Source organism: Eublepharis macularius, chromosome 6, assembly GCF_028583425.1.
Source record: "Eublepharis macularius isolate TG4126 chromosome 6, MPM_Emac_v1.0, whole genome shotgun sequence".
NCBI lineage: Eukaryota > Metazoa > Chordata > Lepidosauria > Squamata > Eublepharidae > Eublepharis > Eublepharis macularius.
The window spans coordinates 10,892,337-11,021,407 of NC_072795.1; the positions used below are offsets into that span (position 1 = coordinate 10,892,337).

The following is a 129,071-nucleotide window of genomic DNA, read 5'->3' on the forward strand; positions in this document are numbered from 1 at the left end:
AATGCTCCCGTGGAATGACCAAGCCTGCAACAGGCTTGTGATAAGAGTCTAAAGCCTCTGGGGGAGCATTTGAGTTCAAGTGGAGAGACTATGTATAAGAAGAATACCCAACAATTGGTCCTACAATCAAATAAGGTGTGCCTGACAATCTGCCCTTATAGAGGGAGATGGATAAGTTGGAGAACCAAGCATTTGGCGAAAATACACCTTAAAGAGATCCTCCAATTAAAATACCATGATATTGATTTGGAGTTGGTTGAACACCTCAACAGTAAGTCGCAATCACAAAAAATTTTACTTACTTTTGGAACCCTGAACGTCCCAGATTTGATTTTAAGAACTAAAGAATGTCTGTGGATAAACGGGGGTTTTCCAGAGCGATCATTTTTAAATATATGAATGACAGCATTATTGGCTGAATCATCTTTAAAAAGGAAAATTGCCCCCTGCTAGGAAGAAGTTCCTGAATTGAGAGAGGTGCAGATAAAGCTGACTGACCTAGATACCTATATCAAAAAAGAGCAAGATTCAGATCCAGTAGCACCTTAAAAAGCAGCTAGATTTCCAGGGTATCAGCTTTCAAGAATCAGACCTCTGAGCCTCAAAAGCTCATACTCTGGAAATCTACTTGGAATTTAAGGTACTATTGGACCTGAATCTTGCTCTTCTACTACAGACCAACATGGCTACCCACCTGAAATTATATCAATAAATTTGCCTTTTCTGGAGCACAGTGTTTATATCCTAATTTTTTTAATTAAAAAAATGTTACTTTTAAGTTATTTAGTGATAATGTTGCATGCTTGGTGAGCAGTACTGGATTAAAGGTTTTGATCCACTGTGTTAGACAATGCACCATCAGAAAGTCACAAGGGGTGATTCATTAAAATGAACAATGCAGAGAGCAATCAACTCTCCTTTGAGTTTAGGCTACAGGTGCGCAAATTTTTAAAAAATCAGTCAATTCCAGTTGGTAAAACTGAACTGGAGAAAAAATACTGTAATCCCCAAATACCAAATTGATTCTCTAGTTCTGTTCGGTATTGACCTATAAGGCTCTGTGCAGACTGGGACCAGTGTATCTACAGGACCGTCTCTCCCCATATATTCCCCGGAGGACACTCCGATCAGGAGAAAAACAGCTGTTGGTGGTCCCTGGCCCCAAAGAGGCCCACCTAGCCTCGAATAGAGCCAGGGCCTTTTGGTCCTTGCTCCTACTTGGTGGAATGCTCTGTCTGCTGAAACCAGGGCCCGGCAGGACCTACTATTCAGCCATTGTTTCTTATAGAAAACTCAATTCAGGGCTATCTGGTGGGGGGGGGGCACATTTTTTTGCCTAAATTTCACCAAATTTTCAGGATTATCTACTCCAGACTCTAAAGACTCCCCAGGTTTCATAAAGATTGGAGTCCAGGGTGTCATATTATGGCCACTCCCCCCATAAAGATACCCCAGCACATACACACAGGGCAAGGATGCCATAGCCAAGGCATGCTTCCAAATACAAGCTCATTAATGGGGAAGCCCAACAGAACTAAACTGATCCACCCACCCACCCCCCAAAAACAGTTACACAACAGCATTCTGTAGCTTCATTTGGGTGTTTCTGTGGGTTTCCCTCTGCAACACATGGTGTGTCATTCTCTGCTTTCCCCAACATCTCTCTCTGACTCTTCCCATCCCAATGGCAAGAGACTAAGATTTCTGGGGTCTTTTTTCTCAATTATCTGCAGAAATTTGTGCTCACATGGGCTGGTAATTTTGTGGTGTGTGGGAAGGGGGCAAATTGCTGTGCGCATTTGTTGTGCCAAATGAATCAACTGTCCTTTTCCTGCTGGTTTTCTATAACATCGTTCTTACTCAAGCTGCATTAGTTGCCAGTGGCGTACTGGATCAGATTCAAGGTTCTTGTATTGACCTATAAGGCCCTGTGTGGACTGTGTGGACTGGCCTTTTCAGTCCTGGCTCCCACCTGGTAGAACACCCTGTCTGCTGAAATCAGGGCCTGGCAGGACCTACTATCTTTTCGCCAGGCCTGCAAGACAGAGTTGTTCTGCTAGGCATATGGCTGAGGCTGGGCCTCCGCTGGCTTGAAAAAGAAAAAAAGGAGGGTGTATAAAATCTTAACCCTCCCTGTGAAGGCTGTCCACCATCCTGTTTTAAATGTGTATTAATACACTGATGTTTTAATGTTTTAATGTAGATGAATTTTTAATTGTATTTTAATATGTTGTTATCTGCCCTGAGCCCACTCGCGGGGAGGGCGGAATAGAAATTTGAAAATAAATAAATAAATAAATACCTAACTTTTAAGTCTTGGGAATAGCATTTTCCCTCATCTCACAGATTCCCAGAGGATATAGGACAGAAGGTGGGCTCACCTCATTCACTCTGAGAGTCCAAAGTTTGTAAACTGAAAAGACACATGTTGACCGTCAGGAAAACCAAATGCTCTCCAGGGGAGCAGACAAGTGCAACGAAAGCCAACAACACTGCTCACACGGGAAAAGACGGGCTCACTCTCTACACTCATTAAGGGCATGAGAGGAGCTTCTAAGCCTTGAGAGAGAGGGCCAGCCAGACCATCTCCTTCTTGGGCCAGTAACTCAGCAGATCAGTGGAAAGCAACTTGCAGGGCTCTGCAACGTAGACCCTTACTATTGCCTCCACCAAATCCTGGCTCACACACCTCACATTCCAAGAGTGGCTGAGAGCAATCTGGAGCATCTCCACCTCCATGGACATCCTGGTGCTGGCCACAGGGGGAGCCAGCTGAGAAGGCGTGGGAAGGGGACCAGCAGAGCTTGGCCACTCCCCATCCCCTCTGCTGGCAAGAGGCCCCTCTTGGCCGGCCTATGCCACACCTTCACAGAGAGGGCTGTTTGGTGCAGTGGATAAGAGCACAGGACTCTAATCTGGAGAACTGGGTTTGATTCCCTACTCCTCCACTTGAAACCTGCTGGGTGACCTTGGGTCAGTCACAGCTTCTAGGAGCTCTCTCAGCCCCACCCACCTCACAGGGTGATTATTGTTGTGGGGATAATAATAACATACCTTGTAAACCGCTCTGAGTGGGCGTTAAGTTGTCCTGAAAGGTGGTATATAAATCTAATGTTATCATTATATATTATTATAACACATACCTACTCCTTGGTGAGAAGTTCCTGCTGCAGCTTTCTCATGAGTGCATGCACTCCTGGATCCAGGTCTGCACGTCCTGCATCTGGGTCCAGGAAGGAGGCCATAGCACTCTGAAGCGTAGCACCAGGAAGAATGACCAGACAGTGAATTCTTCGAAGGGCCTCAGGACTTCCACTGGCTGGGAGCTGGTGAGCCAATCCTATGTGCTGAACTCACCCTCTCCCCTCCAAGTGTCACTCTCTGAGAGCTACACCATGAAGGTGTGGCACACCTGCCCCAGCCTGCTTCTGGATCAGTTGGTGAGTTGCTTTCATGCTGCGTGAGAACAACTCACGAGTTGCTGGCAGTTCTGGAGGAGACACTGGAACTCACGAATTGTGAGGTCCTCTGCAGGCTCATTGGAACTCAGGCCAAGTATGTTCTTCACCACAAGGTGAAGTTTGTGAGCCACACAGTAAATGTGCTTGAGGTCCACTTGCACTGCCACTGCCTTCATGTTTGTGCTGCCATCAGTCACCATGTATCCTGTGGTGACTCTGTCCTCACCTACCCAGTCCAGTAGTTCCTTCATGATGGTGACAGTGATGTTATCCGCTGTCTATGCCTCATCGAGAACCTTGGCATGGAGCAAAGCCTAGCAGTAGCTAACCTGGTGGTCTCCTATCTGGCTCTGCTTGACACTGGTCATCCCATCCCACCCTGAAGGGAGGGCACCATGGTCCTGCTCAGCATGGTGCAGTCAGGAGGCATGTAGCAAGGACAGACTACTTGGAGCAGCCCTAGGAAGCCAAAGTCCTCTACTATGAAAAAGGCTGCCCCTCTATGGAAATCATCTCTGTGATCTTCCAAGTGACAAGCCTCGATACCCTCTGGACCCCCCCCCCTTGGCACACTAGTGCCATGCACACCAAACATCCCTTCCCTACAGGAGCTCTGTGGGAGAGAGCACCAGAGGTGATCACAGGATGACCCCGCCAGCTTGCTGGCATCCGTGTGGTGCCAGTCCCTCTTTCCCCAAAGAAGTACCACCTGGTGGTGCTTCCTCATGTGGTTCCTGAAGCTGGATATTGAGAGGTGATTCACATCCTTCCCTCAGATGACTTGGGCCCTACAGTGCTGGTACAGTCCATACTGGGTGTCCTCCGTCTTCTGAAAATGCTCCCAGATGTTGGAGGATAAGGGGTCCCACACTGACCTGCAGTTGTGGGTATCCAAGGAGGCACCTCTTGTGAAGGGTTCAGGCCAGACACATCCTAGGGTGAGCTCGAGGGACGGATAACTCACATCTCCCAAGACCATCCCAAAAGACATCTCATGCTGCTCCTCCTCCCACTGCTGAGTCTCAACAGCTGGAGGAGGGGGAGCCTCAGCAGCAGGCCCCTGCCCAGTGCCAGCTGCTGCCTCAGACACTTGTGGGAGTGGTGCTCCTGCAGCTGCCTCAGGAAAGAGGGCCTTGCAACCCCTCTTGCTGTCACCAGAAGCCAGGTTGATGAACAGCTGCTGTGCTGGGGCAGGCCTCCTCCGCACAGGTAGGGAAAGAGCCACAGCCCTCCCCCTCCTCTCCACCCCTCTAGTCTTATCCCTCGCCTTTCTCTGGTCTCCTATCACTCATTTTTCTGCCCAATGTAACCTACACTAACTAGTAACTAACCTTATAAAACAGTTAAATGACCAACCCACCCAAAGCACCTAGCCAAAAATGATTTTCTTTGATGACCTACCCACCTACCTACTCTAAAATCTTGCTAATGTGTGTGGGTTTAAACCTGGAGGTGGACACCAAATTAATTCAGTAAACTTCCGTTTGGGAATACCAAATCTGGTTCAAGATTCCCTTTTGAGTTCAGTAATTCTGAATTTCACTGAATCAGGTGGAATTTGGTATTTTTAAGTGATTACCAAACCCAAATTGCACATCCCTAGTTTAGATAACTCTGGTTCCTTTATTTCTAGATTCTTTTCTTATTTCTACAATAGCACAGGCTGATTGTGTCTCCCTTAAGAGGTTGGGATCCTCTACCTACTGCTAAAGTTCAGTGTATACCATTTAAGAATACCTTTATTGGCATAACAATGTGAACATGAACAGTCGGCAGGAAGACAAGACCTCCATTATCTGAATATTTAAACCAATCCCCTCTTCTTGGATGCACGACAGAGGAATTTAACCACAGTTCAGTGTATATTCATATTTCTTTAATGGAACCATATGAAATAATATCACATGGAATAAATATCTCCTAATGATTGCTTGACTTTCTACAGACAAATGAACTGTCTAAAGTAAAACTTACATTTTCCATCCTTTTCCCCAGCAAAAGTCCAGAAGGAGATAGAAGAAGCTTTTGGTTCCACGCAATCAATCGACTATCAATATCGGAGGAAAGTGCCCTACACATTTGCTACGATTCATGAGGCCATGCGTTTCAAGTGTGTTTTATTAGCTGGGAATCCTAGAGTATGTCTGAAGGATATAAACATTCTTGGTTTTCAAATCCCTAAGGTATGGAAAATTGTTATAGTTACAGTTCATCATTCTGAAGTTATCAGGCCCTGAGTTTCTTCTACCTTTGTGACATTCCTGTAAAATATCAGTGTTTTTATACACTGATGATAGGGTGCTGGTGTGTCTCACACATTGGCCTCAAATGAAGCTTAAAAGACTAGGAAACTTTTGCAGAGAAGAGGCCTTTAACACTGATGATGCTAAGACCAAAAGGGTGATCTTTAGAAAAAGGCCTCATAAATTTAAGTGGACCATAGATCCCCCTCTTAGATACACACCTTAATGTGGTGAGGGGTTTTTGAGTGTGTTGGTGAAGCTGAGAACAACATCGTCAGGAGTGCAGGCTTGGTCAAAAGTCTAAACTCCCAGAAAAGTCACTCAAGGCGGAATGGTCAAAGCTGAAACTAAGACCCCCTTCAAGAATCAATGGTCATATCTCTATACGACTCTAATCTAGAGAACCAGGTTAGATTCCCCACTCCTCCACTTGAAGCCAGCTGGGTGACTTTGGGGCAGTCACAACTTCTAGGAGCTTCCTCAGCCCCACCCACCTCACAGGTGTTTTGTTGTGGTGATAATAATAACATACTTTGTAAACCATTCTGAGTGGTGTTAAGTTGTCCTGAAGGGCAGTATATAAGCTGAATGTTGTTATTGTTGTATTGTCGAAGGCTTTCACGGCCGGAGAACGATGGTTGTTGTGGGTTTTCCGGGCTGTATTGCCGTGGTCTTGGCATTGTAGTTCCTGACGTTTCGCCAGCAGCTGTGGCTGGCATCTTCAGAGGTGTAGCACCAAAAGACAGAGATCTCTCAGTGTCACAGTGTGGAAAAGATGTAGGTCATTTGTATCTACTCAGGAGGGGTGGGGTTGATTGATGACAATGCGTGCATTGTCGAGCATTGGGCTTGTCTGTCTTTTTTCCTCTTACAGGATGACTCAGCCCAACCCCACCCCTCCTGAGTAGATACAAATGACCTACATCTTCTCCACACTGTGACACTGAGAGATCTCTGTCTTTTGGTGCTACACCTCTGAAGATGCCAGCCACAGCTACTGGCGAAACGTCAGGAACTACAATGCCAAGACCACGGCAATACAGCCCGGAAAACCCACAACAACCATCGTTGTTATTGTTGTTATATCAGCAAAAGAGAACTGTCTGCTCGAATAGTGAGGAGAGCAGAAGAATTCTTGAAGGCCAGCTACTAAGCAGCAGCAGCAGCAGCAGCAGCAGCAAAAGGTGACTCTGGTAGAGGAACTTCCACAGACAACAGCAGTGTCACTTCAGCTAATCTCAATTTGTACTACACAGAAGAAGGCAATGGTAAACCACTTCTGATAATCTCTTACCTAGAAATCCCTATAATGAGACAATCCAAAAAGAAAGAAGATATAGTGCTGGAAGACAAGACCACCAGGTCAGATGGCACTCAATTGGCTACTGAGGAAGAGCTGAAGACGAGTACAAATAGTGCTATTCTTAATGATGGGACTGGATTAAAGCCAAAAGGACGTTCAGTTGCAAATGTGAATAGATGCAAAAGAAACATCCAAACCTATGTGAAGCACATAATAGGAATATGGGATGTGAGATGTATGAAACCAGGTAAAACAAGAAATGAACGTTTAAACATTGCAATACTGGGTATGAGTGACCTAATATTGACCAATTCAGGACACTTTCAGTCAGAAAACCACAAAATGTTTTACTGTGGAAATGACAAACTCAAAAGAATTGATGTTGCTCTAATAGTGAGGTGAGACATAGCACAAGCAGTTAAGAGCTACAATGCAAAATCTGACCAATTAATATCAATCAGACTTCATGGGTAGCCTGTTAACATAACCATCATTCAAGTTTATGCCCCAACTACAGGTGCTGAGGAGGAAGAAATGAAAAACTTTTATGCAAGTGTCCAAGAAAAAATTGACCATACACCTAGGCCGTTTCCAGACGGCCGACCTGCATGCGGGACATCGCGCCCCGGTTCGGATATTTCACGTTTTCCCCGGCACAATCCGAAACGGGGCGCAACGTCCCGCATGCAGGTCGGCCGTCTGGAAACGGCCCTAAACAAGATATGCTGATAATCGTAAGTGACTAGAACGCAAAAGTAGGAGACCAAGCAGAATCAAATGTTGGAAAATTTGGACTAGGATCACAAAAAGAAGCAGGAGAGCAACTCATAGAATTTGGTGAAGCCAACAACCTGTCCATTGCTAACATATGCTTCAGGCAACCAAAAAGATGATTATATCCATGGAAATCAATGGGTGACCAATACAAGAACAAAATAGATTACATCGTTGGAAGCAGAAGATGGAGAAGCTCTATTTTCTCTGCTAAAACAAGACCAGGAGCTGACTGTGATACAGAACATGAGTTCAAAAGTTAGAATAAAGCTGAAGAGAAATACCAAAAAAACCCCATAGTGCCAAAATACAATCTACATAATATTCCTGAAGAATTTAAAGACCATGTAAAGAACAGATTTGCAATGCTAAGTTTAATTGATCATGAACCAGAAGAACTATGAGCAGAAACCAGAGATATTATCAAGGACAAATGTGCAAAGACTATTCCTGTAGCCAAAAGAAATGAGAAGCCTAAATGGGTGACTGAGGAAACTCTTAAAATTGCTAGAGACAGACAAGAAGCTAAAGCAAAAGGTGACAGAAAGAGAATTCTAAATAGAGCTTTTCAGCCACTTGCATGCAGAGACAAAGAGATCTATTATAATGAGTGCAAAGAAATAGAAAACAAAAAAGGAAGAACAAGAGATATGTTTGACAAGATCCAGGAAATCAAAGGAAAATTCAGGGCACAGCTCAGGATCCTGAAAGATCAATACAGAAGATGGCACACCCAGCTGCGCATGAAACGTGCTTGGGCTGGCGGCCTTTTTGCCTCACCTCACAGAGGGAGAGGCAGCCCTGCATTCCTGGGCATCCAGGTCCATGGGAGGCAGAGCCTGGCCATATAAAGGGTGGCTCCACCTCCATAGGGATCAGTCAGCTTTGAAAGTTCAGCCCACACACTGTACCATAGGGCAGTACAGGATTAGCTGGTTGCTGGTTATCAGGGCCAGTAGGGATTTTTTCTCCTTTGCCCAATTTGGCTCAGGGAAGAGGTGTTTTTTGCCTACCAGGTTAGATTTAGGTAGACAGAGCAGGCCTAAGAGCACCGAGTGGCACCTCCACATTGGTGGGGAATTGGGGTCTGTCAGGGATTGGCTGGCAGGCTTTATGGCGGCCAGCTGGGAGGGCAGACTGCCTGTGGGACCCCCTGTACAAGTCGTTCCATCAGGCTTCATGGCTTGGGGCGCTTGAAGCTTTAATGGGGGAACCATTCACCTTGCCGGCCGGGTTACAGCCAAGTGCATGGATGGCTTGCACCTGTGGCAGTGGATGACTCCCCCAGACAGGTTGTGGGGGGAGGTCCAGGTGATCCCTTGGTCCTGACCTGTGCCGCTAGTGATGCCCTTGCTGTTATTAAGTTTAATGTTGGTCAATAAATGGCCCAGATGTATACCCAAGCCTTGTGTCCATCTCTTCATTCTGAATGAGGGAGTAAATACAGTATCTCATCAGCAGGACAAAATAAAGGAAAGATGGAAACAATATGCCAAAGAACTATACAGAACTTAAGAGATGGAAGGATGACAGATACCTTCAAAGAAGAATCTTTTGATGAAGAACCAAAAATCTTAGAAAGTGAACTAAAACCTGCACTCAAAGCAATTGGGAGAAAGAAAGTATCTGGAGTAGATGAAACACCAATAGAGCTATTTAAAGCTACAGAAATCGAGTTAGTCAAAATCTTAACAAGAATCTGTCAACGAATATGGAAAACAAAATAATGGTCCACAGACTGGAAACACTCAGTCTACATACCAATCCCCCCACCCCCGCAAAAAGATACCAAAGAGTACAGCAACAATCAGACTATCACATTAATTTCCCATGCAAGCAAAAGGAAGCAGTGCTAGAGATCACACTGAAAATTTACAATGGCTAATGGAATATCCCAGGGAATTTCAGAAGACAATCAGCCCTTGTTTTATAGGTTACAGCAAAGCTTTTCACTGTGCGGATCATGAAAAGCTATGGAGACTGTTAAAAGAAATAAGGCGCAACAACATCTAGTTGTTTTGATGCACAACCTGTACTCTGGACAAGAGGCTACTCTCAGGACAGACTATGGTGGGGAAGAATCATTTCCAATTGGCAAAAGTATCAGACAAGGATGCATATCATCTCCCTATCTGTTCAACCTCTATGCAAAGTATATCATAAAGAAAGGTAGATTAGATCTAGAAGAAGCTTGAATAAAAATTGGTGGAAGGAACATAATCAGTTGGAGATATGCAAATGACACATGTTACTGGCAGAAAATAAGTGAAGTCTTGAAATGACTACTGATGAAGGTTAGAGGAGAAAGAGCCAAAACAGGATTACAGCTGAACATAAAGAAGACAAAAGTAATGACTATTGAGGAATTACATAATTTTAAAGTTGACAATGAGGAAATTGAAATTGTTTAGGCATTTTTATTTCTTGGCTCCATTATCAACCAACAGGGAGACTGCAACGAGGAAATCAGGAGATTGAGACTTGGAAGAGCAGCTGTGAGAGAACTAGAAAAGATCCTTAAAGATAAAGATGTCTCTCTAGAGACAATGATCAAGATAATCCAAACTATGGTATTCCCCATTGACATGTATGGATGTGAAAGTTGGACTGTGAAGAAAGCTGACAGGAAGAAGATTGATTCATTTGAAATGTGGTTCTGGGTGAGAGTTTTGCAGATACCATGGACGGCCAAAAAGACAAATAATTGGGTTCCAGATCAAACCAAGCCTGAATTCTCCCTAGAAGCTAAAATGATAAAACTGAAGCAATCGTACTTTGGTCACATCATGAAAAGACAAGATTCTCTGGAAAAGACAATAATGCTAGGAAAAGTCGAAGGCAGAAGGAAAAGAGAAAGACCGAAAACAAGATGATTTGATTCAATAAAAGAAGCCATGTCCTCCAGTTTGCAGGATCTGAGCACATCTGTTAATGATAGGACATTTTGGAGGTCTTTCATTCATAGGGTCCTCATAGGTCGGAGGCAACTTAATGGCACTTAACACACATACACATGGGTGGCACCCCAACTGACCAATGTAGCGCCTTTAAAAATCTTGAGTTAATTTTTAGCAAAACCCTATATTGAAGGGCTCATTTGGCAATCACCAGATCTACAGTTTTAAGAACCATAGGTGGTAGTCTGAAACTTTACAGTGAGAAGGAAGGTTTCATGATCAACCCAGCTCTGAAATTATACCAGAGTATGGCTGACCCACATCTTCTGTATGGAGTAGAGATCTGGGGTTGGAATGATCACCTGGTCACAAAACTGAATCCATTGAAAATTTCTTTTGAAAGAGAATTGTAGCCCTTCCCAGATGCCCCCTAGTGGCTCTGAAGTGGGCTGGACTTAGTTTGCCTTCCATCAGGGCCTCTGTACATGCTGGAGAAAGCAAAGGAATGACACTATTACTACTTTGGAGGCAGTGTCTCATAATGATTCAGAGCGATACTGCCTGGGTAGCTTGCTACAACATCATTGTCTGCTGCTACTCCATAGCAGACGATATCCAGAGTGTCACTGTGGCCAGTACCAACATTTAGAACAGGATGTTCAAATGTGATGCAGAGAGTCAACCTCCAGATCCAAATTTTCCTTCTGGTTAAAATTGATTAAAAGGGACCATGTCAGATTCTCCTACCTGTCGGGCGCAACCCTTCATAATCTCAGAACAGCCTTTATATCTATTCGGTTCTAGGCCATGCCAACAGCTTTGCTGGACGGACTAATTCCAAGAACCATTTCCTTCATACTTATGTATTTGTGAATCTTCAGTTCCCGAAGATTTACCTCATTGTATTCTGTCCTGCCCTCTTTTACACAGAACCTAGAACCAAATTTCTTGCAGTGATTTCCAAGGGCTTAAACTCTTCCTTGGAAGTCGAGAAGCTGATTTTTCTTCACTTGGATAACGACTCACTCATGTCCTACAGGATTCAGGTCCACTAGAACCTTAAAGACTGACTAGGTTTTTGGGGTATGAGCTTTCAAGAGTCAGATCTCCCTTTGTCAGATGAAGAGAGTTTCAACCCTCAAAAGCTCATACCTTGGAAATCTAGTCGGTCTTTAAGGTGCCTGTGGACCACAGTCTTGCTCTCCTACTACAGATCAACACAGCTTCCCTCCTGAAATTCATTTCATACAGAGTGTCGTCGCCTTTGGCAGCCAAGAAATTATGAGTGAAAGTTGTATATGAGATGTGACATTTTTTAACTTGATAAGCAGCTTTGGATCTGGTTATTTTAATGATGTTGTTATTATTTATATTTTATGTTCTCTGTGCTTGATGGCAACAGCCTTTGCCCCCATATTCGGAAAGAAGAGACGGACACAAGGCTTGGGTGAAACAGGGCCATTTATTGACCAAACAAATCTAATTTTAAACTAGGAACTAGTAACGGCAAGGGTGTAACTAGCGGTACAGTTCGAGCAAGAAGGTCACTCTGACCAGCTCCTCATACTGCATGGGCGAGCAACCCCCTGCCCTAGGCGCAAGCCATGCAATGCATGGCTGTAACCCAGCCGGCCAGGCGAATGGTTCCCCCCTTCAAAGCGCCATACACCCCAGCCGTAAAGCCCGAGGGAAGGCCTTTTCCAGGGGGTCCCAAGGGCAGTCTGCCCTCTCAGCTGGCAGCCGTAAAGCCCGCCAGCCGATCCGAGACAGACCCCCATTCCCCACCAATGGGGATGAGCCACCGGGTGCTCACCAGCCCACTCTGCCTACCCCGGCTAACCTGCCACCGTTAGGGCCAAGCCTCTGCTTAGGCCCTAACGCCCCACATCTCCTGCAGGGCTAACCACAACCCTTGCCGCAAATTATCCAAAAATATCTCATTGCCCCGAAAGGACAGGTGGACACCATCTCCCCGGTAGAGGTCAGCATATGTGTCCCTAATCTGGGGATGGGGTAAATAGACCCCCAGCCCCGCACCCAAAGCCTTAAACATGGCCTTATTGGCCTTACGCCTAGCCCGTTCGACCCCCTCATGATCCAAAGCCTCCCTCCACACACGACGTGGGAGGATGGCAGACCACATTATCAGGACTCCGGGCCAACGCTGCCCGATAAACTTCAAATCAGCCTGTGCCTGCAGCATAAGGGCCTTTCCTTTAACCCAACCTAAATCATTCCCCCCTAAATGTATCACTAAGAAATGCGGGGGAGGTGCACACCGTCCTTCGAACAAGAGAGGCAACAAGCCCGGCCACCGCAGGCCCCGACGGCCCTGCCACTCAATCTGCGCCCATCGACTGAGGCCAAGCTGGGACCCCAAATGCGTCCTCTTAGCCTGATGGGCGGCCCAGAAGATCATGCTGTGTCCGCAGATGAGGATCCGACACCTCCCACGGCGAACCACAGCACCTGAAGAAGAAAAGCACAATCAGCCACAGATCATAACGGGGCCGGCAGAGGACGGACATACCCCCGGTATGCCGCCGACCGCCACCGCCCTACTCTGCGAATGGCAGCTTCGGGGTAGCCCATTGCAGCAGCTGTAGAAGCCGCCCCTATTCTAAACGAATGGGTACAGAACTTGAAACCCACAAGACCAAGCTTACCCAAGGCCTTCTCGGTAACCGACCAAAACTGGTACCGAGTCAGTGGGGACCCATCACAATGGCGAAATAAGAGACCTTCGCCAGAACCACGCTTCTCAAGATACAAGCGCAACCCGCGTACCGGGCATAACTCAGTGTCAGCACAAGATCCAAGCTGAACCACAGACCCCTTGCAATGCTTGTCGGTTTTGGACCTTCTGATCCGGAGTGAAACTGCATCCCCAGCAAACTGCACGTCTTGCACCAACAGCGCACGCTGTGATGAGTCTGTACGGGACTGGGCCACCAACTCCCCAATTCTGAGGGCCCCAAAGAAGGCCGTGAGCGCAGCAGCGTGGAAAAGCGCGGCTTCATAGTCAGAGGAGCATACTGACTGCCAGGTGTCACCCAACCCCCTAAGGATGGATGGAGAAATAGGCTGCCTGGCGTCAGGCCGGGAACCTACCTTGCGAGACCAACCCTCCAGCATTTTGCGCAGCCTAAAATCCCCGGTCACCTCCTGGAATCCCCGCGCCTTGCTAACAAAGGCTAAGGCAGCCAGAAGCCCTCTAATGGACTTCACAGAGAGGCCGCCTAACTTCCTATTAACGCAAAATTGCATGAGGTGCTCAGCTGGAATGGGCCAAATCTGCTCCAAGCCAGCCTCCAGTCGGAAGCCCCCAAACTGCCGCCCAGCGCGATCATACAACCTTCTTGTGCTAGGGGCGATGGCTAAACGAATGGCTCTGTGTACTTCGTCCCTCCAAGACTCCACAACTCCAGAGGCATCAGGGATGGCATGGGATCAGCCTCGGGGGCAAGCTGACGAAACCGCTCCATCTGCTGGCGAGACAGAGCGTCCGCCACACCATTATCAATCCCAGGAACATGTCGCGCCCTGAAGAGAATGTTGAGCTGAAGGCAACGGAGCGTGAAAGGCCTGACCAATCGCATGACCCTAGGCGATCTGGCTGAGAGGGAGTTGATCACATGAACCACAGCCATGTTGTCGCACCAAAAGTGGACAGCATGGTTTGCCAGCTCGCCCCCCCACAACCAGAGTGCCACCAAGATTGGAAAAAATTCCAAAAACGTTAAATCCTTGGTGATGCCCTGAGTATGCCAAACTGCTGGCCAGGATTCAGCGCACCAGTGACCTCGAAAAAAGACACCGAAGCCCGTAGCCCCAGAGGCATCTGATGCCACCCTCAACTCTGCCTCCAACAACAGCTCCTCCCGCCACATCAGAACTCCATTAAAGGACGAGAGAAAGTCCTCCCAAACTTTAAGGTCTTCCCTGATCCCCAGCGACAGCCTAACTCTATGGTGGGGCAGACGTAGCCCCGACATGGCGTCACACAGTCGCCTCAAAAAGGCCCGTCCCGGCGCCACCGCCTTACATGCGAAGTTTAGGTGACCCACGAGCTGTTGCAGCTCGCGGAGGGAAGCCTTCCGTTTGCACAGGAGCACGGCCAAGCGCATCCGCAAATCAGCCACCTTAACAAATGGCAGATGAAAGGTCTGTGAGACAGTGTCAATCTCGATCCCCAGGTACGTAAGGACATGAGCTGGACCCTCAGTTTTTTCATGGGCCAGGGGGACCCCGAGCTCATCCGCCAAGGCCATGAAGCCCGCCAGCAACCGGGCGCATTGGCCCGTTCCACGGGGGCCACAAAAAATAAAATCATCAAGGTAGTGGGCGGAGTCATGGCATTGCTGCCTCTGACGCAAGGCCCACTCCAAGAATGAACTGAATTTCTCGAAGGCCGCGCAGGAAACAGAACACCCCATGGGGAGCGCCCTATCCATATAAAATCGGCCATCGAAGGAAAAACCTAACAGCTCGAAGTCCCCGGGGTGAACAGGAAGAAGGCGAAATGCAGACTTGATGTCGCATTTAGCCATCTCCGCACCCAGACCGTTGCGCTTCACCATCCTAACAGCCTCGTCAAAAGACGTGTACCGAACAGTACACAGATGCTCTGGAATGGCATCATTAACTGAGTCCCCCCTGGGAAAGGACAGGTGATGTATCAATCGATACTCACCAGCTGCCTTCTTAGGCACAACCCCCAGAGGGGACACCCTCAAGTTAGGCACAGGAGGAGCTGCAAAGGGGCCTAAAACCCGCCCCTCGGCACATTCCTTGGAAATTTTAAGTCGAACAACCTCCTCCAAGCCGTTCACTGAACGCAAATTTGACGACATGAAGGGGGCCCGAGGGCCCTGAAAGGGAATACGAAAACCGTGTGTAAAACCCTCTAACAGGTACTGCGCGGATGCGCGGTCGGGGTATCCCCGCAAGACCCTAGCCAGAGCCTTCAGATTTATGGGGGTAGGACCCCTTATCAACAGCTGGCTGACTTGACCCGCCCCCAGGGCGCTTACCTCCTCCCCGAGGCTTGGGGCGAGGGCAGGCAGAAAAGGGGTGGGAACCCCTGCACCTGGGGCACTCGTGCTTAAACCCGCACCCCTTCCTGGAACACACACCCTGATATGCGAAGTCCCAACAAAGCAGTCGGGGCTGAACCGACTGCCCCGCTGAGGCGCGGGTACCAGAAGGGGTGTTAAGTTTGTGCAACAAATGCCCACTATCAGCCCTATCGCCCAGATTGGGCTTGGCCGGGGCCATCAACTGCAACCATAGCTGCTGATGGATCCGGTCCCAAGGTAAAGTGGGGTCGGCAGCAGCACGCATGCGGAACTCTTCGTCGTACTGCATCCAAGCAGCACCGACGAAGTCCGTATATCCCCTGTAAACAATGTCAATATATTGAAACAAGGGTGCCGCCCGCTGGGGTTGTGCCTGAGCAATAACCCCAGCATAAATCAGCATGCCAGGCAGCCAATTGGACCAGGTACGGTCCACCTTGCGCCTTTTAAGTCTCTCCTTGTCGCGATCGTCCATGTCCTCCTTATCCTTCTTTTCCAGCTCCCGGAAAAGAAGGGTAAAGACATCGACAAACTCGCCTCGGAGTATCTTGTCCCTGGTGGCTGGGGTCAGATGACCTCCCAATGGGAGCGCTGCATCCCCAAATGGAGTAGCCCTGTAGGGCAAAGCCCCCAACGGAGTAGGCTGATAGTAAGGGCTAACTTGATAAGGAGGCCAGAGGCATTGGGGTTGCGCAAAAGGTTGCACACCAAAACCAGCACCAGCAGAGGCCGAAGACGTGCCCGGAGTAGAGCAGGGGGGCACAAACCCCTGCTGAACTGGGGGAACCTGCTGACCCCAAGGCTGCCATTGTCCCACGCCAACCGACTGCGGCTGGTAAGAGTGCCCAGGCCAAACAGCCGACCCAGCAGTAGGGGGGTGCACAAACTGTGACCCCCAACTGGCCGGGTTGGCAGCTGTGCCAACTGGCCCCCAGGGCCAAGAATGTGATGTAAGTGGTGCAGGAGACTTACCCTCCTGCTCGGGCTGATCCACAGCAACCGCGATCGGAGGGATCTCAGCCACTTCAGCAACCTCTTCATCCACGTGCGCAGCACTTCCAGCCGCCTCCAGGTCTTCATGCCGATTCATTCCGCCACCGTCAACGCCACCTGTTGGACCTTCCAAAGCAGAGAGACGTGTGAGGACCTCCCGCTGAAAAGTGGCCTGTGAAACTCTCTTTGAAACCCTGCCAGCCCTACTCCCAATCGCCTGCCTGGAAGAGCCACCTCGGGCGGTTTCCAGAGCGGCCAGTTTGGCCAAAATCTCCTGCCTGGCCGACTCTACCTCCTCCTCGTCCGAGGAGGACACAGGCAACGGTCGCTTGGCCATAGGGCGCTGGGTGGGCTGCTTGCCCTTGCTAGTACCCACTCCCTTTTTAGGAGGCATGGTCCTGGAACAGCAAAGGACCCTAAGCCAAATCAGATGCCCCAAGCTCCCTGAATGGGCAGCTGATAAAACGTAGCTCACAAGGAACAACTAACTCAAAGCCACCGCAAATGAGGAAATGCCCTCAAGTCACAGCCCCTCCTGGAACCCACAGCCTACCCGAAAAGAAGGGGGGGGTTACCACCATGCGGCAGTTGAGCCGGTATCAAGCCTGGGGGAAAACAGGGAACAAACACCCCAAAGAAAGGAATGCCCCCTTGAGAGCAGGATGCAAAAAACCCGCTAACACCCCCTCCCCCCAAAGGCCCGACTTATCCTAGTCCGAAGCCTCCAGAAGGCAGGGGAAACGCGGCGCGGCGGCAGGAACCCAGCAGCCAGGCTGGGCAGAAAAGCCCCGCCGCTACCCAAGAGGCTCCCGGCGCAAAGCCCCACCGACGGGAAGCCTCCGCCCGGAAGGCCAAACCTCGGGGGGAAGCCTCAATAACGAGGCCGCCGCAACGAGGGCTAAGCAACAGCCCCAAGGCAGAGCCGCGCCGACTCCCGTCGGCCTAGGAAAGCCGGAGCAGCTAAGCCAAGCAGCTGCCGGCCAGGAGAGCGGGCCCGACACAGCCCACAGAGCAAGTCGCGGCCGCACGCCCTCCGTCGACGAGCTTCCCCGAGGACTGCACGGAGGGGGAAGGCGGGGTAAGCCTATAACGGCTTCAAGCCCCGCCCCCGACAGGCACCCGGATGCCCGGGAAAGCCGTCCACTCTCCCTCCGTGCATGCGTGCAAAGGGAGGCACCCGGGTAAGCGCGCAGGCGCGCTCCGGGAGTGCCTTTTTGGCTACGTACAATAAATGCCATCACTGATAACATCAGTGATTTAAAACTATACAAGTTTTTCAGGGTTTGTTGATAGGTTCATAGACATGGCTTCAGACTTCATTGAGGAAATACTTCTTCACTCGACAAGGAATTAAATTGTGGAATGCATTGCCATTCGATGTAGTGATGGCCACAATAATAGATGGCTTTAGAAGGGGGTTAGAGAGGACCATGGATACTAGCCACAGTGAGTAAAGGGGACCCCCAGATATATAAGCAGCAAACTACTGGATACCAGCACTTGAAGGGAACATTAAGGGTGGGCAGTGGTCTCTCTATGCCTTGTTTGCCATCCAGGGCAACTAGTTGGCTACTGTGTGAAACAGGATCCTGGACTACATGGGCTACAGTCTGATCCAGCAGGGCTTTCTTTATGTTCTTAAGGTTTTTTTTTTTTAAGTGAGTTCTGGGTTCCAGGAGGATCCAGAGAAGTCCTTGAGCACTAGCCTCAAGACAGCAAGAGATAAAAGCAAAATGTGCGTAAGTGGACGCATTTAAAATCAACTTTTTCTTCTTTGCAGGGCTCCACTATTGTTCCAGATATACACTCAGTTCTTAATGATCCCAATCTATGGGAGACCCCTCAAAAGTTCAACCCAAATCATTTTTTGGACAAGAATGGACAATTTGTGGATAGAGAAGAACTTTTGCTCTTTGGTGCAGGTAAATGCAAAAACCCAAATGTATAATGGATAGCTATAAATATGGATTCCTTTCAAAGAGACTGAGAATTTCTGTTTCACACGAGCTGCTAACTAGGGGATAAGTGCTGGAGAAAATGTAGAACTGTCATTACTCACTTGCAATCTTTATTTCCATTTTCAGGAGCCCGTGTATGTGTGGGAAAAGAGATGGCGAGGATGGAGCTCTTCATCTTCTTCACCAATATGATGAGAGCATTCCACTTCAGGCTTCCCGAAGGAGTGAAAGAAGTCACCACAGAGCCTGTAAATGGGTTCACAATGACTCCACAACATTATAAGCTCTGTGCTATTCCCCGTTACAGCGATTCGTGACCCATAACAATAATAAGAGCACCTATTCCTTAATATTCCTTAATATCACCTAGCCGTTATCAGTGACATCCTCCAATAAAGTGTAAAGTTTTGGGTTGTAATCAAACCCCGATTGAGGCATGTCAAGGGATTTCTGGCCTAGTGGCTTTAGTAGTAGTTTTCAAACTAGAAACTTTGGTTTGTCCCAAGGCATGATGGGCTGAGACTTAGCTGACTCCCTCCCTATGTCCTTTGTTTTACCTAGAGATAATAATGCCTTTGAAGATTCTGCATGTTAGCTACTGTTAGTGGGGAGATGGCCTCCAGACCAACCAGATGTTTAGACTTTGAAGTGCCTGTACTCCCCTGTGTGTCTTCACAATGTGCCCTTCAGGGTATGCAAAAGATAACATACTGTAGCAGAAAGAGTGTCAAAAGTAACACTTTTTAAGTTGCAGTGACCTTTCTATACCTGATTGACTTACTGCTTGAAAAATGTATGTTCTGCATTCCTTCAGATGATCTTGTTCGTAATAAGGCATAAAAGACAGTGGAAATGCCGTGCGAGGCATGCGTTGTCAGAATTTATGAAAAGCATCAGTTTATTTGCTCTGATAAACTTCTACTTGATTTTGCCACTTACCTTGCCTTGAGTTTTAATGGGTGCAATCTTTAAGATTAATTTGGGGAAACTCAAAATTGGGTTTCTAGGGAATCCCCCTACAAGTCACATCCTCTTTCTCCCACTGATTATACACACATTTGGGGGGATATAAGTATACCCCGAGAACCCGCTCAGATTGGACCAGTTCCCCCACCAACCTTTGTACTCGCAATTCTATGGCCTCTGCATCCATTGCATGAAACCTTTTAAGACAGCAATCCTAAACAGGTCTACTCATAATCCTACTCAAGTCTATTCAGTGGGGCTTACTCACAGGAAAGTGTTCTTAGGGTAGCACTGTAAGATCGCTCGCCAATCCCCAGCTTCATGCCACTTTTCTCTCTCCAACCCTCCCGTCATCAGACTTCCACAGGACTCCTACGTCAGGACGGGCTCGGATGTTTCTTCTGTTTGCTCCCTTTTATACTTGTAGGATAGCATTGGTCAGGATTTATTAGGAACTGGGATTTATTAGGAATTAGGATTTATTTAGGAATTAGGATGCACACGGGCATATATTCATATTATTGCCTCTACCTCAAGCTTCATTGCTGTGTAACCCTTTATTCCTTTAATAAACCATTTCAGTCATGTCAGCTGTACTCTGTCTAAATGCATTTACTTGCTAGCGTCACCGAGATCTGCGACCCTGGCTGTGGATTCCCTGGCTGTGGATAAAAAATATCTCCACCTTGTGGCCGTTGGGTGAAATGACACTAAAGAAAAAGACAATTTCAAAGAATAGTAGATCCAGAGGAGTTAGCCATGTTAGTCTGTCGTAGCAAAATAGTAGAGTCCACTAGCACCTTAAAGACTAACCAACTTTATTGTAGCATAAGATTTTGAGAATCACAGTACTCTTCGTCAGATTCATAAAGAAAAGTAAGGATCTTTCAGTACAGTAGCATCACTTCCAGGTGCTCCAAACATCCAAGGAAGCCCACTGAACACTTTCTCCCAGGTGAACTCCTGTTTTTCCCCCTTTCGAACACAAGTCTAGGATTAAATAAGCACTGATCTTAGGGCACAGGTAGTTGGCATACTTAAATTGCAAGCGGCTCCTACAGGGCAGAGCATACGCTGCACCATCACTGCAGCTGCCACTGGCGGGGGGACAAGACTCTTGTAGGCTTGGCATCAGCAGTTTTTGTTAAGGGAGAAACCACTTCTCAAAACTCTGCCCTGATGTGCACTTTTTACACTTATTTCGTCAGAGGAAGCCCCTCCCATTCTTAGGAGCTGTGGCTAAACTTTCCTGCTTATCCAGTTACAAAAAGTTATGAATCAGATGTTGTTGTTGTTGTTGGGAGCATCACCATGACTATGTTCCAGGAAACTTCCATTTCTTACCCAGGACAGAAAGTTTGGAAATATTTCTACCAGCTGTAGAACATTTATGCTGAGCAGCTGGTTTGGAGGTATTTAAAGCCTGGATACGGCCAGAGGTGTGAGCCTTTTTGGCATTCACAGAAGGAATCTGTGGTTACAACTTGTTGCTGCGAGTTGGCAAACCACAGAATTTAGGACGAGACCTGGAGTTTGTGTTGTATATTTGTTCTTTCTCTTGAGGTATTTATTTAAAGAATATTGGAGGGAGATTGGGTGCCAATTTAGCACGATGCTCTGATTAGGAAGAAACACTGAGGAAGAGAGAAAGCATCTCAAAAAGAAGCAAACTTTATTCCCTTAACAAGATACAAAGCCAGGGAAGTGAAATGCAAGGGCTAGCAAAAGCATAAAACAGCACCACAATACAGTCGCGTGATCCTAGCAGTGCCGCCTTTGTTTATTGCTTAATTGAGGTGGAAATGGGGAGTCCAAAGGTAAATAAAGGAGGGGGATAACATTATATATTATATATTGCCTGTCCTGAAGAGAAAAGTGTGATGCACTGAAGTCCTGGGGCTGAAGAAGGAAAAGCTGGCCAAGGATGGGAATTCACAGTGAGGAGACCACAACCAGAACCAGCTATGGAGCCGTGGATCCTGGCAAAAGGAGGGTGTGATTCAGGTGGTGGCTGGGGATCTGGAATTACAACTGATCTCCAGGCCACAGAGATCAGTTCCCCAGGAGGAAATGGTTGCTTTGAGGGGTCAGCAACATTTACCATGCTGAGCTTTTTTGCTCTTTTAGCCTAAAAACTGGGGAGAATTTTGGCATCCAGGGATGTTACAAAGAAGATACCAATATCTTTCTGTGATGGCCTGAACTGGTTTATATGTACTGTTATATGTCATATATCAACAAACCCTCAACAACTGCCCCATCACCTGAACACTAGCCTCTTCAGGTGAGGCTCGGCAGGGGAGGGGGTGATGGCGGCAGCCCCTGCCTGCCCCAGAGGCAGTTGCCCAGAAAACTACTCTGGACCAGGTGTTTGTAACTACCTGCTCGTTTCCTCCCTTAAAGGTAAAAGCACCCCAAGGCAGAGTGCATCCTCGCCAGACGGTCTTGCATCAGCTGGTCACTGCCACCGCTGCTGCTGCTCTCTACTATGTGCATCTCCTCAGATGTTGGAGTTTGGGCACATGTGTGTCTTTCTCTTGCAGGCACATCCTGAGCATGTCTATTTCTCCCCCCCCCCCTAATCCTCTCCAAATGACATTCAGATCCAGCCCAGGAAGCAATATCTCACAGCAGTCGGCATCTCAGCCTCTCCCCTGGAAGCGAGAAGGAAGGCTGCGCGAAATGCCTGGCTCCCTTTCCAGCCTAGAAACAATGGCACTTTTTCCAGTTTAATAAAATGAGTTGAAAAACAACAAACGTCTGTGTTTGCATGCCTGACTGACATTGTCATTAGCCCCTCCCTCAATACCCTGTCACACATTTCCACTCACACATCCCCACAAATGTATCAAGCAGACCCCGTTCTGCCTCCCTGCCCCTCCCTCCCCCCAATGTAACGTCAGGCAGAGGGGTGGGAATTGAACTGTGGCCCATGAATATCTGCGGGGAGGGGGGAGGCACTGAGGACTTTCATTCTCTGATAGGCTGAGCGGCTGGCATCTGATAAGCCAGGAAGACGGGGTGCAGGTGGAAAGCTGCTGCCCGGGGGTGGGGGTTGTGTTTGCGGAAGCAGGGATGGGCTTGGCATGAGGAGAATCTGTCAGTTCACTCTGGGTGGGGGCATCTCCCAAGTACTGGGACATGGCTATCAAGGTCCGGCCCCCACTCTCGCTTTGTAGAGATGCAATGATGTGTTCCCATTGCGCAGCAGCAAGTCTGAGCGTGCTTTTCATTCCCCTCATTTCCAAACGGCCTCCTGGCCTCCCACGTGGTTCCCAATGGGCATTCCTGTCACTCATTGCCAGCCCCACCTCCCCTCCCACCTGCTTCTCTGGAACCTGGGGACTAATTAGGGTTGCCAGTCCCCAGGTGGTAGCTGGAGATCTCCCAGAATTACAACTGATCTCCAGGCAACAGAGATCAGCTCCCCACTGTCTGGCCCTACTTTTCAGGGGGGGGGAAAACAGGGTTTCTCGCCTGTAACTGTTGATCGTCGAGTCTCTTCTGTGCAGACACACATTGGGACTGCGCAGGCGCAGGCCAGCCGCGGAGAAGATTCTTTTAGCTTCTAGAAATGTGACGGGGACGTTCGGGCCCACCGCGCATGCGCGCCGGTGTTCCCGCCAATTTTGAAGTACAAGTACCCGAACGTCCCCGGCATTCCCTCAGTTCACCTGAGCCGCCTGAGAAACAATGGAGAAACCAAGCACTCACAGCGGGGCAGGTGGGAGGGAATGTGTGTCTGCACAGAAGAGACTCGACGATCAACAGTTACAGGTGAGAAACCCTGTTTATCGTCGTCGTCCTTCTGTGCAGCCCCACATTGGGAGAATAGCTAGCATCTCACCAATGGGGGCGGGCGTGAGTGTCTATGTGAACAGAGAGTGCAGAACAGCCGTGCCAACAGCGGATTCACGGCGTGCATTCACGTCTATGGAATAATGTTTAATGAAAGTGTCAGCGGTAGACCACGTTGCAGCTTGGCAGACGTCTTGGAGTGGCACTCCTCGCAGGAAGGCAGCAGAGGCAGCTTGTGCTCGAGTAGAATGAGCAGTAATCGACAACGGGCACCGAACTCCAGCTTGCTGATAACAAAGTTTAATTGCAGACACAATCCAGCGAGAAATGGACTGGGCAGAAGCTGGCGAGCCCTTGCGAGGGCCAGAGTAACATAAAAACAAGGCAGGAGACTTCCTGAAACACTTGGTGCGATGTAAATAAAACAATAAAGCACGTTTCACATCCAATGTGTGTAGAGTACGTTCCTCTGGGGAAGAGGGTGTAGGAAAAAAGGAAGGAAGGACCACCTTTTGACGCAGGTGAAATTTTGAAACCACCTTGGGCAGGAACTGCATACTAGTGTGGAGCATGACCGTACCGGGGAAAAATTGCAGGAAGGGGGGGTCACACCTCAGAGCAGACAACTCCCCAACCCGCCTGGAGGAAGTGACTGCAACCAAAAAGGCCACCTTCTGTGTGAGCAGAGGCAAGGGACAGGTAGACAGGGGCTCAAAAGGGGACAGCATCAGACGGGAGAGCACCAGGGTCAGGCTCCACTGAGGAATAGGATGGGCCCTAGGAGGAAAGGACTTTAGTAGGCCCTTCAGGAACTGTTTGGACAGCCAATGTGCAAACACAGTCCTCCCATCAATCTACTCATGGAAGGCAGAGATAGCAGCCATGTGCACCTTAACACTGGAGAACGCCAGGCCCTGGGAGCACAGGTCCAGGAGGTACTCCAGAATGACAGGCAGCGGGCAAGTGAAAGGGGAAACCCCTTTGGGGGCTAACCACCTAGAGAAACGTGACCACTTCCTCTGGTAGGACAACCTGGTAGACGGCTTCCTGGCATTCAGAATCACATTAAGCACCCTAGTAGAGAGGCCTAGTCTGGGGCGCAGAGGAGCCAGGCAGTCAGATTTAGCACTGCCACATCGTGATGCCACACTCCGTCCCTGAGTAGCAGGTCTGGGGCGTGTGGCAGCGGGAGACACCGCCCCTGTGACAGGGAAAGTAAAAGGGGGAACCAATCCTGGCGAGGCCACCGAGGGGCAATCAGGATACAATGGGTTCGGAAGGCCCTGATCCTGGAGAGGACCTTGTGAAGGAGCGGGAAGGGCGGGAAGGCATAAAAGAGCCCGGGAGACCAGGGTATCTGGAAGGCATCCCCCAGTGAACGATGGCCAATCCCGGCCCGGGAGCAAAACAGCGGGGCTTGTCTGTTGTGGGCTGTGGCAAAGAGGTCGACCAAAGGCGTGCCCCATGTGCGGAAAACCTTGTGGAGATAAACCGTGTTGAGGGACCACTCGTGCTGGGGCAAAAACACCCTGCTCAGCGTGTCTGCTGCTGTGTTGTTCTCCCCCGCAATATGAATGGCCCTGGGCAGGACGTTGTTGGCAATGGCCCAAGTCCAGAGTGTAGTCGCCTCCTTGCAGAGCTTGAGCGAGACCGTTCCTCCCTGCTTGTTGAGATAGTAACAGGCCGTGGTATTGTCCGATAGGACCTGCACCCGCTTGTTCCGAATGACATCTGCAAAAGAAGCAAGGGAGTAACGGATCGCTCTAAGCTCTAACAGGTTAATGTGCATGCTCATTTCAAGGGAGGACCAAACACCTTGAGCAGACAGGTGTCCACAACGCCCTCCCCAGCCTAGATTGGAAGCGTCCGTAAAGACGGTGACCTCCGGCAGGAAGGGACCAAAAGGACAACCCTTGGACAAATTCTCAGGGTCAGTCCACCACACCAATGTCCGCTGTATCACCCTCGGGACGGAAAACCCACGGTGTTGACTCATAGTGAGGGGGTTGAAAACCCGAACAAACCAATTTTGTAGAGGCCTCATGCGCAGGCGTGCAAAACACACCACCCCTGTGGAGGAGGCCATAAGGCCTAACAACGTTTGAATCAGGAGGGCAGTTTGGAACCGGTTATGCACGAAGTGGCGGGCCAGGGAGGACAGCCTGCTCAAGCGGTCCGGGGGTAGATAAGCCCGGCCCAGCAGAGAGTCAAAGTGGACCCCAATGAATCTAATGCTCGTACCAGGGGACAGGACCGACTTCCCCAAATTGACCACTAGCCCCAGACCGTCTAGGACGGACAAGGTGAGGGCGATAGAGGCCCGGAGGGAGTCAGAGGAGGGACCCACCAGGAGCCAATCATCCAAATAGGGATAAACAAAACAGCCACTAGACCGTAGATGTGCCACCACGGTGGCCATACATTTAGTGAACACCCTGGGCGCCGAGGCCAGGCCAAAGGGCAAGGCCGTGTACTCATAGACAGCGCCTCCACAGGTAAAACGGAGATATTTCCTGTGGCCCTCAAAGATGGAAATGTGGAAGTAGGCGTCTTTGAGATCCAAAATGGCCATCCAGACGCCTGACTCTAAGAGTTCCAACACCCGCGACAGGGTAAGCATCCTAAACTTCTCCACCTTCAAGTAGGTATTAAGGGCCCGAAGGTCCAAAATGGGACGAGACCCCCCATCTTTCTTATCCACAAGAAAGTATCTTGAGTAAAACCCCCAAGGGGAAGTAGAGACATCGACCACCCGGACAGCACCTTTGGCAACCAACTCCAAAACATTATTTTGTAACACAACATTACAACAAGAAGCACAACGGGGTGGGTGCGAAAGAGGGGGTGCAGTGGTAAACGACAACTTATAACCACGGGCCACAACAGAGAGGACCCAGGTATCCGTAGTAATGAGTCGCCAACGGGGCAAGAAAGGCCGTAGCCTGTCCAAGAACAGGACATTAACAGCGTCCTTGGAGACCAACTGGGAAGCGTCCTGGTCTAGTCAGAAGACCGTGGGCTTCTGCGCTGAAGTCGAGGGCTTGGGCGAAGGAGGCTGCTGTCGTCCCTTGGACCGGCCGGAGCGTCTCGAAGAGTGGCGCTGCTGGCCAGAGTAGGAACGGTGGCCATAGGATTGACCGGAGGGGAACCGTCCTTGGCGCTGGTGGAACTGCTGGTAGGGGGACTGATAGGACCGGAACCTGCCGTACCGATATCTCGGACCCGTCTGCGGAACCGAAGGCGCAACCACGAGCGACTTGGCCGTCTGCTGGTTCTTCTTCATAAGAGAAAGGGACTCATCCGTTTTCTCTGAGAAGAGCTGAGGACCTTCAAACGGAAAATCCTCGACCTTGGCCTTCTTCTCGGGGGGCAGGGCAGTAGATCGAAGCCAGGCGTGCCGACGCAAGAGCACTGAGGATGCCATCGCACGCGCCGCGGAGTCGGCAGCGTCCTTGCCAGCCGTCATCTGTTGCTTCGACAAACGGAAAGCCTCAGCCTGGAGAGCCTTGACCAAGTGACGGCGATCGTCGGGGAGGTCAGAGAGGTAGGACGACAGACGCTTCCACAAGAAAAGATTGTAAGAGCCCATTATTACTTGGAAATGGGCGATCCGGAACCCCAGGGAAGCCGAAGAATACACCTTCCGACCAATTCCATCCAGCTTTCTCCCCTCCCGATCCGATGGAGCCGAAGAGGAGCCCCGTCGGAACCGAGCCTGACCCTCCTCGGCCACGATGGAAGAGGGCTTCGGATGGGCAAAGAGGTAAGGGCAATCTTCCTGTTTGAGGCGATAATATTTCTCAACCTTCTTGGCCGTAGGCGGTACAGAAGCAGGGGTCTGCCAGAGTGCCAGGGCATTGTCGACGAGATCCTCGACAGGAGGAAACGCCACCGAGGCAGGAGAGCCCGAATACAACGGCTCCAACAGCTTACTCTTGGGTTTGGAGGTCGTGGAGGCGACGTCGAGCTCCAGTGCTGCGGCCATTCGGACCATCTGCTCTGCAAACACCCTGTAATCGTCATTAGGGGACGATGAGCGGAGCTCCCCCACAGCATCATCAGGGGAAGGGTCAGAGGCCGCGTCCGACGAGTACTCAGACGGAGACGCCAAGCCCTCATCATCCTCGGAGTCGGAGAAAGCTGCTGGGGTCTGCGTCGGAACCGACGGGCGGTCAGCCGGAACCGAGGTAGAAGGCTGGGGTGCCGAAAGATGGCGACGCGGCTGAGTGGCAGGCGGAGCTGGAGGCAGAGTTGAGGGCGCCGGAACCGTGGCCAGGGGCACCGAAGGACCAGGCAGAAAGGGAGCGGACTGCTGAATCCAAGCCACAAAATCCTGCCAGGAGGCCACGTTCCCTAGGCCCGGGACAGGCTGCCAAGGAGGCAGAGCAGCAGGCAACGGAACGGACCGGTGAAACGGCGCTGGAACCGAGAAGACTGGCTGCGATGGAACGGAGACCTCCGCCGGAACCGGAGCACACGGCAGAGAGCGCTCAAACTCCTGGAACGCGTCCGAAAATCCACGGATCGACTCGCAGTCGTCGGGAATCACCGGAGGAGGTGTGTGAGGAGGCGACGGGGTATGGAGGAGACTCCGGACGTCCTCAGGAGGAGGGGCCGGTCCAGGAGAGGAACCAGCCAACGAGGCCGGGGCCGGCGACAGAGCACGGCGCTTGGTCTTTGACTTGGCCTTTGCCTTCTTCGGCGGGGGCTCCGAAGAAGCCTCGGTGGCCACAGGCTTCGAAGAAGGCTTCGAAGAAGCACGTTTCTTCGCCTTTCGACTGGACGGAGCACTCACGGAACCGGAGGCGATCGAACCGTCCGGAGCGGACGCCTCCGTCGGAGCCGAGACGAGCGGTTCCGACGAGTGATGAGGAGCCGGCGAGGGGGCGACAGAGCTGGGCTTGCTCCCGGACGACCCAGAGGCTTTGGGCGGTAGAAGGTTGGCGTCCCAAAGAAAGGCCCGGAGCCTGGCCTTGCGGTCGTTCCGCGCTTTCGGAGTGAAGGCCATGCAAAACTTACAGCGCTCCACGACGTGCCCCTCGCCCAAACAGATGAGGCAGAGGTCATGACCATCAGAGTGGGTCATTTTAGTGCCACACTGTTGGCATTTTTTAAATAAAGCGGAATGGGACATAGTGGAGGCGTTTCCCAGTCAGAAGGAAACGGCAACTCACAGCTAGAAGAAAGTCCGAAGACACAAGCGACAGCTGAAGAACCTTTTCGAACGGCGGCGAAAAAGGAACTGAGGGAATGCCGGGGACGTTCGGGTACTTGTACTTCAAAATTGGCGGGAACACCGGCGCGCATGCGCGGTGGGCCCGAACGTCCCCGTCACATTTCTAGAAGCTAAAAGAATCTTCTCCGCGGCTGGCCTGCGCCTGCGCAGTCCCAATGTGGGGCTGCACAGAAGGACGACGACGATCCTTTTTCTTTTGGTGGTGGCAGCAGCAGCGGGTATGTGCAGGTGCACCGAGCTGCAGCCACTGGCCCGGCCCTCATCAGAAATGGGGGCTGGACGGGCAAGGGGAGTGTTCGATCTGGACCTTCACTGTCACCTCTGCCCCCCTCACTGGCAGGGATGCCTGCCCTCTGATGGGGACCTATTGGCGGCAGCGGGGATCGCGGCCTCCCCATTGGCTGTGCCACTGCTTTTCCCTCACCTGGATGTGAGGGGAAGGGTGTGGCCATTGGCTGGTGTGAGCGGGGTTGTCAGGGGAATGGTGGGCAGGACCTCCCAGGGGCCGCTGCATTTCGCCTTGCCATGCTCGAGCGCCGGCGGGACTATCCTGCAAAAGTCAATAGGGTGCCATCCAGCACCGCCCCATTTACACTGGTGCACGAGTGATGGTGCTGCCTGGGGGGTTAGGATTGCACTGTTAATACCAGGTTTGTTTGTAGATTGGAGTGTTTTTAGGTTTAAATTATTTTTGTAAAATTTAGCTCATGTATAATTTTTGCTCTATAGAATACAACACCAATGAAGAGTTTTGTGTGCGCAGTTGCCATGTGAAGGGATCCATGGCCTGTTATAATACATGAGGTAAAATGGATTTGTGTTTTCCCAAAAGAATTTTTTTACAGTATAAATAGGTTTATTCTCATTACAACAAATTAAAATATTTTTCCTCTTTTTTCTATTTATATTTGCAGATAATATCCTCAAGGTAGAATTGATACATGATGGTTTCTGAGTTTGTTATTTGTAAAAGTGTGTACTATTGACCGCGGAGGAAGGCCCTAGGGTCAAAACACACACGGTCTTGTGTTGGTCATTTGACATGTTTATCAACTATATTTGGGAAATGATATAGCTTATCTAAAGTTTGGTCTGATTTCTTATGCAGCCTGAAATTCAGGCCCTATGTTTTGAATTTTATTACACTGTATAATAAATATTTATTTTGAATATATTTTAATTGTTATAGCTTAACCCTGGTAGCACCCATAGTATATTTCAGGTTGAGTTTTGGGGTCCCACTCCACTTCTTTGTTTGCTGTCTCTCTGTCAGACCATTATAAGGCCACAGTCAACACTATCCGAAGACTTCCCTTTGCCATAATGACAAAGTTAAAGACCTCAAAATATTTTTCTCTAAGAGAGAAAAACATCCTTCCTCAATCTCCAGAATGAAGTAAGAAAGAAACATAGAGAGCAAGGACGGAGTTTAGAGTTATATTTTCCCTCAGAAAAAGGGAAACTTGTAAAAACCAAGAGAAAGCTGAGGTAGGGTTGCCAGGTTCAGGAGGTGGGGAGACCTGGCTCTTACCTCCTTTCTTCCCTTCTTCATGCTTTACTCGTGTGCGTGCAGTACACGGACTCGCGCAGCTGCACGATGATGTCACTTCTGGTGATGTCATTTCCAATGATGTCACTGTGCAGGCACAGGAGTGCGTACATGCTTCACAGCAGGCTGATTCGGGCCTCAAATGGGCCCGATTCAGTTCATTTGGGGACCAAATTGGCCTGCGGTGAAGCACAGGAGTGCTCCTGGGGCAGCATGATGTCAGTGACGTAGCTGTGCCGCCCCAGAAGTGCCCCCAGGAGGCCTGTTCCCATGTCTTCATCCCTTGCCAGTCAGCTCAGAGGAGGCGAAGGGCGGAGGGTGAAAGCCGGGTATCCCTCACCCCCACCACGGGGATGGGATCCCTAAGCTGAGGGATACTGGTCCCTGCTCCCTCCTCGCACCTGGAAAAAGGCAGGAAACTTGGGTGCAGAGGAGGAGCATAGAGCACTCAAATTGCTTAAAGAACTCTAGAAGTTTCTTCCACAGCAGGCCTGTGCAGGCACAGTACCTATGTGAGACTGCACTGTGACCACGACAATGAACTAGGCAATGAGTGCCTATTTTACCCATTCAGCATTTGCTCCTCTGGCTGCCCATTAGTTACTAGGGTCAGTTCAAGATAGTGGCCGTCGCATACAAAGGCCTTCATGGCCTTGGACCTGCGTAACTGTAGGGCTGCCTCTCTTCCTATGCTCTACTATTTGAGTTTCGCTCATCTGAGCAGAGCCCTCTGCAGCTACTACCCTGCAAATTGACAAGATCACAACCGCCTGTAACTCGTGCATTTGTTGTAGTGGCCCACTACAAGGCTCCCTCTTTGGCTTTCTGCAAACTACATAAAACAGAACTGTTCAGGAGGGCATTTTTATAAAGGAAACAGGGACGCAATACAACAGAAATATTCAGGGAGATGTTTCAATACTAGGGTTGCCAGGTGTCCGGTTTTCCCTGGTTTTCTGGGACTGTCTGGGGAAAATGCCATTAAAAAAACAGACATATAAATGTCTGGTATTTTTTAGCGTGGGGCGGAGGGAAGGATGCTGGCATCCATGAGCTGGCAACAGCACCAGCAGGCCTTCCTGCACCAGCTCCACTGCCTCCTCCTCCCTCTGCTTTTAGGCAGACCAGCCTCTGAGTCCTTGGGGAGTAGCCAGCTCACCTACCCAGCCTCCTGCACCACCACCACCACCTCCTCCTCCTCCCCCCCCCCCCCCCGCTTCCAATCTGCTCAGAGAAACAGCAGGCCTGCTCACTCGCCCAATCACCCGGCTCAGCAGGCCCAGCCTCCTCTGCAATGCCTGGGAAGTGGTGGGCCCGCTCACCCACCCAGCCTCCTGAGCGCCGTGGGAGAGGCCAGCAATGATGTCACTCCAGAACTGATGTCATTGCGCTGGACCCAGGAGCTTAGTGAGTGCAATAGGAACTCCGGGATCCAGTTTGTGTGTTTTTCTTCAATCAACTCCATCCAATACAGAGAACAGGACTGTGGACTATACTACTACTATTTGTTTTCTGTTGTGTTATACTTTTATCTCATTCTCACTGCATTATATTTCTACATATGTAATATGATTTCTTGCATTAATATTGTTGTCATGAAACAGCCAGGCCCTGGAGAGAGCTCTAATTTCTCTGACGAAGAACAGCTGGATTCCATGACTACCAGTCACCAGCCAGCTGCAGTTGAGCAATCAGATGAGGAATCACACTTCCTCCCACCACCCAGAGCTGACAGTTCAGGGTCAACCAGCTGCTCTATCTCCTCCAGGATCCCTAGGTCCGCAAGAGCAACATCAGCACATGGATAGAGGGGACTTACAGTCCTGATGCAGGTCAGCACACCTCAGAGCTCAGCACCAGCAATTAACTGCAGAGGAAGGAGGAACATCACCAGAGATGTGAATCAGCTGTTCCATAAGGCTGGCAGCATATAAAAGCATGGGGGAGGAGCCCTTCAGCATGGCTTCAACACATTTCCTGAGACACTGACCTGTCATTGCATCAGACTTGACCTTGGCCTTCTTAGACAACTCTTGTATGATTTATGGACTCTGTTTATTAAATTCTGACATCCTGCCTCTGATAACCAACTCCCGTTATCTGCTTGAGTTAACTCTGCATATATCAGCACCTGCCTAAAGCAGAACATGTCATGTTTAATACATATGCCTTGCTTCAGAGTTCTGCAATCTTAGTTCTATTACATCGTTTTTTCAATATCTCCTCATCCTAGTGATTGTTCTGATTTACATTATGTAATCAACTGTGTGTGTGTGTGTGTGTGTGTGTGTGTGTGTGTGTGTGTGTGTGTGTGTGTGTGTGTGTGTGTGTGTGTGTGTGTGTGTGTGTGTGTGTGTGTGTGTGTGTGGGGCGACCCCAGAAAGGGGCTGTTGAGAAAAGCGAGAAGCAGAGGTGGTTTGTCATCGCCTTCCTCTGCAGAGTCTTCTTTGATGGTCTCCTATCCAACTACTGATCCTGCTTAACTTCTTTGTGTTATACCATGCTGCTTTCCATTCCAAGTCTCAATGAGAAAGGCAGATTCTAACACAAACAAACAAACAAATGCTACTTCCTCAAAAGAAAAAGTGCTGGGATTCCTAAAAGTCTCTTCTGAAACCAATTATACTCATTCTGAGAGAGGTTGCAGGAGAAGTTGCATTATGATGAAAGTCAGGCAGCATTAAGGTAGACAGAGGTTGGCATTTTGAAATGTAAGAAGATAAGCAACATTATGCCTTATGCACAATGCATCAACCAGAATCAGATGTTTGGATGTGCTGCTTTCTTGTACCTTTTAAAGTATTTATATTGCACTGTTTTATATGGCTGTTTTAAAATTGCAAAATGCAAGTTTTTAGTGTGTTGTTTTGCAGAGCGTAGTCCGCCCTGAGCCTGCCAGTTCAAGGAGGGTGGAATAGAAATCAAAAGTAAATAAATAAATAGATAAATAAATAAATAGGTTGGCACCGGCACCTGCATAGACATCTATGTCCCCCTTTTGTATAACTGGAAAAATGTCTGTAGAGTATCTTCTACATGCAGTTACCTTCTGCAGTGTTGAAAGAGAAGAGAATGGGGACAAAAACAAAAGTAGTTGGTTCCACCTACTGTTGATTCTGGCTTCAGCTACCATTGACTACCCTGCCCTCCACCCCAACAGCTGGGTTGTCGGCTCCAGGTTAGAAAATTCCTAGGGATTTGGGTGTGGAGCTTAGAGAAGGCAAAGCTGGGGAGTGGCCCAAAACGTCTTAGGGTCTACCCTCCAAAGGAGACATTTTCTCCAGGGGAATTGACCTCTGTGGCCTGGAGATCACTTGTAATGCTGGGAGATCTCCAAGCCTAACATCATCCCCAGTGCATATTACCTTACCACTGTTTGTTACTGAATGGGATACGTGAAGCCACCCCCTGTGAAGGATGAATTCAGGCCACCAACAATGCTTTGCTTTGGCAATAGCTAAGGACCTCACTAAATGATACATTATTCCCATGACCTTCCCCAGGTCTGCCCTAGGAACTGTCAAGCAGATGTGCATTGGAAGTTTCCGGGAAAACCGACTCCCAAGCACATAGGTGCCTAATTAGATTGGGACCACAGCATGCAGGGAAGGGGCTTGAAGCCTTCACCTTCCATGCTGCATTTTCCTGATTTGAAAAGCTTACGGGGAGATGCTATTTGCCCCACAGGGGACTGCACATGTATCAGTAACTTGTATATTAATGTACCAATGCAAGTTTATCCGATAGGACAAATAGCATCTTCCGGGCCCTGAATCAGGCTTCACACTGTTCCAAAAGAGGAGGCCAGTTTCCAGTACGAAAGAGGTCCCCCTGTTACATTCTTGGGTTACATTCTTCCTCCAACCTGCCTCTGCCATCATGTAGACAATGCTTGGTCTTCAAGATAGGCATACTCTAGTTTGCCCATTGCCTTGACCCCACCTCATCTCTCTTTGGCCCTCACTTTCCATTCTCCTTCTTCTCCTTGCTACCCAACTCCAGTTCATGCCTCAATTCCCACTTCTGGCTTTCCCACAGCTATACATAGCTCTGTCCTTGAAGTCAACGGGGAGATATCAGTTGGCACAGCATTCTGCAGCTTGTTTATGATAAAGACCTAAGTACAGCATGCATATTACTCTGATTCTGCAGTCACTGTACTGGCTCCCTATCAGTTACCCCTGCCTTGTGGAATGGCCTGCCTGAGGAGGTCAGGAAGGACCCCGTGTGCCTGGAATTCCATAAATGATATCAAATAGAATTGTTCAAGAGGGCATTTTTTAAAAAAGGTAAGAGTGCTATAGGGTCAGCCTTGCTTAGTAATTAGATAGGATACCTGCACTGAAAACCAGAATTGCAGAGGCAGGCAATGGCAAACCACTTCTGTTAGTCTCTCACCATGAAAACTCCACCAAGGGTCGCTGTAATTCAGCTATGACTTGACGGCACTCACTAAGACTCGAGGCGAATTACACAGTATACGTCAATAAAATCAACAGCAGGGGCATTCAATAAACAATGCAATAGTTTATGCAAATGCAAATGTGCAGAAGTTTCAAAACAAGCAGAAATCCGGTACGGAGCTGAAACAATGCTGAAACAGAGCATAAGCCATTCTAAACCTGAATTGCTTATGCTGTACCCAGAAGGATCATACGTACAGCAACAGACAGTGTACAGTAGCTCGCTATCCTGTATTATGCTGTATTGCCAGTAGACCTATCAACAGCCAATGCAGGTATTTCACCTTATAATGGAATGGTTCAAGAAAGTGCTTTAATGAAGAAGACAGGACCGCGGTCTACAATGCTATGTACAATAGTTTATGTTTGCCATATTATTATCTTGCTCTCACTGCATTGTTTTCTACCCTCAGTAATACCATTTTATTCATTAATATATCGTGTCTAATATTTAGACGTTTCAGATTTCTGTAATCCTAGTCCTACTCATTGCTTATTTGATATCTCACCTGATTGACTGCATTGATTTACATTGTGTAATCCACTTAAGAGTATCAATGAGAAAGCAAACTATAAATAACTTAAATAAACAAAACAAATAATCCTACTTGTTCTCCCATCTCAGTAGGAATACACATACACTTACTATCTCTTCAGATAATACACATACATTTATTATCTCTTGGACTAGCTGGGAGTAAGACACAATTGGGTACATTGAATTGCTAAAGATACTAAGAATTATTTAAATTATTTCTTGAATTGGAGTTATCAAAGTATTTTAATACTAGCTACTGTTTGGATTAAGATAAGTATTTTGGTGATGTCACCATTTAAATTTGCTACTGTATTTTGTTAATTATTTCAACTTAAATAGCCTTTCCCTTTTTGCCTTTAATCTATCTATCATTATTCATTAAGTCAACCTTTAAAGCACAGCTGCTTCTTTCCTTTTTTGGGAAAACATTGTTTCAATCTATGAGTATGTATGTAACAATCTATGAGTATGTATGTAACAAGAGCCCCGTGGTGCAGAGTGGTAAGCTGCAGTACTGCAGCCCAAGCTCTGCTCACAACCTGAGTTCGATCCCAGCGGAAGCTGGGTTCAGGTAGCCGGCTCAAGGTTGGCTCAGCCTTCCATCCATTCGAGGTCGGTAAAATGAGTACCCAGTTTCCTGGGGGTAAAGTGTAGATGACTCAGGAAAGCAATGGCAAACCACCCTGTAAAAAGTCTGCCAAGAAAACGTCATGGTGTGACGTCCCCCCATGGGTCAGTAATGACTTGGTGCTTGCACAGGGGACTACCTTTACCTTTACCTTATGAGTATGTAAAGTTTTTGGATCCCCAAATCCAAGGTGTGGAAAATGCATAAGTGGAGGTCCTCTGCATAAGTAACATTCTAAGTCTGTGTGTAACATGCCCTACACTACGGACTCGAAGAGGCTGGCTGATTTTCTTGCTAGGTGTGAATATAAATGAAAATTAAATATAACAATTCTTGGTGTTAAAGTTCAACTTGTACAGGATAAAATGAAACATGATTGTCAACAAAAAATAAAAATAAAAACCAGCATGCTCGCTTAAAGCAAATAAGCTCCTTGAAATAAATAGTTTCGGATCGGTAGCCGTGTTGGTCTGTAGGAGAGGAGCAGGATTCTGGTCCAGTAGCACTTTAATAACCAATTAGATTCCCATGGTCAGAGCTCTCAAGAGCCAAAGCTCCCTTAGTCATCTATCTGATGTCAGGTATCTGACTAAGGGAGCTTTAACTCTTTAGAAGTTCATACCCTAGAAATCTAGTTGGTCCTTGAGGTGCTACTGGAGCCAAATCTTTCTCCTTGAAATAAATAATTATGATTATATGTCTGCTGACTTAATGAGATACACATGTCAAGTGGCTTTCCTAGGAAAATACTTCACTCCAATTTTGGTGATGTCTCTCTTCCAATTTTTACAGGCATCTCAATTTTGTTCTCAGTTGGGCTAAAAAATGGAATAGAAATGTGGTCCTTATACATTTTCTCTCAAGACAACTTAATCACTAATCTCGTCAAAATTCCCAGTTCCTGAGATGCCTGAGATAGATCCTGTTCACAGACATATAAATTACAAAAGGCCATAGACTCCAAGAAGACAAGGGTGTCGCAACAGGATGTGAAATCTTAATGTTCTTTGGATGAATAAGGCTTATAAATGGAGACAGTGGCCAATAATTGTTTTTCTTCCGAAAAATATCACAGTGGATTTTTATATTTGTTTTGTTGCCTTTTGCCAAGAGAATAACCACGGAACACAACGTTTCCTCACCAAGATAATCTGCATTACTGAAACTGCCTCCCCCACATCATGTGGAATTTGTGGAGACTAAGGAACAGGGTGAGGCAGCCGTAATGTTGTGTTGCCTTCATCTCCACCTAGCATTGCCTGGCCCAGGGCCACAGCCGTTCCTATCTTGCTGCTCTTCCTCAAGAATTTGTTTGCATGTGTGGGTTTTTTCCCCCTCCTGTTGACACCTTGTTTCAGCAAATGTACTTTTTTAAAACTGCAGAGTTCTGCCTGAACTGATTAAATCACAATATTATCACATTACCATAGCTGCATCCTACTTTATTTGTCTGTGCTCTCAATACATATTCTCCTCCCAATTTAAGCTTCTTTCTGTGAACTTGCACCCATTGGGAACAAACTTTCCTAGGATATTTAAAAACATATGTATCAGGCTCTATAAACAAGCATTTGTTAGTTGACCTTCCTTTGTCAGGAGCAGTTTACCTGGGTTACCTGTTAGCAAAGAAGACATCATTCCCTATTCTTTTAAGTTCTAAGTGCTTGGTGTCTCTTACCTCTCTTTAGCTCCAGATAAATGTTTCAAAAGTTAAAGCTAAGGACATGACATGTCTTACCTCACTCCATACCAATCAGTTGTGGAATTTCACCCACAGTTTAGCTCCACCTAGTTACAAATATAATCTGGAAAACTCATCATTGCTTACTATACGCTCAGAAACTCATCTTTTCCGCAGGTGACTCAGCAACCTTTGGTTGCCATCCAGTCTTGCCTAAGCATGGTTTTTTCCGCCAGTCAAGCCTTCAGTATTCCCTGCCCTTGTTCAGAGTATCAAACCATTCACCATGTTCTCAAGCATTCCATCAATCCAGTCTCTTAACAGGCATTTTGTGGTTTGCTGACTGCTTGAAGCATGACAAGCATTGGCATTAGCTAACACCATGGTATCACACTCATGTCTTGCTCTTTCAATGACCATAAAGTGTATGGTTTTTTTCTGTTTTAAAGTGTGTGCGCGCGCATGTGTGCAAGGCGTATGTGTTTATATAGCATTTAAAAGGAGAAAAACATTTTTAAAATGCTAAAAAATTTCAGGAGCCAGTTTTAAATAGTGGAAATAACAGTTATTACACTCCCTCTCCCTTCCCTCCACAGCCTCCATACAAACTGATGTTCTACAAGCATGCTATATTCATCTGTATGGTTGTTCTGAAATGCACAATCTTCACGTTTTCTGTTTGAGCCCTAAGTTTACTGAGGAGACATCTTGGCAAAAGCAAAAACTCCCAAGATATGTTTATCAAGCCACCCCACTCCTACCATGAGAAAGAATCTTTGAAATCTCTTAATAATTGGTGAGGTAACATTATCCTTTGGAAAATAGTAAAGAATCCAGTAGCACCTTTAAGACTAACCAACTTTACTGTAGCATAAGCTTTTGAGAACCACAGTTCTCTTTGGCAGAGGCATCTGACAAAGAGAACTGTGGTTCTCGAAAGCTTATGCTACAGTAAAGTTGGTTAGTCTTAAAGGTGCTACTGGACTCTTTTCTATTTTGCTACTACAGACTAACACAGCTAACTTCTCTGGATCTATGACTATCCTTTGGAGAATGCCTGCTGATTCTTCTTCACTCAAAGAAGTGGTTATCTAACCTCAATTTTTTAAAAAATCCCTAGACAAGAATGATATGGCCAATTATTCCCCACTCTCTAATCTGCCTTTTGTAGGCAAAATGATTGAGAGAGCAGTAGTAGACCAAATGCCCTGATTTGGATAGCCCAGGCAAGCCTGATCTTGTCAGATCTCAGAAACTGTGCAGGGTCAGCCTTGGTTATTAATTGTATGAGAGACCTCCAAGGAAGACCAGGGTTGCTGAGGCAGGCAAAGGCAAACCACCTCTGTTAGTCTCTTGCCATAAAAGCGCCCCCCCCCCCCAGTCACCATGTCAGCTATGACTTGATGGCACTCACCACCACCAGCAAACTACCGGTCTTCTTAGATAACTCGTGTTCTGGATGCTTTCCAATCTGATTTCAGACCAGGGTATGGAATGGACATGGCTCAGGTGGATTTCATTGATGACCTCCATCTGAATGTAGTCAACGGTCATGCTTCTTTGTTGTTCCTCCTGTATCTGTTTGGAGCCTTTGATGCAGTATACCATGCTGAGACAGTATACCAGCTGAGACATTTGAAGGCAGAAGTAGGTATGATGATGATGATGATGATGATGATGATGATGATGATAACATCAAGATTAGATTACTGTAATGCATTTTACATAGAAGTCTCTTTGAAGTCAACTCAGAAACTTCTGTTGGTGCAGAATGATGCAACTCATTTATTACCAGGAGCAAGGCAGAGGACGCTTATTACTTCTATTTTACAGTCACTCCATTGGCTGTTCTTCTGTTGCCTGCCTCAATTCAAAGCATTCCCCCTCACATACAAAGCTTTTATAACCTTGATCTCTCGTATCTGGAGGGCTGCCTCTCTCCCTGTGATCCACTACAGCAGCTTCACTCATCTGAGCAGGGCTTTCTACAGGTGCCATCCTGCAAATGGGCCAGATCAACAACTGCCCACATTCTGTGTTGTGGCCTCCACCTTATGGAATGGCCTGCCTGATAAGATTAGGAGGCTCCTACTCTCCAGGCATTCTGCAAACTATGTAGAACTCATTTATTAAGGAGGGCTTTTTTACATAGAAAATAGGGTTGTAGTAAAATAAAATAGTTCAGAAAGATGCTTTGGCAAGGGGATAGGGGCTGTAAACTATACTACTCTGTACAGCCTGTTGCTGGAAGTATGCTCCTACTAGGTAATTTCTGCATCATTTAATGCATCACATTTCAGTGCTTTGTTTTAGCATTGTTTCAGCTATATATCAGATTTCTGCTTGTGTTCAAGTTTCTGTAGTCTAAACCATATTGCATTGTGTATTGGATATTCCATTATAACTTGTTCATCATAACAATTTACACTGTGTAATCCACTTTGAGTCTCAGTAAGAAAACCAGACTATAAATAACATAAATAAATGATATAGTACTACCTGTATTGTCCCGGGACAGCTGCAGAGCAGCCCCCAGACTTCACCCTTCCAACTCGGAAGGGTCCTCGTACAGCCCCGTGTGTGCCCCCAACACCCCCAACTTTCCCCCAAGCCCTGGGGAAGGGATCTCTGGCTGCCTAACACTACCAAGCACTATAACCCCTGACAAAGCCAGCAGCTGTGTCACCTCCAACTGTCCAGGGAGCTGGTTCCAGAACAACACAAGCAATGAATCCTGACACAGACAGCCTCCTGGCCAACTCCTGAGGTCTCTACAAGGCTGGGGAGGCAGAGCCTCATTAACACCAGGTTCCTTGCAGCAGCCACAGGAAGCGTTGGTGTCTATTGCATCCGAGCACTAGCCTTTTCACCACTTTGACTTTCCAACATTCTGATTCAGTCCTTCATTGTCTGCAGTAATGTTTTATAGAAGCTTAGAATGGGTCGATTTGACATTGTTATTTGTAGCCCACAAACAGAACAGTAAACAATGCTTTTACATTTTGCATGGCACCTTTTTTTTGTACAATACAAGGACTTCGGGTTTAAGAACTGCACCCTAAACATCGTGCCAAGCCATAGATATTCCCATGTGTGTAAAAAAAAAAAACATATCACATTCCAAGACATTTACGGTAACAGTCTTTGCAAACCTTTGTTCAGTCTTGATACTCAAGATGAATATTATAACCAGGACATTTCGGACAAACCACATTGTGATACATCATTGCCAGCACACTGAGGGACTCTGTGTATTTTACGTGGGTGTCATATAATTGTCTTGGCATAAAATGACCAGTCAACACTGAGGCACTCACAAAGTAAACAGGAAAGGAGAAAATGTTCATAATGAACACAAAAACAAAATAAACCGAAACTGGTACATTTGTATATCCCTAACTTGAATTACCTATAAAACCAGAAACTTTTTCACACCTTCCTGAAATTTGGGATGGGGACTCTCTTGGTTGAATGGTGGAGTTTCTGAGAATTTCATCTGAGAGACAAGCTACACGTGACGCCTGACACAGGTTGGACACTGGTCAGCTTCCCTCAAGTTTTGATGGGAAATGTAGGCATCCTGGTCTTGCAGCTGTAATGGAGAGCCAAGCTGTAAAACCAGGACGTTTCCCATCAAAACTTGAGGGAAGCTGACCAGTGTCCAACCTGTGCAAGGCGTCACGTGTAGCTTGGCTCTCAGTTGGGTTGCAAGACAAGTTACACCTAGAAATGAGTTTCCCATTGAAATCGATGGCAATTATTATTGCATTGATTTCCTAATAGACTGACTTTAGTTCTGGTATTAAAGAATCAATATGACCTACTGCATTCCCAAAGAACATCTACACCTGGAACGCAGATTGCCTCCAGCCCCCAACCCATACAGATAATTCAGTATACCACTGTGGATGGTATCAGAGGACACAGAAAGATCCTGAAGGATTAGTGCAGTCAAACCATATCAGTATTCCCTCAGCACATCATGCATCTTGGTAAATAAACTGATCTCAAATTTGAAAATGAGTCCAGAAACCACATTGATAAACATCAAAATAACATGCATCACCAATAAATGCCTGTTCATGGGTGGTTGCTGGAAGAACTAGTTTAGAAGCGTAAATTAGAAACTTTGATGCATATAATTTGTGAGGTCAAAGGGATCTTTAGTGATGATTTAATCACAGCTTACTTCAGAGGAGCAGCCTCTTCCAGAACTACAATATTCATCACATTTATAAACTGAAATTAATCAGGAAGACGTGTACAGAGCATGTAGTCTGAAGAGCCAGTTCTCCGTGTTTGAAAGGAGGGTTTCAGTAGCTAGCGCGGATACCCTCCAGAATCACATAAAATAATTATTAAAAACTAGTTGGACTCATAATGATTTAGGGGCAGGCTGTTGCAGTTTTGCCACCATCAGAGCAGACACTGTGAATCCTAAGTGCTATAACCTTCATGGGCTCTGTTGTATCCATGACAAAGAAATAATAATAGAAACCCTGTCCATAAATCCCTATCATAGCACCCTCATTAAAAACAGCTCTGTGTTATTAGGATTATTATGAATGACCGGGCAGGCTAATTTATATAATTACAATTATGCCACTTCTTGTAGGGGGTTTTTATATGCTCATGTCACAATGCAATGTGCACATTCCTAGTCACCTGCTTGTCTGTGCTGCTGCATGTATTTTGTTCCTGAGATCGATGAACAAACATGGTCTAATTTTCTTTCACACACATACACACAAAAAAACATGGTCTAATTTTCTTTCACACACATACACACAGGCATGCATATCCACACTTTCTGTTCCCCTTGAATATCTGATTATTAAACAGTGGTCTAATGTGGGATTTGTAGAGATAGGGGGGAAAACAAAGAAGGAGAGCAAATAGCCGAGGCCTATCTGGGAAGGCCAGGTCAAACAGGGGAAATGTTGCAGAGCTTCCACTGCAGATATAAAGTTTGGGCAATAAGAAGGAGGATCTTGATCTACAAATGCAGATGGAATTATATGACTTAGTAGGCATTATAGAGACTTGGTGGGATTATTCCCATGACTGGAATATAGTGGTGGATAGGGTTGTCAGCTCCAAGCTGGGAAATTCCTGGAGATCTGGGGGGTGAAACCTGGAGAAACCTGGAGAAAGTGGGGTTTGGGGAGGGAAAGGACCTTGACATGGCATAATTCCATAGAGCTCACCCACCCCAAAGTAGCCACTTTCTCCAGGTGAACTGATCTCTGTGGCCTGGAGACCAGTTGTAATTCCGGGAGATCTCCAGCCACTACTTGGAGGCTGGCAACCCTAGTGGTGGATGGCTATGAGTTATTCAAGAAGAACAGGAAGTGTCATAGAGGAGATGGAGTGGCACTGTATTTGAGGAGAGGGCTTGATTGTCAGGAAATACAGGAAGAGGAGAGTGACAACCCAGTGGGGAAATGTCTGAATAAACATAATTGAGGGAAAGATGAGCATTATTGTGGTTGGGGTCTGTTAAAAATGGCCTTATCAAGGAGATGAGGTGGATTCTGCTTAATAGGGTATCCAAGAAATATGACCTTGTAGTTACGAGAGACTTCAACTTCCCTGATGTGTGTTTGGAGACCAACTCTGTGTGTCCAAGGTCACGCAACTTCCTGACCTGCCTGCTTGACAATTTCCTTTCTCAAATTGTGGAGGAAGTGATGAAGGGCTCGGTCATATTGGAACTGAAAAAGAGTTGGTTGACTGGGTAAAGGTAGTGGGAAGGGAGAAGTGATTGTCCTCCTAGAATTCCTTTTGCTGTGGGATACCAAGGGAATTTGTAGCAAAACTCACAGGTTGGATTTTAGTAGAGCAAACTTTAATAAACTCAAGAGATATGATGAGAATTATTCCATGGACAAGAATGCTGGAGGGGAAAGGAGTAAGTGAAAGATGGGCTCTCCTAAAAAAAAAGAGAGAGAGAGAGTTCTTGTAGTCTCAAGCCATCACTGTTCCAGCAAGATGGAAATGCAACAGAGGATCTAAAAAGCCAGTGTTGATGAACGGATTGCTCTGTAATGAGTTAAGGAAAAGGAAATAGTCAAGAAATGAAGGGAAGGAAATGCATCCAAAGAAGAGTATCTAGGTGTAGCTAGACACCGTAGAGCAGCCATCAGAGATGCCAAAACTCAGCATGAACTAATACTGGCTGGGGGGGGGGGGGCTTGTCACAACAAAAAGACCTTCTTCAGATACCTGAAGTGTAAACAGAAGGTGAAGGGGGTAATTCATCCATTGCTGGATGAAAATGGAGAAACTCTGACAGAGAACAGCCACAAGTCAGAAAGGCTCACTTCTTACTTTGCCCCAGTTTTCTCCCTGAAGGAGAGAACAGGCCCACCTAGAGAGATCGTAGTAGGCAAAGCATGGTTTTGGGGCTGCTGGCTGATATGGGCAGAGAAGTTGTGGAGAAGCACCTTGTTGCACTGGATGTGTACAAATTCTCTGGGCTAGATTGGCTGCATCCAAGAGTGCTTAAAGAACTTTCAAAGAGCTTGCAGATCCGTTGTTGATCATCTTTCAGGCCTCTTGGAGGACAAGTGATGTGCCGAAAGACTGGAGGAGGGCAAATATCATCAATCTTCAAGAAAGGGGGAAAGGGTGATTCTGGGAACTACAGGCCAGTCTGCCTAATCTCTGTCCCAGAGAAGATACTGAAACAGATTTTGAAGGTGTCAATCTGCAAGCATCTGATGGACAACATGGTGACATGGAGAAATCAGCATGGATTTGTCCCCAATAGGTCCTGCCAGACCAACATCATCTCCTTCTATGATTGAGTGATAGGCTTACTGGATTGTGGGAATGCTGTTGTAGTTTATCTAGATTTTAGTAAATCTTTTGACAAGGTTTCTCATGATGTTCTGATTGATGGTTGTTGTGGGTTTTCCGGGCTGTATTGCCGTGGTCTTGGCATTGTAGTTCCTGACATTTCGCCAGCAGCTGTGGCTGGCAACTTCAGAGGTGTAGCATCAAAACACAGAGATCTCTCAGTGTCACACTGTCTTTTGGTGCTACACCTCTGAAGATGCCAGCTACAGCTGCTGGCGAAATGTCAGGAACTACAATGCCAAGACCACGGCAATACAGCCCGGAAAACCCACAACAACCATCGTTCTCCGGCCATGAAAGCCTTCGACAATACATCGATATTCTGATTGGTAAACTGGTGGACTGCGGACTGGACTCTAGGATGGTTAGATGGATAGGGAACTGGCTGGATGGCTGGATAACCACAACCAGGTCTCATTTCGAGGGGGAACGCGCAGGAATGCAGTTCTGGCAGTTCCCCAAAGAGGTCACATGTCAGGTGGCCCCACCCACCTGACTCTCAGCCATTTTGGGCCCGTTTCAGCCTGGATTGGGGCTGAAACGGCCCAGATCGGGCCTCTGATGGTGGATCACTCTCCCGCTCAGCAGCAGCCCTATCCTGACCATTTTGGGCCTCTTTTTGGCCATTTTCAGCCCCTTTTTGCCATTTTGGGCCCAATTTCAGCCCTGAACGGCCAGGATTGGGTCCAAAACAGCCAGGATACGTGATATCAGGGTGCGGCATATGTAAATCAGTTATACCAATGACACACCTCCAATGATGTCAAGGGGTGTGGCATATGGTAATGAGTTATGCTAATGAGTCCCTCCAGCTCTTTTTCTACAAAATGACTCCTGACCACAACAAAAGACTAGTTGTCAATCACATCATGTCTGATTGGAGGGACGTGTCCAGGGGAGTGCTACAGGGCTCAGTTCTCGGCCCAATACTTTTCAATATTTGTATAAATGATCTGGACAAGGGTTAAATTTGCAGATGACACCAAATTGGGAGGAGTAGCAAACTTCCTTGAAGATAGGGATAGAACTCAACGAGATCTGAACACAGTGGAAAAGTGGGCAGATTTGCTTAAGATGCAATTTATTTATTTATTTTAACTTATTAAATTTATTACTAGAAAAACAAGTTAAGGCAGCAGCAAAAAATGCTTTCTACAATCTCACTCTAGCCTGGAAGATGGCTTCTTATCTATCACCTCCTCAATAGCACCCTTAGCCAAGAGAGTTTGAATCTCGGCTTCTAACTCAACCAAAGTATTATTGAAAGCCCCTGATGGCCAATTGCAATCAGGAAGCTCCACAAACTCTAACCCATAACCACAATTAACAATAGTTGAGATCCAAGGGTCAGATGTTATTGACTCCCAGTCAGGGAGAAAAGGTGCCTCTCTCTCTGAAAAGTTCAGGTTAGAGTTCGTCTGAACCCATCAGAACTGCTTTGAGTCCTTCTGATGTGTAGGGGTGTGCAAGGCCTCCCTGTTTCGGTAAACCTGATTTGGTTTTAACTGAATCAGGAAACCGTTTTGGTATTCAGAGAATACCGAATCGGCAAGCCATTTTGGTATTCACGTTTCAGCTTGATTCGGCCATTGTTTTCAATGAGAAAACCTCCTGGCTTTCTGGGAGGCTGGGGGAGGGCATTTTTTGTCCGAATCACACCAGATTAGGAGATCTTCTCCTAATTCTTCTCTAACTACCCCCCAAGTTTCAGAAAGATTGGGATTTGGGGGGCCATGTTATGCCCCCCCAAACAAGGTGCCCCCATCCTCCTACACTCTCCATGGTTCTCTAAGGGGAAAAACAAGTCATCTTTCTAGGTGGCTTGGGGTGGCATTTTGCAAGCAGAATGCACCCAACTTTCAGGGAACCTGCTCCCACCTGTCCTCCCACCCTCCATTTTATGGCCTCCCAAAGTAGGTGCCCCTATCCACCTCCACTCCACTATCCCCTATGGGGGAAATAAGAGAGGCTTGTCTGGCTAGGGGTAGCATTTTGCATGCAAAATTCCCCCAACCTTCAGGGGCCCATTTCCCACCTGTCCTCACACCCCCCACCAAGGCCCAAGCTGATCCCACTTTGGGGGGCCATTTTATGGCCTACCAAAGATGCTGCTCTTAGCCCCCCCTTTCTCCATTATTTCCTATGGGGGAAATAAGAGAGGCTTGTCTGGCTAGGGGTGGCATTTTGCATTCAAAATACCCCCAAATGTCAGGGGACCTCCTCCTACCTGTCCAACCTCCCTCCACCAAGGCCCAAGCTGATCCCACTTTGGGGGGCCATTTTATGCCCCCCCAAAGGTGGTTCTCCTGCCACACCACTTTGTCTTTCTACTGTGGGGAAGACTTCCACACCACAGAAACACATGGGATTGGGGCTGCCAATGGCCACAGCCACAGCCCACCTGCACCCAAACTGCCAAATACCACACACCCCCTCCCCAAAACCTAACCTCCCCTGTCCTGTGGCCAACCACTTTCTATTGATTCCTGTTATGGGAAAATCTCCCACAGCAGGAACCCATGGAATGTGGCATCTATGGCCACAGGCACAGTCCCCCTTTTAAATCCACCCCCCACACTGCCCCACACTGACCCAAAGACACCCTCCCCAACATTCCCACACCGGCCACTACCCCAGGCGCAGGCTGGCCAGCCATCCTCCATTGTTCCCTATGATGGGAACTTTTAAACTCTCTTTCCCAGGGCAATTATGCACAGCCCAGGGGTGCCACAATGGTGGGCACACTCCTGAGTGTGAGCTTGTCCCTGTGAAAGAGCACCTGAACCACAGACACCTTCCCCCCAATTCCCCCACCACCTATAGAGATGGCTGGCCAGCCAGCCCCATTGTTCCCTATGGTGGGAACCAACTGCACAACAAAGAATAAAACACAAACACACACTGAATAAAGTTTTTAAAAAATATTTTCTCACTTTCAAAGTACAAGTAGGCAAAGCATTGTGATACATTACACCAGCAGTCCCCCATACAGAAAAATAACACAACTCACTTAACGTCAGAGAATCACAAAAACACAATTGCTGTCAAAAACACTTTATTTCTTTAACTGCTTTAGGTTACACAGTAGGAGGGCACAACAGGGCATAAAAGCAGTCTACTACACAAAATAACACAACAATTTGACAGCAATTTTGGCAGCAATTGTGTTTGGGTGATTCTCTGATGTGAAGTGAGTTGTGTTATTTTTGTGTAGTAGACTGCTTTTATGCCCTGTTGTGCCCTCCTACTGTGTAACCTAAAGCAGTTAAAGAAATAAAGTGTTTTTGACAGCAATTGTGTTTTTGTGATTCTTTAATGTGAAGCTCTGAACATGTGAACAGAAAATGCCCGCCCCAGACTCCCGGAAACCCAGGAGAAGGTTTTCTCATTGAAAACAATGGCCGAAACGTTTTGGCAATCTCTGTTTCGGTATTACCGAAATTTTTCAGTATTCAGAAAAAGTTTTGGTAATACTGAAAAAAATCGAAACGGCCCTGATTCGGTAACTTTAACCTAATCAGAATACCAAACTGCACACCCCTACTGATGAGTAGAAGGGTGAGACAGCCTAGGCTTATACTGACTACACCTCCTAAACTGTTGCGAAGGGTTACACTGATGGTGTGCTGTTGCTTGCTGCTGGTAATATTGGCACTGTTGTTGTCTGCCATAGTACTGGGAAGGACTGTGCCGAGAAAAATACCTTGGCTTATAAGTAGCCCTTTCAGTGGATGTGATTCCCAAAGACTTGGCTGTTTGCCTATTTCTTTCATTTTCTTAAGTGCCTCATCTGTGGTAGTGGAGAACAGACAGTCACCCTCAAAATGCAAGCTTTCAAGCCTGGTTCCGGTTTCTGGAAGAAGAGCCGTCGATCTCAACCAGGAATGCCTTTGAATAGGCACGGCCCCAGCCATGACCATAGATGTAGTATGCACTGCATGGTTCCCAGCATTCATTTGTTACTTGGAGAGGTTAATAGCCACTGTCTGAAGCAATGATACAAAAGTTTTCTTATCCTCAGGGAGATCAGCTCTATAAGACGATAATTTCTCCCTCAAATTTAGCTGGTACCCAGCCATTATAGTCTGATAGTTTGTGATTTGTAAGTTTAACCCAGACACCAAATACTGCCTACGTCCCATGCTGTCAATCATTTTCCCCTCCTAGTCTGGTGGCATAGAATGTGACCCAGACCATCATTGCTGAACTTCTTCTGCCACCAGCGAAGAGGAAGGAAGGTGCTTGATCCGAGAATGCCATGTGTTTTGCTTGGTTTCTTAACATCTGTTCTATTCACTTAGATGTTGCTGGAAGCTCTGCAAGCACCTTCCACACCTTGTTCACAATCTCCTCAAGGCCCTCTAAAATAGGGAAAGCCACTATAACTGGAGAGTCATTATATATGCGACTGAGCAATTTGTTCTTAGTCTTAGGACCCACAGAAGACATATCAATGTCTAAAGCGTTCACCATCCTTGTAATCTGCTCTGAAAAAATGTGCAGATCTTCATAAGGTGAACCAGAACTTGGTCAGACATTATCATCAGGCGATGGATCTAACATCGTCTTGGATCCTACTTCAGATTGACCCATCTCATCATCTTCTTCATCAGAGTCATAGGCCGACAGTATTGTGCTTGAAATGGAGGTGGCAACTAACCTTGGCCTGATGAACTGGAGGGTTTTGGATCTGAGGCATCAAAATCTGATGGAGCCCCATGCCACTGACAATGGTACAGCGGCAGGATTCAGCAAGCATGATAGTGTTGCAAGGCATATGATTGTCTCGACTCCAAAGTCCATCTCTGCTTGGATTCATACCGACTGCAGTGAGATCGAGCCAGTGATGACATTCTCAAAGACTCTCCTCAGAGTCAAAGAGGAATAGGGTCTGCCAACGGAGTTGGGTCCCTGCATGGAGATCTTTCCATTTTGGTTCCAGAAATGGTACCCCAAGCTTGCTCACTCAAAGGAACCACACTCGGTTCCAGCAATTCACCCTTGGATACAGAGTGCTCAGGTGAATTCAAATGAAGAGATGGGGTTCAAAGAGTAACAAAGACCACATCATCAGAAGACTCAGGCCATGGAAAAAAACGGCAATGAGTAGTAGTTGAAGTCGACCAAGCCAACTGCTTAATCTTTTTAGAATTCTTGGCTGGTAGTTCTGACAAAGCTCTCAGATCCAAGACACACTTTGGACAGCACGGCTCTTTTCCCGTTGGATCCAAATGTGGAGTCGTCTTTGCAGATGTTACAGATCCAGCTCTAGAGAGTCGCTCAGCAGTAGCCGAAGACTACTGCTTTCAGAGTTGACTCCGAGAAATGCTTCTTCTCAGCAGAAGCCTTAGCTGTTGATCCTTCAGCAAACACTTTTTTCCACAGTGCTGCTTTCAGTCATTGGGCCCTCTCATGCCTTGTCTTCGGGGTGAATTTCTGAAAGACTTTACACACCGTAACATTATGTCCTTCACCCAAACACATGAGACAGAGATCATGCTCATCCATGTGGGACATGCTGTTATCACACTGAAAACAATGCTTGAAGAGCACTTTATGGGCCATACTGAGGACAGATAAATCCTTACCTCAGAACGTCATCAAACCAGTCCGAGCCAGAAACACCAAAACAGTGGTAAACAAAACTGGAAAGCAAAAACGAAGTCAGAAGTCAGTCCAAGATTGACTGATTGGAAAAAAATCAGTTAGAAAGTGAAACTTAGCGGAACTTGAAAGCGAAGTCCTTCTCCAAGTGGTAGCAAGAAGAGAACTGAGGGAAGGGACCATTGCTCTCCATTAAGTCACATGACCATTTGAGCAGGAAACAGTTGTTATGTGGCATGAGATCAATGGCCCCTAACGGGGCTCTAAACAAGCGTTGAAGAATTCTCCATTGGTAGGCCTATGCAGGCGCAGTCCCATGTGCGCCTGCACAGAAGAACAACAATGAACTCACAAGTTCTCTGAGAGCTACCATAACAGAAGGGACAAAATGAGTAATCTACATTAGGTCCACAGATATTGCCCAGCAGAAATGTGAGTGGTTCTTGTTTAACCCAATTGGAAAAATATCTCCCTTCAGTATTTGATCTGGTGTCAAATAGGTTTCCCTTATCTGTCACTTTGTGAGACACATTTCTTTGCCTTGACATACATGAGTCTCTTGGAGCATGGTGATCAAGCATGTGGTCTTTTCAAGTTTTTCTGTGTGTTTACTGGGTCTTCCAAGACCTTTGACATTCCATGAAACAGTGATTACTTTAGGCATAGTCCAAAAATAGAAGAGAGAGAGAGAGAGAGAGCAGAGGAGAGCAGAGGAGAGGAGAGGAGAGGAGAGGAGAGGAGAGGAGAGGAGAGGAGAGGAGAGGAGAGGAGAGGAGAGGAGAAAAAAACAAAAGGAAACAGAAGAAAAGTCAAACAAGAAGAACAAGGGAGAATGTCATAAGAGATAAGGTGAACTCAGCCTTGTCTGAGATAGCCTCCCATTAGCAAGCTTCTTTGCTCTGAAAAGCAGAGAGAGGTAAATAAAATAAAAAACAGTGATATTGCTGATGGCTACATCTCTTCCTAGTACAATCTAGAAATGACAAAGGGTAGCTCCAGGATAGAGTTTTACCACAGAGTTTCTGGCAATTTCTGGGCAATCTTTGTTACTTCCAGTTTGTATCCAGAAGTACCCTTTGTCACCTCCAGATTATACCTGGAAGTAACGTAGTGGTGTCAGCAACGTCACCAACATCACGTCCACTCCCCCATGTCTCCATTCCCAGCCCTCCCACCCATTGCCAGATTTGGATTGGCAACCTTTGTCTGAGACCCTAGAGCCTGCCACCAAGCCCAATTAATATCATGGAAATTTAAAAACAAACAAGGAAAAAAACTAAATAGGAAATTAACAGATCACCAGGATACAATATGACCAACTATGACAGCTTCCCCACTGCCTAATTAGAAGGGAGAAAAATATAAAAGGAGGAGAAGAAAGAAAAGGGGGGAAGGAAGGTAAAAACGTGAGCAATAAATTGGGAGGAGGGCTAGAGAAATGGAAATACAATACAATATCTATATTCAGTGAGGAAGTGTAGAGAACAATGTAGCTGTGGCAGGAGTTTAAATCCTTAATCCCAGAGAGAGAGAGATTATGGCAATGTAATCTTTGGCTAACCACACAACAGTCATAGCAATTCCTTGAGCAAATCTCTTGTAGGTAGGTAGCTTGCAGATGTAAATTCTCAAGATTGTATCAGGCACAAGGCTGATGGGAGAAGTCTTACACAGTGCAAGAAACCCCTGACGTCAGTTCAAGTTTTGGCATCCTGACTGGAAGAAAACAAAAGTTCAGGAAAAACTTTCAGATCTTTCAGCCTGCTGCATAAATTATCAGTCTTTTCAACAGACCTCAAAGAAGCAGGAAACCTGAATGAGCAGCAGTCACAGGGCAAACGAACCGTCTTCCGCTTCAACTGGAGTTTGGAAACTGGTGAGTCTGTTGTTACACCTCACATAGAAAATTGCTGGGTATCTCATGCTCTACAATGCAGCAGCGGGAGAAAAATGGGTGGCTCATCGTGCTGGTAGTGCTACATTATTTCTGGTTGCATAACTGAAAGTGACATCATGCGTCACCATGACATTCTAGCAATCCCTCAAATTTCTGTGGTAAAACCATAGAGATTTGGGAGATTGCTAAAGTATTGTGGCAGCAGGTGGCATCAATTCCAGTTACATGACCGGAAGTGATGTCACAGTGTTACACGGTCTGATATGATGCCACTTGATGCCTACAGCACCAGTATTCCCAGGTGGTCTCCCATCCACATACTAACCAGGCCTGACCCTGCATAGCTTCCGAGATCAGACATGATATGATGTGTTTGGGGTGGAATGGCCATAGGCTGCCACACAATGCTTAACCCCAAACCCCAAAAGCTCCTGGGAGTTTCAATGAAGGGCTAGAGACCCTGTTATATAGGCTCCTATAGCTTTTTCCTGGGCTAGAACCCTGGCATGCAAGAATTCTTTGCAGATGTCCACAATTTCGTTGGGGGAAATTATACTTAATATGGACCGCAAGTCAGTTGGCTAATCTCTACAGTTTGCCTCAGAAGGTCTTCTTTAGAGGCAAAATTCAATAAGCAGAATACTATGGCCTTGGTATGGGCTACTGTGTTTTGGATATGACCCAGTGATCTGTGACCGAGCTCTTACAAAAGTAGAGACAAAGAGCCCCTCAAAAATGATTGAACAAAAGCCACCATATCTTCCCCTCTAGTTGTTCTTTGACTCCCACCAACAGTAAATAATTATGACAATTTTTGCTTTCCAAATCCAGAATTTTAGATGTTTGAAGGTTTTTTACCTCGAATTGGAGCTGCTGAAATGAAAAATTGGGGCGGAAGTAGTGGAATCTTCTAGGTTGGAGATCCTGTTTCCTGCATTTGTAAGCTGTTCAGCTGTCTGCTTCTCAAGAGATTTAGCTTCAGTAGGATGAGATTTGACGGTGAGAAAACTTTCCTGCAATTCTGTAATGCTTTTGGTACCCTGAAGGAATTCTCTTAAACGGCACCCAACCAGTGGGTCAGCAGCAGCTACAGCGGTAGCAACAGCAAACTCTTTATTATCAGGAGCAGCAGAATCTGCAGCCACTTTATGGGCTTGACTGTGGTAGCGGTTTTGGATTTGGCCTGTGCAGCCTGTGAAGCATTCTTGCTATTATTTTGTCTGCCTGTCAGCTTGAAATGACTCCAGGTGCTTTCCGAGCACGCCAAAGATGGTGAGATACACAATGCTGTTGGATTAGAAACAATCGAGTAGAAATAGAATTGTATTGTCGAAGGCTTTCACGGCCGGAGAACGATGGTTGTTGGGGGTTTTCCGGGCTGTATTGCCGTGGTCTTGGCATTGTAGTTCCTGACGTTTCGCCAGCAGCTGTGGCTGGCATCTTCAGAGGTGTAGCACCAAAAGACAGAGATCTCTCAGTGTCACAGTGTGGAAAAGATGTAGGTCATTTGTATCTACTCAGGAGGGGTGGGGTTGAGCTGAGTCATTCTGTAAGAGTTTCCCAGGGTGTGGAATGCTAATGGCGGGAGGCTTCACTGTAACCTGAGGAGGTTCTTTTGCATATGGATTGGTGCTTGATGTGCTAATCTTCTCTGCAGGGCTATTGTCGGGTGTGGAGTGTTTTGTTGGCCTGGTGTTTTTCAGAACTGGAGCCCATGCTCTGTTCATTCTTAAGGTTTCTTCTTTCTGTTGAAGTTTTGCTTATGCTTGTGAATTTCAATGGCTTCCCTGTGCAGTCTGACAAAGTAGTTGGAAGTGTTGTCCAGTATTTTGGTGTCCTGGAATAAGATACTGTGCCCTGTTTGAGTTAGGCTATGTTCAGCCACTGCTGATTTTTCAGGCTGTCCAAGTCTGCAGTGTCTTTCATGTTCTTTTATTCTTGTCTGGATGCTACGCTTTGTGGTCCCGATGTAAACTTGTCCACAGCTGCAGGGTATACGGTATACTCCTGCAGAGGTGAGGGGGTCTCTGCTGTCTTTTGCTGATCGTAGCATCTGTTGTATTTTTCGGGTGGGTCTGAATACTGCTTGAAGGTTATGCTTTTCCATAAGCTTTCCCATCTGATCAGTAATTCCTTTGATATATGGCAAAAACACTTTTCCTGTAGGTGACTGTTTTTCCTTGGTTGTTTGATTCATCCTGGGTTTGATTGCTCTTCGGATTTCATTTCTGGAGTAGCCATTTGCCTGAAGTGCGTGGTTTAGATGATTAATTTCCTCATTGAGAAAGCGCGGCTCACATATCCGTCTTGCACGATCCACTAATGTTTTCATTATGCCTCTTTTCTGTCGGGGGTGGTGATTGGAGTTTTTGTGTAAGTACCGATCAGTGTGAGTTGGTTTCCTGTAGACCTTGTGACCTAACTGAAAGTTTGCTTTGCGGATGACCAAGGTATCCAGGAATGAGAGTTTTCCCTCACTTTCTTTCTCCATTGTGAATTGTATGTTCAGGTGGATGTTGTTGAGATGATTCAAAAACTCCCTCAATTCTTCCTCCCCATGGCTCCAAATGATGAATGTATCATCCACAAACCGGAACCATACACTGGGTTTGTGGGGTGCTGATTCTAGAGCTGTTTTTTCAAAATGTTTTTTCAAAATGTTCAAAATACAACAGATGCTACGATCAGCAAAAGACAGCAGAGACCCCCTCACCTCTGCAGGAGTATACCGTATACCCTGCAGCTGTGGACAAGTTTACATCGGGACCACAAAGCGTAGCATCCAGACAAGAATAAAAGAACATGAAAGACACTGCAGACTTGGACAGCCTGAAAAATCAGCAGTGGCTGAACATAGCCTAACTCAAACAGGGCACAGTATCTTATTCCAGGACACCAAAATACTGGACAACACTTCCAACTACTTTGTCAGACTGCACAGGGAAGCCATTGAAATTCACAAGCATAAGCAAAACTTCAACAGGAAAGAAGAAACCTTAAGAATGAACAGAGCATGGGCTCCAGTTCTGAAAAACACCAGGCCAACAAAACACTCCACACCCGACAATAGCCCTGCAGAGAAGATTAGCACATCAAGCACCAATCCATATGCAAAAGAACCTCCTCAGGTTACAGTGAAGCCTCCCGCCATTAGCATTCCACACCCTGGGAAACTCTTACAGAATGACTCAGCTCAACCCCACCCCTCCTGAGTAGATACAAATGACCTACATCTTTTCCACACTGTGACACTGAGAGATCTCTGTCTTTTGGTGCTACACCTCTGAAGATGCCAGCCACAGCTGCTGGCGAAACGTCAGGAACTACAATGCCAAGACCACGGCAATACAGCCCGGAAAAACCCCCAACAACCATAGAAATAGAATTGCCAACTTCCACGTGGGACCTGGAGTTCTCCCAGAATTACAACTGATCTCCTAGAGAAAATGACAGCTTTGGAAGATGAAAATCATGGCATTAAATTCCCACTGAGCTCCCTCTCCTCCTCAAATTCTGCCCTTCCCAGGCATCTCCAGGAATTTCCCTAGCTGGAGTTGGCAACTCTAAGCAGAAAATAGGGCCGGATGATACTGTGGGGCTCACTCAGAAACACCGTGTAGAGCTAGGAGGCTCTGTCCCAGTTAGAGATGGGCACAAACAGGGAAAAAAAAAACCGAACCCAACTCTGGGTTGGGACCTGCCTAAGGAGGTCAGGAAAGCCTGCACTCTCCTGGCTTTCCACAAATGATGCAAAACTGAACTATTCAAAAAGGCTTTTTATTCAAATGGGAGGGCTGTATTGTAGGGAAAGGGTCTCAGATGTTTCGCTAATGAGTTAGGGACCGTAGACTTCATCACTATATTTCCTCACATATTATCTGTTGCTTTATGTACCACCTGTGCTACATGTTGTCTAATGTAAGTCCTATAATTGATTATGTTCCGTTTCAGTATTTTTTCTACCCTGTATTGGATTCTTGCTAACGCTATGTCCTTTAAACTTGTATCTATTTACCCTATGGCATTGTTTATGGAAATGTCCTTGATACTGTATTGAAAAGTACTTGATACTGATTGTCCTAATCTCATACTGTGTAATCCGCCTTGAGTCTCAGTGGACTATAAATGGGGACTATAAAGGTGGACTATAAATGACATAAATAAATACATAAATAATTTTGCTGAATGCATTCTTTCTCTGTCTTCCTTTCTTCCCTTTAGTTATAGAAAATTCTGGTTTCTGTTTGTAACTGCTTTCATGTGAGAGAAACACTTTAGAATAAATCCTGTATCCTCAGGGTATCTCACACAAGCCCCCACATGTACTCTAGAGAACTGGTTCAGTACTACCTGAGATCAGCATAGATGATACCAGCCTTTGATATTTAATATTCTTAAATATATATATTTTTTAATTTGTTAATTTCGACATACCTGTCTGCCTTCCTTATCGTACTCTAGGTAGCTTACATAAGACACCCTCAAAGCATGCCTCAAATTAAGACCATTAAAACAAAACATTGCAATTACATGAATATCAGGAGTGTGCACTGAAAAAATTTCCATTTCAGTTTCAGTTCCAGGAAATACCAGATTCTGTTTCATTACTGTTTGTTCCTGGGGGGCTAGCTTGGAACTGATCCATTGTCTCCCCCCCCGCTCCCATTTTCATGAGTTTCAGCCCACTGCATACACATTTGCCGCACATGTGCATGCGCACGCTGTTCTTTTCAGGGGGGCGGAATGAGGATCCGGGCCAGCTGTTTTATAAGCAATGCCAAACAACAAGAAACACACACCAGGGAAAGATCAGTGAATAATATTTCTTAAATGCTATACTTAATGCAAAAGTAATGATCAACTCTCATACAATATTTTCAAAGACTTATCGTCCAATACACCCTTCAAGGTGATATTCAATGTCCCTGTATCTCCAATGCAATTAGATTGATATCTTTTTTAGTTGTTGTTTTTTCTTTTCCAGGTTGGTGGAGCAATGAAGATGGAATGGGGCCCCCGAAGGGGTCCCCCCGCCCTACAAGTGGCCAGCAAAGTTAGCTTGTTTCGTGTGATGCCCACTTCCTCAAGGGCCAATCAAACAACCACCAGAAAAGCAATATTCTATAAATAAACACAAAATTTTCAAAGATACAGTGCTTTCTGTCCTCATTTAACCTTAAATTTACAGTGAAAATTTCAATGAACCAGAGACAATGACTCACCAAAGAATCACCGGAGAAACCAAAAAGCTGATACAGACGGATTTCTGTCTGCAACACGGAGAATCATTGCTAAAGGACATTCCTTCTCGCAGAACTCCGGAGGGTTTTACTGAGTTCACCCCTCTGGACACTGGGACATTGGATATCACCTTGAAGGGTGTATTGGACGGTAAGTCTTTTGAAAATATTGTATGAGAGTTGATCATTACTTTTGCATTAAGTATAGCATTTAAGAAATATTATTCACTGATCTTTCCCTGGTGTGGGTTTCTTGTTGTTTGGCATTTACTTGTGGGGAAAGCCTCTTTATTTTTGGTTTTATAAGCAACAGCATCAAAATTGCAAGGAACACAGTCTAAACCTTTCACTCATCAAGTCTGAGAACATGTAAAACAGAGTTGTAATACCTGTATTTATCTATTATTATTTATTTATTTGTTTAAATTTATATGAGCATAGATTTTCCAGTTTTTCAGGGGGGAGCTGGGGCTGGGCCAGAGGCATTGCCATGCCAGGGACCCACTGACATCACAGGGAGAAGCCAATGACATCACAGGGAGGGGCTTCCATTGCCACCATCTATGAAGGTGGGGCCATGAGGCAAGCTGCACTGCCCCCATGCTCGCTGCCCCCATGGCAGATCGGGGTTTGGGGGTGGAAGGCTGGGGGAAGAGCACGCAAGCAGTGCTGCCCCCATGCCCCTCCCCCTCCAGCAGATCAGGGGTTGGGAGTGGAACGCTGGGGGAAGAAAGGGGAAGCCTGGGGGAAGATCAGGCAAGCCAAGCTGCCTCCCGTGCCCCCACCTCCCATGACAGATTGAGGCTTGTGGGGGAAGGCTTGGGAGGTGAAGCGCAGGCCAGCCGGGCATGCCACTTGCCAGCCCCAGCCCAATCACGGCTGAGGAAGGCAGAGCTGATCTGCAGGCCCTTTTGAGGGAACAGAGGCTTGCCCTGACTGCACCTGTGCCAGGATAAACCGGTGAGTCATCTTGAACATGCTTACCCTTTTATGTAGTATGATACATATGTATCTTATGTAGTCTCCACCCACTTGGATGTTTCTGGCAACTCTGCTGGCCTCTCCCAAGCCTTGAGGATGACTGTGTCCAGTCCCTCCCTACACTATGGGGAATGCAAGAGATGCGGGAGCATCGTTGTACAGTCTACTTAGGAGTTTATCCTGAGTTACTGGCACCATAGTAGCAACATCAAAGTCTAAGGCTGTAGCCATTTGAGTCATTTGTTTGGCGTAGATCCTGAGATCTTTGAAAGGTGACCCTGCAGATGGGATGACATTCTCATCTGGTGATGGATCTGACCTGTCTTGGATCTGACCTCTGATGACATCCTCATTGGAATCATAGGTGGCTTACAACTGTGCAGGCAATGGGGGTGGGAGCCATGCTCATCACAAGGATGTCAGTCTCGGATCTGATTGCTGAAAAACTCCTGGGCCACCTGGCCAGTGGCAATGGTAGGGAGGGGAAATACAACAGGTGTAGTGGTGCCTTTCAGCCACTGAGTGCCCTGGATCCACAAATTGTTGGTTATTGGATCCATGATGACTCCAACTAGGGGGAACTGGGAAGTCGGCTCCAGATGGCCTTGGCTCCATAAAGGACATCAGTTCCCTGCTTGATTCCCTCCACACCTCGATCAAATCTTGAGATAGATGAGGATCAGCATCATGGAGCTCGCCTTCTGACATGGATTTCTCAGGAGAGTGTAGATGCGATAATGTTGTCTGAGGGGGACCACAATCACTTCCTCCAACTCCATAGGGAGTTGTAGAGGTCGACTCTGACTGGACATCAACTCCAATATCGCCTTTGAGCCTGATATCGGCTTCACCTCCAACCTGGATTTCAACTCTGATTGAGATGTATGTTTAGCCTAAGGTTTTTTCATCGGAGGCTTGAAGGAATGCCTTGGATCCCAGGGCACACATGAAGTGCTAGGCTTTGCAGAGGTCGGGTTTGATCTTGCAACAGACTATGAGGAGGCTACGGAACCCACTCTAGAACAACAATCAGGCATTACCGAAGGCCATGCTCCCTTAGAGTCTGGCACTGAGGCCTGCTCTTTAGTGGTAGGTTTTTTGCCAAGGAAACTTTTTCCCATAAAGCAGCCTTTAATCGTATGGCTTTCTCATTCCAAGCCTTAGGTGTGAATTGTTGGCATATGGCGCAGGCTCCAACTTTATGGCCTTCACCAAGGCAGAAGAGATACAGCTCTTGCTGTTCTGAGTGTGCCATCTTGGTAGGGCATTGGGCACATTTTTTAAACAAGGTCCATGCCTCAGACATAATGAGGGGATCAGAAACACTCACTGATTGCCAGGATCCTCAAACACAGTCCACAATTCAAAGAGAAGTCAAGTTAGTCCAAAAGATCAAAAGCCGGTAAAGATCACAGAAAAAGATAAACGAACCAATGGAGCAAGCTTGCTACGATCTCCTCCTCATAGCAGCTCAGAGAGAATTAAGGGAAGGGGGAGTCACTCCTCCAATATGGTCACATGCCCATTTAGGCAGGAAAATGGGTCTCTATGTGAATCTTGAGAAGCAGCCCATAATGGGGCTTTTAAGAAGCTATAAAGAATCTTCTGAGAGGTAGGTCTGCATGTATGCACAGTCCCAATGTGGTACTGCACAGAAGAACTATGATGAACAATGGGGTTCCATGTTTATGGACCCCAAAGAATGCTTAGGGAAGTCATTTGTCAAGGCAAGTGTGAGGCAGCTGCATGTATACACATATTACATGTATACACACATTGTTCTTTTGAAGTGTTTTAATTATTTGTATCACATTTTTAGTTATATTTAATTTTTTTTTGTTTCAACCTCTTTGGCTCCCGTTCTTCTGCAGGGTTGTTGTTGGTTTTTTCCACCTTTCTTGTTGTTCCTTACCAATCTTGTAAGAACACCTTCTAGGACTTGTTTTTCAAATAAAAGCCTGAAATCAGCACAGGACAATACTGTCAAAGTCCATCACAGCTAAATGATCCAGAAAAATACCATGATATTGCTACTAATATTGATTGCTATTGAGCACTGTAGGAGAAGTAACAAGGGAAGTAGATGCACCTAGATTTTCTAACAAAGCAATCAAGGCAGTTTCTTCTACTACTTCAGTACTATAGATCAGTATTAATTATGTTGACGACAAGGTGTGCTGACATCATATGTGCCTGTAGAACCACATTCCTATAGTGCTTGGGTATGCTGTCAGAAGATTTGTTACGTATGTACATGTCTTTGACAAACAGAGAGTATAAAAGGGTGATAGAAAGAGATAATCAGTAACACCACTCGAGAAAAACAACAGGCCATCAACCAAAGAACATTCAACCAACCAGAAGCCTTAGAAAGATACCAAGACAGATAAAAAAGGATAATTATGTGGATACGGGCAGTCTTGATAGCTGTGCTGGTGTGTCTCCTGATTCTACTCTTTCTGAAACTACTCCAGTCATGGAAGAAGTACCCTCCTGGCCCTCCCATGCTTCTATCGGCTGTCAAAATAGTGCAGTGCGGATTCAGAATTCATCCTGATATTCTTGTTGAGGTACTTCTTTTTAAATAGTTTTTTAAAAAGACAATGAGCTAACACTGGGGATGTGTATTTATTGCCAAACAAATGAAAAAAGTAAAATGAAAAAGGCCCATTTGTTACATTCATTTGGACACTGGTCTTTTTAAATAGTTAATCCAATGAAAAAGACAATGAGCAAACACAGGGGATATGTATTTATTTCCAAAACAAATGAAAAAAAGTAAAATGGAAAAAGCCAATTTATTACATTCATTTCGACACGGATCTGCAACCTATGCCTTTTAGAACCAAATGTGGCTCAGTATGGAACAAAATGTGGCTCTTTTAAAAAGGAAGTGAAACTTTTAAGTTAAGCTATACTGGAGGGGGCAGTGGGATGATAGAATAATCAGCATGTGAAGGGAATGGCAGGAAAAGATTTTTATGGGACTAAAGGACTTCTTAGAGATGTTTTATAGAAAGGGAAATAAAGAGATGAACTGTTGCCAGGAATCTAAATGTGAACCATGAGCAGATTTATGCCTGTGCACTTAAAAAAATCATATACAGTGCTCCTGTGCATACTTCCTAATAAAGGACTCACAAGTGTTTGGGTTGCAAAAACTGTATGGATTATTAATGAACATGTCAATTTTCAGTCATGTTAAAGCTGTATATATTCAGTTATGCAAATAGGCTTTCTTATACTGACCCTTTATTGATATCTTTTACATAGTAGCTTTTTTTGGTATAAAAGTTTGCAGACCCCTGTGTTAGGATACAAACATAATGAATTATTCCTTTCCTTGATTGCCCTTGTGCCTTGCAGTCTAGTTTTAAAAGTTCAAAAAGAATTCTGCCTCAAAAAAAAAGGGAAAGAGTCAAGAGAGATCAGAGTGATACAGCTGACATGGAAAAATTCTAGACAATAGTCATCAATGAGATCATTCCACTTAAATATTTGGGCTGCTATGTCAAATATTTCCAGTGTGCTTTTCACAATAGCACTGATGATTCAGAAGCAGTAAGGAATGGGAAGTTTATGGACATCCATTGCACAGTCTACTCTTTTTCTTCTGATTTCAGCTATGCAATCTCTATGCCATCTTGGGGCATCCAAACGTCTGATTCTGGTTGATGCATAATGTTGCTTATCTTCTTACATTTCCAAATGTCAACCTCTGCCTACATTAATGCTGCCTGACTTTCAGCATAATGCGGCATACCTATAAGGTTTGACTTTTAGAGGCTACAATATCGTTCCATGTCAAATCATCAAAACTTGGCAAATGAAAATTGCATCAAAGTGATGGATTTTCTTGAAATTTTACAGGTCATTTTCCATTTTGAAATGTATTTACAGACAATTTTAAAAATCTGTCACTGGGGACATGGCAATAGCCCCCATTTGTTCAAGGTCACAATTCCCATAACATATTTATTCTTAAAGCCATAGAATGAGATATACTCTACATATAACAAGCAATAAGGCATGATTTGAAAACCTTTTTAAAATGTAAAGTATAATGTGCTAAAATTAGCAGAAATCCTATAGTAATCGATGGCCAAAGTCTACAGGATATTACAAAATTTTCAGGAATTTTTGTATCCATTATCAAACACAAGCTTACCCAATAATAATTTCAGCTATCTAAATCCATGTAGTAGTGATCTGTTCCCTCAACATGTTTGGTTGACTCAGGTAGTTCAAGAGTTTTCAAAAGAAGAGTATTGTGCAAACTGTGGATAGCCGCTACTATTCATTTATATATTTGTACCATATTTATCTCCCCAATGGGGACAGAATGTCGCTTACACTGTTTCTCCTTTTCCCATTTTATCCTCACAACATGACTCTGTGAGGTAGGCCAGGCTGAGAGAGTGACTGGCCCAAGATCATAGAATCATGGGATTGGAAGGTGTCCGGGGTCCACAGCCCAGCCCCTGGACTTACCTGGAGAAGAAGACGGGAGACCCCCAGGGGGCAGTGGCCCAGCTGCCTCAGCAGACAGCCAGACCCAGAACCAGCCAGTCACAGGGGGAAGGGAAGAGACACCCAAGCCTCAGAGGGTTAGAAGGGGCAGGTGGAGGCCAGCTGGCCCCACCCTCTAGTGGGAGTCCAGGGGCCCAGGTAGAAAGAATGGGGGCAACCCAGAAGGGGCTAGAGCACATGGAGAGGGCAGAGACAGTGGGAACAGACAGACAGCAGCTGGCCAAGCTGAAGCGTTACCAGCCAGGGAGGAGAAACAGCCTCAGCAGCTCAGAGCCACGCCCCAGCCTGCAGCCCAGCAGGAAAGCAATAACCTAACCCAGGGAATGCTAGGAGCTAAGCAGCCCCAGGTGGAGCTGCCTGAGGCATTCCATGGGAGAAGATGGACAGCCAGCCAAGGAGGTTCAGCTGCGCCCACCTTCAGCAGTCATCTCAGCCAGAGAGGCTGGACAGCCAGCCAACGATGCCCGGGTGGACTGGCCCAGTGCTTCCAGCCAAACAAGCACAGGTGCAGCTACCTAGGCCAGCTAGAGCCATGGTTAGAAGGCAGCAGGAGGGCGTGGTTGGCAGGTGGAGTTTGGCAAGGCTGAAGGGATAAAAGGGAAGTCCACCCATAGGGTGTGGTGGGTTGAGTAGGAGTGATGGAGTGGAGTTGGAGAGGAGGAGAGTTGATGAAGGAGGAGATGGCAGAGGTCAAGGGGGGTGACTGGAGCAGATTGAGCAAGCCAGTGAGTGGACTGAGAGGGAGTCTGGGTGAGGTATACCACCCCTCCTTTCCACAGAGCCCTGCAGTATCCCCTGTGACGTCAGGGTCGGGCATGTTGGCGCCCTGCCCAGCGGCAGCTGTGGCAAGCCCTGACAAAAGGTACCTCCAGGGTTATCTAGACCAACCCCCTGCACAATGAAGGAAATTCACAACTACCCTCTCCCCCCCCCATCGCCAGTAACCCCTACTCCATGCCCAGAAGATGGCAAAAAAACCTGTCAGGACCCCTAGCCAAACTGGCCTAGGGAAAATTGCTTCCTGTTCCCGAAGTGGCAATCAGCATATCCTTGGGCATATAAGAAAGGGCCACAAGAACTAAGCACTGATGTAACCCTTCCTGCCCCCTCTCTCATGATCTGCCCAGGTTCACAGAATCTGCATTGCTAGATCGCCTAGTGAGTTTCCATGGCAGAATGGGGATTCAGAACTGGGTCTCCCTAATCCTATCCTAACTGGATCAGTCACTCTCTAATCCTAGTCTAACTCTAACTGCGTTACGACACTTGCTGTCACCAATAGCCAAGTAGCTGCATTTTGAACCAGTTGAAGTTTCTGATCTGTCTTCAAAGCCGTCTTCAAAGAGAGCACAGAACAAGAGTTTAGCCTTCCAGTTACTGTGTCTACACAGGGGACCAGTTTCCAGCCCAGACAGATGGAGATGAAAAAAGCACTTCTTGCTTCCAAACTTACCTCTCTATCTAATAAGAGAGCAGGATCCAACATAACTTTCAGACTCCTGAATCAGCTAAGACCAATTATGTCCCATCAGATATAGGGAACATAACCCCTTCCTAGACCTCTACTTTTCCAACCACCATCGCCTCCCTCTTGTCTGGATTCAAGATGAGCATGACCTGCCTCAGCTACCTGAGTACAGCACATAGACAGTAGCCTAGAATGGAGAAAGCATTTTTTTGTGGCTTTGATAAAGAAATATCCATCTGGGCATCCACCTCCAAAGGTATGGACAATCTTCCCTAGAAGCTTTATATACAGATTGAAAAGTGCTGAAAAAGATTCAGTTTCAAACAGCAAAAGGTATTATTAAGCTGCTGGATAAAATAATAAAGATTGGACCACCAAAGAACAACTAGACAATTTCTTGTGGACCTGCTGGGCTAGAAGAAGTGAATAAAGCGATAAACATGTCAGCTGAGCCTCCAGTGGAACCTTAAATACATCTCTGTGAAACAGGGCATTGTGGCCCTTTCTCTGTCTCAAAACTCAGGATAATTAGTATTTACCAACACTGTAAATTACCCTGGAACACTTACAGATCACACTGTAAATTACCCTGGAACACTTACAGATCTCAAGCAGATTATGTTGTTTAAGTGGAAGACCCAGCTGAACCTGTCTTCTTGCTTGTTGATGTAAAACAGTGTGGCCACATTTTTTGTGGTCACCCGAATGATTTTTCCCTGTTCATCTGGAAAGAAGGAAGCAAGAGCACGATGGAGAGCCAGAATCTCCAGAAGATCCATGCACTGCTTGGTCTTCCGCAAATACGTACAAGCTCCATTGGCTTGGCTGTGACTGTCTTGCAGTGTATAACTCCAAAGGCAACTATTGATGCAGTACAAACTAACAAATGAAGCTTGAAGTCAAGCAGCAAAGAAGGCTTAAAGAAGATCTCCAGAAGAAGACTGGGAGCTGTACTGCTAGTAATAGAAACAGGCAAAGGAATTCTGGTAGTAAATGGCAGAAGAAGAATGAGTACTCTATTTCCCACCACTAGTATAGATATGGCAGATTGGCATACAGGTTGACAATGAGTTGAAAGTGGAAGCTGATACAGATGTTGACACAGAAATGGAAAGATATCAAAGTCATCAAGGCCGTTTCCACATGGCTTACCGTGTGGAATTGAGGATCGTAACAACCCAGAAGATCGTGCAAAAACCGCGGAAGATCGCGTTTTCTCATGCGAGATTTGCGTGATGTCACGTGACATTGCGCAAATCTTGCGTGAGAAAATGCGATCTTCCGCGTTTTTTGCGCTATCTTCCGGGTTGTTACGAGCAGCGGTAAGCCGTATGGAAAAGGCCCGTGGAAGTTCAAACACATATCCTGGGGACAGCAGCCAGTTTTGTGTGCCATCAGAGCAATATGCTTTCCAGGAGAGCTGTTGGCCCAGTCTTCTCTGCACCAAGTATTAGCATACAGGTTAACAATGACCAGCAAATGAAGCACACCCTGTTTAGAGGGAGTGAATATGAAAACAGGGTTGCACTCATCTTTAACTGCTGTTCATTGAGTGTTCTTCTTGGCCACAAGCGTAGGCCAGCTACTGAAAGTTCCAAGGGTCCTTCGAACATTATATGCTCTTCCATTCCCTTTCAATGGTTTAAGTTCCTCCCAATCAAGAAGGGAGAGTGTATTCCTCTGTTCCCCTTTGATTTTCCACAACCTTCAACAGAAAGCCCATGGTTAGGGACAGAGAGAGGGAGAGGGGAAAAAACTTTTACAATTCAATGCTTCATCTCAACTGGATCATTTGCTAGAATATCAGTGATTCACTGATAATCTGAAATGCTGGGCCATAACCTACAACATTAAATATAATGGTTTTGAAGAATGTGAGATTAACACTGAAATCCTCCACATCCAAATGTCTTGCACCACACACTGCTGCAAAATACACCACTCCCAAACTATGATTGCTCTTTTGCATATAACATGAGAAGTTACCCCTCCTTGTTTGCTTATGCAATGCATTGCAGCAGTATTGTATTTAGCAACTTGCCATTATTTTCCCTTGTTAAAAACACTTGACTCACTCTGCAACCACATAACAATTTACTGTCTACCCCCTGCAGTGTGATCTTCATCCTTCCCAAACAAGAATCTATTATTACAATAATTTAAGGGTGCGCACTCCCCAAAGGTGAGCAGTCATCCCTGGCCTCCACCATTTTATAGCAGCTTATGATATAAAAACCACAAGCCCCTTGAATCTGATGTGCCTTAATTCACATTAGAATCCCAGCCAGCTAAGCAAAGCATTGCTGTGTCCTGCCCGGGAGAGTGAGTCATGAATGGAACGTGAATGCAATTGCTGAGGACTGGGCATGATAGGCTCCCGCCCCTCCAAGTTGCAGAATTTGCAATCTTGACAATAAAGGTACTCATGATGAGTCACCGCCCAAACATTCCAATCTCCCCTCTTTTCTGTGATTGAATCCTATCTTTCGATTGAGGGCCATCAATCAGATCTGATAAGTTTATAACTCCTTCCTTGAAACATCTAATCAAGGATCTAAATTCATTAGCCAAGCTCCAGGAACATTAATTAACAACCATTTCTTTGTGTGGCACCAGGAGCACCCAATCTGATTTCTTTCTCATACCCCAGTAGCACCAATCAAAGGTACTCAAACTTTTGTCATTCCCAGGAGACAATCATTAAGGTCTTTGTCCCAATGGCTGAAGTCACTCTCCAGCCTCAGGGCACATTCAGCCCTATAAGAACCCTAGCTGTGCCGTAATCAAACTGAGCAGTGTGGTGGGCACCTACTTTGAATCTTAGCACTGCTCCCTCATAGTCTCTTTCTCTGAGCCTTCCTCTCTGGCCAAAGATGCAGGATGTTTGAAGCCCTCTTCCTCCATGGACTACACTACTTCTGTGATGGTAACTATATCCTGAATCCCTCACTCGATTCCAACCTCTGGCTAACTTCCAAGGATTCTGGTGTACTTGTGTGAACCATTAATTTGTCTATGAGTTTTCCCCTTTAAATAAAAACTATTATTTATTTCAAAGAACACTTGTCTCATCAATTTCCTTGGGGAGGGGATCCCATAAAAATTGGTGGAGGATCCTGCTTGCATAGCCTTCTCCTTGCCACTAATTCCCGCCTATTCACAAGGAAACCAGTTCCAGTAAAAAGGGTACCACTGTTATCAAGGTCTGTTTGTTCGGCTACCAGAATGTATTTAAATTCTCAACATTTATTTGTTGATACTACTGTTGATACCAAAACAACAGAGGACTGTTTTTTATCAGAGCAACATCATACTAGAAAGATGTATGTTTCAAGGATAACAAAAAAAATTCAATATACCTGAAATTTGGGTCAGATTCTTTAATCTGGTTAGAAAATCCCAAATTTACCAGCCATTATTCCCTACGGGGGAAATTATCCAGGGAGCTGGGAGGCAAACAAACTCCACCAAATTTGTAAGGAACCTACTCCTGACTATCCACTAAGTATCTACTCCTGCCAGGCTGCTTCTGCTACAGCTGAATAATCTGGCTCAGCAGAGTTCAGTTCCCCAGATCTTTTAGCACCTATTTTATTCAAGCTTTACCTGAGTAATGTGGTTAACCATATGACAAATGTATTGTCGAAGGCTTTCACGGCCGGAGAACGATGGTTGTTGGGGGTTTTCCGGGCTGTATTGCCGTGGTCTTGGCATTGTAGTTCCTGACCTTTCGCCAGCAGCTGTGGCTGGCAACTTCAGAGGTGTAGCACCAAAAGACAAGAGATCTCTCAGTGTCAGTAGTTTCAGAGATCTCTGTCTTTTGGTGCTACACCTCTGAAGATGCCAGCCACAGCTGCTGGTGAAACGTCAGGAACTACAATGCCAAGACCACGGCAATACAGCCCGGAAAACCCACAACAACCATCATATGACAAATACTGACTTTCATCCTCCAAAACTTGGCTCGTGTCACATATCGATTTTATTATATGCAGACAATGCGCTCCTTTTTTTAAGGACGCCACTGGGTCTCAGTAGGGCACTTGACTGTTTTGCCGCTTATTGTGAAAAAGAACACCTTACCATTAACTATGATAAGACCAAAGTTATGGTATTTGGTAGGTGCCCAAAAAAGAGAATATGGTTGATGAAAGGAAACAGAATCAAGCAAGTTAATAGATTTATCTACCTCAGTGTAGCATTTCAGGAGACCAGATCTAATACTCCACACTGTAATCTGAGAGCAGAGAGCGCTGAGAGAACTGTGCATACAATAATGAGATTTTTCCATTCGGGTGGGAGGGTGTCTTTATGTACCTGCTGCGCTGAAACTTTCCAGGCCAAAGTAATAGCCCAACTCCTCTATAACACTTTTATTGACATCTTGGCTACAAGTTTGAAATCTTTAGAAAAGATACAATCTACATTTTTACGTGCCATTTTACAGGTTCCCCCAGGGGTCTCTAATTCTCTTCTTCACTTAGAAACTGGATCAATGAGGACTGAGGTGAGGATTTGTTGGCATCCACTTTTCAAGGGCTCAACATTTGCATGAATCCAAAAGGTCTTCTTCCCCTTGTAATGCAAGACTCTTACCAACTGAGATGGCTACATATGGTTAAGGAAAGTCTTGGAAGAATGGGCCTTTCATTTGGCGCTCTTTTGTCACAAATCATTGATCAGGCAAAACTTGCAATTAAGCAAAGAATTTGTGACATCGAATGCCAACAAGATATAATGAAGTCCCTTGGATTCAGGGCCCCTGAGGAGACAAGATTCAGTATAAAAATGGCCCAATATCTTAAAACTTTAGAGACTCCCCCTCACAGGAGGGCTTTCACACTGGCCAGATGCGATGCCATACCATCATTGATTTGGGAAGGGAGACTCGGTTTCGTTTTCGTGGCCATGTCGGACGCTCCTCTCGGCAGGTCCGAGAAGAAGCGGCCGAGCACCCTGACCAGGCGGCTGATCTGCAAAGGTTAGTCCCCAGGGCTCCCAGGGAGGGAGTCTGGGTCCGGGACACGACGGGAAGAGCCCTCTGGCAGATCGAGGCAGGGGGTAAATTGCCCGTTTGTCCCTATGGAGGCTGGCAGACATGCGCGGCACCTTGTGTGCTGCCGGGCCATGGAAAACGGCAAAGAACAGGATTAGGCGGAAGCCTGTAAGTAAGCGAATCCCTTCTGTTACTGCAAGCGCTGTGAAGGAGTGGTGGGATCTGAAGTTTAGAAGATTCGGATTTTCCCCCCCTCGCAGAGTCTCGGAAGATTGGCGGTCCCCTCCCCCCTAAAATGGCAGCAAGAAAGCAGAGTCCTGCTTTGGGCAAGTCAGTTTCGGCTGCCCTGCAGGGAAGAGGCGAGTCGCTCGAGGAACTGGTGAAAAGATCGATTACTGAAGCCATAAAACCCTTTGTTGACAAGCTGAATGAAACAGATCAAAGGGTGGGCTTAATTGAGAGCGATGTGAAAGCCATCAAGGAAGTAGTGGGGGGGGCAGAGAAGTCTGCTCGGGAAAATGTGTCACTTATGAGAGCAACGAACAAGGAGCTAAAGTTGGTGGAAAATCAGCTGATTGGGCTGCAAGTGGAACGAACACAGACCATTTTGCGTCTCCAGAATGTTAAAGAGGAGGAAAACGAGGATTTATGGGATCTTGCCTCGGAACTTTTAACGTCACCCGCAAGGGCAACTAAAGAAGAAGTAAAAAGCACCATTTGGGGAGTCCGTCGGGCATCTTCAAAATATGCAATGAAGCGGCAGCTGCCTCGCGAGATCGTTATTGAGTTCTCATCCAGGAGGGTCCGGGACAATATCCTATATAACTCATATAATGCGGAGTTGGACTTTCTGGGAAATAAAGTCAAAATACTGAAGGACGTTCCATTTTTAGTTTGGAAGAGAAGATTTAAGTATAAAAAGCTGGCTGCTCTTTTGAGGGAACGGGACATAAAATACAAATGGCTATTTCCGGAAGGAATCGGGTTTAGTTATAAAGATCAAGCTTACAAGATTAATTCGGAAGATCAGCTAAGGGATTTTGTGGACAAAAATTCAGAATTTGGGCCAGACATCAAGCAAAAAGAAGAAGATTCGAAGCCTGAAGGGAGGGGGGAGGCAACGAGCGCTGCGGCTGTAGCTGCTCAGAGAGAATTGTGTCCGAGGCCCAGGGGGAGGAAAAAGATTTAATTTGAATTGTAATTTGTATTTTGTAAGATCAACCATTCCATCATTACTTTATTAAGCTATTTTTATAATTATGGCAGTATGAAGGGAAAGCATTGAAGTGTAGTGTTTAGTGTTTGTAAGTTGCCTTCCCCTTTTTTCCACCCCCCCTTCCCCCTCTTCTTATTCTCCCATCTTTCCCTTCCCTTGTACTATTGTAGTTTTTTTGTAGTTTATTGTTTTAGATGTTAAAAATAATAAAATATATATATAAAAATGATTTGGGAAGGGAGATACAAAAAGATTGCATACTCTGAGAAGATTTGCTCCTGCCCTCTAGCCAAGGTGGAAACAATGGAACATGGGTTGTTGTTTTTTACGCCGTCCTCTCTATAAAGACATTTGAGTTAAGACTATTCTTTCCCTTATGGATTGATCTGTTATAGAGACAGCCAGACTATGTCTAGATAATAAACTATTAACAGATTAAATTTCAGCTATTACCAAGGTTACTGCTAAACTCTGTGCTCAGGTGATTAAACTGCGCAATAAATTTCAATCCTGTTCACTGGACTGTTCACTAGATTCAGATCACATTAGAAGGTTACTATATTGTTGTTGTTTTTAGGTCTCTAGATCTAAATTTTAAAATCATTATCTAGGATGCTATTTTATATTTGTATACTCTATTTTAATTCTATGCTGTAATTTTAACTCGGTATCCTGATATTTGTATATTTCTAACCAAAGTTTTTTTTAACTTGTATATTGTATACCAGATAAGGTTTTGAAGGGGGGCTCTCCTAAAACAAGAGCTATTACAAGTTCAAGATGTCAATATCCCAGTAAGACAAATATAGTAGGGAACTCACAATGACGGGGGAAATTTAAACTCCAACAATGGAAGCCCACTCCCCAAATAAAGAAAATTGATTCAGATTCTTTATTCTAGAAAAATAACATTTATTGGTTAACCAAGGCAAGTTTCTGGCACCCCAAAGAATCCACAGCAGATGCATAGTAGAGATATATGAAAAGTAAACTCTCTTGCTAGGGCCAACTCCTATATCACAGTACTGTTCCTCAATTATGACATTTCAAAACATATCACATCCCCTTTACTGGTGCAGGTAAAGCAACTGTGAACTGCACTTGTATGTCCTTCATGTCCATTTTAACACTACCATACTATTTTCACCAATACTGTGGAATTTTTTAATTTTTTTTATTATTGAGGGAACAGTGCAATTACAATATTACAGGAACATCATAAAGGTGTAGTCAATATCCTGATTTTTTATGTGGACGGTTATTGAAATAATGCAACAATTGTACAGCACTATGATGAATCTGCCAATCTAAAAAGTGGGTTCCATCAGCCATCCAATAGTCAAGAAGGACTTAGCGCAGTGATTTGAGGGTTCTAGTATTGCACTATTCTAGAGCAGTGCTACGCGTGCAGCAAAAAAAAGTCTTTAGGGGGCACAGAGTAATAACAATAGCACTGAAGAGCAAGTCCAATCCACAACAATGGTGAGAAATGAAGAAAAATCACATTAGTCTGTGCTATGTGAAATATTTGTTGCAAATACAAACGCAGCAACCATCACACTGGCTACATGCATGGAAAATCCCTTCTATGTGGAAGCACCCTTTGACTTCTCCAAAATAATGTGGAGACCTAGATTACAAAAAGTTTCCAATACCAGTATCAAGTATTCTTTTAGAACGTCATCTATCATACCAATTGTTGAGATATGGAAAAGCACTATATTCCTTCAGTCTCAGATGGGTAACAATCACTGCCATGTATTTTAGAAAAATTATTGGGGCAATAGCCGACTCTAACAGTAGCATTACATATTGGTATGGTGAAATGCCTTATAGTGCAGGATTAGTGCCAAAGTTTGCAGACCCAAAGGATAGTTTGCAATCTGTACAGGCTCAGAGTTTGTAAAATACTTTTGCTTGCTAGCAGGGGGAGAAAGAGGAGTAAATGAGTATGAATCACCTCCCAAGCACAAAATGCTTCAGTGCCATAGAAATGCAGGTTACCCTAGCCAGAGTCCCACCTTAGTCATTGTCATGCCTAAGCTATATTGGAAAGTCTATGTCCCTGGTCTTCCAAGCTGCAAACTACTACCAGGCTGAGGCAAACATGAGATGTTGCTACACCCATCAACAAACCTGGTATGCCTTCATTCTTTTCTTCCCCCACTTTCTAATCCTTCTGTATTTGTCTTCCCTGTTTCCCCCCATTTTCCAGTCTCATTATTCCTAGCCTGGCTGGAGAATTAAAACCTGCTTAAAAGTAGAACAGAAAACCACATTATGAACTGAAAGAGGAGGGGATGTCAAATTGGTATTTCCCAAGAATTTATTAAAGTGGCAAAAGAGTGATCCCCCATACACTCAAACACTTTACAATTTCAGAGAGTAGAGCAGTCGACAGAGGAAGAGAGCTTCAACCATCTAGCATTCTCAGACAGAGAGAGACTTAGATCCAAGCTACAAGAGATGCCTGACACAGGTTGGACACTTGTCAGCTTCCCTCAAGTTTTGATGGGAAATGTAGGCATCCTGGTCTTGCAGCTGTAATGGAGAGCCAAGCTGTAAAACCAGGATGCCTACATTTCCCATCAAAACTTGAGGGAAGCTGACAAGTGTCCAACCTGTGTAAGGCGTCACTTGTAGCTTGGCCTTGAGGGAAGTGGTCCCGAGGGAGCAGCGCTTGGATCCAGTAAGCGTGCACAGTTTGAATGGGGCAAGAGCCCTGGTTCTTATAGGGCAAAATGAGGCTGGGGAGCCCCCTCAGCTGTTGGAACAAAGACTGTAAAAGTCAGTCTCTGGGAATTACAAAGGTTTGAGTACCTTGATTACTTGCTGCCGGGGTGTGTGAAAGGAAATTTAAAGTTTCTCCTGCTGCCTCACAAAGCGGCAGTTTGCTAAGGAATCTCCTCGGAGCTGAGTTGATGAATTTAGACATGAAACTGCATCTTCCCAGAGACAAATTAAACTTATCAGTGCTGATTGATTGATCCTCAGTCTTAGAGTGGAGATTTCATCACAGAAGTGACACAATGAGACCCTTTCTTACCACAGCTCACACCCACAGCTGGGGAGGCAGTAAATACAATTACTGCGGCCACTCTGCATTAGCATGAATATCTCATTCATGCCTTCGTCTCCTGGGTGAATGTTAGCAATTCTCTTGCCCAGCTGGCTAGAATTCCCCCTGATGCAGATCAAGCTGCATTTAATCCAGGGGCCCTATGATTTTTATATCACACAGGCAGCTATCAAACAGCTGTTAAATATGGCAGCGGCTGGGGCAGACTGCTTACAATTAAGCTTCAACAAAAGCCCACTTCATCAGGTGTAAGACGTGTATTCTATATTGGTAGACATACCTATGTGTATAAATATGAAATTACAAAATTAGACACATGGCTGCAGAGAGAACTATTACGAGGCACAGGTTGTTAAAACTGAGCAATTTGCTGAGGCTGATCCAAATAAAACTGGGGAGCACACAGAATACTCCATATGGAGCAGCAAAAACAGGGAAATAACCCCCCCCCCCAGTGCTATTTTGGTATAGGAAAATTGTGTGGGGGAAAGCAGGAGCCCTTCCTCACCCTGCAGAAGACATTTGGGCTCTCTTTTATTTTTTAACAGCCACTCCCTGCAACTGCTAAGTGTTTTAACAGCCAAACCAGAGTTGTATCCAGGGAACTTAGACCCAACTACTTAAAAATCTGCATGTCTAATTTGGTCTAAGTGTTCCTTCCTAAACCACAGTGATCAACAGTTACTCTGTTTATTCATTCTAGGACTACAAATAAACAACAAATAAATCTTTCTAACACAAGCGTGTACTGAACATGAAATTCTTGGAACCTACAGCTAATTAATTCAAATGAATAACACCAAGTGAACTAAGATTCATCTTGATAACACTCATTCAAACTCTCAATGCAATGTTATAAAATAGAAAACCACTAATAATTAAATAATAAGAAATCAACATTTTCAGCTGCACTAAAAAAATTGTCTTATTAAGAGTGCTTCAGAATCTCCCCCACTTTTGGAGATTCTTATTGAATCAATACAGAAATTGAAATCTACAATATTTGTATATAAATATTTGAGATTGGTTAATAAATGATACACAGAATCTTAGAGATGAATGGAATAATGAACTGGAGAGACCAGTTCTGTCAAAGCAATGGGGTAAAGTTTTAAGCCATATACCAGTTGCTGCTATGGATCTAAAGTTGTGACTTATTCAGCAAAAAATAGTGACTAGGGCATACTGAACATCACAGCATCTTTTTACTAAAGGTTTAAGCCCAGGGTCTAACTGCTGGCAGCGCAATTCACAAAATGCATCTCTTAAGCATATGCTTTGTTTCTGTTTAGCCATTCAGGCCTTTGGGGAGGAAGCTATTAATCATACTGTGTGTTAGAAAGCTCATTTATTTTTGAATATCTTAATGAACTGTTAAACTACTTACCTGTCTCTTGAAATCTAACCAATGGTCAACGGAAATGGACCCACAATGTTTTTGTAGCCAGCACTGTACTTTTTCCTCTCCTGTTTGCTTTTTTATTTTTTTAAATTTTTAAACTTTTTGCACTAATTTTTAAAAATTAACATTAAAAAAATAGGAACTGCTCATAAATAAATAATAAATCTGTTTCTTCAGCTGCACTAATGAACTCTCTTATTAAGAGTCAGTCCTGAACTTTTGGTACTATGCCTGACCAGGAGTTGAACCTTACATGAGAATACGTAGATCAACATGCTCATCACATTATATGTGTTAAAGTACACCATACAGACTCCCAGTCTTGTTAGTCGATCTAATTACAAAGCAAAGTTGTATACACTGAGGCTGTTGTTTTTTTTAAAGCAGCAGTTTAATTGCTATAGTGTTAGATCACCAGTGACTGGGGGAAATGGGAAGCATGAGGAGAAATGGAGAGGAGACGGCACTGCATGGGGGTGAACAGGCTTGGAAATCCACATTCTCTGCGGCTCACTTGAACCAAACCCACTTTGAGTATTTGAGCAAAGATTGTGCAAAAGCACGTCTGGAAAGCTACAGAGCTGAGCCAAGGAAAACCCAGAAAGTGGACAACTACATGATTCTGTTTGGCAGAACCCCCCCCCCCAAACCACTGCAGGATTTTTTGAGGGGGGGGGCTGTGGAGCAAGAGTTTGGTGTGAAAGTGACCTAAGTCATGTAGGTAGGCAGAAATGTTTAATTTGATTGGAAAATAAAGAATAATGTGACATCTGTTTTTTATCCAAACTGCAGACAGCAAAACAATACGGAAGCATTTTCACTATATGGGGAGCGTCTCAGCCTCTGGTAATACTGTCTGGATTCGAAGCAGTGAAAGAAGGGCTAATAAAGCACTCGGAAATCTTCTCTGGGCGACCAGTGACCCCATTCTATAAGGCTATCGCAAAAGAAAAAGGTAGGTTCCTGTAAAAACAATTTACTTTTCTTCATTCTAGAAAAATCATAAAGCAACATTAAAGATTTTTTTAAAAAAAGGAAAAGCACAAAAGTTCCAGCCAGTTGGAGACTTCTCCATCCAGCAGGCAGTAAGTATCCCATCCCTCTGAGTGAAGAGGATGTCCTTCTCTTGCATTTCTCTGCACTGCTGCCGCTCTTTTTGACTCCTGGTGGATCAGTCTTAAGGGGTGGGAACTCTGTAAGAGGAATAGCCACATAAGTTGGAGAGAGCTAAAATAAGGAGGTTCAGACACCTGAAATCCACCCTCCTTTCTGTTCCACATGCGCAGCTCTGCTGACTAGAGGGGAGAGTTTCACCTTCTTGTTGCTCCTGTCTCCAACCTACTTGCTGCCGAACACCACTGCTAGGGCCTTGGCCTCTATGCCCTGTTGTTTGGCCCTCCTGGGCAACTGGTTGGTCTCTGTGTGAAACCGTATGGTGGCCTAGATGGACCACTGGTCTGACCAATCAGGGTTCTTCTTATTTTCTTATGTTCTTCTGTTTGGCTCCTTGGATTAATCTTTTCAGTAGTTAAAGAGAACTGCAGCAATGGATGTGACTGTCAGAAAATAATGCCCACTAAGTTTTGGAATCAGAATTTACCCAGCAATTACAATCCATGTTATTGGGCACTGAGATTACCACATAACTGGTTGCATCATCGTTTACATAAAGCTGCCAGATTTTTTTAAAAAATTAGACTTTAACCATTTGTTATCCCATTTGGTAAGTTTAAAGGCATATTTAAAAGATGAAACTTTGCTGCAGGCCTGATAGGTAGAAATAGCTGTTCTGTGAACACATCTGAAGCTGCTGCTTACTGAGTCAGATAATTACTCTATCAAGCGCAATACTGTGCACTCTGACTGACAGCAGCTCTCCGGGATCTCAAGTGGTGTTTTTTCACATCATGTTTAACTGGAGATGCCAGGGATAGAAACAGGGTGTGCAGAAGAGGAGGGTGGCATCTAGAGATGGGCACGAACCGCATTACGAATGTCAAAAACCCACAAAAATGGCGATGGAGCGATTGTGACCCAGCGGATTGTGATCGGCCACGGACAACAAACCAGCAGTCGGGAGAGGCCCGGTTTGGGGCGTTCGGGCTAGGTTCGGGAAGCCAGACACTCAGGCGCCAGCAATCTATTCCCCTGGCAATGGAGCCAGGGGAATGCCTGAGCTCTGTCTGCTCTCCCTCTGTCGCCCTGGAAACCTGAATGGAAGCCCAGCTTTCCTTGATCCGCAGGGCTTCCTTCCAACCACAGAGCAGCAAAGTAGTCACCAGCTGGGAGAAGACACCCAGGGGAGGGAGGGGAAAGGGGGTGTTCTGTAGCCATGGGCACTCCAATCTCATCCTTGCAAACCCTGATAGGCAGCTCTGATGGCCAAACACAGACCTCCTGTGTTGCTGAATAGGACCCATGCTTATAAATAGCCATGGGCTCCCAGGCTGGGTTTCACTTTCTGCAAGCAGTGAAGTGGGACAGAGCTCTTGCTTGCCACTTGCTAGCCTTGAGAGAGTACAATTGAGCTTGGCTTTGGTGGATAGGGATCTATCTCCTCTGGTTCCAGGGCTGCTGCCTGGCTCTGGGGCCAAGCTCAGTGGGCACTTCGGCTGAGGGCTCACATTGATTATTATTCATCAGTGCCTGATCTGTTCAGGTCTGTGGGAGTGGTGGGCTAGGGCTCTAGTCCCTCCTTCCCCCTGGTGCCAGGGCTGCTGCCAGGCCCTGGGGCCTAGCTAGGTGGGTACCTTGGCTGAGGGCTCGCATTGATTATTATTAATCAGTGCCTGATCTGTTCAGATCTGTGGGAGTGGTGGGCTAGGGCTCTAGTCTCTCCCTCCCTTTGGTGCCAGGGCTGCTGCCAGGCCCTGGGGCTGAGCTCAGTGGGCACTTCGGCTGAGGGCTCACATTGATTATTATTCATCAGTGCCTGATCTGTTCAGGTCTGTGGGAGTGGTGGGCTAGGGCTCTAGTCCCGCCCTCCCTCCAGTGCCATGGCTGCTGCCAGGCCCTGGGGCTGAGCTCAGTGGGCAGACAGAGTCATCTCCTTTCCTGTCCTCCTTAATTCTAGTTCGGTGGCACAATGAGTCTTCCTATGTTGGCTGCCAAGGGTGGTTGTGGGATGAAGTGCGATAGCAGTCCTCCTTGTTCAGTTGTGGAAAGCAGTTTTGGGTGTGGCTCGGGGGCTGCAGGGAGTCCTGCCACTCCCCCCAATTCACCTATGTGAGCTGTGGAGGCCCAAGAGGTCTTTCCGCAGGAGGAAGAGAATCTCTCTCAACATTTTGAGGAGGGGTGGGTGGGCGATGGATCCCTGGAGGAATGGTATGTGTGTTATGAAAGATCCCTCCTGTCCCCATCCCAAATTCTAGGTGGTGTCCCCTCCCGCAGTCCACCCCTCACCCTGTCGTCTGTGTCCAGCCCCGCAGCACAGCCTGTAACCATTCGTCATCCTTCCCCGGGTCAGTTAGTGGCCGGCGTTACAATGCCTCCATATGGAGGCACTTTCGGGCCCTTCCTGATGACCACCGTGTGGTGTGGTGCCGTGCCTGTGATGTCCTGGTGTGCAGGGGCAAAAACCCAAAGCACCTGTCTTTGACGGCCCTGACTCGCCACCTGAAGAGGCACCACCCGAGCCTGTCTCCCTCCTCACCCAGTGAAACATCCATTGGGTGGAGAAAGGGGGCCACCCACTCTTCTGAGCGGTGGTCAGTGGGAGGATCACTTTGCCCTGAGGGCGATGCTGGTGAGAGCAGAGCGCTCCGGCAGGCCGCGCTGGCGGTTGTCCCCTCGGGGTCTGGGACAGCGCCGCTTACAATCTCAAGGCTGATGGCTCAGGAGGCGGCTGCCACTGCACTGTTCCTCAGTGGGACCCTCAGGTGAGGACCCGCAGTTGCTGGGGGATCAGGCCCCCATCCAAATGTCATGTCCACTCCCACCCACGCCAGGAATACCAGCGCGCTCCTCTTTGGCCTGGCGGGTGGGCACATGAGGAGTGCCGCCGGTGAGTGGCCAGACCCCCTGCCCCCTGAGGGGAGGGGGCTCGTTGCCACCTCCCCGTGCTCACCAGGCCCAGCGGCCGCCCCCAGTACACACCTTTCCTACATTGCCGGGGAATACCAGCACGCTCCTCTTTGGCCTGGTGGGCAGGCACATGGGGGGTGCTGCTGGCGAGCAGCCAGACCCCCCGCCCCTGAGGGGAGGCGGCTCATTGCCACTTCCCCGTGCCCACCAGGCCCGGCAGCCACCGCCAGCACCCACCTTTCCTTTATCACTGGGAATACCAGCACGCTCCTTTTCGGCCTGGCGGGCGGGCACATGGGGGGTGCTGCCAGCAAGCGGCCAGACCCCCCATCCCCTGAGAGGAGGCGGCTCATCACCGCCTCCCTGTGCCCGCCAGGCCCAGTGGCCGCTGCCAACACCCACCTTCCTACATAGCTGGGAATACCAGCGCGCTCCTTTTTGGCCTGGCGGGCGGGCACATGGGGGTGCTTCCAGTGAGCGGCCAGACCCCCCACCCCCTGAGGGGAGGCAGTTCGTTGCCGGCTCCCCGTGCCGACCAGGCTCGGCGGCCACCCCCAGTACACACCTTTCCTTTCTTGCCTGGAATACCAGCGCGCTCCTTTTCGGCCTGGCGGGCGGGCACATGGGGGGTGCCACCGGTGAGTGGCCAGACCCCCCGCCCCCTGAGGGGAGGCAGCTCGTTGCCGTCTCCCTGTGCCCGCCAGGCCCGGTGGCCACCCCCAGTACACACCTTTCCTTTCTCGCCTGGAATACCAGCGCGCTCCTTTTCGGCCTGGCGGGTGAGCACATGGGGGGTGCCACCGGCGAGTGGCCAGACCCCCGCCTCCCCATGCCCGCCAGGCTGGCAGCCGCCGTCATCACCCACCTTCCTACATAGCTGGGAATACCAGCGCGCCCCGCTTTGGCCTCCACGATCCACGATCCGGTTCGGCAACGGGAGATGCTCGTTGCGGCTCGGGAATTCGGGATTGTGGTCGGCACCGAACCACGATCCGCTGGTTCACTAATTTTTTTTGGTTCGTGCCCATGTCTAGTGGCATCTACAGTTAAAAGATGCCAGGTAGTAGGGGAAGAGACATAGTGAGGCAAGAACAATAGTTACGAGAAAAGGACCCTGGATATGACAATAATAACTCTGCTCATATAACTGTTAATAGAGAAATATCGAGCTGGTTGAACCCTTCTTCAGACACCAAGAAGGGAGCTCTGATTCTGGAAAACTTATACCCTAAAATCTTGTTGGTCTCTAGGTGCCACTGGACTCAAACCCTGCTGTTTTATTGAAGACCAACATAGTTGCACACCTAAAATGGTCTAATTGCTTGTATGATTACAGTGTTGAATTCAGGACAGTAGAGATCATGGGTGCACAATGTACACACTACCAAAATACTGACTCTGTGGGTCAAACTAGATGTGCAAGCTTTTAAACAGTTGGCTCTGGGTTTCCTGCAGGGGAAGGAAAGGCCTCTCCCATCAAGCTGTTTTCCAAAATAAGGAGCTGGCAGGAGCTCTCTGTTTTGCTGCTCCGTGTGAAGTATTCATTGCAAACAGAGCAGTAAAAACAGGGAAATACTCTCCCCACAGTGCTCTTTGACAGAATAAAACAGCTTGGGGGGGAGGAAGGAGCCGTTCCTCCCCCATGGTGATGTTCTGAGGCTGTTTGGGCTCTCCTTTATTTTTTAACAGCCATTCCCCACAGCTGCTACTGGGAGTCCAAGTTCTCCAGACCCAGCTCTTTAAAAACCTGCACATCTAGTTTGACCCAAGTTGAGAGCTAGACCGAAAACCAATTCTCATTGGTGAGACAGTGTTCTTCCTCCTCTGATGAAACTTCTTGCTGCAGGGATGTAAAGAGAAATTGCCCACTCTCTTGGGGGAAGGGGTCACAAGAGTCAGTGTCCAGGGGAGTGTGAAACTTCTCCCCCAAAAGTGAAAGTTCACAAGAATCACAACGCCAGCTCTCAGGTGTTCCCTCAGTTGCCAAGTGGCATTCTGACACTTCCCACATTTCCGTTTCTTTGTTCGTGTTCTGAGTTCTGAAACACACACCACATATCAGTGTATTAGACAAAGACTAATTCTTTGTTAACACGGCAGATCTTACGCAACCAGTAGCTCTTTAATGCTTAGATATGAACTATATTAGATTTCTCATTTTCTAAGCTGATAAGATAAATCATTGTTAACATGGATTTCTACAAGTTACAGTGTCTCATTGGTTTTTGATGGCCTCAGGTATTGTATTCTCAAATGGTCACACCTGGAAGCAGCAGCGGAAGTTTGGGCTAGTTACCCTGCGGAAGCTGGGGCTAGGGAAGAAAGGCGTGGAGAACCAAATACAAGAGGAGGCCCAACAGCTTGTTGAGACTTTTGCTCGTGCAAAGGGTATGTTTTACAGGGATTGTGCTGGCATGTACTGGCATTCTACTGAAATCTTTTGTGTAAGTTGTTTCCTTGTATATTGCTTTTGTATGTGTAAAATAATGTGTAAAATAGCATGGCATTTTCAGAGTGCTTCAAATTATTTGTTTTTAAGGTATCTTATGATCCTATCTTTTTGCTGCAACACAACAAACCTAGAATTCAGACACCTTCTGGAACTCAAGCCACAAAAAGCCTTGAAGGATTTTCACACTGATTATTGCAATTCCAAATGACAAATCAGATTATACCAAGGTAGCACTCCTGAGAAAAATTGGACTATGGGACAGCCAAACTCAGCAAATATAGAGATAAAAATGTTGGCACCTCTTCCTTAAAGCTTCTTGTGACAGAAAAGCTGTTCCTTCATGCATTTTTAAGGCTGCAATCCTAAAAATACTTTCCTGGGAGTAAGGCTAATTAAATAAAATGAGCTGTACTTCAGTGTAGACCTACTTAGGATTGTTTGCGTTTATTGGAAAACAGATCAGCACCTTTGACAGTCCAAAGAGTATGTATACAAAACAATTCCAGGAAATCTAGATTTCAAAGTAATTACTCGCCATTCTTTTAATCTGGATATAATTTCCTTTTTTTTTTTTTTGAAAAAAATTTTATTGGGTTAGAATCCGTTATTTTTACATTACATTTAATTTTCCCCAAATTTTTCATTTCTAACCCCTTCCCTTTCCCCCCCTTTTGTTGACTTCCAACAGCTTTCCCACCCTTTGTCCCTTTTCCCTTACTTCTATTAAATTCCTCTATCTAAAACAGATATACATTCTCCATTATATTAAGCAGTACATCCTTAACTACTTTTCTTGTTATATACCCAAACTGTAAGTCTTTGTTTCCATCTTGGATAAACAATTTATCCCATTTTCCAGTTTTAAATATTTCTATATATCATAAACCTATATATCATAAACCATAAAAATCTTACATTTAAATCAAACATTTTGACTTATTCTCTATATATTACTCATTCTATCTTTTTATGGTAATTCTATATAGCTCCTCACATAGTCAATCAATTTGACTCTTCTGTACATTCAGTTTGGTGCATTATATAAATCTTATCAAAGAAAGAAAATATTGTTGGTTACTCAATCCTTATATTTAAACCTTATCCTTAATTATTTTCTATCAATATTCTGTCTATTAACCTATATATATCTATATATATATCAATCTGTTGATCTAACTGCTTATAAATTCACATTTATCTCTTCCTCCCCCGGTAAAGTCACCCCCCTCTTTTATACTTTTATTATACTTCAGTAGTTCTCAAACTGCCACAGTTTTCCTCCCACCTCCCATTTCTTCTCCAGATATTGTTTCAGCTTCTCCCAATCTGTGTTAAACTGCCCTGAGTCCAGATTTCTCAGTTTTCTTGTCATCTTGTCCATCTCTGCCAAATACAGCAATTTGTAGATCCAATCTTCAATAGTTGGCACTTCTCGTACTTTCCATTTTTGCGCATACAAAAGTCTAGCTGCTGCTGTCATATAAAATATTAACGTCCTATGATGGGCTGGAATTCCCTCCATTCCCAAGTTTAGTAGCAGGAGTTCTGGGTTCTTATTTATTTGAAATTGTAAAATTTCACTCATTTCTCTTATTATTTCCCCCCAGTACTGCCTAGCTACCTCACATGACCACCACATATGATAGAGGGAGCCCTCATGCTTCTTACATTTCCAGCATTTATTAGAAGTGTTCAAATTCCCTAGCGCAATCTTCTTTGGTGTCATGTACCAACGATAGATCATTTTGTAAATGTTCTCTTTAATATTAGTACATGTCGTTGTCTTCATTGTAGTTTTCCACAAGTATTCCGAGTTATATAAGTCTCTGATCTGTCTATACTGGAACCAGTCGTAATTAGGTGATAGTTCCTCTTGCGTCTTTATTCTAAGTTTAGATGCTTCAGTTTTAGTTATTTCTTTGTACGTTAAACATTGTTGTTCATTATCAACAGCTCTCGGATCTATCACCTCATATGGAACCACCCACAAGGGAGTTCCTTCTTGTAAGTAAATTCTGTACTTCTTCCAGATTATATATAAACTTCTCCGTACAAAATGGTGCAGGAACATCGAGTTGACCTTTACTTTGTCATGCCATAGGTATGCGTGCCATCCAAATATTTTTTTATATCCCTCTAGGGCTAATAGTTTCTTGTTCTTTAATGTCATCCACTCTTTCAACCAAACTAGGCAGATTGCATCATGGTAAAGTCTCAGATTGGGCAGTTGCATTCCGCCTCTCTCCTTTGCATCTTGTAATACTTTTACTTTCACTCGAGGCTTCTTGCCTGCCCAAACAAAATCTAATATTTTCCTCTGCCATTTTTCAAATTGTTTAGAGTCTCTGATGATTGGTATTGTCTGTAGCAAAAACATTACTCTTGGTAACACATTCATCTTAACTGCTGCAATCCTGCCCAACCATGTAAACAACAACGGGCGGCCCCGGTACCAATATGAAACAAAAACAACCAAACCGGGACTCAACAATCTTTGGAGCCGAAATATACTCAAAATTTTTGTGTTATAAAGTGCGAAAAGTGCAATAAATACAAACATAAATACAAATTACGTTATACAAAATTTTGAAGTGCCATGATACAAAGTCCAAGCATATATACATATATCACAATGTTTCTGTTGTCCGGAATCGTCAGAAAAATTTTTGGAAAAATTTTTATAAAGTGCTAGTTGCCAGTTGCCAGTACATCAAAGGGAGCCGGTAGGTAGGGAGTTGTGCACCGTACTTATATATTCACAGTCCATAAATATGAATGCAATTAGACGAACGCCGACAGGGGTTTGCTTGCAAATATCATTAACCCGTTTCGTGAGTACTAAGACTCACTTCCTCTTGGGCTTAAGGCGATTCGGACTGGTCATACTGTAAGAAGAAATTAATTATAAATGTCTAGCAACAATTACAATAAAATGAAAAATAAAAATAAAAAAGGCAATATCACTTACAGTATGTTACAAGCACAAGGCATACTCTCCTACCACTCCATACATTCCACGGACATGTGATAGATGAAATGGACCACGAGTTAAAATAATCAAAAAGAGGAGGGGCCAATCGTAACAAGAGGAAGGTTTTTACAGAATTCTCAAAAACTTACAGTAACTTGCCTATCCGTGAATGGGGAAACTATAGAAAGCAGGAAAAGTTAATTTCCGAGTTCAGACCATGAGGTGACAGGGTGTTTAGTCGGAAAATCCATTTAGATTCTAATTGGAGCAGCAATTTAACCATGTCTGTAGCAAAGGGGCGATCAAGTTGCTCTATTACAGAAACCTTAAGATCATTATGTGAGTGTTTCTCTACATGAAAGTGGTTAACAAGGGGAGCCTCCCAGACCTGATTTCTGATCCTAGATTGATGTTCTTGGATCCTTATCCTTAAAGGGCGAGTTGTGCTCCCTATATATAATAGGGGGCACGGGCACTGAATACCATATATCACATTTATGGACTTGCAGTTAGAAAATCCATGTGAAAAATGATTAGGTAGTATTTGCTGTATTTTAACCATAAGGTTGCATACACTACACGAGCCGCATGTAAAATGGCCATTTGGCAGAGTGTCACCTGGTGGATTGTTAGAAAACTCTGATCTCATGACTATGTCCCCAATGGACCGTGTGCGTCTGTAGCCTACCGCTAGCCCTGCTTCACAGCCACAGACACCACTAATAATGTGCCAGTGTTGCTTAATAATTGATATTATATTTGGGGCTAAAGTAGTGTATTCAAGACCCCATTTTATTTTATCATCCATCCTTGGTGGCTTAGATACTAATAAATCTGCCCTATTAGTAGTATCAGCACGTTGTATAGCTCGTTCAATCGTGTGCTGGGGATATCCCCTCGCTCTAAAATTTTCTTTCAGTTTACGGCCACTAGATTCATAAAAGCAAGGGTTGGTGGAATTCCGCTTCAGCCGTAAAAATTGACCCAGGGGGATGTTGTCCCTTAAACCCCTTGGATGGAAAGACTGATAATGCAAATAAGAGCACCGGTCCGTCTGCTTCCTGAAGGGGCGCACTGCCAGTTTGTTATCTCTTTCCCGATAAATGGTAACATCTAAATAGTGTAGGCTACTGGTGCTACCAGTCCATGTGAATTCAATATCAGGGTGGAGGGAGTTAAACCACCTCCCTAAATCTTCAGCAACGTCCCTTTTCAGTAGGATTATGATGTCATCTATGTATCGCCTGTACAATATAATTAGATCTTTAAAGGGGTTCTTCTCATCATCAAACACCCATTTACTCTCTAAGGCGGACATAAAGATATTCGCGATGCTAGGCGCAGCCGCGCATCCCATAGCCACCCCCTTTAGCTGGAAATAATACTGCTCATTGAATCTAAAGTAATTCTTCTCCAGAATAATATCTAAGATGTTCAGGAGAAAGGGGGTGGAGGGCTGCTGTGCCTCGCGTAGTAGAAGGGCATCCTGTACTACCACTCTCGCCTCATCGTGAGGAATGGAGGTATACAGTGATCTCACATCTAAAGACATGAGATATATAGAGGGCGGGATATCTATGGACTCTACAAGTGAGATTAAGGTAGTAGTGTCCTTTAAATAAGCTGGCGTGTTGGCTACTAGGGGCTGCAGAAAAAAGTCCAGGAAACGCGAAAGGGGTTCCAAAATAGAATTAGAGCCGGAGATAATTGGCCGGCCGGGGGGAGGATGTCCCGATTTATGAATTTTCGGGAGTGTGTAGAAGACAGGTATTCTTGGACAGGGGTTAATTAACGCGTCCCTAGTCTTCTTATCTATCTCATTATCCCCCAATCCCTCGTCCAAAACAACTTTAATAATGCGTTGGATATGCACTGTTGGATTATAAGATATTCGTTTGTATTCCATCTCATTCTCCAGCTGTCTATTGCATTCCTGTAAATAGTCTAAAGTATCCTGGACAACTATGCCCCCACCTTTATCGGCCCTTTTGATAACAATCTCTCTATCGTTTTTGAGATCCTGCAAAGCCTTCCATTCCTGTTTCGAAAGGTTATACCTTTTGTGGTGGCATGCAGCCTCCAAATTGGTCACATCACGTAATACAACTTTTTCAAAACTCTCAATCATGGGATCAGACACTACAGGACAGAAGGATGACTTATAAATAATACCAGAAGCGGGAGGAGGATTTCCCGATCCGAAAAGGTTCCTGAGTTTGATCAAGCGAACCAATTTGAAAAGATCAATCCTGGTTTGAAAAGCATTATAGCTAGGGGTTGGAACAAAGCCCATACCTTTATTCAAAGCAGATAGTTCAACGCCAGTTAAGGTCCGTGATGAGAGATTAAATACTATGTTTTCTTGTACGGGCGTCTCTGCCGAAAAGAGCCCCTGCCTAAAAAAGTCTTGGGAGGGATGTTACGCGATCTAAGACTGCGTGTGCTGGAGCCCTCGTCTCCCGACGTATCTGTTTCTGAGGGCTCTGTGGTTTCCAGCTCAGGGTTCGAAGCAATATTTGTAGCCCAAGAAACTCTTTTGCGTGGCTTCTGGTACCCATCCTCCTTCCACTGGTAAATTCTACCAGAGGTATAGTCTCTCCTGTCACGTTCAAATTTCCTGACCTTAAGTTCTTTTAGTTTCTCTTTGCTTTCATTAATACGGCGTTCAATGTCCTGACTACGCAGGTCAAATTCCGCCTGAGAAACTTTGGATTTTAGTTCCGTTTCAGCCTTATCGATATCCATAGTCAAAACCTCAGCCTGAGCATTCGAGGTTTTAATCAAGAGAAGCATCAGGTCAAAAGCACATTTGTTTAGTATGGCTGCCCATTTAGTTTTAAACTCTTCATCCTCCTTGAACATCCCGGGTGGTTTGTGGATACGCAGACCACGCGGTATGAACTTATGAAGTGAATAGTCAGTTAAAGAAGCCGCATTAAGTTGGAGGCGGCATCTCTTTAGTTGTAGCTGTTCTAGCGCCGACCAATCTTCTAAAGGAATACAGGAATCATTCCCCAAAAGGGATGGGTTATTAGACCGAATTGCCTCCCTCTCCTCAATAGAAAATGCAAAGCACTCCGCTAAATCCGCCATGCCCTAAAACAATCAGGTAAACAACAACGGGCGGCCCCGGTACCAATATGAAACAAAAACAACCAAACCGGGACTCAACAATCTTTGGAGCCGAAATATACTCAAAATTTTTGTGTTATAAAGTGCGAAAAGTGCAATAAATACAAACATAAATACAAATTACGTTATACAAAATTTTGAAGTGCCATGATACAAAGTCCAGATATTATTCTGGAGAAGAATTACTTTAGATTCAATGAGCAGTATTATTTCCAGCTAAAGGGGGTGGCTATGGGATGCGCGGCTGCGCCTAGCATCGCGAATATCTTTATGTCCGCCTTAGAGAGTAAATGGGTGTTTGATGATGAGAAGAACCCCTTTAAAGATCTAATTATATTGTACAGGCGATACATAGATGACATCATAATCCTACTGAAAAGGGACGTTGCTGAAGATTTAGGGAGGTGGTTTAACTCCCTCCACCCTGATATTGAATTCACATGGACTGGTAGCACCAGTAGCCTACACTATTTAGATGTTACCATTTATCGGGAAAGAGATAACAAACTGGCAGTGCGCCCCTTCAGGAAGCAGACGGACCGGTGCTCTTATTTGCATTATCAGTCTTTCCATCCAAGGGGTTTAAGGGACAACATCCCCCTGGGTCAATTTTTACGGCTGAAGCGGAATTCCACCAACCCTTGCTTTTATGAATCTAGTGGCCGTAAACTGAAAGAAAATTTTAGAGCGAGGGGATATCCCCAGCACACGATTGAACGAGCTATACAACGTGCTGATACTACTAATAGGGCAGATTTATTAGTATCTAAGCCACCAAGGATGGATGATAAAATAAAATGGGGTCTTGAATACACTACTTTAGCCCCAAATATAATATCAATTATTAAGCAACACTGGCACATTATTAGTGGTGTCCGTGGCTGTGAAGCAGGGCTAGCGGTAGGCTACAGACGCACACGGTCCATTGGGGACATAGTCATGAGATCAGAGTTTTCTAACAATCCACCAGGTGGCACTCTGCCAAATGGCCATTTTACATGCGGCTCGTGTAGTGTATGCAACCTTATGGTTAAAATACAGCAAATACTACCTAATCATTTTTCACATGGATTTTCTAACTGCAAGTCCATAAATGTGATATATGGTATTCAGTGCCCGTGCCCCCTATTATATATAGGGAGCACAACTCGCCCTTTAAGGATAAGGATCCAAGAACATCAATCTAGGATCAGAAATCAGGTCTGGGAGGCTCCCCTTGTTAACCACTTTCATGTAGAGAAACACTCACATAATGATCTTAAGGTTTCTGTAATAGAGCAACTTGATCGCCCCTTTGCTACAGACATGGTTAAATTGCTGCTCCAATTAGAATCTAAATGGATTTTCCGACTAAACATCCTGTCACCTCATGGTCTGAACTCGGAAATTAACTTTTCCTGCTTTCTATAGTTTCCCCATTCACGGATAGGCAAGTTACTGTAAGTTTTTGAGAATTCTGTAAAAACCTTCCTCTTGTTACGATTGGCCCCTCCTCTTTTTGATTATTTTAACTCGTGGTCCATTTCATCTATCACATGTCCGTGGAATGTATGGAGTGGTAGGAGAGTATGCCTTGTGCTTGTAACATACTGTAAGTGATATTGCCTTTTTTATTTTTATTTTTCATTTTATTGTAATTGTTGCTAGACATTTATAATTAATTTCTTCTTACAGTATGACCAGTCTGAATCGCCTTAAGCCCAAGAGGAAGTGAGTCTTAGTACTCACGAAACGGGTTAATGATATTTGCAAGCAAACCCCCGTCGGCGTTCGTCTAATTGCATTCATATTTATGGACTGTGAATATATAAGTACGGTGCACAACTCCCTACCTACTGGCTCCCTTTGATGTACTGGCAACTGGCAACTAGCACTTTATAAAAATTTTTCCAAAAATTTTTCTGACGATTCCGGACAACAGAAACATTGTGATATATGTATATATGCTTGGACTTTGTATCATGGCACTTCAAAATTTTGTATAACGTAATTTGTATTTATGTTTGTATTTATTGCACTTTTCGCACTTTATAACACAAAAATTTTGAGTATATTTCGGCTCCAAAGATTGTTGAGTCCCGGTTTGGTTGTTTTTGTTTGATCCTGCCCAACCATGACAAATTCAGTCTATTCCATTTAATCAAGTCTCTCTCTATCTGAGTCCATAGTTTTTCATAGTTGTTTTTGAATAAATCTATATTCTTTGCAGTCAGTTCAACTCCCAAATATTTCACTTTGCTTGTTACTTCACAATCCGTTGTTTCCGTTAACAATTGTTGTTTCTGCTTAGTCATATTTTTACATAATATCTTTGACTTCTTTTTGTTGATATAAAAACCTGCCAAGTCTCCAAACTCCTTGATCTTATCTATCACTTTTGGCATGTTCTCCAATGGGTCCTCTACAATTAACATTATGTCGTCCGCAAATGCTCTGACCTTATATGAATAGTCCTTTATTTTTATTCCACGAATTTCCTCATCTTGTCGTATTTGTATCATCAGAATCTCCAATACTAGAATAAACAACAGTGGAGACAACGGGCAACCTTGTCTTGTTCCTTTACTAATCGTCAGTTTTTTAGTCACTTCATCATTCACCACAATTGCTGCAGTCTGGTCTCTGTAAATTTCCTTGATTGCTCTGATGAATCTTTCTCCCAATTGTAGCTTTTCCATAGTGGCAAACATAAAGTCCCAGTTTAAATTGTCAAACGCCTTTTCAGCGTCAACAAAGAAGAAACCAACCTCTTTATCACAACGCTTGTCATAATATTCAATAGCATTGATCACTGTCCTTAAGTTATCTCTTATTTGTCTGTCTGGCAAAAAGCCTGCTTGTTCCTCTTCTATAACTTCCGAGAGCCATCCCTTCAGTCTCTCCGCCAATATCTTCGCAAAAATTTTATAGTCATTATTAAGTAGCGATATCATCTCTGTTTGTTGCGTGTCTGCTAAATTCTCCATCGCGTCTTCTACTGTTTTAACTCTCTGCTGCGTTCCTTGTAGTTCACTTTGTATTGTTTCCATACCTTTTTTCACTTCTGACAGCTCCGATTTTACTGTCTGTGTAACCTCTTTAACCTCTTTAATCAGTTCCAATTTCGTGTCCTTAAGTTCTTTAATCACATCTAAAAGTTTTTTGTCCAGGTTTTCTATTGCCAATTGCCACTCTTTTTTTGACATCGTGGGGCTTGCTTTAGCTCGCTCCCACGAGTCCGCTCTCTTCCTTAACTCCGTGGCGTAAAATTTAAAGTCTTTTTATTTTAAATGTCCCGGTCTTCTTGCAAAAATTAAATTTTAAAGAGTCCAAAATGTCGGGCGTCTTTTCTCTATGGTTTCTCTATAATTTTGTAATCCAAGATGGCCTACTTCCTTTTCCGCTGAAGCCGCGACCCTTCCCCTTTCAAAGATGGCGATTCCCTTCTTCCTGCCCTCCTGCAAGGGCCGCTTCTCTCCAGCCACTCTATTGTTATTACGCACTTCCTGTCTCCCGTCTTCCCACAGCAGATCTCGCGATGGTGTCTTTTTCTCACAGCTCCAAAGCCACAGGTATTCAAAACAATAGTCCGTTTTCTTTAATAACTTCTTTAAACTTAGTCTCTTTTCAAATACAACTCCTGCCAAGTCTTCCCCTCCTTTTCACTAGTCTGTTGCAGTTTAAAAATCTACTTTTTTTCCTCTCTGTTTTTGTCAATCTGTCCCGTATCGGAAGATAATGATCTTTACCTTCTCTTCACTTTTCTCGGGTTGCAATCGCTGTTTCGATTTTAAGTTCTCCTCTCAGCTTCTTCCCCCAATCGAAGCTTGGGTATGTAGGTCTTATGCCAGCCGAATTGGCCCCAAAACTGCCGCAGAGATTGTAGCCGACCTGTCGCAAGGTGGGACCTCAAGGATCGAGAGGGGACCCGTTGTGTAGAGCCCCCCCTCGTCCGAGATCTAACTCACCCTAGGGTCTTGAGCGTTCTTTGCCTGCTCTCCGCCTGAGAGCAGTCGGCCGTGGGCTATTTTCACCCCGCCGGCCGGTTAAAACGGCAGTCCGGTCAGCTCCGCAAGTGGAGCTGCGTTAGACCTCCATGAATCCCAAACCGGAAGTCTCTGGATATAATTTCCTTGATGCTGTTGTTAAACAGAAAATGAAATATTTTAAAACATTTACATCCTCCCTGCCTTAAAGATACATCTTGTTTGACTTAGTAATACTGTAAGGAATCTAAATTGAACAATCCTCTGTATTCCCTATTAGCATATTAAGGGAAGTCTAGTTTCAAAGCAAATTATGTCATTCCTCGCCTGACCACACGAATCTTGCTAATGTTGGTTGATCCTAAATTTGTATAACACCTTAGAAGTCAATTAGGGTAGTCCTCAAAACCTGAATGATTCTTGGTGGGAAAATACCAGAGTTTGACATTTTGGGGGAATGGCTGTTCATGATGTTATGAATGTGCAAATGTATTCTGCCAGCTAAACAAACTGAACAACCCATGTTCTTAACCACTCACTATATTGCTAGAATAAGAGTAGTGAATATAAGGAATATTTGGAAGACCTATAAGCCAAGAGTAACTGTGGGTCAACTATCTTCTTCAGGAATCCTTAGAGGCATCCCTTCTCAAGTCAAACATAAACAATTCCTATAGGACTGGGTTTTTTTTATTTCATAAAACATCCTATAGTGCTTTCTCACCATAAATGGCAGTTCAAGACAGCTTACAAAAGGCATGGCTACCAACAAGACATTAACATCAAAAGTATCATAAAAATTAAAACATCACCAGTAACCCCTGTATCTACCACAGCCATCATCTACCAACAGATTCTGACTTGCCTGAAAAATCTGCATTGTGTAGGGGGTTGGACTAGATGACCCTCTAGGTCTCTTCTAACCCTATGATTCTATGATCTTACAGTACCTGCAGTACTGGGACAATGTAAGGGCCCTCCCAATGTAAGGGCCGTCCTCATTTTTTTTCCCAGGAAACTGTCACAAAGAGCAAGTGTCATTGCCACAAAGGAGCAAGCCTAGGTAGTTGTTGGGAAATGGCTCTGGATAGATGTTGGAAAGTTGGTAACGGAAAAATGGCTTTGATAGATTTTCAGTAGCAGGAGAGGACCGCATACCTTTCTTGCTACCATTATCTTCTAACAGTGCAGAATCCAGTAAATATCCTATGCCTTTAACTGTCAGTTTCTGATCAATTCTGTTCCTAGTGGTGGCATCACAGTAGGCGTTTATTGGTGATATCAATGGCAAAATTGGTGAGCTCAATCTATTTCTGCATTCAATATATATATATTAGTATATGAACACGTTCTTGCTTTTGAATGGATTTTAGTGATTTCTTAAGCCATAAATAATTATGAATACCCTTTTCAGCATCAGTTGTCTCCTATTTAATGTGTCTTCTACTCAGATTTATAATCCAGACAGTTATCCAAACCAATGCTGCTGCATGGTGGTACAATTTAATATTCAGTACTGCCAATCCTCCTCATTTTTTTTCAACCTGTAATACTTCAATTTTATTCTTGGTTTCTCACTATGTACATGGAACAAGAAAGAGAAGACGCTTCAAAAAGACAAGATAAATTGTTAAAATCGGGATTATGTGACCTGGATGTAACCTTGTGAAGTCCTTAAATGTGAAGAATGGGTAGCTGATTTCAGTTACATAGCTATGGATTTGGTACCTTTAAGGAACTCAAGATATTATTGCAAAGGAAGCAAACTGGAAAACGCAGATCACAGAGAGCTGATGCCAGTCTTAGCCATTCTCTTGGATTTTATTTTCAAAAAAATCCAGTGCTACTTCAAACATCTAAGATGAAAAACAATCTAATGTATATGCATTTGTAGTGAAGTGTTGAAGCCTTGTTTCAATTATTTGGAGAGACTGGACCTAAGTGTTGCACGATGACTTTGTTCCAGCCTGGCTTAATTTTCCTACTACACCACCACTGAAGTAATCTGTTTTAAGAAGCATTCAAAAAGTTTTTCATGGACAAAGAGCCATTATGAAATTAACTGTAGGCAGCACAACTCATCTGATAGATTTGATCCGCATAGTAACTATTCAAATGGAGGGCATCTGGGAAGAAAGAAATGGCTGGCACTCGCAGTGCAGAAATTGCACTGAAAACACAAATTACAAAAGGAGATACCATGGTAGAGGTTCACAAGCTCACATCAAATACTGCCACTCTAGGAAAAGCCAAGGACTGCATGACAGTAATGCACCTAACTCACCTAACTTCTGAGATTCCGAAAAAGGAAAACAAAGAAGAACCAAAACAATTTGAACGTGAAGATTTTCCATCACCGAATCTCAAATGTGAGACAGAACCAAACCAGAACACCTCATTAGCTACAGAAGTTTCAGACTCTAAATCCTAAATCTGGATCTCTATGAATGCAGGTCACTAAAAAGGCAATACAAAAAATGTGCAGATATCAGGATTCCCTATGGGAGGAAATGGTTATTCACAACCAGCTAAGAGTGGGACTGGTGTGTGTGTGGGTGGGTGTGGGTGTTATGTTACGTGCATTCAAGTTGTTTCCAACTTATAGTGACCCTATGAATTAACAACCTCCAAAATGTCCTATCATTAACAGCCTTTATCAGACCTTGTAAAATGAAGGCTGTGTCTTTCTTTATTGACTCAAGCCATCTCATGTTCGGTCTTTTTCTTTTCCTACTTCCTTCAACTTTTCCTACATAATAGTCTTTTCCAGTGAGTCTTGTCTTCTCATGATGTGATCAAAGTGCAATAGCCTCAGTTTAGTCATTTTAACTTATAGGGAGAAATCAGGCTTGATTTGATCTAGAATCTGAGTCATAGACTCAGAATTGCTGGCAGATGGCCATCTAGTCTCCGCTTATAAACTTCCAAAGAAAGAGAGCTCACCACTTCCTGAGAAAGCCTGTTACACTGAGGAACCACTCTAACCATCAGGAAGTTCTTCCTAATGTTTAGCCAAAAACTCTTTTGGTTTAATTTTAACCTGCTTGTTCTGGTCTGATTCTCTGGGGCAACAGAAAACAACTCTGCTCCATCCTCTATGCAACAGCTCTTCAAATACTTGGAGGACTATCATAACACCTCTCAGTCATCTCCTTTCCAGGCAAAATGTGCCCAGTTCCTCATTACCTTTTCTCATAAGACCTGGTCTCCAGACTCCTTACAACATTTGTAGCCCTCCTTTGGATACGTTCCAGCTTGTCAACATCCTTTGTAAACTGTGGTGCCCCAAACTGAACACAGTACTCCAAATGAGGTCTAACCTGAACAAAGTAAACTTCACATGATCTGGACACTATACTTCTACTGAAGCAGTCCAAAATCACATTTGCCTTTTTGGCTACTGGATCACACTGCTGACTCGTGGTCAGTGTAGGATCTACTATGATCCCTACATCTCTTTCACATGTACTGCTGACAAGCCTCACCCATCCTATAATTATGCATTCGATTCTTTCTTCTTAAATACAGAAGTTTACATTTATCTCTGTTGAAATTCATTTTGTTAGTTTTAGCCCAGTTTTCCAGCCTGTCCAGATCATTCTGAATCCTGATTCTATCTTCTACTATATTAGCTACCTTTCCCAATTTAGTATTGTATGCAAATTTAATGAGCATCCCCTCTATTCCTCCATCCAAGTCATTTTTAAAGATATTGACCAACACAAGGTCCAGGACAGATCCCTGAGGCACTTGTCACTCCTCTCCAAGAGGATGAAGAACCATTTACAAGAATTCTTTGGGTACGATCTGTCAACCAATAACAAATCCACCTCTCTGTACTAACATCCAAACCATAGTTTACCAACTTGTCAATGAGAATATCATGCAGAACTCGATTGAAATAAACTATATCTGCAACATTCTGCAGATTCAAGGAAGTGGTAACTCTATCAGAAAAGGAGAAGGTTAGTCTGAGATGACTTGTTTTTGAGGAACCCATGCTGGTTCCTGATAATCACTGCCTTCTTTTCTAAATGCTCAAGGACTTACTGTTTGATGATTTGTTCTAAAACCTTTCCAGGTATGGAATCAAGCTGACACCTCAGTAACTACCTGGATCCTCCCTTTTGGAAAATGGGGACAACATTTGCCCAACTCCAATCTTCTGGCACCTTACCTGTTCTCCAAGAATTCTCAAAGATGATAGAGGCTCCAAAACTACAACAAGTTCTTTAGTGTTCTAGGATGCAATTCATCTGGCCCTGAGGACTTGATTCATTTAAAGAAGCTAGATGTTTAGGTACCATCCCATACCTATCCTATGCTGCAACTCCTTTTCTTCATCATCTGCTTTATTTTTGTCCAGATGATCACAGTTTCTGTTGCAAGAGAAGACTCAGAGCCAAGCTACACAAGACAAGTTACACAAGGCTCTGCAAGTGTCTAGAATCATGTCTGCTCCTACCTGCCCATGTCCATTTTACCCTGGGTGAACATGTGTCCTGTAGCCCTAGCTCATGCACATGTCAGGGAACTGGTGTAGTCGCGGTTGCATGTCCATGGTCATAATCAGCAAGTGGTCATTGCAGAGCATTGCTTTTGGGTGGCTTCCTCTTCCCTCTCCCCTCTTTTTGCCCTTAAATCTGATTTACACTCAAACTGTTTTGCTTTTAATATGGCATGTTTTAAATTCTCCCATTTTCTAGTTGACGCTGCCGCCTCCCTACTCCTCCTTCTGGCACCCTCCTCCCCCCGTAACTTCCTTCTCCCCCTCTCCATGCAGCGTCTTTGGTCAGGATAAGGAGGAGGTGGGAAGAAAGATTGTGGCAACATGATTGAGCAACTGAGAAAAAGTTCAGAAACATGCCTGATACATAACCTGAAGAGGATGGGGGGAGGACTTGTTCTCCAGTTTGGCTCGGCAATAAAGAGCAAGTTGGGTAAAATTTGGCCGTTATTGCCAATGGGAAATGTGATTCAGAGCTTTCCATGGGGGTTTAGGGGTGCATTTTAGGGTTGAATGTTACCAAATTTGCTGGGCATCTACTTCTAGCTGTTCTCTAAAGACTCTCCAAGTTTCATAAAGATTAAAGTTTGGGGGGGCACTTTATGGGCCCCAAAAGAAGGTGCTCCCAGCCACCTCCAATCTCTATTATTCCCTGTGCGGAAAACTAGGGAAGCTATCTCAGGAGCAGGATCCTCTAAATTTGCGGGAGACCTACTCCTCACTGTATTCTAAAAAAAAAAAAAAGTTTCAGGGACATTGAACCCCAGGAAAGGCATGATTGATGGGTTTTCCCAGTTACTGACATTTTCTCTCCACAATAGTAAAAAATGGGGTGGCTAATGGTATATTCTTGTGGGGGGGGGCTATAATGGCTCCTGAAGGTCCAATCTCCTTGAAACAGTTAGCAGTAGGTCCCCTGAAAATTTTGCATATTTATTTTGCAAAATGCCACCCCCATCCCCCTGAATAGCCCCCAAAGTTTTCCCCATAGATAATAACGGAGAGTGGAGAAGGCTGTGGACAAAAAGGCAGGACAGAGTTGATTCTGGCTGACAGCAAGACACGCTACCATGGCTTCCAAAGTGGGGATTGCCCACCCCCCTTTGCATAGATGCCCTCCCTTCCTGGTGGGCTGAGCTGCAAGATTTTAGCAGAAGTGTGGAACCCCCATTTTCAACTCCCCCCAGGAAACCCAGTGGGTTTATTTCCCAATACATCCAATTAAGTAAACAAGTCTCCCTCTCAGAAAAACTGCAGAGGAAGGTTTGAGTATGCGCGAAGAGAAGGTGCATCATGGGATACCATCTCTCATCTGGGAGAAATGGGGAAGAAACACATGCCAATCCAAGCACGAGATTGAGTGCAGTGTGGCGCGGTGTGCGAGTGAACAGGATAGCAACAAGGAAACTCGTGTAAGTGCATTCATGTGTCATACACGTGGAATTCGTCTCATGTAGTTTGGCTCTCAGGAAAAGTACAACTTGAGCAGTTTGGTCTTCTATCATCTGTTAAAATTCCATTTTTCTCCCTCCAAAGCAGGCCTACCAATTCCTTCTTCTTTTTTGCTCCAAACACAACAACTAAAGAACCATTGTTGCTGTATTTAGCATCTTTCTCTCGCCTAAGTTCATACTGAGTTTTAGCCTTTCAAACACCCTACAAGCACTGGTTATTTGTTTATATTCCTCCTTGGTTGTAAGCCCCTCCTTCTATGTCCTAAATATGTCCTGTTTAATCCTTAGCTTATTAGAATGTTGTTTATGGAGCCACCCTGGCATTTTAGATGCCTCTCCCTTTTCCTTCTCATTTAAAGCACATTTGCAATTGTGCTTTAAATATCTTGCTTTTTAAAAACTCCCACCCATCTTGAACTCCCTTCTCCTTCTTACCGAGCTTTCCCTTTCCTTAAGAGCTTAAATTCCAAAACAGCATGATCAGTACTGCCCAGAGTTCCCACTTCCTTCATCTCATCAAATTCTTTCCTACAGGTGAGAATCACAACCGAGATAGCAGAACTCCTTGTTTTCTCCTCTACCTTCTGGAAGATTAAATTATCAGCAATTCAAGTCTGGAATTTATTAGACCTTTCATTGTTAGAAGAGTTTGACTTCCAACAGATATTAGGCTAATTAAGATCTCCCATGAGCACTATGTTCCATCTCTGAAAGTTTTGTAATCTGCTCTAGGAATGTATTGTACAAGTTTTTTGGTTAGCTTGGTGGTCTAGAGTTTACCTCCACCATAATATTACTTTATCATTTTATTTCTACCTAGAGGCTCTCAACTGGCCTTCTATGCTCAGATACACCCTTGACATATAATGCTACCTCCATCCTCCTTTCATTTTTGGTCTATTCCTTTAAAAAATGTTTTTAGGGGGTTGCAATCTGGTGCAGAAACTGGCAAAAAAAAATTCCCAGATTTATGCTGATCTGGATCTGATCCAGGCAGCCAGACTCTGCTGGGCCAAATTATCTGGCTGTAGGCAGCTGCCAAAGAGCTGAGTATGCCCACCTTTATCTCCTGGTGGAGTCGGTGATCATCAACCAGCATCACTAGACCTGTCTCAGTGCCAGATCCAGGCATAAAGCCCGGCTGGAATGCGTCCAACACAGATGTTTCCATACAAGAAACCCTGGAGCTGCTCTGCCACTGTCCACTCAATTACCGTGCCCAGAAATGATATATTTGAAACCCGAGATGTTCAGCTGTAATCCTGCTTTGGCACTTTCTCCTTTAACCTTCATCAGTAGTTGTTTCAAGTCTTCACTATTTTCTGCCAGTAACGTGGTGTCATCTGCATGTCTGAAATTGTTCATGTTCCTTCCACCAATTTTCACTCCACCTTCTTCTAGATCTAAACCAGCTTTCCTTATGACATGCTCTGCATAGAGGTTGAACAGATGAAGATAACATACATTCTTGTCTGATGCCTTTGCCAACCAAGAAAACCTTCTGTTTCTGTATAGTCTGTCCTAACAGTAGCCTCTTGTCCAGCTTGTTAAAGGAAATGGACTGGCAGGAAGACACTGAAAACAATGAGGCCTGCACTGAATTACACAGAGGATGAAATGAGGGAATTTCAGGTTATCAGTGAACTGTTACAAAGAAATGGCCATAGAAAAAAATAGTATTCTGAAAAACACCCGCATCTGTGACTTCAAATTCGGTTCTTGAAAAAAACAGCACTTTCAAACCGATGACTGATAATGAAGACATGGAAATGAGCAGCTGCAACACATCAAATAATAATATGTGAAGATTCCTGGAGAGCTGGAGGATTTTTTTTCTTGCCTCTGGTGGTTACATTGATAGGCTTGATGGGCTTTACATAGTCTGACTGATATTATATTATTATAGGAACCTTCAGAAGGTTTTATTCAGATAACCATAGCTGCTGTGCCAGAGTGTAAAGGAGAGGCACTCCTGCAGGTATGTGTGTCCTAGGCAACGAAGGGCCTTGTAGGTGATAATCAGTACCCTAAATTGAGTTCAGTAGCTGATTAGTAGGTAATGGAGCTGGGGCTGAGAGGAGTAGCTCATCCAAGGCCACCTACCAAGCTAATGGCAGTCGAACTAGCAGAGTACTACTGATTCACATCCCATGCTACAGCAGCTCTCAGTCTAGAATCTGCCATAACATTTAATCTACATCAGTACTGAATCGTCCTTTTATTGACTCTAGATTCAGTAGAGGAGAGTCCTGTCTTTTCTCCCAAAATTGCTGCTCGCTTCCAGGAGATACTGATAAAATCTTATTAAGAAATTATGTTGCAGAGACGCTCATAGGGCAGTATTACCAACTGGTGGCCTGCCGTGACTTGCTCCATCTGTGCATGCATTCCTGCATGCTGGCCGCTTTGTTTTGTAAAGGGGATATTATCCCCCCTTCATTTTTGGCACGGCAACTCCCACAATCATCCTGAAGCCCATGGCCTATTTTGAGACTCCTAACTTTATTTTCTGATGAGTTATGTCTTCCCCAGTTGGATCAATGGACAGACATATACATCCGTTTATTATTACAGTTTCCTCAGATCTCAGTTTCATAACATGTTTGTGAAGCATAACAAAGCTGAGCAAGTACTTTCCCCATACAAATGTTAAGGGCGGTAACCTGGCAAGCCTACTTATAATCCATTAATCTTTTTTAGATCTCTTTCTTAAAACAACTGCCTTTTTTGAATAATTAATACTAAACTGCTCCCTCTTACCAAAAAAACGCATTCTATTTAGCTAGAATCACTCTCAGATCAGTTTTGTTTATTGATAACAGAACCACGTTATTAATATGCAACTGGACTGAAATTTCATCTGATGCCAGTTTGGTGTAGTGATTAAGAGCAGCAGGACTCTAATCTGGAGAACTGGGTTTGATTCCCCACTCCTCCGCTTGAAGCCATCTGGGTGACCTTGAGTCAGTCATAGTTTCTAGGAGCTGTCTCAGCCCCACCCACCTCACAGGCTGATTGTCATGAGGATAATAATAACACACTTTGTCAACCACTCTGAGTGGGTGTTAAATTGTCCTGAAGGATGGTATATAAATCAAATGTTGTTGTTATAGTAGGAGGGGGAAATCAAGAGAGGCCATCTCATGTTCAACTTTTCCCCATCTAGGAAATCTGACTCTCAGTATTAACAGCAGTGGTAAAACAATTGCTAACATTTTGCATATACCTTTGTTTGCAGGGCAGCCAATTGACCCTTCAATACCCATCATTAATTCAGTCAGCAATGTGATATGTGCTCTGGTTTTTGGACACCGGTATTCTGTTGATGATGAAGAATTCCTCAAACTGATTAAAGCCATTGAAAATGGTGTAAAATTTGGAGGTACCTTCTTTCATCTTGTGAGTAGTTTTTTTGCTTTCCTGTTGTCTTGGGCAGGGATCACGTGGTGGAGACCATGGTGAATTGACGTTTCTGTGAGAAGTGGATACCCATGGTAGACCTAATTTACAGCCAAAGCAAATTTACTGGCTATACACCTCCTTGGAACTAAAGGGAGATCATAAAAGATTGCCCATTTCTCCATTAGGGCTGCTTTCCTGCTGGATTTAGAGCAGAGGTGAAAGTCTAGGCTATAAATCAGGGAAGGCTGCCAGGACACCTAGAAGACAGCTTGCTCTACACTATGATGGAATCCTGAATGGAATTCAAATCCAGCCCCTTCACCTCTTAACTCTTTTAGGATTCATCTGTCAACAACTATCAACAGTAATTTTCTATCTGAAAATGATTTCTGCATTATACTAATGATGAGGTCAAAGATTAATTTTCCCTAAGGGATTTACAAGGGGAGAACTTCATAAGACTTTAAGGAAACCAAGGCATTTGTTTTTAAAAGCGAAAAGCATACTAACAACTATTTAAACAAGAATGTTGTTTTAAATTAAACTCGAAAACGCCTGCTTGAAAAGCAGATACTTTACCACTGAGTCACAGCACCTTTCGTATGGCTTAGATTTGTTAGGTACAAGGCTCACCTAGACAAAAGAGAAAGAGTCCCACTTGAATGCAAGCAAACCAGGTTCCTAGCACTTCATTACAAAAAGAGTGGTCTCGGGGTGAAATGTAATTAAGCAAAATTCAAATCAACCAGCAGCTCCCAGCTCAAGCCAGTCCACTGCATCATCATTTATTTATAGCCCACCCTGGATGTTGATAATTCTCTCACACAGGACATCCAAGTATCCACAAAAGCTTGTTTCTGAGAAAATGGATATGGTGAGGCTGGTTATGGAAGCACTATCTACTGGTAAGAATTTTTGCCACAAATTTTGACCACAGAAGCCATAACACTAGTAGTAAAGTTCATCAAGTCCAGGCTGGTGTCTGCCATAAAGGTGGCTTCTGTCTCTCGCCTGCAAATGTATTCCCCTTGTTTTTTACTCATGGTTGGAATCTCACTGAGCAGTTCACTTGCCCACCTCATGGAGGCTTGGGCAACATGGGAAGTGGCCATCAAACGCTCACGTGCTGCACACTGATGCCCCGTGAGTCCTGCACAGGGTGACCTCACTTTTGCAATCTGCAGCAGCTCTGAAGTAACTCTGCCAATCTTTTGGGTCTTCAGTACCAGCTGCTAACCTGAACCAAACTCTAATGCTCTGCTAGGAAAAGAATGCAACCCTCTGACTGAGCAGGGAGACCAATTCCTCCTTGATCTCCTCCTTTTAAAAAATCTGGAAAAGAAAATGTTAATTTGATTCTTTATCTTCAGAGAGGCATTTTTTAGCCCTTTTGGGGGGGCTTCTCATCCACTGGGAGACCCAAATGCTATTCTCATTCATTTCATAGTCAAGCAAGGAAACAGAGAAGATCTTTCTGAGGAAATCATAATACAGGCTGAGCATGTGCTGGCTCTTCTCTCTCATCAGACAGTTCCTACTACTCTCTGTGTGATAATTCTGTTTCAAGTTGCAAATTCCTGCTATCTGAAATACATACTAAGCAAAGTTTTACGTGGAGAAGAACTTCTATTTGGCACGGTCAAGACAGGTGCTTTGCTGCCCCCTGCTGGCCATTCAAGGATTGTGCAGCCTTTGCTATGTGTAACTTAAATTGAGCATGGTTTTTGAGGCCCTGGCCTGGTCAGGCAGAAAGTCTATCTCAAGGTGTTTTCCCCCTCTATATGGCTGCTATGACTCCAGAGGCCAGATCTTTGGTCTCCTTTTTCATCCTCCCTAGGGAGACTGCTAAGAAAATTCCCCTGCCCTAGTGGGGTTAGGGGGAACACAGTTGAGAGTGACTAACTCTACTGTTCTGTAACAATGACAATTGTCCTGCACTGAATTAAGCTGTGGCTGTGGCATGGATTTGTTGACAAAATTATATATTGGCAGGCACACCTGAGAAATGGAGGCAGATACTGTGCAGTTTAGCATACTGGTGTGGCCAATCATTTCCCATTTGTGGCCCGTTACTTTGTTTCACAGCCAGACACACCTGCCTCTGGGCCTCGGCCAGCAAAGATCCTTAACACTCTTATGTTGAGCCAAGGTCTTCAATAGATGTGCTTTTCTCAGCCATTGGCTCAGTTGAAACATAAACAGCGCAGCTTGAGAGAGAATGGAAGATTTATATTCACTTATCGTGAAGCTTCCTTTCTTGGTGGTCCAGGAGTGGGGCAATCCTTACTTTTGGGATATAGCTCCTCCTCTCCGAAAGCAGAATCAATCAGCTGATTTTGATCCCGGAGGGGAGGGACTTGTCCCTGGAATCACCAGTCTGTTCCCAAGCCCTGACTCCCCATCACGATACCAAGAGGGGAAAAAATAACTCCCCTCAATTTTTTTTAAAATAAGTAGAAAGGTCCCTCCTTTGAATCCACTGGGAGGAAGACTATCATCCTAACTCTTCATCCAATCCTAGAAGCCACCCGGCAAGAAACTTGGGTGGGCAGGACTGCCCCACTCCTAGACCACCAAGAAATGAAGCTTCATGGCAAGTGAATACAAATCTTTCATTCTCCAGTGGTCCTAGGAATGGGGCAGTCCTTACTTTGGGGACATACAAGAGCAGTGTGCCCCAGGGTGGGTAGTCTGGCTTTCAGGCCTAGTGTGTTGTAGTACCCTCCTGCTGAAGGTTGTCTCTGGGGAGGACAAATTATCTTTCCTATATTTCTTGATGAGAGAATATATTGATTTCCATGTGACCACCTTATCGATCATTTCTAACAACTAAAGGATTTATAGGCTGCCTGTGTCGCTGTTTCGCTTAATGAGTGTGCCCTGATGTCTATGGGCATCCCCAGACCTCTGGCTTGACATGCCAGAATTATGTACCCTCTGCTTTACCTACTTAGCCAAGAAAAGGACACTCTGTGTCCCAAGGAGGACTTCCTGCAAACACACAACTAGCGTCCCAGACTTGTGAAAAAACTGTTTCATCCTGCCCAAGTGGAATCTCACATCTCTACATATATCAAGATAGTGAGGTTTTTTTTCTTCCCATGCTTTGGATTAGGTTAGAATGAGGGAAGTGCTCCTGTCCTATGAAAACAGGGAATTCACCTTTGGAAGAAAGTTGTTTTTGTTCATAACTTGCCCTACCATCTTGGAAGAAAGGGCATGAATCTTTATCTACTGCTAGTGCCTGCCATTCTGACACTTGTCTAGCTGATTTTATTCGCATCTGAAAGATGGCTTTAAAGGTCAGTTCCTTTAGGGGACATGAGGTCATAGGCTCAAGGCATCTTTTGTATTATGCTCTCAATACCAAATTAAGATTTCACGTGGGAAAAAAACCAGCGAATCCTTTCAAAATTCGACAATGAGATCCCTTTTTAGAATCCATTGCCATGAAGGTTTTTGTGGATTTTCTGGGCTGTATAGCCGTGATCTTGGCATTGTAGTTCCTGACGTTTCGCCAGCAGCTGTGACTGGCATCTTCATAGATGTAGCACCAAAAGACAGAGATCTCTCAGTGACTGTGATTTCCACAACTGTGATTTCCACGGCTATACAGCCCGGAAAATCCACAACAACCATCGTTCTCCGGCCATGAAAGCCTTCAACAATACATTGCCATGAAGGTGATACATAAGGGAACACCCCTTCCTAGAACCTCTAATTGTTGGGATGGTCACTACCTGTTGCCTAAGGGTGCTGGTATTAAGACTTTTCTTTAAACCCTCTTGAAAGAAAGATAGTAACTCCCTAATTAGCCCCAAAAGGTTACATGACTCTACCCACGCACTCTTCTGGGAACTTGGCAGGAATTTTTTATATACTCTGTGGAAATCTTCCTGGAGATTAGCATAGTACCAATCGTGCCTTCTGCTTAGTCCGACCCTATTAGTTGTTTGTGTTCGACCTCCACACTGTGAGGCTTGTCAGAGCTGGTCAGGGGTGTCGTATTGATCTTTGCATCAATGGGCCCTCCTGCAGTGGAGGTGCCACTCTCCTTACTTGAAAGATTCTTCAGGTTTTGAGACCATGTTTTTCTGGACCTGAAGGTTGCTATTAGCATCACTTCGGCACTTTACTGTGTGATCTTCTGAACAGCTCTGTGAAATAGCTGTACTGTGGAAGACATACAGGACATGTGAAGGCAGCTTGCTGCTCATATCATCTATCCCTATGGTTTGAGGGTTTCTTCTTCTTGCGCCTTGTCAAAAACTGTGGTAGACCAGTTGGGGAATCTCTCTGGATAGCATCCATTCTGCTTGGTTCATCATTCTCTGGCTTAGCCAATCCGCCTCTGAGTTGTCCTCTGTATAAACAGTGGGAAGATTCTGAGATTCCACCATACCGTGTCTGATGGTTCTAAGTTCCAAAAGGTTTACCCTGTTGATCATTTGTCCTTCAGCCAAATGCTCTATGCCATTCTTCCTTAGGTGTGGGATCCCCATCCCAAAGACGTGTCCATGGTTATCACTGTTCTCTCTGGTTCCCTGAGTGGGATATCCTCTCCCACTCAGACTGAATGAGGTACAGTGACTGGTTGTTTTCTTGTTTGAGGATCTCTGGCAATTCAACTATCTTGGACCTCTTGTGATCTAATGCCCCATGGTATGGCAAAAGGCATCTCTGAAGTGCACAGGTCAAGATGTCGTTTGGATATGGGAAAGGAGCCACTCTCCGTGGCCTAGCCATGCTATCAGTGCTACTAGGATTCTGATGAACACCATAGGTGGTGTTTTCAGCTCAAAGGAAAGGGCCCAATGTTGGAAGTGCCTCTGAGAGATCGGTGAAAGCCAGACAATCTCCCTTCTGAATGGCAGTCATGACAAATTTTAGCCTTTCCTATCCAACCTTCTTGTTCCTAGGCTTCTATTTTATTTGACCAAATTCCTTTGGATCTAGAGGAAAAGGGACCAGGTGGCGAGAATTTAATTCCACTGACCACAGTAACTAACACCCGCCTGTTTCTTATTATCAGCTGCCAAGGGTTTGCCAAACATTGTAAGCATCCCCCAAACACCATCACACCTGCTGCCTTGGTGTAGACACATTGAGTTCCCTGCTTTGGCCCTTTAGTATTCTGACTGGATTTGTTGAGGGAGAAGATACTACCCTCCTCTCGATGTCCGGTCTGCTTTCCTTTATTCAGAGTTTTTCCAGACAGGTTGATATCTTTGAAAGGAACCGCGGTTACTTTGGCTTTGGGGCAAATGGTCCACGTTCCAATTTCTAAGCTAAGTGTTATGCCTGGTTGCCTGTAAACCATGGTTCTTGTTGACCACAGCATAGCATTTTGCTGGGGCTATTTTCTTAGTTTTGCTGTTTGGCTCTTTAAAGGAATTTACTGCTCACTGCAGCCAGGCCTGAGACCTGAGAGAATGTGACTCTAGGAAGGAGTAGAGCTGTCACCAATGCTCTGAAGGGTGTAGTGGAAACTTCCAATTTTCTGCACAAAGCCAGTTCCAACCACTTGATCCTGGAATCCTAGGTAGTCCATCCTTGTCAATGGGCAGCACAGGATTAGATGGCAGGCTGGTTACCAGATCATCCACCAATGGCAGCTTGATCCTCTCAATAACCCCTAATGTATATGGACTTGGGTGAAAAAAAGAAATAAGAGTAGTTAGTTTTGCCAGAGTTTCCCTCATAGACCTCTACAAGTGTGAGAGACTACTGGAAGGGAATCCCTGATGGGGTTATTCCTGATTCTAGGGAGGATTAATCTGGGGGGTGGCACCCCTTTACCTATCTGGAATCAGACCCCCCATACTGGAATGCCTCTCTTGCCCATCTGAGAGTCTAGCTGCTAGACTATTTATTGGTGTATTTGGTCTAACCAAAAATTAGGACACCCTCCACAGATCTAGGTTTGGCCCCCTGAACTGAGAGTTAATGTGCTTGCCCTTAAGTTAGTTCAGACCATGATGCTCAGCCGGTGTATTGAAGTGCAGGTTTTGCATTTGTTTTTCGTGTAGCTGTATGAAGTGATCCCAGGAATCATGAAATATATCTCATGGCCATACAAGACGGTATTTGGTGCTGCAGATGTTGTGCTTTCACATGCAAGGAAAGAGACGGAAAACCATAGGAAGCAACCGGCACAACATGATCCACGAGATTTCATCGATTACTATCTGCTTCAGATGGAGAAAGTAAGTATCCACTTTGTGAATGCAGCTCATCCAAGCCATTATAACATTCCGTCTCAAGATGGAAGTTCAGCATCTCCAGAACCACCTCCAGCATTTTCAGGCCTTTGCATAGTATTTGCATACAGTTCTTGAAACCCAGCATTTTTTCTGTATTAAACTCTATCTCTAAATAATCTATAATCTGACAGAAAAAATGAATTGAAATGAGTAAGAGTGTAATGCTTCCAAGTAAATGTGTGCATGTGTCTTTAAATGTTTGATGAGATAGGTGAAGAGTGGGGTGAAAGAGAGGGATGAGTGAGTGATATGATTGGTTGATGACTGAGAGTGGGGGCGGAGTGAATGCAGTTTGAGACTGACAGGCAAGGAGAGAAAAGTTGCAGCCAGAAGAAAGCAGGCTAGCTGTGTGCTGCCTGAGTATGTTGAAGTATTTATGAGAGAAATATAACTTGTGTGGAACCTGAACTGAGCATGTTTGTGAAAGGACACTCAGTCAGGGAAAGGGAGGCCAGCTGTGTGCTGCCTGAGCAGGTTTAATATTTCTGTGAATGAGAGTCAGAGAAAGAGAGGCTAGCTGTGTGCTGCCTGAGTATATTGAAGTATTTGTGAAAGAACTATTGAGTCAGAGAAAGAGGCAAACTGTGTGTGAAGCCTTAGAAGAGATCTGTGTGAATGAGAGTAAATGAAGTAACTTTAAGAACCGAGAACTACGTTTATGAAACATACGCTTCTTGACTGAATAAAAGTTTATTTTGTTTTGTTATATCCCAGAGTAGCTGTCATTGCTTTATCCCATTCCTATCCTCAGGGCCACATAGAACCACGAAGGAGCCTAACGCTTAGGAACGTTACCAAAGGGAAAACCTAAATAAAAAATATTGGAATATAATATTCCTGGTGGCAGCAAACTACCCAGAGGGTGTCAAGGGAAAGATTAAAGGCAAAATCTACCCTAGTGAAAGTAAAGGTCATAACAGAGAGGGTAGATTTTTTTTCACACTCCTGACTGACTACAATAGGGTGGTGGGTAAATAGGGTAGCAGCACTTCCCTCTGGTAGGAGCCTCGTGGCACAGAGTGGTAAGCTGCAGTACTGCAGCCCAAACTCTGCTCAGCGGCACGGAGGGCAATCTAAACTCCCCTCTGTCTGGAGATCAGGGGGCGGGGCCACCAGCCATGTGACCATTTTCAAGAGGTTCCGGAACTCAGTTCCACCGCGTTCCAGCTGAAAAAAAGCCCTGCTTAAGCTTATTGTGAAGTCCCAATTTAAGGACAAATCACTTGCTGATTATCCTCAGTATGTGGATAACATGTGTGAGAGGATAGCAAGAGCTTTTCACCAGTTTCTTCTTGTAAAACAAAGCACATCAAAATAAAAATAAAATCTATTTTAGGAACATAAAAAGTGAATTGATTATGCAAACTTAAAATACAAACTTCTGCTTAAGTTGTTCTTAGCCATAAATATTAACTATATCATATTATGACACTCTTAACATAGACTAAATTGTTAACTAACAGTTTATGTCTACAAGTACCTTTTAACAGTAAAAAATCTTTGGTCTCTGTAGATTTCAGAATTCTATATTTTTCAGCCTTATCCTTTACTCTCTTTACTCAAACTGATATCTATTAACTACTATTCTTTAACTGTCATATCACAACTGTTAATTTCTTAACTATGTCTCCTCCTTCTCCTTTTGCAAGACTCCCAAAAGTATTTCCCTGGTTTCAGTTAACCAATTTAAACAAAATCACATTATCAGTTCTTTTAAGATGAACAGACATCTGTATTACAATTTCATGCAACAGAACTTAGAATTAATAAACACACATATTTAAAAACTTAAAAATATATAACACGCCCCTAAAAGGGTGACTTCATTTCTTGCCTAAGGGTATTAGTTACAATTAATGTGTGATAATGATCTTGCATGCAGAGTTCTGCACCTCTAATTACTAAGGAATAGTTTCCTCCCACACACAATCATGTGCAGAGGTAAAGAAGCTGGCTAGCGTATGTGAATACACATATGAAGCTTGATGCATAAGGGAGGAAATTATCCAAGTGAGATGATTTTTAGGAAATATTAGGAAATATTTCCTAATTCACTGTGTCCTAGGTACATCATCACCCATTTACACAGCGTGTTAATTACTATGCATTCTGTGGTTCTAAACCTACAATGAAGAATGCAGATGGAAAAACGACGCTTCCCATGCAGGAAGCGCACTCAGCTCCCCTAAAGACAGGTTAGTTTTCCCTGGTCCCCTTGAACCACTCCCCCTTGAATCACAGCTATTAATGAAAGGCACATTGAACATCAGGAAATGGAAAATGGGCCATTAAGCTAGACTAAATCACAGGGTGGGGAGGATAATGTAATTTGTAGTTCATACTCTTTTCATACTGTATAACATGTAACGCTGCAAACACAACCTCCCTTTTCACTCCATAGTGAAATATTTCGAATTATTGTTACCCTCTGATTCCATGCTTTCAACCAAAATGTGAATTCAAAGCTCCATCCCACTAATACACAAGGTTCCAAAAGCTAGAAACAAACATCCCCTTTCCCATCCTTATTCAATTTGGACTATGGCCAGTACCACAGAGAAATCATAGCTAAGAGGAATTCTCAATATTCTAAAAGCATACATGATATTTATAGTCACACAATCCAATTCTGTTTTCAAAAGGAAACACAAAAAAATTTGGTTGTTGTGTGTTTTCCGGGCTGTATTGCCGTGGTCTTCGACAATACAATACAAAGGCTTCGACAATACAATAAAATTTCTCTGCCATTTTTCCTCACGGATCTTTTAACTTCCCCATTAGCCTGTACTGCTCTGATGCTTCGCCCGTACCTTTTATATAGCCTTACAGCTATTTCATTGTTCAGATTATCAAGACCATTCCATTATTTCTTTCTCCTTAAGTCTTTGGATAGTTTATTGAGAATAAAAGCAAAAAAATCATTGTAGAAAACGTTTCATTTTTTCCTGTCACACATAACAGAGCAAGAACGACCCCACTTCGACATATGATGATGAAAACCTGGCTCAGTGTATTTCTGACCTTTTTGTGGCTGGGACAGATACAACCAGTGCCACTCTGCAATGGGGACTGCTTCTCATGATGACTCATCCAGATATCCAAGGTGAGCCAGAATTGTGCAGTGTGAATGACAGTCACTCTATTCTTAGCAATTATTTTAAAAGTCCCTAACAAGGGGATGATTAATATATCGGCACAAGCTTGGGGATTGTGAAGAATCAGTGAGATGATAAACTATTTGAACATTTCCCCGTACAGACCTAGATCTCCCCCTACAGGTTTCGATTAGCTCTTAGAGGTTGGATGTATTTGTTTAGAATACTTACATGCAGCCTCTTACAAGGAAAATAATGCAAGCGTATAAAACAACAAACCATGGAAACCAAGCTACTGGACATAAACAGCTTAAAAAATATCCATAACACAGACCTCATATCAGAAGGAGACCTATTCTCCATTGAACAGACTGCCACTCCATTCCCTCATTTTTGCTGGCTCTTTTAGGGAAGAGGGTCTTTTCATATTGGTTAATTTACAGAAGCATTTTGGGGGGTCTCCTCAGTATGTAGAAACCTAAATCTTGCATGCTGGTAGCCTGCTTTTCTTCTTTCATGATTGGCAACTAGAATCATGCTGGATGGCAGAGTATGGCACCCTCAGCCAAGTGTCAGGCATCCCAACTGATGCCCAGTCCTTGATTGAGCGCACTGTCTCTGAACATAACATAGGTAGAGCCTGTTGGATCTGACCAGTGGTCCCTCTAGTTTCACAAAACAGCCGACCAATTTGTACTGGAAGGCAAAGAAATGAGGCACAGAGGATGAAGCTCTCCTCTGTTGCTGCCTCCCAGCCCTGGGAATCAGAGGTTTGCTGCCTCTGTAAGATAGAAGGTCCCTTCAACCGCCATGGCTAGTAGCCGCTGATGGACCTCTCCTCCATGAAACTGTCTGATCAGTCACTTTTTAAAGCAATCTATATTTGTGGCCATCACTGTCTGCACTACCAGTGAATTCCACAGTTTAGTTACTCTGAGTAAAGAAATATTTCCTTTTGTCTGTCCTGATCCTATTTCTCAACAATTCCATTGGGTGCCTGACTCTAGCATTATGGGAGAGGGAGCAAAAGCTCTCTCTATCCACTTTTCCCACTCTGTGCATAATTTTACAAACCTTTATCATGTCTCCTTAGTTGTTTTTTTCCAGACTCTCCAACCTTTCCTTATAGGAAAGGTGTTTCAGTCCCTAATAATCTTTGAATGTTTTCCAGCTCTGCAGTATCCTTTTTGAGATACACTGAACAGAAGTGTACACAGTATTCCAAATGAGGCCGCAGCATACCTTTTTACAAGGGCATAACATTATTGGCTATTTTATTTTCAGTCCCTTTCCTAATAATTCCTAACATAGAGTTTGCCTTTTTCACTGCTGCTGTACACTGGCTAGACATTTTCATCAAGTTTTCCACTACAACCCCAAGGTCTCTTTCAACTCAATTTCAATTTTTTTTTGTCCAGTATGCATCACTTTATACTTTTGCCATGTTGTTGCCCACTTACTCATTTTAGGGAGATCCTCAGGCAGGCTCTTCACAATCTGAATAATTTGGTGTTGTGTGCAAATTTAGCTACTACACTGCTCACCCCCAGTTCCAAATTCCAGGTCCGGCAAACAGGGCTGGATTGAGGGGTGGCAGGGGGTAGCTTGCCCCCAGCACCACCAAAGAGGGGGCGCCGGGCATGGCTGCCAGCCGCCGGGAGTGCGCCAGAGCTGGCGGCTTGCTGTGTGGGAGGCTGAGCGCAGGGTTGGGAGGCCCTTGCCTGCCCCATTGATGGGGCAGCTGGCTTGCCATGCGCACAGGACCTCCCAAGCCCTGCACTCAGCCACCTGCATGGCAAGCCAGCCACCCCAGCGCATGTCCGTGCTGCCGCTGCCGCCAGCTCCATGGCACTCCGTGTGCTGGGGCAGTGGGCTTGCCACATGGGCGGCATGGGGCAGTGGGGCAGGCAAACCATGCGGACGGCACCGGCAACCCTAGATACGGCCCTGCCTGCAGAACAACGGGAGCCAGAGGCATCAATATCCAGCCAGGTTGCCAAAGCAACCCAAAGTAATGCCCAGTCTAAGGAGAGTTCAGATGCCATTTCTGTTGCCTTTGAATACTTATCAGTCTGCAGGACATCCCAGTCGCATGCACAGACTGCAGGAATAACCTTTGGGGATTCGTTTTGGGGAGTTGAGGGGGAAATACCGAGATTTACTTGAAAGTCCAGTCATTATTCACATATGATCTGCAGAGGCTCAGACTAAAAAATTTGATACAGTGCCTAATACATATCTCCTTGCAAAATATATAACAAGAGGACAGTAATGGAAGAAGCTATTACCAGGTTTTTGTCCAAGAAGTAACAAAATGCTGCATGTAATTGAATAAGTTAGAGATGATATCAGAAATAGAGGGTTGAAATTGCTGCCCTATAGCAAATCTGTCCAGCAGTTCATTTATTTCTAGATTGTTTTCTTACTTCAGGAATACTACTAGCACAGAGCCAATATGTCTCTCTTAAGAGGTCAGGATTCTCTAACCACTGCTACAGTTCAGTGTATATTGAGTTTTTTATATGTAACCATGTGAAATAATTTCACATGGAATAAATATCTCCTAATAATTTCCACAGATAAATGAACTGTGCAAAATAAAGCTTACATTTTCCAACATTGTCCCTAGAGAAAATCCAGAAGGAGATAGAAGATGCTTTTGGTTCCTCACAATTAATCAGCTATCAAGATCGGAAGAAAGCACCCTACACATTTGCTACAATTCATGAGATCCAGCGTTTCAAATGTATATTATTAGCTGGAAACCCTAGAGAAACTGTGCAGGATGTGAACATTCTTGGTTCTTTCATTCCTAAGGTACAAACTATTGTTATATTTGCAATTATGTGTTCCAAGAACAAATACAATCCAATGGAGGATGGTTGTTGTGGGTTTTCCGGGCTGTATTGCCGTGGTCTTGGCATTGTAGTTCCTGACGTTTCGCCAGCAGCTGTGGCTGGCATCTTCAGAGGTGTAGCACTCAGTGTCACTGAGAGATCTCTGTCTTTTGGTGCTACACCTCTGAAGATGCCAGCCACAGCTGCTGGCGAAACATCAGGAACTACAATGCCAAGACCACGGCAATACAGCCCGGAAAACCCACAACAACCATCGTTCTCCGGCCGTGAAAGCCTTCGACAATAAATCCAATGGAGCATTTTAAGAAATGGAGACCACCCTGAATACAAAAGAAAACAATAAAATACAGTATTCCTGTTGTGCCTCTTCCCCTGCCAGCCCATTTCTTCTTCATACATCTTAAAAATTCTGCCAGAAAAGGCAGCAGTCCCATCTGGATGGCCTTTAGAGAAGCAGCCTTTCTGAACTCCTGCACAAGGGTGGAACTCCCTTGTGCAAGTAAGGGGGCAACAGCCTAAAAGCTTCCTTATGAGTTCCCACCAGCTGAACCTCTGCCAAGGTTTGTTCCCAGAGGAAGGTTCCCTGGATCAACATAGGATTGCAAACTTCCAGGTGGAGAATGGAGATTTCCTGGAAATACAAGCAATCTCCAGGCTTCAGAAATCAGTTCTCTTGGGGAAAAAATGGCTGTTTTGGAGGGTGGGTGCTTTGGCTAAGGTCCCTCCCTCCCTCAAACCCTGCCCTCCCTAGTCTCCACTCCCAAATCTTCAGGAATTTCCCAATCACTACCCCTAGCCCAATGTCAAGGCTTAGGTTGGCTTATACAGGTTGGGGCAGTCCTTCAGGCACTCAGGGCCTAAGTGGCACAAGCCTTCTGTGTTCAAAACCAACACCTCACATTGAGCCTGGACATGGGTTGGAAGGGTATCCAGCACTGGCTTAATTAGTACTCTGAAGCACTCCCTGAATAGCAAGTCTGCTCCCCCTACTCTTCCCCCCAAAGTCAGTGCACTGTAGCGGATTATTTCCTCATCCACCAAAGTAGTTTGCCTCCTCTGTGCTGACCTGTTTGTGTTATATGGCTTCCAGTAAATGGATGAGCAGCAACACTCAGAAGTGCCATGTGCATTCATTTTTTCTGAAGCATTCTTTCCTTCAACAATGCTTCAACGACAAAGCAGAAGCAACACTCACAAGCAACACCTTTCATTGAGATGTTCTTGTTTCACAAATGGGTTTAGGTCAATTTCACCATCATCCTGAAGAACAAGCACACACAAACCAGGGTTTTTTTTTTCCATTTTTCAGACGTGGTGCGCTCCTGCATTCTGCAGTGGGCCAATTTGGGCCCAAAACAGGCTGAATTGGGGCCAAAATCAGCCCGCTGCAAAATGCAGGAGCACTCCAGGGCCTGTTGCACCACCCTGCAGCATTCCCACCTTCTTCAGCAGGCCAATTTCAGCCCTAGGAGCACGGGAGTGCTCCTGGGGTGGCATGAGGACTGTGTGATGACATCACTTCCTGGAAATGACATCATCGTGCAGCCTGAAAGTGCACACAAAACATTTGAAAAAGTGAGTACCGTGTCTCTTGCCTCCTACCCGGAGGGTAAAGAAACCTGGCAACCTTAGTTCATAGGTAAAACTTTAGATGATATTAAGTAAATACAACATAATTAAATTGTGGAGTTCATTGCCAGTGGATGTAGTGATAGCCAAAAGCACAGACTACTTTAAAAGGAGGTCCACGGAGGAAAGGTCTGTCAGTAGCTATTAGCCATAGTAAGTAAAGGACAGCAAACATCTGGATGTCAGTGCCTAGGAGGCAACAGTAAGGGAAGCCCATGGCATCTATGTCCTGTTTGCCCTCCAGGGCTGCTGTTTGGCTGCTGTGTGAAACAGGACTACGTGGACTACGGGTCTGATCTAGCAGGGCTCTTCTTATGTTCTTATGGTATGTTTTTATTATTAAAGAAGTGAGTTCCAAGAGAATCCTGGGAACTTCAAGAGCATAAGTACGGAGACAAGGAGGGACAGAAGCAAAATTTACTGACATAGATGGTACTGGTTCTTCCTTGCAGGGCACCACTATTGTTCCAGATGTACACTCGGTTTGTTATGATCCCAAGCTATGGGAGACCCCTCAAAAGTTCAACCCAAATCATTTTTTGGACAAGGATGGTCAGTTTGTGGATAGAGAAGAACTTTTGCTCTTTGGTGCAGGTAAATGCAAAACTCCAACCTTATCATTCATAGCTATGAATATTGGGTACTTTCAGAAAGATTGAGCATTTCTGTCTCACATGAGCTGCTAAGGGGATAAATACTAGAGAAAATGTAGAATAAATATTACTCACTTGCTGGCTTTGCTTTAACTTCTTTTGCAGGAGCCCGTGTGTGTGTGGGGAAAGAGATGGCAAAGATCGAACTCTTTATATTCTTCACCAACCTGTTGAGAGCATTCACCTTCAAGCTGCCAGAAGGAGTGAAAGAAGTCAACACAGAACCTGTGCTTGGGTTGACAATGCCTCCCCACCATTATAAACTCTGTGCTATTGCCCGTCCCAGCAATTCATGACCCATAACAATAATTAGAGCAGCTTATTTCTTTTTAAAAATTCCATCCAATATTCAGCTAAAATTTGCTCAATTTGCTGTCCCAGAGTTTCCCTGTTTCCCATTACTGTTTATCTGCGATCATGTCCAGAAAAAGAATTCAGGCAGATCTAAATCAGCAACTAGCCACTAAGAAATACCATTTTTCCTAATCAGTTTTGTAGGCACAAGAGCTCTGTAAAGAGTTCTGGCAATGTATCAAAGTAGAAGTCTGCAGGCAAAGACAAAGGGGAGCCTGCTTGTTAAATAAATTTTTGGGTAATATTTACCTTCTCATCTCGTGGTGCGTTGTTAAAAGTAGTGAAGTGGATGGCAAAAAGAAAGACATCAGGATCGAGCTGAAAAGGAAATTTACCTGCTGAGAAGATCAGCTGCGGAGTTTCTTGGGAAACAGTTTGTCAGTAACTATGACATGTCAAACCCGGGGAAGGAAACAGTAGCATGGTTGATAAAACTTTCAAATGATGCCAGTTTTTAGGAGACTTATAAATGAGGACTGAAGGCGTTTTACACATAAGTTTTATGTTCCACTTTTCTTTCAAAAGTGGAAATGGAGGGTGGGCATCCTGATTGAATCAAAATTTCCTTTAAACTTCACACATGAAAAAACTCAACCCTGTGGCTGACGCTGTTAAAATGTGGAGCTGGTTCAGAAGAACCTCGCACATGAAAACTGTTAGCTACATTGGTTTTTGCACAGAGAAAGAGGGAGGCTGGTCTTCCACTTACCCCTGAGAATTATTGCAGAGATGCTTCAAAGAGAACACTAACTCTCCTGACTGACTGGAAACCCTTTCTACTGACTCCTGACAGGCAAAGTCTCTTCAGAGAAACTCCAGTAAAACTCCCTCAGACATTCTGTGGATGGGATGGATGTGAGGAGAACCACCAACGGACACTTCAACTCTCGCCCAGTTTGAAAATTCCTACCCCTTCACCCTCCCCACGTGCAAATTAGACTGTTGGCTTCTTAAACACAGCTGGACAAGCGTAAGGGCCACAAGAGTCAAAACCAAACATAACCTTTCCCCCCTCTTCAGCTAGGGTTGCCAACATGGTGGTAGCTAGAACTACCATGGTGGTAGCTAGAGATCTCCAGGAATTACAACTGATCTCCAGACAACAGAGATCGGTTCCCCTGGAGAAAATGGCTGCTTTGGAGGGTGGACTCTATGGCAATATATCCTGCTAAGGTCCATCTCCCCTCCAAACCCACCCTCTCCAAGCGCCACCCCCCAAATCTCCAGGAATTTCCCAACTTGGATCTGGCAACCTTATCTTCAGCCCAAACAGAATCCGAACTATTAATTGGCAGTCTCTGTTGAATCCAAAAGGAACAAAACCATGAAGTAAACAGCCAGGCTATCAAATCAAAACCAGGACATTGAGGCACATCCTGAACAGAAAGACCATCCTAGGATTTAGGCCAGTTGGGGCATTGGCGAAGCCATCTAGCCTGTAAGGGGCTAAAAAGCAGCAAGGTGAAGAAGTCAGCCCATAGCAACAGACTTGGAGGCCAATTGGTCTGAGGCTTGACTCTGCCTGGCTCCTTCTAAGTTCTGAAGTAAAACAGAAGGTATCCCTTCCATTTCAATGTGGATGATTGTTAGGAAAGCTCGTGTTATTGTATTTAAAATTTAAACTTCAAGAAACTGCCATTCGATTGAAAGGATTGTTGCCAATGATCTTAATTGGCTTTGGTTACAAACAGATTACAATGCACTTGTAAAATATCTTGTGAAATTTAGCAAAATAATCAACATAAGGCTTGTTTTGATATACACAAGTATGTATTATGCTTGTGCATAAGGCTAAGATTTGCATTACTGTTTGATTGTTTAATTCCATTCTACATTATAGTTCCTTTTGTGGCTCATCATGAGAACTCTTATCCAATGAAGACATACAAAACGAGGGGGGGAAATCCAGAAAACTTACGTTTATGCTTTAGGACTTAGTGCATTACTCTTGGAAAACTGTAGTTTATTTCAATGAAACGCATTAATTAAATGTACTGTTGTTTGCTGTTTTTATTTACTATTGCTGTAAATAGATGACAACGTTGTTGTTCTAACATAATTACTGCAGTGACTGTTGGGTAAAAAAGTAGTCCTAACATTTCTCACCTTGTGCAAATGATACTTGTGGACAAATGATACACGTAGAACGGCTGCCTAGGGATGTGGTGGGCTCCCCATCATTGGCAGTCTTCAAGGAGCGGCTGATGAATACTTGTCAGGAATGCTTTAGGCTGTTCCTGTATTGGGCAGGGGGTTGGACTAGATGGTCTGTAAGGCCCCTTCCAACTGTATGATTCTATGAAATCAACACATTTTTAAAATAAAAGATACAATATCGATTGTGAAGATCTCCTTACTGACAAGATTGGACAGAGGACCGCTCTTTCAGTTTTTCCAAGTGAAACACTTATGCTACAAAAATGCCAATAGAATCAAACAATCACTGGCCATTGTGAAATGGATTGAATGTACATTTGACCAGAAAGGGAAAATCTCAGCAGTCTACAAAAATCTTTTTGAAACTGAATCAAAGAATATTGTATACATCACGTGGAAAAAAAGCAATGGAGACTCCATTGAAGAAAGTTCTCTAGCAATATAGGTGGAAATTCATTCCTGGCTATTATGGGCAGGGATATTGTTGAGCTGGCTCCTTCTGAGACTCAAATGAAGATGGGACAGGGATTATTTGAAGAGATAATTTCCAGGATAATTCCTTCCTTACTTTTGCAGGCATTTTCTGTGTGCTCTCGTCCACTTACTCTCCCTAAAGGCTCTATGAGATTAGCTGGTCATTTGGGGGGAAAGCTGGAATTTGTGGTGTTCTCAATAGTTGGCCATTTAGGGTTTTTCTTCTCCATACTCCATGCTGCCTCATGGGGTAATGGGATGATTATAGGGTTGATTTTGGGACAGACTCATACATAACTAGTTGGGCAGGTATTGGGCGGATTACTCATGTTAGGTAGGGAGAATTGCCAGGCACCCTGAGGCATAATGCTATGATGAAAGGGAGGAGTTGTGATTCAGTAGCAGAGTAATTGCTTCAATCTATTCAGTTCCTAGCATCTCCAATTAAAAGAACCAGGTGGTTTGGTGTAGTAGTTAAGAGCGCGGTACTCTAATCTGGAGAGCAGGTTTGATTCCTCATTCCTCCCCTTTAAGCAAGCTGGGTGACCTTGGGTTAATCACAGCTCTCCCAGAGCTCTCTCAGCCCCACCTACCTGACAGAATGATTGTTGTGAGAATAACAACACCACACTTTGTAAACCGCTCAGAATGGGTGTTAAGTTGTCCTGAAGGGTTGTACATAAATTGAATGCTGCTGTTGCTGTAGTTGTTGTTTTGTTGTTGTTGGTAATGAGAGACCTTCATGGACCAATGGTCTGATTCAGGAGGAGGCAGCTTTGTGTGTTTACATGAATCAAGATCCTTTGCCCATGAGTTTTGAGCATGGAAATTGAAAGTCCTCATAACAGACTTGAGGAGGATGGAAATAATGTAAGGATATTCAAAAGAATAGTAGAATGGGAGAACTAATTACAAATTTCAATTAATTAGCAAGGGATCCCCATTGGAAGCAGGCAAATGGCAACTCTAGCTGGATCTAGGAACACATATATGTAGCCTATTCTAGGCCACTGAACTAATCTGGTTTACTCATTTTTGTCTATTTTTATGGGATTTCACCACAATCATGAAGAACAGGCATGTGAACATCTATGAAACAGGACTGCTAGAAATTCTCTCCAGTGCCTCTGAGTATTAGGAAGAAGGTAAGAGATAACAAAAAGCCACCCAATGAACCAAGGCAGTTGCATCAGAAATAATTTGTCTGCATTCAGCACAACTAGAGACCACCTGGCAGACTGGTTTATAACTGGTGCCAGCCAAGAAAGGGGAAGAGGCAACAATGTAAGGTCTGGGAAGAGGAAAAGAAGCAAGGAGCAATGGGAGAATTGTTTTATTAATAATTATAGATCCCAATGTGTTTTGCTTGTAGCTTTGTCAAGGGATCTAACTGGTACAAAATAATATCGACCAAATATTACGTTTTAACCCTTTCTTCCAAGGAGCTCAGGAACCTTACATGGTTCACTTCCCCTCCCTCTTCTTCCAGATTCACCATGCAATCAGACTCAGCACCAAACTTTGAACCTTTGCTATCCACAATTAATGTGACTAGAACAGGGTCAGGTAAGGATTCCGGGTCTCCTGTGTGGGCAGGGGATCCCCCGCTCCCACCCTCCGCCCCTGCCTCCATTCACCTGGCCAGAAGGGGAGAAGGCATGGGAACAGGCCTCCCAGGCACACTCCTGAGGTGGTGCGACGTTACTCCCAGGAGTGACATCATCACGTCACCCCGAGAGCTTTCCCAAACTTTGCAGTGGGATGATCCCAAAATTGGCCCACTGCGAAGCACATGCATGGTCCCACACCTGCGAGATGACATCGCCCGGAAGAGACGTGATTGCGCAGGCAAGGGAGTGCACGCACAAAGCACAAGAATGAGGAACAGAGAGAAGGTGAGTGCCAGGTCCCCACCTCCCACTGGGTAAGGGGACCTGGCAACCGTAAGGTCAGGGCATATAAAAGGTAAAGCCAAATGTAATATAAACAAGCAGAAGACATACTTGAATTTGTAAAAATCATTTTTTTAATTTAGTGTATTTATACAATACTGACATTAATACATTGTATTAGGTATTAAATTTTCAGGGCCAGGTTTGTACAAAGATTCTGAGCCAGAGAAAATCAACTTAATCTCATTACAACCAATTTGTTCTTGAGATTGTGTATTGTTTCCCACGAAGAATAGTAAATAAAAAAGCAAAAAAGTAACCCTACTACCCATCCTCCCCTTCCCTCCTTTATAACATAAGCTATCAACAAAAGAACAAGGTAAAAGAAAAAGAAAAAGAGAAAGGGCTGCACACAAAAGCAGCTGAGAGCAGAGATTAAAAGGAGGTAGCAGTATTGATCCAACTAAACAAAGAATGGAAATGTGAGACATTACTGGTTAAAAAGATACATGAAATGATGGAGGTGAAGGTCTCAGGAGCATCTCATTTGTAACATACATTCTCTCTCTTACAAGCGTCTAACATATTACTGTTCCAATCACTACAGAGAAGGGAATACAGGATCACCTGTGCAGTATGGTGATTTTACCTGACAATCAAGGCTGCCTTTCAATCTGTAACATGTGCTACCTAGGATGTGCTGGGATTAGGCTATTAGCTGTGAGGTGCAATTCAGTAAATTAATCCTAGATCACCCACACTAGCCTGATCTCATCAGCTTTCAGAAGCTAAGCAGGGTCACCCCTGGTTAGTACTTGAATGGAAGACAACCATGGAAGTCTAGGATTGCTACACAGGAGCAGGCAATGGCAAACTACCTCTGTTCAGCTCTTGCTTTGAAAACCCTATGGGGTCATCATAAGTCAGTTGTTACTTGACTTCCGGTTTGGGATTCATGGAGGTCTGAAGCAGCTCCATTTGCGGAGCTGACCGGACTGCCGTTTTAAGCGGCCGGCGGGGTGAAAATAGCCCGCGGCCGACTGCTCTCAGGCGGAGAGCAGGCAAAGAACGCTCAAGACCCTAGGGTGAGTTAGATCTCGGACGAGGGGGGGCTCTGCGCAACGGGTCCCCTCCCGATCCTTGAGGTCCCACCCCGCGACGGGTCGGCTACAACCTCTGCGGCAGTTTTGGGGCCAATTCGGCTGGCATAAGACCTACATACCCAAGCTTCGATTGGGGGAAGAAGTGGAGAGGAGAAGTTAAAATCGAAACAGTGATTACAACCCGAGAAAAGTGAATGAGAAGGTAAAGATCACTATCTTCCGATACGGGACAGATTGATAAAAACAGAGAGGAAAAAAAGTAGATTTTTAAACTGCAACAGATTAATGAAAAGGAGGGGAAGACTCGGCAAGAGTTGCATTTGAAAAGAGGCTAAGTTTAAAGAAGTTATTAAAGAAATTGGACTATTGTTTTGAATACCTGTGGTTATGGAGCTGTGAGAAAAAGACACCATCGCGAGATCTGCTGTGGGAAGACGGGAGACAGGAAGTGCGTAACAACAATAGAGTGGCTGGAGAGAAGCGGCCCTTGCTGGAGGGCAGGAAGAAGGGAATCGCCATTTTTGAAAGGGGAAGGGTCGCGGCTTCAGCGGAAAAGGAAGTAGGCCATCTTGGATTATAAAATCATAGAGAGACCATAGAGAAAAGACGCCCGACATTTTGGACTCTTTAAAAACTAATTTATGCAAGAAGACCGGGACATTTGAAACAAAAAAGGTACTAAATTTAACGCCACGGAGTTAAGGAAGAGAGCGGACTCGTGGGAGCGAGCTAAAGCAAGCCCCACGATGTCGAAAAAAGAGTGGCAATCGGCAATAGAAAACCTGGACAAAAAACTTTTAGAGGTGATTAAAGAATTTAAAGACATGAAATTGGAGCTGATTAAAGAGGTTAAACAGACAGTAAAATCGGAGCTGTCAGAAGTAAAATCGGAGCTGTCAGAAGTGAAGAAAGGTATGGAAACAATACAAAATGAATTACAAGGAACGCAGCAGAGAGTTAAAACAGTAGAAGGAGCGATGGAGAACTTAGCAGACACGCAACAAACAGAGATGAGACTGATGAGGGGAAGGATGGCGGTTGCGGAAAGTAGACACATGGAGAAGCAGCTCAGATTTCGCGGTTTGCCGGAGATAGAAGGAAAGACAGCGCAAGAACAGATGACTGAGGTGTTAGCTGAATACCTGGGGAAGGAGGAGGAGGAAGTTGTGGCTATCCTTGATGTGGCATATCGCGTGAATTCGAGAATTGCAACCCAGAGGAAAGTACCAAGAGATGTGATTGTACAATTTACAACACGAAACATGAAAGAGAAGATTGTGACTAAACAGTTTCAAGATCCATTGGAGATCGATGGCAAGACAATTATCATAATGAAGGAATTACCCAGATCAGTGTTACTAGATCGGAAAAAATATAAAGCGCTAATCCAGATGTTGAAGGACATGAAAATCAGGTACAGATGGGAGCTTCCAGAAGGTCTGTCCTTTGAATTTGGAGGTGCCAAAAAGCGCATTAGATCTGAGCGGGAAATGGAGCGATTTATAAGGGACAATGAAAAAGACTTACCAACAAGATTATGAGTATGGAGTGTAAAGTATTATCTTGGAATGTAAATGGACTAAGCTCACCGAATAAGAGGAAAAATATTTTCCACTGGCTATTAAAACAAAAATGTGACATTGTTTGTTTGCAAGAGACTCATATTCGAAAGCAGGATGTAAAATATTTAAAATTGGGAAAATTGGGCAAGGATTTTGTAGCAGCCTCAACCAAGAAAAAAAGAGGAGTGGTGTTGTATGTAAAAGAGGAGCTACAGCCAAAATTTGTAATGAAAGATGTGGAAGCCAGATTTGTAGCAGTGGAATGTACTTGGAATTTAAAGAGAGTGTTGGTAGTCGGAGTTTATGCACCTAACGGTGCAAAAGAAAGCTTCTTTGAGGATTTGAGGAAGCATTTAGATGATCTTTCATATGACCAGATAATTCTTGCTGGAGACTTCAATGGAGTGACAGACTTGGAATTAGACAAAAAGACAACAACGGCACAAAAGAAAAGAGGATTATTACCAAAGCTATTTTTTGAGTTGATTCAACAAGAGACTCTCGAAGATGTATGGAGGAGAGAATATCCCAAAAGCAGACAGTTTACTTTTTATTCTGCAAGGCACTCTACATTATCAAGAATTGACATGATCTGGGCCTCAAAAGACTTAGCGTTATGGACTAAGGAGGTAGAAATAATGCCGATGGTAGGCTCAGATCACAACCCAATTATGTGGAAACTAGGGAAAAGGAGAAAAAGGAAAGCATGGAGAATAAATGAGGACTTGCTACAAGAAGGAGAGAACATGGAGATATTGAGAAGAGAGACAAAGTGCTTCATACAATATAACGTGAACAAAGAAGTACCAACTGACAAAGTCTGGGATGCTTATAAGGCGGTTATAAGGGGCATACTAATGGACTTAAATGGTAGAGTAAGAAAGAAGAAAGAGGAGAAAAGACAAGAGATTGAGGAAAAAATAAAAGCCAAAGAAACACAGTTAAAAAAGAGACCAGGGAAAAAGAAAATATATCAGGAAATTAAAATACTCCAAGAACAGCTAACAGCAATGAGTAATAAAGAATTGGAGTGGAACCTTAAAAGACTGAATCAGAAAGCATTCGAAGGTGCAAATAAACCTGGGAAATACCTGGCATGGCAATTGAAGAAGAGAAGGGAAAGGAAAATAATAAATAAAATTTGTGAAGACAATAAAACGTATTTGGAACAGACTGCCATTAGTAGAGCCTTTTATAAATTCTACGCTAAGTTGTACAATAAGAAAGAAGTAAATAAAGAATCAATAGCGTCATATTTGGAGAAAACGAAACTTCCAGAAATCTCGGAAGTTTGGAGAAATAAATTGAACAGTGAAGTAACGGACGAGGAAATAAGTAAGGCAATACAATCTGCAAATCTAGGAAAGGCGCCAGGGCCAGATGGACTTACGGCTAAATTTTATAAGACAATGGCCAATGAACTGGCACCATTCCTAAAAGAGGTGATCAATGGAGTCTTAAGGGATCAAAGAATTCCAGACACCTGGAGTGAAGCGAACATATCATTGATCCCAAAAGAGGGCCAAGACTTGACTAACGTGAAAAATTACAGACCTATATCGTTACTTAATAATGACTATAAAATTTTTGCGAAGATATTGGCGGAGAGACTGAAGGGGTGGCTCTCGGAGGTTATAGAGGAGGAACAAGCAGGTTTTTTGCCAGATAGACAAATAAGAGACAATTTAAGGACAGTGATTAATGCTATTGAATATTATGACAAGCGTTGTGACAAAGAGGTTGGTTTCTTCTTTGTTGACGCTGAAAAGGCGTTTGACAATTTAAACTGGGACTTTATGTTTGCCACTATGGAAAAGCTACAATTGGGAGAAAGATTCATCAGAGCAATTAAGGAAATTTACAGAGACCAGACTGCAGCAATTGTGGTGAATGATGAAGCGACCAAGAAATTGACTATAAGTAAAGGAACAAGACAAGGTTGCCCGTTGTCTCCACTGTTGTTCATTTTAGTATTGGAGATCCTGATGATACAAATACGACAAGATGAAGAAATTCGAGGAATAAAAATAAAGGACTATTCATACAAGGTCAGAGCATTTGCGGATGATATAATGTTAATTGTAGAAGACCCATTGGAGAACATGCCAAAAGTGATAGATAAGATTAAGGAGTTTGGAGACTTGGCAGGTTTCTATATTAATAAAAAGAAGTCAAAGATACTATGCAAAAATATGACTAAGCAGAAACAACAATTATTAATGGAAATAACGGACTGTGAAGTAACAAGTAAGGTGAAATATCTGGGAATTGAACTGACTGCAAAGAATATAGATCTATTTAAAAACAATTATGAGAAACTATGGACTCAGATAGAGAGAGACTTGATTAAATGGAACAGGTTGAATCTGTCATGGTTGGGTAGGATTGCAGCAGTTAAGATGAATGTGTTACCAAGAGTAATGTTTTTGCTACAGACAATACCAATCATCAGAGACTCTAAACAATTTGAAAAATGGCAGAGGAAAATATCAGATTTTGTGTGGGCAGGCAGGAAGCCTCGAGTGAAAATGAAAGTTTTACAAGACGCAAAAGAAAGAGGCGGAATGCAACTGCCCAACTTGAGACTTTACCATGATGCAATCTGCCTAGTGTGGCTGAAAGAGTGGATGACGCTAAAGAACAAGAAATTACTAGCCCTAGAGGGATATAAAAAAATATTTGGATGGCATGCATACCTATGGCATGATAAAGTAAAGGTGAACTCGATGTTCCTGCACCATTATATACGGAGAAGTTTATATACAATCTGGAAGAAGTACAGAATTTACCTACAAGAAGGAACTCCTTTGTGGGTAGTTCCATATGAGGTGATAGATCCGAGAGTTGTTGATAATGAGCAACAATGTTTAACTTATAAAGAAATAACTAGAATTGAAGCATCCAAACTCAGAATGAAGACGCAGGAGGAACTATCACCTTATTATGACTGGTTCCAGTACAGACAGATCAGAGACTTATATAATTCGGACTCTGTAAAGGGAGGTATACGAATAGAGAACTCGGAACTAGAGCAGACCCTTTTTAAAGAGGACAAGAAAAGAATATCTAAGGTATACCAAGTACTGTTGAAATGGTATACTGAGGATGAGATAGTAAAAACACAAATGGTGAAATGGGCTATAAATTTTAATAAAGAAATAACAATGGAGGCATGGGAATACTTGTGGAAGACTACAATGAAGACAACGACATGTACTAGCATTAAAGAGAACATTTACAAAATGATTTATCGTTGGTACATGACACCAAAGAAGATTGCGCTAGGGAATTTGAACACTTCTAATAAATGCTGGAAATGTAGGAAGCATGAGGGTTCCCTCTATCATATGTGGTGGTCGTGTGAGGTAGCTAGGCAGTACTGGGGGGAAATAATAAGAGAAATGAGTGAAATTTTACAATTTCAAATTAATAAGAACCCAGAACTCCTGCTACTAAACCTGGGTATGGAGGGAATTCCAGCTCATCATAGGACGCTGATATTTTATATGACAGCAGCAGCTAGACTTTTGTATGCGCAAAAATGGAAAGTACAAGAAGTGCCAACTATTGAAGATTGGACCTACAAATTGCTGTACATGGCAGAAATGGACAAGATGACAAGAAAACTGAGAAATCTGGACTCAGGGCAGTTTAACACAGACTGGGAGAAGCTGAAACAATATTTGGAGAAGAAATGGGAGGTGGGAGGAGAACTGTGGCAGTTTGAGAACTACTGAAGTACAATAAAATGTAGAGGGGGGTGACTTTACCGGGGGGGAGAAGAGACAAACGTGAACTTCTAAGCAGTTAGATTAATAGATTGATATATATACAGATATATACAGACTAATAAACAGAATATCGATAGAAAATAACTAACCATAAGGGCTGATTATAAGGACTGATTAACTAATAATATTTTCTTTTTGGTAAGACTGGTATAATGTACCAAACTGAATATGTTTATTTGAAGATATATATGAGTCAAATTGATTGATTATGTGATGATAGTTATATAGAATTATTATTGAAGGGAAACAGAAATATTAAAGTAATTATATATAACTAAAAGAATGAGTAACATATAGAGCATAAGTCAAATTGTTTGATTTAAACGAATGTATGATCTATATGGTTTATGATTTATAGAAATATTTGAAATCGGAATTATGGAAATTGGGATAAATTGTTTATCCAATATGGAAATAATGACTCATAGTTTGGGTATAGAGTATTAAAAATAGTTAAGAATGTATTGCTTAGAATAATTGGGAGACCATATATTTGTTAGATAGAGGAATTTAAAAGGAGTAAGGGAAAAGGGACAAAGGGTTGGAAAACTGTTGGAAGTCAACAAAAAAGGGGGAAAGGGAGGGGGTTAGAAATGGAAAATGGGAAAATTGATTGTAATGTATAAATAATTGATCCTAACCCAATAAAAACTTTTCTAAAAAAAAAAAAAGTCAGTTGTTACTTGATAGCACTTTTCATCATCATAACAGTTACCCAACAGGGAAGGTCTCCTTGCAAATTAGGGGAATTAGCGTGCAAGGAGAGGCAGCATAAGGGGGTAAAACAGGGTTGTACATACCTGTAAAACAGGGTTGCACTCACCTGTAACTTCTGTTAATCAAGTTCTTCTGTGCAGACACACACGGGACTGTGCATGCGCAGACCAGCCGACGGAAAATTCTACAATGCTTTATAGAGCTCCAAAGGGGCCGTTGCTCACGAGCCTCACAGCAACCATTCCTGCCTAAATGGTCACGTGATCTAATGGCGAGCAACAGCCCCTTCCCTCAGTTCTCCCACATGCTGCCGCAACTCACAACTGGACCAACCAGAGAGCTCACAGTGGGGTAGGAGGGAGGGCATGTGTGTCTGCACAGAAGAACTCAATGAATAGAAGTTACAGGTGAGTGCAAACTTGTTTTCATCTTCATTCTTCTGTGCAGCCCCACATGGGAGAGTACCAAGCTATACACCACAAGGAGGCGAGGTGAATCTCCAATTCAATTTTATTTAACAGTATGAAACAGAGCAACCATAAATGCATGAGTAAAAACTGTAACACTATATAAAGTCCAACTTGGACAGTATGCGGACTTCAGGCAATACAACCCCTGAACAAAGTAAGTACCTGAGAGTTTCAACCTGTAACCTCTCCTCTAACAACCCCCTTTTTTCCCTTTTTTTTTTTAGGTAAAGAGAGAGTACAAGATAGATCTCGCAACTGTCACGTCCTGGTGTGCATTCACATCCACTGTGTAATGTTTTACAAACGTGTCAGCGGAAGCCCACGTTGCTGCTTTACAAATCTGTACAAAGGGGATACCCCTAATCAGGGCCGAAGACGCTGCCTGTGACCTTGTGGAATTAGCTTTCCCTTTCAAAGGACATGGTATACCAGCCATGCTGTATGCTTTCTCAATGGCAAGCACAACCCATCATGACACCATCTGTGCAGACGCCTTCTTTCCCTTATTCACACCACCAAAGCAAACAAACAGATGTGTGGTATCTCTAAAAGATTTTGTTCTATCTAAATAAAAGGCTAAAGTTCTTCTCAAATCTAGTGTGTGCAAAGCTCTTTCTCCTTTCGTCACAGGGTTTGGAAAAAACACAGGCAGGGAAATTTCCTGCGATAAGTGAAAAGAGGTTACTATCTTTGGCAAAAACTGCAAACTAGGCCTGAGCACCACTTTATTAGGGTGGAATTTCAGGAATGGAGGGTCAACCCTGAGTGCTGCCAACTCACTCACTCTCCTAGCAGAGGTGACAGCCGCTAAAAACACCACCTTGTAAGATAAAACATCCAAGGGATAGGTAGCTAACGGCTCAACGGGTGATAACATCAGCCGCGCCAACACCAGCGACAACAACCATTTGAGGGACAGGCAATGTTACTGGTGGATAGAGATTGCACATCCCCATTATAAACTGGCACAAACTCACATGAGAAAATACAGAGCACCCCTCCACTGGTTGGTGCACTGAAGAGATAGCTGCCAAATGTACTTTTAGCGATGTCACACTCAGCCCATTCAACTTTAAGTCGCATAAATAATCAAATATAAGACTTAATGGGCATGATACAGCTGACACACCCCTAACCTCTGTCCAAGATAAAAACCTAGCCCATTTTGATGCATAAGACTTTCTTGTTGAAGGCCTTCTAGCATTTAAAAGGACCTCCATAACCTGAGCCGAACATTCTAACAGTGAGGGTGAATCCGCCACGCCGTCAGATGTAGACTGTCCAGGTTGTGGTGAGACAGCCCCCCA

At 44.6% G+C, this 129,071-nt stretch overlaps 1 protein-coding gene across 2 annotated transcripts; it reads left to right on the forward strand.

The window, feature by feature from the left end:
• The first annotated feature begins 60,475 nt into the window (after positions 1 to 60,475).
• Positions 60,476 to 117,908, forward strand: LOC129332211 (cytochrome P450 2J5-like). 2 transcript variants are annotated; one of them, XM_054983150.1, is made up of 9 exons: positions 60,476 to 60,719; positions 75,633 to 75,795; positions 81,102 to 81,251; positions 100,583 to 100,743; positions 106,776 to 106,952; positions 109,971 to 110,112; positions 112,734 to 112,921; positions 115,044 to 115,185; positions 115,350 to 117,908. In XM_054983150.1, exons 1-9 carry the CDS (start codon positions 60,552 to 60,554, stop codon positions 115,538 to 115,540), a joined length of 1,482 nt encoding a protein of 493 aa, XP_054839125.1. In that variant the 5' UTR covers positions 60,476 to 60,551; the 3' UTR covers positions 115,541 to 117,908. The 2 variants fall into 2 exon arrangements, with proteins under 2 accessions (XP_054839125.1, XP_054839126.1); XM_054983151.1 differs by having other exon boundaries at positions 100,622 to 100,743.
• The last annotated feature ends 11,163 nt before the right edge of the window (positions 117,909 to 129,071 follow it).

What these genes read in the sequence shown, in the direction of transcription:
- LOC129332211 (XM_054983150.1), top strand. Translation starts at nt 60,552, where the DNA reads ATGTGGATACGGGCAGTCTTGATAGCTGTGCTGGTGTGTCTCCTGATT. An exon ending in ATCCTGATATTCTTGTTGAG is followed by an intron (nt 60,720 to 75,632) that starts GTACTTCTTTTT and finishes TCCAAACTGCAG; the next exon opens with ACAGCAAAACAATACGGAAG. An exon ending in GGCTATCGCAAAAGAAAAAG is followed by an intron (nt 75,796 to 81,101) that starts GTAGGTTCCTGT and finishes TGATGGCCTCAG; the next exon opens with GTATTGTATTCTCAAATGGT.